This window comes from Marmota monax, unplaced genomic scaffold (genome assembly GCF_021218885.2).
Source record: "Marmota monax isolate L192 unplaced genomic scaffold, Marmota_monax_Labrador192_F-V1.1 WCK01_AAM20220418_F8-fsc00082, whole genome shotgun sequence".
NCBI lineage: Eukaryota > Metazoa > Chordata > Mammalia > Rodentia > Sciuridae > Marmota > Marmota monax.
The window spans coordinates 178,059-314,788 of record NW_026695207.1 but is presented as its reverse complement, the minus strand read 5'-3'; the positions used below and the strand labels follow the sequence as shown (position 1 = coordinate 314,788).

Here is a 136,730-nt window from a genome sequence, read left to right as displayed (position 1 = left end):
TGTGACTCACCTCACTGACTCCTACACCCCATGTGAACTGTGCACATCTGCCAGTAAGCTGTCAGTCAAAATTCGACCCCACATAACTCAAGCCTGTTTGCTCTAAATCCACCAGTTAGAATTCCCTGTGAGAAGCTGCTTGGGTAACACTGGAACCCCGTGAAGGCTTCAACCCACAGGCTCCTCACCGGCTCTTGTGATCTGCACTGGTTGGCTGGGCATGCATGTCCTGGACGGCTCCCCACTGCCTTCGGCTCTGCGAGGCATGCTACCCCTGTTTCCAGGATCTGTTGGTAATGCTGCTTCTGGTATCCAGTGCTTTATTGAACAGTTCATTGCCTCTGTCATCTACTGACTGAGCCTAACTGCCCTCCGGATCAGCACTCTCCTTCCTAGAGGAACACCATCTCAGTAGTAAGCAGGACACTGTCATGTGAGAGCCCGAGAACACAGGTCAGACAGGTATGCATGAGGTCATCCAGCAAGGGCACAGGAACCTATCTGTAGTCCCTACTACTACAGGCTGAGACAAGATGATCACTTGAGCCCAGGAGTTCAAGGCCAGCCTGGGCAACATAGGAAAACCCCGTTCCCACCCCACCCCCCAAAAAAAGTGTCCTGTGAAAGGCACACTGAAAACATCTGTGACCAAGACCTCTGGAGCTGGGTAGAGTTTATTGCCACTTCCATGAAAGAGACCCAAGACCAAATTAGAAAACAACCCAACATGTCATTTGCCCTAAGTCATAACAGTCCTGAGGAGGAGCAAGTACACACTAGGGACTTCACTCTCCACCATCACAGTAAGCCCCAGCCCCAGGGTCAGGAAACCACTGCCTAGAAAACTGCAGGATGGTTACTCTACTCCATCATTCTGTTTAGAAATAAACTAGTCACAGAGAATCAAGAGTCTAAAGCCAGCCTCTGCAACCCAGAGACATCAAAGTCAGTTTATTAGCTTGATATAGTTCGATCCATGGGAACATTTTAATTATAACACTTCTCATTACAACATAAATGTGACAAATTCAGTTCTCTTAAGACAAAGTCCAAGTGTATCTTACTCTGCCCCAGCTCACAGTTAAGTTTCTTCACACCTTAGTCATTTTAAAGGATGTGTTCAGTTAAAGACCAGAGAGGCCACACTTGTGCTCCCAGCTGGTTCCCTGGAGAGCCCAAGTGTTTTCTAATAGCTAGGGTATTGATCATTCAGATTCTCCAGGTACAGAACTATTTTTTATTTATTTTTTTTATTTCATTTTTATTTTTTATTTAAACATGTTAAAATTATTTTCATATATTAACATTTTCCACTGAATGCATTTTAGATTATATAAAATAAATGTTGGAATCCTGAAATTATTTAAAGTAAAAAAAATCAAATGGTAAGTATTGGAAGGCAACCGTTTGGATGAATCTTGTTTTGAGAGTGTACCTGTTTACTACTAAATGTACTTGTTCAGCCACTCGATTAAATTCCTTCTCGCCTCATCAATGTAAGGCTTGTCAGCAGGTAGACAATCTTCTCTCTTGCGATGCACAAAACCATGGGTTTGCCCAGAAAATGTTTTAATTTGATATTCAACCTTGCAGTGTTCTTTCAACTTCTGCGTCAGCAAAGAGACCTAGTATGCAAAACATTTTTGTGATGCCGTGATTTTAACTTGTTAGCAATATTTTTCATTCTCTAAATCTTCAGTGAGTGTTCATAAAAGAGATTTAACATCAATTCTTTAAATTGTAAACGAGTTCCACAATTATTCCAAATTTTAACTATAATTTATAATTAACACAATTCTTGCTGCTGGCAAAGATTTTGGAGCAATATAAATATGATACAACAGCAATTACAGGCTTATATGGAATCATGTCCAAATAAACACATCATGAATTGAAAATGTGGGAGGCTAGGGGTAGAGTACAATGGTGAAGTATTTGCTTGGCTGTGCAATCCTCCTGCCTTAGCCCTCCTTAGCCACTGGGATTTCAGGTGAGCATCACCACACCTGGCATAATTCTACTCTTTTTTTTTTTTTTTTTTTTTTTTTTGGTGTTAGGGATTGAACCCAGGGCCTTGTGCATGTGAGGCAAGCACTCTACCAACTGAGCTATATCCCCAGACCCACTACTCTTAATCTCTGGTAAAACTCATCTTTTAAAAATGTCTATGTTGGAAAACATCTGGAACAGCAATTAATGAATGCTTTGAGACTTCTCCCTCAAAATGTCAAGACCTGCTCTTAAACACACAAGTGAGAAGAGGAAAGGTGCCAACTTACTTGCTCCAGGGGAATCACAGCATCATTTTCAGCAAAAATGAACAACGTGGGGTTCTTTAAACTGTAAATATCTTCAGAATCCTTGACGATACCTGAAAGATGGATTCAGGGGCATGAGACTATGATTTCCACAGTCACGCCACAGAAAACTGCCTCAATTTGGTTTGATTATTCAAAGTAAAAATGTATTTGGGGGGCTTTGTGTATTTTTTTAGCAGTTCCACAGTAGTGGCCTGGCCTACACAATTAGTGTAACAGGGTGACTCTTCCAGCCAGACCTGGCCCTCCGGCTCACTCACTAGAAGTGAAGCCATCAAGGTGTGGAATCAGGCCTTGCAGGCTGCTCCGTGAAGACGCAGAGGGTCTAACGAGTATCCCTCCTGGGATGTGCCTTCACTTGCACAGAAGTGAGAGCTGCCAAACCACTGTTCTGGAACTTTCCCTCTGCCCACCCAAGTCCCACAGGTTCTGACTTCAATGCACTGGGTGGTTTGGAATGGGCCTTTACGCTCAGACAAGCCCACAGCCTGCGACTGCCTGGTCCTAGCAAGTCATTCTCTGAAAAATTAGTTTTCCTCCTTGACTCAGAAGGTTAGAAACTGATCAGTCAGAAGCATGCTCCGCCAAGCCCAGGGGTTCTAGACAACCCTCCGGAACACCCGCTTCTATGGAGAAAGAAGTCAACCTAAGTAATCATTTTAAAAGAGAAAAAAATTAATCTTTTTCAACTTCCTGACAGCAGCACAGCAAAGCTATGTGGCTGGACAGCAACTGAATGTCCCCTGGACTCGCCCCCACCAGGCTCAGCAGCTCACGTACCTCACAGCAGCAGCCAGGAGGTGGCGCCAGTGAGGCGTCCACACAAGCACCTTCTGCTAATTCACACAAAGGCACCTTTGGGCCTAACAAGAGGTGGCCCGGTGCTCTAGCCCAACTGTTCATTTACTGAGTCTGCTTTCTTTCATAGAAGTTAATATTTAAAGAGTTTTTTTAAATGCCAAATGTAGGTGAAAATACTACAGTGAGGAACCATTAAGCCAAATAAGAATCATTGGTACAGGTATTACTTCATGACACTCTGATGTAAAGAACTTGGTGACACACTAGTATAATTTGATGACTTTACTAGTCAAATTTCCTTGTGTCTTTATATTTTTTTTTCCAAAATATTTTAGTCTCAATGCTTTTTTGGGTAGGAGTGGGGGACAGGTACTAGGAATTGAACTCAGAGGTGCTTGACCACTGAGTTACATATCCAATACTTTTTTTATTTTCGTTTTGAAACACAGTCTCACTGAGTTGTTGAGGGTCCCAGGAAGTAGCTCAAGCTAGCCTTGAATTTTCTTTTTTTCTCTCTCTCTCCTTTCTTTTTCTTTTTCTTTTTTTCTTCTTTTAGTACTAGGAATTGAACTCAGGTACACTGAGCCACATCCCCAGCCATTTTTATTTTTTGATTTTTGAGACAGGGTCTCAAAAAGTTGCTCAGGGCCTTGCGGAGTTGCTGAGGCTGGCTTTGAACTTGTGATCTTCCTACCTCAGCTTTCTCAGCCGCTGGGATTACAGGTGTGTACCACCACATCCCACTTGGCCTTAACTTTCTATCAGTCTCCCAAGTCACTGGGATCCCAAGCATGCACCACACACCCGGTCCGTTCCGAGTGCTTCTGTAGCACATACTTGGCATGTAGTGTCTAAATACAGACACAGTGCTTTCATTTCCTTGCTATGATAACTCTGGTTTGTTTTGACTAAAATGTAGAAGCTGCTGGGTCAAATGGCGGTTCCATTCCCAATTTTCTTAGGAATCTCCACACTGCTTTCCATAGTGGTTGCACCAATTTGCAGTCCCACCAGCAATGTATGAGTGTACCTTTTCTCCACACCCTCACCAACATTTATTGTTGCCTGTATTCTTGATGATTGCCATTCTGACAGGAGTTGAAATCTTAGAGTAGTTTTGATTTGCATTTCTCTAATTGCTAGAGACGTTGAACACTTTTTCATATATTTGTTGATCAATTGTACTCCTTCTTCTGTGAAGTGTCTGTTCAGTTCCTTAGCTCATTAAAATCAGCATACCATAGTGACACAGCAACATCAATGTTTATAGCAGCTCAATTCACAATAGCTAAACTATGGAACCAAGCTAGGTGTCCCTCAACAGATGAACGGATAAAGAAAATGTGGTATATATACTCAATGAAATATTACTCAGCTTTAAAGAAGAGTAAAATTATGCATTTGCCAGTAAATGGTTGGAGCTAGAGAATATCATGCTAAGCGAAATAAGCCAATCCCACAAAACCAAAGGCTGCATGTTTTCTCTAATATGCAGATGCTAATTCACTATAAGGAAGGGGGCACTAGGGAAGAATACAATTACCTTAGGTTAGGTAGAGGGAAGTGATGGGAGGGGAGAGGAGGGGATGTGGGAATAGGAAAGATAGTAGAATGAAACAGACATTATTACTGTATATGTGACTACATGACCAATATGATTCTGCAACATGTACACTCAGAAAAATGAGAAATTATATCCCATATGTATGATATATCAAAGTACATGAATGCATTCTACTGTCATATATAAATAATTAAAACAAATTTTAAAAAATTATTTAAAATGTAGAAGCTACTATTTGCATTTTAGAGTGGATTTTCTTTTTCTTTCCATCTGTGTATATGTGTGTGTGAGTGCATATTGGTTGAAAGCAATTCATAGCTTGGAAAAATGTTTTCACAGATGTTGCTAATAAATATATTGCTTAAGTCGGGCAAGATTGTATGCACCTGTAGTACCAGTGTATCAGGAAACACTTGGGCCTAAGAGTTCAAGACCAGCCTGGTCAACATAGAGAGACCCTTTTAAAAAAAAAAAATTAGCTATGTATTAAGTCACACACCTGTCATCCCAGCAATGTGGGAGACTGAGACAGGGGATCACAAGTTCAAGGCCAACCTCAGCAACTTAGTGAGACCCTGTCTCAAAATAAAAAATAAAAAGGGATGGGATATAGCTCAGTGTAAAGAGCCACTGGGTTCAACCCCCAGAACCATAAAATAATTAATTATAATTTTAAAATATACATGTACATATACTCATATATATCTACATAGCTTGTTAATGATCATCACAGAAAGAAATGCTAGGTGAGGAAATGGAGACCTCATTTAGAGGTTGGGGTGCAAACTGCTCACTCGCCAGGATACCCTGTGGTTACCATATTACAAACCTACAATCTCCAATATTATTTTCAAATTTTTAAAGCTTTTCTTTTTTTTTTTTTTTTTTTGAAGCAAGGTCTTGCCATGTTACCTAGCTAATCTATATATAGATAGATATAGAAATATAGGTATATAGTGGGTAGACACAACACTTTGTTTTTATATTTTTGCATGCTTGCTGAGGATCGAACCTAGTGCCTCCCACGTGCCAAGCAAGCGCTGCACCCCCGGCCCCTGCCCCAGCCCCTGTCCAGCCCCTGCCCCGGCCCCTGCCCCAGCCCCTGCCCCAGCCCAGCCCCTGCCCAGCCCTGCCCCAGCCCTGCCCCAGCCCCTGCCCAGCCCCTGCCCCAGCCCCTGCCCCAGCCCCAGCCCAGCCCCTGCCCAGCCCTGCCCCAGCCCTGCCCCAGCCCCTGCCCAGCCCCTGCCCTGCCCCTGCCCTGCCCCTGCCCAACCCCTGCCCATCTTCACTCCTGAACTTGAGCGCTCCTCCCACCTCAGGCCGCGGTCAGCACCGGGCACCGCCTGCCCATCTCAAAGCCCATGTCTTCACGGGCCTGGCCTGGCACCATGGGTTCTGGGCTGCACCCGGGGAGAGGCCTGTGGCGACCGGGGCTCACCCAGCGCCCTGAGGGCACAGGAGCGCGCCCACCCTCCCCGGGACGCACGAGGCGGACTCACCGTAGACGGACACCCCCGCCCTGAGTTCTGGGTACGTCATCATCACGTGGTGCACGGCGATGCCACCCCAGCAGAAGCCCACGACGCCGATCTTCCGGGCGTGGCACTGCTGCTTCAGGTACCGCAGGACAGCGTCGAACTCTCTGGAACACAGAGAAGCTGTCAGGTCCGGGCTACCCTGGGAGCCTGGCAGGGCCGAGCGGGGGTGAGCGGGCAGCTTCGGCCACTGTCGTCTGAAGTCGCCCAGGGTCCCCGCTCCCGAGCTCCAGCCTCAGCCCCCTCCAGCGTGCACCTCCCCCAGCGCCCCCAGCCCAGCCAGGCCTGTGCACTGTCCCCCAGACACACGGCGCCCTTCCCGGCCTCGGGAGAGAAGCTGCTGTGTCCCCCCATCTCCACTCAGGGAGGTGCTGGTCTGACTGAGCCGGTCCCACGGGCTCTCTGATCCGACACAGGCCCACCGCTCTGCATCGCCCCTGCCTCCTCTGCCCAAAGAGCCGAGCTCAATTTGGAAAGCCACCAGGGCTATTAGAATAGTGGCCCTGTCTTGCAATGGTTGATTTACCAAGTGCAGCTCGGGGTACAAGGCCAGCCCAGAAAGTTCTATCGGATCTGATGGGAAGAAGTGCTATATATATTTATGATTTTTTTAAAAACAAAAGAACGAAGCAGCTCTGTCACCTCATTCTTTAAAACACAACGTATATTTGAGCCCATTTAAAGGAACGCGTGACAGCCTGCTGTGTGCATTCAGTTATCTTCATGACATGACAAGAGCAGTCCTGAAGTAATTCTGCAAAATAAAAGGTAACAAGAACAGTTTGGGCCCTTCAGGTTTTTTACTTTCTTGAACGCTTTCATTTTAGGAATAAATGCCTTCATTTGGAGGGATGAGAAGAAGGAAGGCATTTCTATAAATATTCTTCTACTTGGGTGAACACTGGATGCTTTTTGCTGCTTCAGAATCCAGCTGTGGATGAAGTACCCCTCCATCCACACACATTAGAGGGCTCTGCCCTCGGTTCCAGGAGTAGAATAGGTGGCCGCTGCCTGGCAAACCACAGCAGAGCAATCTCCTGGCCACAATGATTACTTGGAGGAAGACCTTCTGATCCAGTCATAACCAAAGAGACAAAATGAGACTTGCTGGGTAGTTGGGAGAGAAGCAATGGAAGGTTAGAGCTGCTGCAGCCACTTTGCCACCCAGAGGCAAGAGCTACCTGAGAATGAAGCCGATACCTACCTTTTCTCAGTTCTATAAGACAGTAACTCTCATGACTGCTTAAGCATTCAGGATGGGTTTGTTATGGATATAAACAAACACCTGATGGGACACAAAGCTTCTGCCCACCCCTTCCAATCCTCCCTCTGAGAAGGAAGCCCCTGCACCTGCTGGGGTGGCCGGAGTTCTTGTCGGCTTTACCTCCAGCTCACACACTGCAGCAGATCCAACCTTCTGCCTTTATGCTGTAGGATGGACCCTCTGGGCCAGTCCACTGAGGTCCTCCCGGGAGGAGGGAGGACTCGAGGCCTCTCCAGGTGAAGCCAGGCCCCTCTCCCCTCCAGCTGCCCCCGAGCTGCCGTGCCTGCGGTGACTTACCTATCGATCTTCCTGGCATTTCTTGTTTTCAGCCACTCGGGGAAGGTGGCCCAGTCACCAGTGGGGCTCCACGGCTCTTGCCCCACAAAGAAGTCGGGAACGATGGTTCTGTGAAACGTGGACGTCAGTCAGCCCTGGGTTCACAGTGGCCTGGACACAGCGTTTGTTTACGTTTCTTTAGCCACTTGCTCAGGTGGCAGCTCTGGTCACAGAGAAGGGAAACTGGTGGCCACAAAGGCCAACTTTGATTGCAGCAAAAAAGGCAACTGGTGCCAAGTCCCAGTGTCTCAGATTTCACAACTGCAGGCACTTGGCCTCCACTCGGGGAGCCACCCGCCCTGGGCAGGACAGGGCCACTGGGCACTCCCCTGGGACACTCCAGCACTTGACACGAGGGCCTGTGGCTGGCAGCTGGAGGGCCCCTCCTGTCCCCACCCCCAGGGCTGCACCTCTCTGCAGGGCCAGGAGCCCCCTGGACTCTCCCACTGGCCTGGGACACATGGTCCGAATGGCCAGTCACTATGAGCAAGCAACTTCCCAGGCCTCCACCCAGGCTCCAACAGGACACAGTTTCCTGCCCAGAGAGTAAGGTCCACCGAGGGTTCTAGAAGAGGCCAGACAGGGAGAACAAGCCAGGTTCCAGAGTCCAGGTCATCCCTCCCCATCAAGCCAGGAGGGACAAGCCCTTCCCAAAGTCGGGAGGTGGCCATGGTGGAGGAGCCCAGCCCCTCCTGCAGAGGAGGCGCAGCCCCAAAACCTGGCTCAGGAAAGTCCCACTCGGGTGTGACCCACCCACTATGGTGTGACCCCAAGTCACTGGGCCACTCTTAGCCTCTCTCTCGATGGACCAATGGAAGGCACCCTGCGCCGCAGCCTCCGAGGACAGACTTGAGGGTGGAGGGAGTGGTGTAAATGCGAAGGTGCCTTGCAAGTCACAGACAGACAGCCTTGCTGCTCCGACTCCAGCTAAGGACACCCACAGGACTCCAGGAGCCCCGAGCCCACTCAGCCCTGGTCAGCTGGCTGCTTGCATCAGGGTGCCCGGGGGCATCCGCATGACTGCAAACCTCCATCTATGCCCTGGTTTCCTGATCTGCCAATGGCCAGGGGACAGTCCTCCTCAAAGGGCTGCTGGCAGGACTGGGGGCCCCGCTCCCCGTCACGCCTTTGGCACTTCTGCCTAAGCCAGAGGCATCAGGGCTGGCCGCTTATCGTCGGTCTTGCCCTAAAAATCGAGGTTGCTTCATCCTCCAGGGAGTCTGGGGACATGAACGGTGACATCCTTTCACGCCACAGCAGCTGTGGTTCCTTTAAGTCAGTTTCTCTACTGAGGAGAACAAGGTAGGTTCCCGTCAGCTCTGCAGCCTCTCCTTTAGAGAAAACAAAGCCATCTCATGGTGTCCCCAGCTCAGGGCCACTGGGCTTTCCGCTCTCTGAAGTGGGAGGAGAAGGATGGTTCTACTCATCTGCGTACTTTCCTGAAGCTTCTACCAAGGGTTGCCATGGCGTAAACGCAGAGTGATGAGCCAAGTCTCACTGTGCTCTTTCTGGAACCCAGTCTAATTCAGATACAGCCAGGAGGGGACATGCTTGGATCAGGATGAGCCAGGGGTACCTCCTGTCCACATGAAATCTGACCCAAGGCTGACATGCTTCAGGGGCCAAAAAATGGGTCCATTTCAGAGCTGGGGATGTGTGCATAGGTGTCCTGTCCTGTGTGTGGTGAGAGGACCCTGTCCCAGAGTCTATAGGGCCAAGAACCCCCAGGAGGACCTGAGGCCCAGGGACTGGGGTGTCTTCCATGAGGCAGCCATTCAGGACCCCTTGGCAGCTCCCCTCCCCTCCACCACAGGGAGGGGAGGAAGCAGAGAGAGGAGAAGGCTTTTGCTTTTGTTTCTCTTTCTGAAGAACAAAATGGACCACAGAAATTTACATGAATTAAGCAAAGGAACAGGATTTTGTACTCACGTGTATCCGTTTCCTGCAATCAGGTCAGCCATGTACCTGGTGTTGGGCAGCTGCCACCCGAATATGTCTTGAATGACAATCACGGCTTTGCCTGCATCGACTGGGGATCTGGTGACATAAGCCTTGATGTGTTCGACTTGGACTTCCTGCCCCATGCCTCCATACTCTAGTCTGTGACCAATGTCACAGGGGCAGGGATGAGCTTCGTTAGCCATCGGAGACCTCAAAGTCAGCTACAGAGAAAACATACAGTGTAGGCTGGATGGTTCAAATCTAAAGATCACAAATAGTAAATGATAATCAAGAGTATTGGAAACAACCAGGCATGGTGGCACACCCCGTAATCCCAGAGGATGGGGAGGCTGAGGCAGGAGGATTGCAAATTCAATACCAGCCTCAACAGCTTAGTAAGGCTCTAACGCAATTTAGCGAGACTCTGTCTCTAAATAAAATAATTAAAAGGGCTAGGGATGTGACTCAGTGGTAAAGGGCCCCTGGGTTCAATACTTGGTACCAAAAAAAAAAATTACTGGAAAACATCATTTTAAATCCATCTGCGGTATTTACTATAAAAGAAATTGATGCTGCTGGGTGTGCCGCTACACACCCCGAATTCCCAGTAGCTCAGGAGGCTGAGACAGGAGGATCACGGGTTCAAAGCCAGCCTCAACAACAGCGAGGCGCTCAGCAATTCAGTGAGACTCTGTCTCTAAATAAAATACAAAAAAAAAAAAAAAACAAGGGCTGGGGATGTGGCTCAGTGGTTGAAAAAAAAGAAAGAAATTGATGGTAGTTCTGGCTCTGGCAACATAGAGGATGAGGGCCCAGGAGGAGCCATCCCCATTGCAGACAGTAGAAATGCCAGATTGAATATAAACACTAATAACAATAAAAATGGCAGAGCTCACAGGAAAAGGGTCCCCAGGGGCCAGGGCTGGAGAGGAAACTGAAAGTCACACGGCAGATGGTAAAGCAGCACAGTGATCGCAGGCACAGAGCCAGACAATCAGGGGCTTAGGACTGGTGTCCGGTGAGGCCTAGGACCACTCCAGATGGGAATTGGTAACCAGGACACACCTCTGCAAGGTCAAGCCCTGGAAGTTCACAGGCGGGGGGGGGGGGGTCTCAAAACAAAACAAGAGAAGCTCTATCAACCAGGATCAGAAAGCTCTATCAACCAGGATGAGAAGCTCATCTCACCTTCAGCTCTGAGTGGAAGGGGACAAGCACCCCCACACTAGACGGGACTTGCAAAGCAGGTGTACTTAGCAGCCTGAGAGACGAAGGTGACAGTGGCCCTGGGCCAGGAAGCCGCTGGAGAACCTGGCAGAAGCACACCAGACCCACTTCACCACAAGACGGCCACGGTCCAGGCCGAAGAGCATTGCCCCGTCTAAGAGGGGAGCTCCTAAATCCTACCCACAGAAGCCATCCAAAGAAACGAAGACCAGATAGAACAGCCCAGTGAGAGGGGGTTTGAAAGGAGAGCAGACCCACAAAGCTTAAAGAACAAAACAGAAAACTTGCTCACCGCCGCAGTATGGAATTATGTAGCTGAAAGAATCCAAATAAATGTAAACATGTCAACTCACTCATTAAGACAGATTCTCATGCTGGATTTTTTTTTAAATTTAGTGTTGCATCAGAAAGAGGGAGCTAGGAACACTTAACCCAAAGATATAGGTAGGCCCGTCACTAACAATTAGCCAGCAAAGCCTCTCCAAGCAGATGTGAACACTTAGCAAACTACCTGCATACTAACCACCAAGCCATACCCCCAGACCTTTTTTGTATTTTATTTAGAGACAGGGTCTCACTGAGTTGCTTAGGACCTCACTAAGTTGCTGAGGCTGGCTTTGAACTCATAATCCTCCTATCTCAGCCTCCCGAGCCACTGGGATTATAGGGGTGTACCATGGGGCCTGGCCAAAATGCAAGTTTCAACAATGATTTTACATAAAAAAAATGTTCTACATGTATAAGGAAATCATAATAGGAAGTCAAAAGGCCTAGAACTGAATTACAAAGAAAATACTACATAGCAAAAAATGACAAAAATTAATACTTAGAGAAATCTTTACAATGTAGATTGCATATATTAGACAAGAGGAAAAAATGAAAATAAACTAAGCATCAAGTGGTGCATGCCTGTAATTCCAGTGGCTAGGGAGCCTGAGGCAGGAGGATCATGAGTCTAAAGCCAGTCTTAGCAACTTAGCAAGGCCCTAAACAACACAGCAAGACCCTGTCTCAAAAAAAAAAAAAAAAAAAGTGCCCCTAGGTTCAATCCCCAATCCCCTCCCCACCAAAAAAAATGAGTTAAGGAAAATAACTGAATAAACCCTGTCTTAGTGTATTTATCTTGTAATAAAATACAACTACGTGACTCATAAACTGAGGTGTGGTTCTCCTAGTTCTGGAGGCTGAGAAGCCAAGAACAAGATGAAGGAAGGCTCAGAGTCTGGTGGGGGGCACTTTTTGTCTCACAGTGGGTGCCTTCTCCTGTGTCCTCACACCACGGAGGGAGGAGACACCTCCCTGGGACCTCTTTTATGAGGGCGCTAATCCCTGTCATGAGCTCTCCACCCTCACGACCTCTGCACCTCCCAGAGGCCTCACCTCCCAATATCATCATCACCTGGGGACGAGGGGTCCACACATGAACTGGGGGGACACCAGCATTCAGGCCACAGCAAGCCCGACACAGAGAAAACAAGGACAAGAAGACATGCATTGGGGAAAATCCCAAAAGATTAAAATTGGCTTCCTTGAAGAGTCATGAATTAGGCACAGCTCCAGCCCAACGGGTTAACCAAAAGGAAACAATGAAAAACACGTGTCAACCAGAAACCAGGTCCCCAAGGAAAGGCATCTGAAGATGCTCCGTTTAGCTGGGACACCCCAGCTCAGGGGTAGAGCACAGGCCAAGCAAGGCATGGCCCTGGGTTCCTTTTATTTACTTAAGTCAATGGATACATAAGATTTTTCTCCTGTGGGGGCTGGGGCTGTAGCTCAGTGGTAGAGAGCTGGCCTAGCCTGTGTGAGGCCCTGGGTTTGATTCTAAGCACCACACACAAATAAATAAAGTTCTATCAACTACTAAAAAAATAAAATAAAATAAAAAGGATTTGTCTCAGGAAAAAAAAATTACTGTGAACAACTTTAGGCTAATAAATTTGAAAACACAAAATTGACTAATTGGTAGCATAGCAAATATGGGAATATTCCTCACCTGTTTTATATGCCTAGCACCAAAACTCAAAATGTAAAAAGAAAAAAAGGCAGTGAGACAGTTCTAGATTAAGAGATACAAAAGAAAAACAAATTCACCTAAGTCGTGGTTCAGAATTGAGAACCGCTAGAAGAGACACAAAGACAAGCAGGAAAGTGAATATGGATGACAGCGCTCATCACTTTATACTATGCAGTAGTACCCATTTTATTCTTATTTGTTTGTTTGTTTTGTACTAGGTATTGAACCCCGCGGCTTAACCACTGAGCCACATCCCAGCCCTTGTTTGTATTTTACTTAGAGACAGGGTTTCACTGAGTTGCTCAGGGCCTTGCTAAATTGCTGAGGCTGGCCTTGAGCTCTCAATCCTCCTGCCTTGGCCTCCTGAGCCAGGTGCCCATCTTGGTGTCAGTTTTATAAGGTGTGATTAAGGTGCGGTGACCGTGGTTATATACAGGAATGTTCCCTCCTTAAGAAAATGTTTGCTCTTAGAACTAAGAAGCAGAGTCACGCTCAGGGTGAGAGTGGGACTGGACCTGGAGAAGGGAGAGGCAGGGATCCAAGGCCCAGAGAGAGGACGGCCAGGCCACGTTCCCCAGCCAGCGCCACCGTGGGGCCAGACTCTGCGGGTTCTGAGAGTCCTTCCAGGAAGCCGGAGGGCACTGTGGATCCACAGTGGGAGGGTGGACTGGCCAAGGCCATGGCGCACAGCTGGGAAAACAAATCACAAAGGATCCCAGCCAACCGCAGCCAGCAAACCTGTCGGAGGTCAGAAACCTAAGCAGGAAAGAATTGAACTGTTGGGAGGAGACGTAGGAGAACTCCTCCTTGTTCAACCGTGAAGTAGGCCCAATTTCTTAAAGGAGCCCAAAATAGCATATGCCATAAAGGAAAGGATCATTTCTTTTAAGTAAGATATTGTAGAAAATTGAATACTGATGACTACAGAAGGACCCTGGGAACTATCGCCAGCCGTGGCAGGGAGGAGGCAGGCGTGGGCTGCGCTGCAGGGTCCTTGTCTGCTGTAGATACATCATCGTGATGGACGGACGGGCAGCTGTCTGGGATCTGCCTCACAGTGGGGTGGGGGCGGGGTGGTGACGCCCGAGTGCTGACAGAGAGGGACAGGCCACTGAGGCCAGGAGCACCCCCGCCCCCAACTTGGAATCTTCCATCATAAAAAAAAAAAAGAAAAAAAAACTTGTGAATTTTCATCTTGATAACTAAGACAATGAGGTTAATAAGACAATAACAGTTACAACAAGATAAAGACTTCTTAAACAAATTGGAAAAACACTATAGACTAGGATAAAATATCACTTTTAAAAAATAGGAGACTTAGGGCTGGGGTTGTAGCTCAGTGGTAGGGCACTTGTCTAGTCTGTGTGAGGCACTGAGTCCAATTCTCAGCACTGCACATCAATAGGTCCATCAACAACTAAAAATATTTTTTTTAAAAAAAGGAGACTTAGAATAGAGATAAAATACACAAGGTATCTTTAGCAAGGCATGGTGGCACATGCTTGTAATCCCAGCCATGTGGGAGGCTAAGACAGGAGGATGGAGGCCAGCCTCAGCAACTTAGCAAGGTCCTAAGCAACTTAATGAGACACTGCCTCAAAATAAAAAATAAAAAAGGGCTGGGGATGTGGTTCAGTGGTTAAGCACCCTGGGCTCAGTCCCCAATACCAAAATAAAAGGAAAAAGAAAGAGGTAATCTGGACACAGAATCACACTGGAGAGAAGGCCACTTTAAGACGGCGATAAGAGTGGAGAGAGGTGTCTACCACTCAAGAAATACCAAGGACTGCTGCGTTGAAACTGAGAGAGGCAAGGAAGTGCTCTCCCCCATGGGTGTCAGAGACAGCATGGCCCTGCTGGCATGGACTTCCAGCCTCCAGAACTGAGAGAATGCACTTCTACCCTCTGTTTTGAGGAAATTTGTTACAGCTGCCCAGGAAATAAATCACATGTCAGAATGAATGAACTGTATTTATATTTACCAATATGGTGTCTCAAAAACAAGGCTATGTAAGAAGATAACAGGTATTCTGATGCTAAGTAAATGTTAATGACAAAACAATGTATATATTATTAATAAATATACTGTAATAAAAATGTCATGCACAGGAAAGAAACCAAGTGGTTACCAGGCAGGAATCATACTTGCTACATTGTATCTCCTTAAAAAACTTTGACTTGAAGTCCACAAGACAAGATGGTATCTTTTAAATCTGGGTGAAATGAAAATGAGTGGCTGTTTTATTGTTCCCTGCATTCATTTTCCTGAACATTCTCAGTGTTTCATAATTACAAATGGGATACTTTTTTTTTTTTTGTACCAGGAATTAAAGGGGCACTTAACCACTGAGCCACATTCCCAGTCCATTTTATTTTTTTACTTTGAGATGAGATTTCACAAAGTCCTTCTGGGCCTTGCTGAGTTGCTGAGGCTGTCTTTGAACTTGCGATCCTCCTACCTCAGCCTCTCAAGCTGCTGGGATTCAAGGTGTGCACCTCCGGCTGTGATAACTAGATTTTACAAGAAAATAAATTAATAAGCAGTTATTCAACCAAGGAAAAATTGCCTCTTGTTTTCTTGGTTTTGTTTTTCACAAGCTCCTATGGAACTATTATTAGGAAGAGATGTCACAACAGTTGAGCATCGATAGCAGCCCAGTGCACATGGACTGAGTTCTCACCTGAGCTATCCTGTGAGGACCTGGGACCACGGGAAACACTGGCTGTTCCAAAGCAGCCTCTGATATGAATCGTTTGCTGATCTTCAATTGTTGTCCACATTCCAGAAGAAATTCTTATAGCCAAAGAGTGGCCTTCTAGATGGGTATTTCAAGTTTACTATTTCTCAGAAGGGGCAGCAGCCAGGAGAGGGCTAGGTGTGCCAACTGTGGCAGGCTGGACTCTGGCCCAGACCTTTCACAGCTGCTAGCCCGAGCCCATGTGTTGGGGCCAAGTCCTGTAGCAGAGTTGCTGTGGACTGGCCTGCCTGGAGTCCCAGCAAGTCCCAGGGAACATGCCCTTGACTCTCCGCTAATTGTATGATAAGTACATTTTTCTGTATATGCCTTCCAGGATTTTTGCCTCCCCCCATGATTAATTTCTGAAAAGATAATTTCCAGAAAAAAGTGAAACCATCACTCTCATACAGATAGTCAAGCTGGGTGCGGTAGTGGATATCTGTAATCCCAGTAGCTTGAGAGGCTGAGGCAGAAGGATCATGAGTTCAAAGCCAGCCTCAGCTACTTAATGAGGCCCTCAGCAACTCAGAGAGACTCTGTCTCTAAATAAAATACAAAAAAACAAAAAAGAGAACTGGGGATGTGGCTCAGTGGTTGAGCACTACTGGGTTCAATCCCTAATGCAAAAAAAAAAAAAAAATCAAGATCACGAATTTATATGCAAATAGAGACAAAACAGACTTCCGGAGGAGGAAGTCAATCAATTCTCTACAAGTCAAGACAGATTTTACAAAATCTATCAGTCTATCAGTTACACATGACCTAGAAAGAGTTGTGAAATGATCTGAGTATAATGAGCAGGTCTAGAATCAGACAGCCCAGGAGGGTAAGCATAAATGGTGATACTTTTCCACTGAAGCAGTTTCTCCTAGATGTTACAGGGTCCTTCGTAGGAGTGATATGGCCGGTACAGGGCCAGGACTGTAGCCCTGACATGTGCAGTGGGGCCCTCAGTGTGAAAGTCCTCATGTACGACAAGGAAGACGTCTCTACTGCTTGCAGGTGTGTTTGGGGCCACACCCTAACCACCCTGAGATCAGCTCTGTGGTCTCCACTGGCAAAACGTACAGGAGTCAGGGCACTCTTGGTAGCACCAGGGATGGCTAGGACATGCCCATACAGAGGACACCTTATTGCACATTCTTTGGCAAGCTCCCCATGGCTGGCTGCAGAAAACACATGATTTTACCATAAACATTCATGCAAGATGCCGCATAGATGTGAATGATCACAGGCCCACTCACCCACAGAGCGGTTCCTGTGGCCCCTTCATCTCTGCCTCACACAGTTCCCTCTACAAAAGTACAAGTCAAAATCCACGGGGATCTCTGTTGAGGGTGTGATCTGCAAAAGCCTGGGCTCCAGGTTCCTCCTCTTCCTCCCCCACCTCCTCCTCCCCCTCCTCCTCCTGTACCTCCCTGGGGCATCCCTGATCCACATACATTTGCACTTCTTGACTTCTTTCTTGAACTAGTTAAGACATCTACCTGTTTCCCTCTTTAGTGAATAATGAATAAAATACAATCTTCACCTGTGCTGCCTTTTATAGCTGTATGGAAAAGTCATAGATTTTATCTTTTGCTGAAAATTATCTTTCAACAGTGTAACCAAACACCCAGTGGAAATCAGAAACGGGTAGTAAAGAATGGTCAGCATGTGCTTTTCCTGCCATGGTACCCCAAGGATTTAAATAACTCAGAAGTCAAACTTCCTCACATAATGAACAACAGAAATAGAGAACAAAAGATTTTTTTTGGTGGGATGGTGGTTACTGGGGACTGAACTCAGGGACACTTGACCACTGAGCCATATTCCCAACCCTATTTTGTATTTTATTTAGAGACAAGGTTTCATTGAGTTGCTTAGCACCTTGCTTTTTCTGAGGCTGGCTTTGAACTTGCAATCCTCCTGCGTCAGTCCCCTGAGCCACTGGGATTACAGGCATGTGCCACTGCGCCTGGATAGAAAACGGATATTTTTACCAACAAAAATGAGACTGTAACAAGCAAAGAACTCAAGAAATAAAGTGCTGGGCATTTTAGAAATTGAGAAACAGAAGCCAAGTGTGCTGCAACGGGGAAGCAGGATTCACGGGGACATGGGAAGATAATACAGAAAGGCAGAGTCCAACAGGGAAGGGCTGGTGTCTTACTAGTTGAACATTGTAGGAACTTGCAGGGCAACTGATTTCCAATCTTTCAGGGGCAGGGCAGGGCAGGGCCAATACTTATCCTTAGGTGACTGTATGAAAGTCAACTCCTCCAGGTATTGACTTTTTCAGTAATCGCTCTTGTATTTTGCTTAGGGTATGTAATTTCCATAGCATGGATTAGAAAGCTACAGGGGCTGAGAACACACCGGCCTCGGACCTGCCTTTTCTCTCGCTGTTCCCAGGCCTAGACAGGCTTCCCCAGTTATGCGCAGGGCTCATTTCTGACCACCTTATTTTACATGGGCTCTGAAAACAACAGGTGGCCGTTTCCATCAGCAAGTGGACAGAGAGGGCAGTACGCAATGTTAGCACGGCCTGGGTCTCACCCAGGGTGTGCACTGTACTGTCTTTTCTATCCAGACCTATCCAGTATCCACGATGTCATCCTCGTAATGTGACCGCGCCTCCTCCTTTGTGCGCCCGTTAAGGAAACATGGATAGTGAGTTCATGCAAATATGCTCTTTCTCCAGTTGTATATTCATAAAAACCATACGACCAAAATGTCCAACCTCAGGGAAATAGCTGCAAAAACAGTATTCAGCGGCACAGAGGAGCAACTACTGACGCTGCCTTCGATGGCAATAACCAACACGAGTTGGTAAACAGTGTGATTTCCCTGAGTTTACGTGTAGGACCAGCCACCTGTGGGAAATGTGTCGCCGGTGACGGCGGGTTTAGGGCGCTGCTTCTTTGGAGGGACAACGTGCCACTTTAAGGAGAACCCGCTTATGAAATGCACTTTGGTAAGGTCCCCACCTGCGCCCCGCGAAGCCCTCTGCCACAGTGCAAACCCACCGCGAGTCCAGCGGATTCTGTCCCCGGGGATTCTGTCCCCAGCGACGCGCACCTACCTGGCGGCGCGGCCTGAGAACTGCCCTGCACCCGGGAGACCGCAGCAGGAGCCGGAGCCCAGGGAGCCGAGGCCGGGAGAGCCAGCGCCGGGACGGGGAGGAGCCTCGGCCCCGCGGGAGGCCGACGCGGTGACGGAGGGGGCCGGCCTCCCGGCGGGGCCGAGGCTCGACCCGGATTCGTGGGCTCCAGGGACAGCCCGAGCCAAGGGAGGGGACAGGCGGGAGGCCGGGGCACCCGAGCGGGTGGGGGGAGGCGGGGGAAGAGCGTTCTGCAGGCAGGGGGAGGGGCGCGGGCAGCGACACCGGGCGTGGGGGGCGACGAGGTGTCCCCAGGGCGGGAGGCGGGGAGGCCCGGGAGTTGGGAAGTGTGTCCCCAGAGCAGGTGGGAGGGAGGAGGCCGGGAGGCCCGGAGGAGGGAGACTGACAGCCAGGGACGTTTAGGTAGTGCCCAGCTCCTGAGACCTGTAACTTCTCGGTTGTAACTCAAAATAAGGCTATTTGAAAAAATTAACAGGAGCCTGGCGCAGTGGTGCACTCGTGTAATCCCAGCTGCTCCGGAGGCTGAGGCAAGAGGATTGCAAGTTTAAAGCCAGCCTCAGCGATTTAGGGAGGCCCTAACCAATTTAGCCGAACCCTGTCTTTAAAAATAAATAAATAAATAGATAGATAGATAAAAAAGAGCTGGAAATGTGCCCCTGTGTCCCTGTGTTCAATCCCTGGCACATACTTGGGTGTCAACATAATTCATATACAAACAAAGATATGAAAAATTGTGGTATATATATGTATTAAGAATTGTAATGCAAAAAAAAGAACATGTATAAAGGCATAAATTGGCGTGAACATACTTTATATACAGAGATACGAAAAATTGTGCTCTATATGTGTAATAAGAATTGTAATGCATTCCACTGCTATCGTGTATTTAAAAAAATAATAAAATCAACTAAAGATTTTTTAAAAAGAAAGAAAAAGAAAAGAGAAAGAGAAGAAAAGTAAGTTAACAGTGCAAAAAAAAAATGAGGAGCAACTTCCCGGTGCCACAAGAATTTCACCCCAAATCTTGTGGTCCTAGGTGGTGAAGCCATATTACTTTAGCTATGCTTAATAGGAAGAGCTGTGGATCCAGGCTGAGACCTTTCCCTGGGGACTCTTGTCCTGAGAGGGGTGGCAAGCAGGTTAATAACAGCAGAGACCAGGGGTAAGGTGTGTGATACTTAATCACATTTCCATAGGGTACTTTTCACAGAAAGCTGGAATCATGACCCTTATCATCTCCTGTGTACCTCCTGGAAGGGCGGAATTGCTTCTCTGTTGATTAAGTGCAAGCTGCAAAGTTGCACAATCCTTGGAAGAGAACAGCACAGCAGGTGTTGTTCTAGGCAAGCACAGTTTTCTACTAAAACCAAACTATTTCTATGACTGTTTTTAAACATCTTTTGTTGTTGCTGTTGTTATTGTTGTTTTAGTACTGGGGATTAAATCCAGGGACAGTTTACCACAGAGCCATATCCTCAGCCCTTTTTATTTTTGAGACAGGGTTTCACTGAGTTCCTTAGGGCCTTGCTAAATTGCTGAGGCTGGCCTTGAACTTGCAATCCTTCTGCCTCAGCCCCACAAACCCCTGGGATTACAGGAGAGTATCATAGTGCCCAGTGATCTTTCAGCATCTTTAAAGCTACATTTATGTGGAAAGAATAGATATGACTAGTTACATATCATTTTTCTGTATTTGCTAAATTTAGCTCCCTAAGCATCATTACTAACTTCTTATTTAATAACACTGTTATTAATAGAAGGGAGTTTATATTCACCAGGCTCTGCCTTGCTGCAGTTTGCTAACCTAGTATTAAATTTATGCATGTACTTTTATAAAAGGTCAGGACTGCTTGAGAAGGAGATCCCGGCTGAGTAGGGTGTGACCAGAGGAGAAACTGTCACCTATAACTGGGCCACTGAATCTGGTTGATGAAAGTCTGGTTTTCACAAGTTATATAGCCTGAGGTTTCTCAAAACAGGGGCTGTTTAGTGTTTGCCTTCATGAGTAGATGCCTCCTATTTCCATTCTTTTCGTTACCCCCAAAGACATGTAGCTTCTCTTTAGCCTATTTCCTTAAAAATGAGGCAATTACTGGATTAGGCTTGAGCATGCATCAGAATCCCTGTAGGGTTTGTTAAACCCCAGGGTACTGAACCTAACCACAGAGACTCTCATTCAGGAAGCCCAGGGACCTGGGAAACTGAACCCCTAGGAGATCTGTCCACATGTGTATGTATAGGTGTATGCATACACACACAGACTGTTTACTACAGGGAATCCATTTACATAACTTAGAGGCTGGTTAGACAGTCCCCCTAAGCCTCTGTATCCAGTGTTGAAGGTCAAAGTTCCCAGGTAGGTGAACAATCAGGAAAGATCGTGAGCCAGCTGGAACCTCATGAGCAAGCCTTGGAAATTTCCAGAAACAGATCCATCTGTGTCTATCCCTGTGGCCGCTGATCTTGACAATGAGAGTGTCCTGCAAAATTCCAAAGCTCTCCCTCATGGAACCAAACTCCCACACCTGGCCCAGGAGTCAGAGAAGCGGAAGGAAGCACCAGGGGCAAGTAAAGCAATTGCTGGCCCAGCTAACTGCTGGGTGAGTCAGCAGATCAGGAACCACACAGCCAGAGTGGCTTCTAGCTCCCTTCCACCTCTCCCAGGAACACCTCTCCAGGGCTGGGATGTGGCTCAGTGATACAGCACTTGCCTATTGCACACCAGGCCCTGGGTTCAATTCCTGGCTCTGTCAGTTAACACAAACTAGAAACACACCAGAAAGGGGGATTCTGGGAAATTTAGCTCCACCTGGATTGGTGCAGAGGACAGACATTATCAAGCCTCATATCACGATGAACATACTTCCTGTCCTTCTCACTGCAAACGTGTTGGTATGGACTGGATGTTTGTGTTCTCTGGAAATTCATATGTTGAAATCCTAAGTCCCAATGTGACCATATTAGAAGATGGAGCCTTTGGAGATGCTAAAGTCAGGAGGGTAGAGGCTCAGTGAACAGGATTAATAAGAAGAGAATCAGCTTGCCTAGCACTCACAAGGCCCTGGGTATAATTTCCAGCACCACAAAAACAAACAAAAAGGAGAGAAGGGGCAGGAGAATGTGCTGCTTCATCATTAAACCAGAAGGCACATGCCAAGAACCCGCTCCTGCAGGTACCCTGACCTCTCAGACTTCCAGCTGTGAGAAACTCTGTTAAGACACCAGGCCATGGTGTTTTGTTGTAGTGACCCAAACTTCTAAGACAGCCATCCTGCTGACAGCAAAAGCAGGGTCCTTCTCCCAAATGCCGACCCAATAACAAAACAAGGTTTTGAGAAAGAGAGGGAAGTTTTACTGCCTTACTAGCAAAGGAGAATACACAATGGACTCCTGCCCCAGAAGCTAATTCTGCCAGGGGAAACAGGGGGGCTTTTGAACAGAGGACTCAAGGCTGCACTCCAGCTGTGCCATGACAGGAGTCAGACTTCATCTGTAGCCTTGAGAGAGAACTGTTTCTAGATCCACAGGTATCAGCCTCCAAGTCTGGGGTCCTCCATTCCTCTGGCCTGTGAACTAAAGGATAGATAATGAAGCCTAGGATGGGAAGAAGGTCAATCTTGCTTCCCCGAGATAGAGGGAGAAGAGGAAGGGGATGGGGGGAGTCAGTTTTAAAATAAGCCTCAATGACAGAGCAGCAAGGTTTGTATTCAAAGCATGAAGTCTGCCCTAGAGATGTCCCAGTTGACCTTCAAACATATGGCATCACATCCCAATCCGAACCGTCTGTGGTTCAGTTATTTACTGCCTTGGGATTTCTCCAAGAAAATGGATAGGGTTTGGTTTTATTTGTTTTTTACATCTTAATAACTAAAAAAGTCCCCAAAGTGTCATCACCCAGAGCAAATTGAGGACCAGTCCTGAATACAAACTCTTTTTTTTAATACCTTTGTTTTATTTATTTTTATGTGGTGCTGAGGATTGAACCCAGGGCCTTGCATGCGCTAGGCGAGCGCTCTACCACTGAGCCACAACCCCAGCCCTGAACACAAACACTTGCCATCCTAAAAAAAAGTATGCCAACTGCTAACAATGCCCAAAATGTCAGATTAACCAAATTTAGGTACAGATGCCACTGGAAAATTCATCACGTTAGTGAATATTGAACATTAAAACTTTCATTCTTTTAGGAACTTTCAGTGTTGGTGAGCCCTAAGATTTCACAATGGTTTACTCTTCCCAAGTTGTTTTTACTTTTTATTATGAAAGAAGAAACGAAATTCCAGGAACAGAATGAGTCCAAGCTGAATTAACAAAGAGGGCAAGGGCAAAGTTAAACAGAAGTGCTGACTCTGCTCAGGGTCCTGCGATTAGCACTGACCTTGACAAGCAAGGTCAGCACAAGAATTTTGTGAAACTGCTTCTCCAAGGAAACTTTGGAACAAAATCAGAAGCAGCCTGGTGTTTCAGAACATGTCAAAATAATACCTGAGGGAGAACACTCTCCTCCTCATCTGTGGCCATTTCCTGGCCACACTGTGACTCAGCCCTACCCCTGGGTGCAGCTGCAGGGAGCCAGCTGGGAAAGCCCTGAGCCCATGTGCAGGGCAGACCTTGCTGGTGACAACAGGGCAAAGTCTCAGTGCAGAAGAAGGAAGATGGTTTCTAGAAGATTCTCAGGCAGTAAGCCATTTTGTTATCCCAAAAGAAATCCTATATTCACCTCTTTTTATTTTTTTTACTTTTTATTATGAAAATGTACAAATATATGAAAAACTAAAAAGAGTGTAATCCACTTCAATCTACCCCAGACCTAGATATAATCATTGTTAATATTTTACTAAATCTGCTTCATCCATTTTTTTTCTCTGAAGTATGGTTATTATAAATGTGACATTTTACCCCTTTTAGTAATTCTGCTGTAATCAGCCTCCAAGAGAAACCATAATACTCCTGCCTTGGGGAGTTCATAGCCCAGTCTAGTTCTCTCCCGTCGCTTGGTCTATGGGGGCAGTAGAATGCAGAAGGAGTGATGGTATGGCTCTTCTGACATTCTGTTACGAAACACTGCCTCTTCCCTCTGAATTCATCTGTTTTCTGTTGCTATAGCAAATTATCTGAGGCTTGGTATTTCATAAAGAAATCTGTCGTATCTGTCTCACAACTCTTGGGTCTGGAGGGCCCAAACAACAATTAGCCAGGGTCTGGCGAGGATCTTTTGCCTGCACCACGACTTGGCAGAGAAACAGAAAGAGAACTGGCGGGATGCAGAAAGGGATTGAGCACATGGCTGGCCTTGCTTCAACCAACTCTTGAGGGAGTACTTGGGTCTCTCTCTTTGACAAAGTCAGCTGCCATGCCTTGTTTACCCCATGGAGAGGCCTATGTGGCAGAAAAAGCCTCTGACCCACATCCCTGTGACTGGGCTGACTCAGACACAAGTTCTCTAGTCCCAGTAAGTGTCGAATGCATGAAACCCCAGCTCGCTTTTTTTTTTTTTTTGTACTGGAGATTGAACCCGGGGGGGTGGGGGGGTGCTTTACCACTGAGCAACATTCCCAGTCTATATATATACAAAGAGAGAGAGAGAGATTGAGGCTGGCTTCAAACTTGCAATCCTACTGCCTCAGCCTCCTAAATCCTTGGGATTACAGGTGTGTGCCACCACAGCCATCCCAGCTGACATCATGATGGTAACACCCTGAGAGATGCCGACTCAGCACCATCTGGCCAAGTCACTCTGATTCCTGACCATCACAAATATGCAAGACAGGTTTGTTGTTTTAAGCTGCTAAATCTGGGGCTAAATTGTTACATGGTGTTTGTTAATGGATGCAGATGTTGATACCTGGAAGTGGGGACTGCTGTGACAAACCCCTCCAGTGTGGGGATGGCTTTGGAACTGGGCAGTGGACTTTGCTGAGAATGTCCACAAAAGCCTGAAGTGGTCTGGATAAGGTATAAGGAAAAGGCCCAAGTCTTATCGGTTATAAGTCAGTGCTTGCAGGGAAGCAAAGTGGGTGGTATTAGAAATGAGAAGGGAGCCCTGTTATACCGCATCAGAAAGTTGAGTGATGCTGTTGCCTTCAGTCATGGGGAGAAGCAGACATACTGGGTGCTCCAGTGAGGTTTTGAGTCAGTGCTGCCAGTTTCCTCTAGTTGCTTCTAGTAAGATGCTAGAGGAGAGAGATCAATGAAAGTAAGGACTGTTAAAGAAAAAGGAACTAGGAGTGGATGCTTTTGAAAATTCTCAGCCTTCCCAGATGGCAAATTATGCACGATGAAGAAATGGTTTCCAAGCAAAGATGAGATGCAGAGTTCTGCCAGGAAAGCTGCCCTGCAGAGAGCCTCGGGAGTGAGGGTAACATATATTGTTTAAGATTTCAGGAAGATAAAAGGTGGTGCCTTAGAGTAGTGTCTGCCAGACAAAAGGCCCTCCATACAGATAAGGGTGCCCCTCACCAACGCTCCCCATAAAGGATGGTGCTTCTAGGAAGTTCAAGAGCATTGTCCCTCAGCCATCTGCAGAACTCAAGGTCGAGAAGGAACCTCAGAGAGATTTGCGTTGTCTAATGGACCTGTTTTCATCACTGTGTTCGTCACTGTGATCCAAATACCTGAGGAGAACAACTTAGAGGCGGAAAAGTTTGTTTTGGCTCATGGTTTCAGAGGATTCAGTCCATGGTCACCAGCTCCATTTCTCTGGGCCTGAATGAAGCAGAACATCATGGCACAGGATGTGGCAGAGGAAAGATGCTCAGCTATGACAGCTAGGAAGCAGAGAGAAAAAGAGAGGGCGAGAGAGAAAGGAGCCAGGGACAGGATAGAGTCCCCAAGGCCACCTTCAATGACAGATTTCTTCCAGTCATACCTGCCTGCCTATAATTACCACCCAGTCATCCATTCAAATTATTAATCCATAAAGTGGATTAATCCACTAATAAGGTTACAACCCCCCCATCCAATGATTGCCTAAAAGTCCCGCCTCTGATGCTTTGGGGACCATGCTTCTAAAACATGAGCTTTTGCAGGGACATTCCAGATCTAAGCCATAACAAAACCCCAATATGAGTCACAGAAAAATCCATGTTTAGAAACCATACCAGCCTGGACTGAAAAGGACAGAGATAGTACAACATGAAAAGAGGCCTTTGGTTCCCCCCAAATTCTGCACCAGGAAGCAGATTGAGGATACTGCTTAGTCACAAACACATTATCCGTTTTCCTCCCTGTCTGAATAGGAGTCTAGAGTGGATGTTCCACACATCTGCCACAGTCAGGGACAGGAGATGGGCCGATGACTTCATGCAGAATGGTACTGGAGAAACTGTATTTAAGGTAGGCACAGAGGACCTGAGTTAGATTCTGACAGCACATTGAGCAGATACTGCATTGTGAATGTGGGAAAGATGAATTTTTGAGGACCAGAAGAGGGACTGTGGTATCCACAGGCTGGTCTATATTGATTCCCATCTCCTGGTCCACACCTCAAATGCCTCATTGTGCCACAGTTGGTCTGTGAGACCATCTGCACACAGCAGAAATAATGTCATGCCACTTATGATATTGCCTATTTTTGTAAAAATGTTTTTCATCTTGATGCTTTCCTCTCTCAGTCCCCACCACCACTAAGTCTATTTGCTTGCTCTAGAAGAGGTTAGCAGCCCTAGGAAGCAGCCCATGTGGTGAAGAACTGAGGCTGCTGGCCAAATCCTGTAATGAACCAGGGCTTCTCTTCAGCAGCCGCATGGTCGTCCATCTGAGACACAGATCATCTAGCACCAGTGAAGTTCCAGTGGTCTGCAGCTCTGGACAACATCTTGATGGGAAGTTCCTGAGAGACCCAGAGCCAGAACCGCTCAACTAAGCCACCCTCAGCGTCTTGACCCCCAGAGACCACATGAACTACGAAATGCTTTTGTTTTGAGTCACTCACTAAGTGAATTAACCACGTGTTCCTGATGCTTTGACAGCTGGGGCCTTGCTGGCCCTGAAGAGGCTGTGCCTCCCAGGGCTGGCCAGTAGAGAAAGTACATTCCTTTTATCTGCAACCATCCTGAGCCCAAGCCCATCCTCCTCCTTTATCAGCTCTCACTGGGCTCCCACACTGTGGGGCCCTCCACCTGCCCTAATCACTCCAGGGCCAGGTGCCAGACAACCAGAGGCAGCCTCCATGCCCAGAGTCCCCTGGAATTATTCAAACAAGCCTCCTAAACCTGCATACCCTGCCTAGCCCATTCCTTCTTTCAGAAGCCAATATAGGCTCTTTCTTGCCCACATTTCTCCTCTACCTCGACCTCCCGACAGACTCTGGTGCTTCCCTGCGTGGCTATCCATTCTGCCACATGCCTCTTGGGGTCTATGAATATAACCAACTCTCTTTACTGGCAGTCATCTCCCGACCCTTTGGCCTGGACATGCCTGAATAACAAACCTACTGAACACACTACGATTTAGGGTAATTGTCAAGCACATTACTAGAAAACTAGCATGCTTAAACACCTGTACTTTTTGCTTCATTTCCACAAAGTCATGGTCACACCTGATAATATTAGCCATCATTCCTTCAAATCATCAAATGCTTTCATTTCATAAAGGTCCTACCTCTCCCTAAAAATGTCTATATATGAGTTTATTGGAGAACAGAATCCAAATAAGGTCTGCACGTTGCATTGGATGTTATTATTTCAAGTTTCTTTTCAAAGTAGAATTTTTCAAAAAAGGCAAAATCTGAGTCTACAGTAGACATACAGCAACTAGGTACAAAATATTTAACCTATTCATGAGGGAAACAGCAGAATGGTAAGCTGGTTAAAAGAAACTGAGATATATGGTGCTGGGAAGGGATTGCTAAGTTAGATTTTTTAAAAACTGCTTAATAACCTCCAATAATAAATTGTTACCTATTTAGTTGTCTTGGCCACCAGACAGAAATCGAGTGCATCTGTACCTGATATCATATTTTTTACTAATGGAATCAAACAAGAACAATTCGGAGATTCAACTAATGAACCTGGACAAGGTTCATCTTGGCTGCCATCAGGCAGAAGTCACCAGCGTCACTATCAGTTTGTCTGCGTTGTCATCTGCCCTCACAGAGTTGTGAAATATCAGGATTTATCTTTTTTTTTTTTGTACTGGGGTTAAACCCAGTCCTTTTTACTTTTTGTTTTGAGACAGGGTCTTGCAAAGTTGCCCAGGCAGGTCTGAAACTCGTGATCTTCCTGATTCAACCTCCCGAGCCGCTGGGATTACAGATGTGCACCACCATGCCCGGCTCGGGATTCATTTTAAGTATTCTGAGATGAATGTGCACACCGTATGTGTGTTGGCAACAACGCGACGTGACAGGACAGGAGTCCACATCACCTTTCTCCAATTCCAAGTTCATTTTGGTTGTTTTCCTTACCCTTCTTCTAGTCTAGAATAGTCCGCCATGCAGTTGTTATTCTTTTTTAATTGTATTTAATTTAATTTATTTTTTTAAATAGATTTTTAATTTTTAATTGTTTATAGACGTTTATTCATGTATTTATATGCAGTGCTGAAAATTGAATCCAGTGCCTCACACATGCCAGGCAAGTGCGCTACCACTGAGCCACAATCCCAACCCCTGGAGTTGTTATTCTTTAGAATAGAATGGACCACATTCTGGATTTATCTGTTCACTTCCCTCATGTATTTGAATCAAATGTGGTTTTTAAGTCAATAGTTGCTAAAAAAATAAAAATAAAAAATGCCGCAGGTTATTAGTGATGAGGTTTTTCGGTCAGATTCATTAAATCATTATAGGGTGTTGGAATAATGTTTTATTAACTTATTCATTTTAATCATTCACCTCAAATTATAATATTTAAGATTCCCATTGGGGTCTCTAAGGCAGAAGCTTTGGGCTTGGTTCCTAGCATGCAGTCTCCCCCCTCCTCCCAGGAGCCTCAGGAGTCGGGTTCTTTGGGAATATTGGGTGGGAGGGGGATGGGAACTCTCTGTCCCCACCTACATACCCTCCCCCCCCCCTTCCTTCGCAGACTTTCTCTGAAGGTTTTGGAACTTGTACCTTTTCTAGGACACTAGCTTTTCTCTTTGACATGAATCTCTGATTTGTTCTGCTTCTCCATGTCCCAGTGTCTTCAGAGTGGCTCTTTGCCTGGTTGGGCAGGGGCAGCACCACGTGGGCACCAGATACTTCTTCCGCTGCCTCCTGTAGGAAGAGCTTGCCTGGAGGTCCAACTGGTACCACTGACAGCAACTTAAAAGTTCTTCTCATTTTCCTTATGGGCAAACCAAGGATAGCAACTTGATTCCTCAGGCTTGAATTTGAGAACCCCACCCCAAATTTCAGCCCAAATTATATTAATCTAGTCTACTATGTTGAAAAATTCTAGAAGTATAAAAAAGTAGAAAGTTATTACAATAAACATCCATTTACTCTTCACCAACATTCAAGTGTTAGTATTTTGACTTCTTTGCTTTCTTTCTACCTTTTTTTGACCTGTTCAAAAATAAATTGTAGGCGTGAATTTTACTCTGAATACTCTGTGTCCTCCAAAAACCAGGGCACTGTTCTTCCACCTCACCACAAGGCCCTAGCATAGCCATGAGAATCATCACTAATTCCCCAAGGTCATCTAATATTTACTACTTAGTCAGATTTCCCCAATTGTTCCAAAAAATGTTTTTTGGCTTTTTTTTCTAACCAAGATTGAATCAGGTTTCACTTATCCCTTTTGGTTGTTTTTATCCCCATAGCTGACCCCAGGGGTGATTTTAAAATATGCCCAGAAATGCTCCAGTTCAAAAGATGGACCTTCCTGATGGATGGACCATTCTATTCCTGTAGGATGAGGCAGAAGTGACAGCTTATGCCTTCTGAGTCTGGCTCATTAAAAGCTCGGTGGCTTTCTCTGGCTGTCCCTTGGAGAAAGGACATGATTTGCTGTTGTTTTACATTTTGGAGTGCAGATGCTCCACGCCCATGATGAGGATACACCCTGGTAAACCTGGTAAGTCGGAAGTATGAAGTCGGAATACACCTGCCTGCAGAACACCGAGTGAGGCCTTGCAGTGCGCTGCAGAGAGCCTGCTGCTGCCCCTCCAATGGCAGGGCTGACTGGGAGCTGCAGCTCACAGCTGCTGTCCAGCACGGCCAGAGTATTGCATTGCGTGTCTCTAGCTTGGGGAGAGAGCTAAATTCAAAGTCCAGTTCCCAGTGCACACATGCTGCTTTAGCACCATTGCAGAGTCAAAAAATCAGATGTCGGTGGTGCCATCATCCGTTGGAGACTGCCTGCAGCTTGTTACTCCACGACAGATAATTAACACAGCACCATTAGGTTGTTCCTCTACCACCCCTGCTCTTTACTGTGGACTAGAAGGTTAGTCTCCAGGCTTGCTTAAACCCATTCTGTTCCATTGTCCCATATATAGGACACCTAGAAAAGCTTAAATTGAATAATTTCATAGGTGTCCTATTTATAAGAGAATGGTACATAATGGAACTTCGGGTGAAGCATTTTTAGCCAGCGTTTTTATAGCTTGTTTTATGAACTTCTTGGTACATTATGTTAGATGCCCTACCATAGTGGTGTTAAGTTTGCTCGCTTGGTTCCATCACTAAAGATCTGACTCCACACAGTTGCTCAGATACCCTCTCCCATCAACCCCATTCCCACAGGAGGAGTATTTTTCTCACACCACTGCTACTGGGTCCAACCATGAGACTCGCTTCGGCCAACTGATGTCAGTAGTGTGCTCGTGTGTTCACTCTTGCCTCCCTGTACTGCCACCGTCACCGAGAGAAGAGCTTCTCCCCAAGAGCTGCCCTCTCCTCCTGACCCTGAGCCTCAGCTGGAGTCATCCCTCAAAGCAGGGCCATGCACCAAGTCCTAGATCAGCTGGCCTGTAGGCCCATTAAGATTAATCATTGCTAGGGGCTGGGGATATAGCTCAGTTGGAGAGTGCTTGCCTTGCATGCATAAGGCCCTGGGTTCTATCCCCAGCACCGCCCAAAAAAAAAAAATACTATTTTTCCAACCCATTCTGGGTTGTTTTGTAGGCAGCATTTTTTGTGGGGACACTAACTGAATGGCAGAGCCAAGCAAGATTGCTGCTACAGACATCACAAACAATCTTCTTTTCTCAGAATTAGCCTCCCAACCCACAGGCATGGCCACCTGGCAGATTTAGGTTGTAAGATTCTGCCCCCAGGTTCCTGATGGACCAAACCAGGTTGGGTGCCTGCCCCAAGCTAGGCCTTTGGTTTGGGGGAGACAGAAAACTAGCTACTTCGCCAGAATATGGCTGGGAAAGCAATGCATAGATGCAGGCCCTATGGGGTGGCCATATAGTATGATAGAAGCAGGTCTGAGGTGAGAAACTGAAGCAGACACAAAGGCAAGAAGAGTGTCCCCCCTGTACCAGGGCCTGCCTTCATCCCTTTCTGAGACCCAGAATCTTTCCTGACCTTCAGTTCTAGAAAACTAGTATCCTTAAAACAAGTGCCTCTTTTATGCTGAAGAAGGTGTCACTGGGTTTCCATATTGGCAACTCAAGAGTCTCCATGCCCCTACCTGGCCCTACCTCATTGGATGGCAGCACTGAACATACCTGTAGGAGCTTCCTGTGGCTTCCATAGCAAATTACCCCAACCTGGAAGCTGGAGGCAACAGAAATGTGTTCTCTCTCGGTTCTGAAGACCAAAAGTCTGGCAGGGTGTGCTCCCTCTGACAGTCCTAGGGGAGGACCTCTCCTTGCCTCTTCCAGTTTCCCAAGGCTGCAGCTTTCCGTGGCTTGTGGCAGCCGTGCTGCAGTGTCCGCCTCCATCTCATTTCACCCTGCTCCTCTGTGCAACCGACTCCCTGCTCTCTCTTATAGGTACCTTTGCTGGATTGAAGGCCCAGCCAGAGAGATTTCATCTCAAGGTCCTTAATTTAATTGCATCCACAAAGCCCTTTTTCCAAATAAGGTCACATTCACAGATTCTAGGTATTAGGACATGGGCCACATACTCACACAGGCTTCTGACCAGGCCTCTGCCTGTAGAATGCCTCCTATATTGGTGTCTGTGTGATACCCAGAATTAAACTGGATAGCAGTTTACACATCCTTAAAAGTTGCATGTTGTCTGAGAAAATAAAGCAAGATTCTGACAAGGTTACAATTCTTCCATGTTGAAAGGTATATGTACTTACATGTTTTAGGATCCCTGCTAAAGCAAAAGGAACTTGGATTAAGCGAGGTGTATAGCTGAAGTATAGGAATGTGAGCAAGCGACATGCCTTCTTGAGATCATGGTGGCCTCAAGAGTGTGGAAAGGACTCCCTGTGATTGTCAGGCAGGGAGAAAATCTATTCTGGATTTCTGCAGCATCAGGACTCAGGTTTGCCCAAAGTCTCTGGCCCCAGTAACCTCAGTTACCTGGCATGGTAAATATCCTCTTCTTTGGGCAGGTATTTTTCAGTCAGGGTGGACTTATAATTAAGTACTGAGAACTTTATAAGAAATTTTAAACCACAGTGTTAATGTGAAATTTGTTTCATAGATTATATGCATGTTTAATATTTTATATTCTTGAAATAGTTAAGAAAATTGACCTATTACATGCCAAGATCAGGCATGTAATACCATTTAAAATGTGTAATTAAATAGTTGGTTGCACTTGTGATTTAAGGATGAAGTCTCACTATGTTTATTTAACATATGGAAACATTTAAAATAGGACTTGGGTTTTGCTTTCTTGGCCAATTCAACTTATTGGATCTCCTATAATTGTTTGGCATTCAGAAATGGTTTTTGTTGTTATTAATTCAGACAATGAAAATACTTTAAAAGGAAATCAGTTATATTAAATTTAGTATGTAGTTTAAAATATTTGAAGATGATTAATTAACTAAGTTAGTGAATGGAACCAAGTATGAACCCAAAACCCACTTAAATCTGATTCCTGATTTTTCTAGATGTATAAAAGGAATGAGATTTGTAAACCAAATTTTAATAAGCAGTGAAGGAACAAGCATTTAGAATTTATAAATTTCACACATTGGAAATTAATATGTGAAGCCAAAATAAATATCTGTGTCAATCTTTCTGTACCCAAAAAAACTACACTCAAGGATGCCAAAAGTCCTACAAATAACATGCTGTCTCTGTCCTGTCTGCCTGCCAACATACAGAAAACTTTCTAAGGTTCAATTAAACTACATCAAGTAAAAGTTGATTAAATTTCCATCTTCAGATCATCTATAAAATTGCCCTGTTCCAATCCACCATTTTACTTTATTGGTACCTATTGTGTAGACAGCCTCTCTTTGTCCTAAGTTGCTGGTTTGTGAAATCGTGTTGAGCTGTGGGAGGTAAGTAGCAGAACTCTTTGGAGCTGGACTGCTGGGTGCAAGCCACAGTTCCACCTCTGTGTTTAGCTCCCAGCCTCCCTGGCTTATCTGCAAGGGGTGTAAACCGTCCCTACCCCAGCTGCCTTTTCAAGGATTAGTCATGTGATATCAAGTGCTTAGAACTGTGCCTCATACCTGATAAACGCTTAGTAAATGAACAGTGTGTGCCTAGTAGTATGTGCAGTTTGTGAACTTCTCACCACCTCACAAACCACAAGCTCCTTGTGCGAACAGCTCAATCCTTCTGTGAGAGCTGGGGGTGTCGTCCTCTACAGCAAGGTGGCCAAGTTCAAAGAAATGGATTCTGGCCCCCAAGTTCATTCAGACAGTAACCTTGGTGGACCAGCCGGAACGGGAACGACAGTGCCCTTCCTTATCAACTAATTTCCATCTATGTGTGTGCAGCAAGGTGACAAAGGGCAGCAATGTGGGGCAAGCTCTTACTGCATTCCCAATGAGATCACTCCTAAAATCTGACAATCACTAAAATTCGGCAATCGGTGTCATGGTTGATTTTATGTCAGCTTAGGCTACAGTGCCTAGTGGTTTGTCCAAGCATTAGTCTAGATGTTGCTGTGAGGTTGTGATAACATTTAAATCAGTTGCTTTTATTGGTTGATTAATTGCTTGACTGTTGAGCCAGAGTCCTGCTATATTGTCCAAGCTGGCCTTGAATTCCTGAGCTCAAGCAATCCTCCTGCCTCAGTTTCATAAATGGCTGGGACTGCAGAGATCACCACTGCATCAGCTTTACATAAGTTGACTTTAAATAAAGAAACTTCCCTTTGGGCTGGGGATATAGCTCAGTTGATAGAGTGCTTGCCTTGCAAGGCAACTGGGTTAAATCCCCATCACCACACACACACACACACAAAGGAACTTCCTCTGGATAATATGGGAGGCCCTAGTCTATCAGTTGAAGGTCTTTAGAGCAAAAACTGAAGTTCCTCAGAGATAAGCAATTCTCCCTCAAGAGAGTGACATAAAAATCCTGTCTGCTGAAGAGTGAAGCAGGTGGCATCACTATACTTAAACTATAGTTTATGGACCTTAAACTATACTACAGAACAATAGTAACAAAAACAGCATGGTATTGGCACCAAAAAAGACTGGTAGACCAGTGGTACAGAATAGAAGACACAGAGACTAATCCACAAAATTACAATTATCTTATATTAGACAAAGATGCCAAAAAACATGCATTGGAGAAAAGATAGCCTCTTCAACAAATGGTTTTGGGAAAACTGGAAATTCATATGCCACAAAATGAAATTAAACACCTATCTCTCACCATGCACGAAACTCAACTCAAAGTAGATCAAGGACCTAGGAATTAAACCAGAGACCCTGCATCTAACAGAAGAAAAAATAGGCCCTAATCTTCATCATGTGGGATTAGGCCCCAACTTCCTTAATAAGACTCCTTTGGTGCAAGAATTAAAATCAAGAATCAATAAATGGGATGGACTCAAACTAAAAAGTTTCTTCTCAGCAAAAGAAACAATCTGTGAGGTGAACAGAGAGCCTACATCTTGGGAGCAAATTTTTACCCCTCACACCTCAGATAGAGCACTAATCTCTAGGGTATATAAAGCACTCAAAAAGCTAAGCACCAAAAAAAAAAAAAAAAAAAAAACAACCCAATCAATAGGGCCAAGGACCTGAACAGACACTTCTCAGAAGATGATATACAATCAATCAACAAATATATGAAAAAAGTTCATCATCGCTAGCAATTAGAGAAATGCAAATCTAAGATTTCATCTCACTCCAGTCAGAATGGCAGCTATTATGAATACAAACAACAATAAGTGTTGGCGAGGATGTGGGGGAAAAGGTACACTCATACACTGCTGGTGGGACTGCAAATTGGTGCAGCCAATATGGAAAGCAGTATGAAGATTTCTTGGAAAATTGGGAATGGAACCACTATTTGACTCAGCTATCCCTCTCCTCAGTCTATACCCAAAGGTCTTAAAAACAGTGTACTACAGGGACACAGCCACATCAATGTTTATAGCAGCACAATTCACAATAGCTAAACTGTGGAACCAACCTAGATGCCCTTCAATAGATAAATGGATAAAAAAAAAATGTGGCATATATACACAATGGACTATTACTCAGCAATAAAAAAGATTAAAATTATGTCATTTGCAGGTAAATGGATGGAGTTAGAGAAGATAATGCTAAGTGAAGTTAGCCAATCCCCAAAAAACAAATGCTGAACATTTTCTCTGATATAAGGAGGCTGATTCATAGTGGGGTAGGGAGGGGGAACGTGGGAGGAATAGACAAACTCTAGATAGGACAGAGGGGTGGAAGGGGAAGGGGTGGATATGGGGTTAGAAATGATGGTGGAATGTGATGGATATTGTTATCCAAAGTACATGTATGAAGACATGAATTGGTGTGAATATACTTCATATACAACCAGAGATATGAAAAATTGTGCTCTATCTGTGTAACAAGATTTGTAATGCATTCTGTTGTCATATATAAATTTTAAAAAAATCCTGTCTGCATTTTTAGCCTGCTAGTCTGCATTACAGATTTCAACTTGCCAACCCCTGCAACTGCATGAACCAATTTCTTAAAACGAATCCCAATTTATCTATGTAAATACCTGTCTCAGTCTGCTGAGGCTGCCACAACTAGGTACCACAGACTGAACAACTTCAGCAATGGAAGTTCAAGATCAAGACACAGGGTTGGTGTCTGGTGAGGCCTCTCTTCCTGGCTTGCAGACAGCTGCCTCTCTGTCCTCATATGGACTTTCTTCTGTGAACCTGTGAAGAAAGAGAGACACCCTCTTCCTCCTCTCCTAAAGACTGTAAGGTCAGGCAATGGTGACAATCAAGATGAGACAGATTTAAAAGGGCCGCTGGACGAGGCTCTATTGAGACTCACCCCTGGGCAGAACTCTATCAGACCGACCGAGTGGATAGGAAGAGGGTCTGAGAAACCATGTGGGGGCTTGAGCAGACTGAAATTTTATGGGGCTTATGGCAGGAAGGGAAGGGCTTGGGACAGGAAAAGGGGTTTTTAGAGTCCCTTATCCCATGGGTGTGCCGCCCCCTCTATTCCGATTGCTGTAGTAGGTGACTAGCTCCGCAGACACCTCTGCCTTCAGCTCTATGGGATTCTAGATTAGCAAGCGTTGCTGCTGTTTAATTCAGTGACTTGATCTTTTAAATGTTCAAAATCTATTTTTTATTCATCTTTAACAAATGTGCTAAATGACTCTCCTTTTATTTTTTTATTTTTTGGCCAAAGGCTTAGTTATAAACACATACTTATAATTTTTAAATCATACATACATTGGCCAGGAGACCCTGCTGATTGACAGGCGGTTCCATAGGTGCCTGATTGATGTTTCTTTCACGCATGGGGTGCTTGGTGCTTTGTCCCTAAGTCACCGACCTTACAAAGACCACAGTCTTATTGTATTAGGACCCCATCCTTATGTCCTCAGTAGCCTTCACTGCCTCCAGAAATGCCCTGCCTCCAGATACAGTCACACTGGGGGTTAGAACTTCAACATGTGCATTCATGGGGGACATGACCCAGTCCACAAATCTATCTACTGATCCATCTATCTTATTGATTCTGTTTTTCTGGAAAGCTCCTGATACAAAAAGAATGGAATTTGAAACTTTATCAGTCAACCCCAGTACTGAGCTTTACAATCCATCATTAACCTATAGATTGCTTAATTTAAGTGCTTATATCTAGATATAATGAAGAGGAAATGCTTATTTAATCCCCCCAATATAAATCTTATAGAGACACAGGTTTGTATCAAAGTTCCTTTTCTCCATGATAAGGTCTTTGCAAGGCCCTACCTTGTTAATGAGGTAGATGTTGCAACCCAGTTATCCATAGAGTTAAATTCATAGAGACAGAGTAGTAAAGTCAATCCTTGAAATAAAAATTAAAGCATGATAAGCCACTGTTTAATATTTCGGATCACAAAGTAGTTTCAAAATAAACACTACAGTTCTACAAATTAAATGAGAGAGGTTTATAACAGCTCTATTTACAATGGCCCCCAAACTGGAAACAACCTAAACATCTCATGAGAGGATAAATAAATGACAATACAGCTGCACAATGAACTACCACTTGAATATCAAAAGGAACTAATTATTCATACATCCTAAAGCGTGAATGAATGAGGGAAAGAAGTCAGTCTCAAATGGTTTTAACTGACCTGATTCCACTGACTGTGACATTCGGAAAAATAAAACTGTAGGAAGAGGGGCTGGGTGTCACTCAGCCCCAGAGCATCCGTCCAGCATGTGCAAGGCCCTAAGATTGACCCCAGCCTTGCAAAAACAAAAACAGCCACAGCTGTCGGAAGGGATAGACCTGTAGTTGTGAGGGACTAGAGACAGGGGAGGATGTAACAACAAAGGGAGACGACACAGGGGTTTTTTGGGGGGGTGATAGAATTGTTCTGTGACTGTGGTGGTGGATACACATGTTAGATCCGTTAAAACTCACAAAAGAATATGCCAAAATCAAAAGCCAAATTCACAGTATAAAAAATAGTTTCAAATATAGAAAGGGACAATATCCAAAAGCATTACCAACAGTTCCTTAACCTTTTCTTTTCTTTTCTTTTATAGGTATTTTTTACTTAAGAGTTTTGGAAAACAGGAATATGTTCTGCTTCCAAGGTTCTTAATTTCATGAGAATAGCATGAGAGTGCCGGCTCATCCTGTCTCTGCCAGCAGGGACCCCACCAGTACCCAGCCAGTTCAAAGGTGCATTTTAAAGGTCCCTGATGGGTCACAAGAACCCTCTTCCATTTTCAGAGTCCAGGCCTGATGGCCCTACACCCATCTTTTCCACCACAGCCAATAAAGCCTGTGGCTGGGCCCACCTCCTCAGGGGTACCCCTACGCAGGAGATCCACAGTATGGCTGGCAGGATGGGCTGTAGGAGCCCTCCTAGACCACAATGTATGTGGAGGAAAACCAAAGAGGAGATGACCTGGGCCCTTCCACCTGCCTCACAGCCTGCTGGGTTGCTCTCTGTTGCTGCTGCTTCTGGGACATGCTTACCCCATCAGCCCAGCCCTTCTGTCCAACACCTCCCATGGGTGTGCCGCTCTCTCTATTCTGATTGCTGTAGTAGGTGACACCTCTACCTTCAGCACTATGGGATTCTAGATTAGCAGGGTTGCTGCTGTTTAATTCAGTGACTTGATCTTTTAAATGTTCAAAATATATTTTTTATTCATCTTTAACAAATGTGCTAAATGACTCTCCTTTTATTTATTTATATTTTTTTTGGCCAAAGGCTTGGTTATAAATACATATTTATAATTTTTAAATCATACATGCAAGGTTGTGATGAGAGGCATTTAACACCACTGAATGATTTCTCTGCTAACACCCTGTATAGTTCAATAAATCTGTCCAAACCTTAAAGAAAAGGAGAAGAAGAAGAAGAAGAAGAAGACCACCATAATGAAAGGAATATTGTTGCCAGATGCAGTAGCACATGCCTGTGATTCCAGTGGCTTGGGAGACTGAGGCAGAAGGATGGCAAGTTCAAAGCCAGCCTCAGCAACTTAATGAGCCCTAAACAACTCAGAGAGACCCATCTTTAAATTAAAATATATATATATATATATATATATATATATATATAGTGGTTAGGGATGTGGTTCAGTGGTCAGGCATCCTTGAGTTCGATCCCTGGTACCAAAAATAAATAAATAAAAGGAGTATTATGCAATCATGTCTTTCTTTTCGAAGTGCAGAGGAGGGCAGAGTTAAACCCCTGTGAGTTGCAATTAGGTGAAGCAGTCTTAAGGGTAAAATGAGGCGCTGTCATGGAGTCCATTTCTCTTACTTTTGGTGATACAATTTAAGTGGCTACACATTATTATATTTTGGTGTTCCAATCTAAATTTAGAGGCTTTCTTGAACACCTTTCCCTTCTCAGTTCAAAGGTGGAAACTCTGCCCTATTGTTCTGGATAAATGGGAAACATCCTATTTCTTCTCAGAAATGAGGTCTATTTTTATGGGAAAAGGACTCCATCCTGTCACTGCCTGAGACACTAACTGTATTAGTATTAGGGATCTACTGCTTTAGTACAAATGCCCCCACAACTTAGTGGCCTAAAAGAGCAGTGCATGGTTTCTCCAGTTTCTGCTGCACTCCCCTGGGCTCAGGCTGCTGGGGATGGCTGAGGCTGGAGGTCTACATGGTCTTATTCCTATGTCTGGGGTCTTGGTTTGGCTGTTGGCCAAGCTTCTCTCTCCATGAAGTCCCTGCCTATTCCTGGAGATTGAAAATGGAATTTACAATGTCTCTTAAGACCTAGTCTCAGAGTCTGTATAATGTCACTTCTGCTGCATTTTATTTAAAGAAAGTAACAGGCCAGCCTATGATCAAGAAGTAGAGCAATAGGTCTCTTGATGTAGCAACTGAGTGAAGACACAGGAACACTACTCACGATGACCATGGCTGTAATCACCTACACACTATCATAATAATGTTTGAAGTTTACATAAGAATTAATTAAGGGGCTGCAGTTGTGGCTCAGTGGTAGAGCACTTGCCTAGCATGTGTGAGGCACTGGGTTCAATTCTCAGCACCACATAAAAATAAATAAAATAAAGATGTTGTGTCCATCTACAACTAAAAAAAAAAATTTTTGTTTTTTAAAGAATTAAGTTAGCTCTTGGCTCTGAACCTGTGAACTTGCATGAAATTAGGCTAAAGATATATTTTGGATCAGAAGCTCACATTCAGTCCAGCTTTAATGGAGTTCGTCCTTATTTTCAAACTATTGGAAATCAGCTATAGATGAGCAAGAGAAATCTGATTCCCTAATCTTTTATAGGGTTTTAACCATCAATTAAGAGAAAAATACTGAAGAATCCACTCACTATTTTTAAATGCACTATTATTATCTAATTGTATGTCAACTCTCTTTGGTTTCCTAATGTTTAAACATTTCACAATATTGTAGAATTATGAAAGAATCCCGTTTCCAAGAGGACGTAGGCAAACTCTAACATAATTGTTCTCTGGAGCTTCATTAGCGTTAGGTCCCTGGGACAGAAGACATAAAGAAAGACCAGAATAATCTTTACACATGTAGCACAGACTTGACCCCTGTCACCACAGGCTGCCAAACTTGCTGTACTCTGGCAACAAGGAGCAATGTTTGGCTGTGGACCAGGCCCACACTGACATCTGATCACCTCCGCAGTCTGGGCTAATTCTAAGAAATCCCTGGGAAGAAAGTGGCATGCAGAACTATCAAGGCTGCGAAGCTGACGGCATACCTGCCCCAATTATTCACTTCGCCAAATTCTTCATGCTCTTTCCCACTTCACAGTCTTTGCACTGGCCATTCTCCTTGACCATGAATTTGACCTTTAGGTAAGTAATGAAACATAGGAACATAAGCAAGGGCTTTGGGGTCCTGAAAATACTCTGACCTGACACTCTGTAGCTTGCAGCTCATAATTTCAGCTTCCTCTGAATCTTTAAATTAGAAGCCCTTTCTGTAATCCCCAACCTGCGCCTGAGCCCAGGGCCTTAAAGCTGGGGAGACAGAAGGCCACGCTGGGGAGAGTAGGTCCTGCATGGACACAGGGCAGTTGGAGGGTTCCAGGCACTTAGTCACAAACAGGGACAAGAAACACAGAAACTGAAATGAGGAAAGGAGGAGGAAAAAAGGATGTTTTCAGGAGACAAAGGTGTCCTTTTCTGCAGTCTGCCTATGCTGGGGAGGGCCTTCCATGGTCAGTGAGGAGCCTGAAGGGGAGTGCAAATGTGTTGCTGGGCATGGGGTTAGGACAGGGTGCACACCACGGAAGGCAGCCCTCCTGGGTATCTTGCAAGGCAAACAGCACAGCCTTTTGCGCAGAGCAAAAGAATCTGCAAATCTCCCTCCAACGCTCTGAGTTTTCTTCTGAAGGTGACTTCTTAGAAGTCAAGTAGATGAAGCAACTGTGCAGTCAAGGCAGCTAGGAGCTGCATGTACCCTGGCTGCTGTCAACATAGACAAGGCTATTCCTCCTCCCCAGAAAAAGCAATTGAAAGCTTTCTGGGTCAAGGTAGTGCTCTCCTCTCCTTTGCTACCCTCCAATGTTAATGCAATCTTCCTTCTCACCTCCCATCCTTGTTCCTAGGTCTACTCCCAGAATTCCTGGTCTTTCTCTTTTGACAGAAGCCTCTAGCTAGATCCTTATCCTCAGACCTCCCTCCTTCCCCACCTCCAAGACCTTGACTCCAGGATATGAGCTGACCATCCTGCCCTTCCCCAGGTCCTATAAATTCAAGTCCAAATGCCCTAGTGTGGAACTGACATCGTGCCTCAGTTTACCTTCCCAAGCCTCTCTCTTCCCCTGTCCTCCTCCCCTCACCACTGCAAAATCCATCAAGCACTTGCACAGGGCTGGGCTTTAACTCAAGCTGTTCTCTCTTCCCAAAAGACTCTTCCCTGACTCGCTGCCAAAACGCAGCCTCTTGGAGGTGGAGGCAAATATTATTTCAGCTGTAAACCTCCTCCCCACATCCTCAGCAGAGCCCCTACTCCAACAAGCCTCTGCTGGGTGCTCCTGTGGATTTGAGCAATGTTAAAACATCTGTAACCAGTTATAGCTGGGAGGTGGAGTGTCTGCCTCCCTCCCCACCAGGAGGAGAAGGTCCTCACAAGATTCAGCCTTTCCAAGCTCTGCCTTTGCTTCCATGTAGTAAGCAGGTCTCTGTGTACCAAGCAGTCTGAATGGAAGACTCTTTAAACACCCGGAGGAAATTTATTAGAGCTGTTTCAAATCTATGCAGTTGTCTTTTGAATTGAGCTGACCTTCCTCTTCTCAAAATATCTAAAATTAGGTCTTTAATTTAAAGACCTTAAATGTTAAGAGTCACCATATGACCCAACAATGCCATTCTAACATACATAACCAAAATGTTAGAGTCAGCCAAAAGAACTGAAAACACTCAGCCAACCAACAATTACACAGAAATGTCCACAGCCGAGGTATTCATAATAGCAAAAATGTTGAAACAACAAACCACATGTTCATTGACGGAGGAAGAGATAAATAAAGTGTAATATATCCATGTAATAAAATTTGGCAACAAAAAGGAATGAAGTATTGATCCATCCTCCAACACAGATGGACCTAGAAAACACACTTACTGAAAGAGGCCAAACAAATGGAGAATCATCACTAGTAGGTATGTTTTTCTTTGTAGAGAGGAAATTGTTCTAACATGGATTGTGATCGGGTTGCACAACTGCGAGAATATGCTAAACCACTGAGCTGTACACTTGGGTGAATGGTGTAGTATACGAATGATAAATAATCAGGCCTTTGAGCACTGTCAGTGTTCTGGTCTTTAAAGGCTGTGCGTCCCTTCTGTTCTAAGCACAAGAATATCACCTGGGGAACAGCTCCAGGCTCTCCTCCCCGCCCCCTTCTCTTCACCCACCTTTCCTCTTTTCTTGTCTTCTGCTCTGGAAAGAGGGGCGGCATGGGTGTTAGAGAGGCCAAAGGTTCCTGAAGAGCCTCTAGGCACACGCAGGAGGAAAGCTGGCCCTGAGGCTGCCCTGCAGGCCTTTGAGGTTCTTTGGGAACAAAGCTCTGGAAGACCTAGTCTCAGGGAGACCTGCACCCCTCCCCAGTTCGCCAGGGGCTGGCCCCGCTACACTAAAGGGGCAGTTTTCGGCCTCCTTTGAGGGCTTGGCGCCCAGAAGTCCTGTAAGACCCTCAGCCATCGGACTGCCTGCACCTGGGTTCTGTCCTTCCAGGGGCAGTTGCTGAGGTCTCGCTGCGGGAGGAGAAATGAAAGCGGCAGGAGCCGCCCAGGGCCGGAAGGACGTGCAGCACCGCGTCCTTGGTGGGCACGACGCTTACGGAGGGAGATGGAAGGGGAGGAGGGGCAGGGAAGGGGTCGCGGGAACTCGGGTGCTGACTCTGACCGAGCGGGGCGCTGGAGGTTTGGGAAAGGTAATGTTTTCTCTGGGGAGAAAAGACTGTCAGGGAGACAGACGAGGAGGCTCGGGAGGCGCGGGACACGGGGAGAAGGCTGCACCAGCCGTGGATCCGGGCGGGAAGCGGGGCACGCGGGGACAAAGGGGACCCCCGCAGCCGTGAGCACGCTGCGCCGCCCGCGGGGCTGGGTTTTGCTCCTCCCCAGCAGTGCGCGGCAGGGATCGCGGGGCCGGGACCGAGCACGTGCGTCCCGGGAACCGGAGGTCGCAGGGACTCCGCCCTCTTCTCGGCCGCTCGCCTGGACGGCGACCCCGCAGCTCGGCCTCGCTCGGGCTGCCTGGTCCCAGGTCGCTCCCTCTGCTGTCCCGCCGCCAGAGTGGCCCCAAGCTTCCCGAGCTGGGGGCGGGCGGCAGCAAGAGTGCGTTGTCCTTTTGGCTCTTCTTTCTTACCGCCGTTCTTGTCATCGTTAGACTGCCAAAGGAATCCGTTATCTAATTTAAAAAATATAAAATATGTTGTGATGGGCAATGGTCTCCACCTAACGAATCCAGAAACCCTGAAAGTCTGTCATGTGGCTCGCGCTCACTCGCACACCCAAAAGGTGGGAATCTACAGATACAATTAAGTCGTTTTAGGCAGGAAGATCATCGTGTATTTTTCCATGGACACTTGTCGTCTCAGCCCAGGGAGTTTTATAAGAGGGAGGCAGGGAGCCGGGCGTGGTGGCACATACCTGTAATTCCAGCGACTCTGGAGGCTGAGACAGGAGGATCACAAGTCCAAAGCCAGCCTCAGCAATGGGGAGGCGTTAAACAACTCAGTGAGACCCTGCCTCTAAAGAAAATATAAAATAGGGCTGGGGCGTGGCTCAATGGTTGGTTTTTGGGTTCCAACCCCAGTATCAAAAATTTAAAAATAAAAACTGATCTAAAAAAAGAACACGCACACATGACCTCCATTGTCAAAAGAGAACAAACACCAAACAATAAAAAATGAGGGCTATTTTACAAAACAAGTGGCTTACACCTTATAAAAATGTACGTGTAATGAACAACAAGAACTAAGAAGCTCTTCCTTCTTGAAGGGGAATAAAGGGACTTGACAACTAAATGTGACATGGACTCTGGTCACTGAACAGGAAAAAATCAACATCAATGTTTTTTCCTTCCGTTATAAGTGATGTTAGTTGCACTGACATGAATGGACCCTGAGGACTGTCATGGTTTAGACATGAGGTGTCCATTGAAAGCTCATGTGTTAGACAATGCATGCACTTTGCAGGTGAAAGGTTTGGGTTTTGAGAGCCTTAACTGACCTAGTGGGTTAACTGAGTGGTAACTGTAGGCATGTAGGGTCCGGCTGGAGGAGGCAGATGGGGGTGTGTGTGTTTTATCTCTAGTAAGCAGCACTCTCTCTGCTTCCTGGTTCCATGTCCTGAGCTGCTTTCCTCTGCCATGCCTCCCAACGCCATGCTCAGCCTCCTCTTGGGCCCAGGACAATGGATTTGGCCATCTATGGACTGAGCCCCCTGAAACCGTGAGCCCCAAATAAACTTTTCCTCCTCACTAATTGTTCTTGTCACGTCTTTTGATCACAGTGGCAAAAAAGTTGACCAAAACAAGGACATTAGGCAAATTGAAGTAATTGAGTCATGAAAGGGCAAATATTGGGTGATTCCACTTATCTGAGGTATCAAGAATACTCACATTTGGAGAGAAGGTGGGTGTAATGAGCGGGGAGGAGGGGAGATGGGTGTGATTGCTAAAGGGCACAGAGTTTCAGATTGGGATGAGGAGAAAGTGCAGGAGATGAAAGGATGATGGTTGCATAGCATTGTGGGTGTATTTAACACCATGAATTGTACACTTACAAGTGGCTAAGCCAGGCATGGTGGTGCATATCTGCTAACCCAGCAGTTCCAGAGGCTGAGGCAGGAGGATGGAGAGTTTAAAGCCAGCCTCAGCAACAGTGAGGCGCTAAGCAGCTCATGAGACCTTGTCTCTAAATAAAATTCAAGTTAGGGCTGGGGATGTGGCTCAGTGGTTGAGTGCCTCTGAGTTATATCCCTGGTAACTCCCCCCACCAAAAAAGTGGCTAAAACTATGAATCTTGGACTGGGGTTGTAGCTCAGTGGTAGAGCATTTGCCTAGCATGTGTGAGGCATTGAATTCAATCCTCAGCACCACATACAAATAAATAAATAAAATAAAGGTATTGTGTCCATCTACAACATATATATATATATATATATATATATATATATATATATGTCTTATTATATTGCATATATTTTACCACTATAAAAATATTTTTTAAAAATTGAAACTTCAAAAAGTAGACATTTGTCAATGATTGACAAAATTGTCATAAGTTCTGTAAATTGTATAACAACAGTGTGCCAAGGCTAATTCTTTCATTTTGATGAATATGCTATGGTTTGCTGAGAGCCATAGCCAAGTAGGAATGACGCATGGCATTTTTGGTTGAAAGGTGACGCCAGCAAGCCATTGAGATGATAATGATTATGTTAAGATGTGCATTCAATTGGAGATTAGACCCCTGCTGTCCGCCTCGGCCTGCTACTTTGGAGCTCTCCCGGGACTCCCGGAGAGTTCCCATTGGTTGGGGAGTGCAGAAGGAGGGAATTCCGGAGGAGGGATTTCCTGTTGGTGTAGTGTGTCCCGGGAGAACGCTGTGTGCGTGGTTCGTGGGAGAATTCCCGGGGAGCGTGTGTGGAGTGTGCTGGTGGAGTTCAGAAATAAAGTTTGTTCCTGCTTCAGTGGCTCGTGATTTGTGCCCAGCCAGACTGCAGCAATGGTTATATAAGAGAATTGCTTAAAAAACAAAAAAGAAATATACTGAAGTATTTAGGGGCAAGAAGACATCATATCTAGAATCCACTCTCAGATGGTTTAGAAAAATTAATTTATACAAATTATTTTTTAAAATATTTTTAGTTGTAGATGGACACAAAACCTTTATTTTTTGTTTATTTTTATGTAGTGCTAGGGATCGAACCTAGCACTACATGCTAGGCAAGGGCTCTACTATGGAACTATAACCCCAGCCCTTAATTAATTAATCAATTAATTTTAAAATATCTTTATTTTATTTTTTTATTTTTAAGTGGTGCTGAGGATCGAACTCAGGGCCTCTCATGTGCTAGGCAAGCTCTCTACTGCTGAGCCACAATCCCAGCCCTCCAGCCCCCAATTTATACAAATTCTATATGTAGGGAAAAGATGGTAATGAGAATGTAGCAGATTAATAACATTTAGGAACTGTGGTGAAATGTATATGGGAATTTTTACTATGGTGCAACTTTCCTATAAATTATTTCAAAGTAAGCAGTTAAAAAAAATCTAGAAGAGGGTCAAGGAACTGGAATGAGACCATTTCTGGAGGACACTCAATGCTAACGCCTGGAGGTCCCAGTGTAGGGAGCTGCCTGGGCCACCATGGCCCTGCCCAGAGACCTCCTAATGCAGGCTGGTTAGGGGAGTAGATTTGCCTTTCTCTAGCTGGTTCTAAATAGGAAGTAGCAGCAAAAACATTAGAGAAGCTGGTGGTTATTGATGAGATCCTGAGTGTGTTGGACAAGGGTCTCAACTGCACTGAACTAGTGGGGCAGAAAGAGGCTGGGAGCCCTTGGGAGGGATGTCTGGTGGTCCACTCCACTGCAGAAATGGGCCAGTTGGAGGAGGCAAGGTGAGCTTGGGTTTAGCTCAGCTGGGCCTTCATCTGAGGCGTTTCAGTGGAAAAAAGCGAAGCCGAGAAGCCAAGTGAATGTTGAGGTTCGGTCCTGTCAGTGTCACTGAGTCCTTCGGAACCATGGTCAGCAGCCTCCCTCCTCCTCCAACTGCACACACAGCACGGAGAATCTCAGTGACTCCTTCTATCTACGTGAAGTCCAGAAACAGGCAAGAGAAAAGGATGGTGATAAAAGATACCCATGGCCAGGAGGAAAGGGCATCGACTCGCAAGGACAGAGAAAACTACTAGGGGGCCTGGAAATGTTCTATATCTGGATCTGGGTGGTAATTACAATTTATCAAGAGGTGCACATAAGCTTTGGGCACGTGTGTGTGAGTGTGTGTGTGTGTGTGTGTGTGTGTGAATTTTTCATTTGAAAAGGTTTAGGTGGCCCTACCCCCATCTTGGCACAGAGCACTGAGATGGCATCCACATAAATGAGGCATTCATGCAGATTCAATGGAGATTCGATTTACCTTGTTTGTTATTTCGTTGCTTAGCAACACAGTCTAAGCTGCACAACCCAGTGAAGCCAACCATTAACAAATGGGGGTGGGGAGGGAGGGGTGCTAAACCAAGGCTTTAAGGGTGATGGACATGAAGGATTCCCACTCCAGCCTGCTTCTGCTGTCCGAGGTGGAGGTGGGGGATGGGGGATTGAACAACACAGGCCCAGCAGGAGGCCTGACCCCTCCTGGAGTGGGCTGGCTGCTGTGAGCTGCTCTGCAGTGAGCCTGCCTGCTGCATCTATCACTATGGCAACTGCCTCCCTAGCACTGGGGCTAAAATGAGGCTGGTGGGTGTTGGGCAGTGATTGGAGTCTCCCCTGCCATAATGAGGAACTTGATGAGTCATTGCAGGGAAAGGCTGATTCTTGGGCACAGTCATTCCTGCTGACATGGGATATGGGACATGAGACAGATTGGCCAGAGATTAGCGGTGGTTGTCTGAAGGCAGGACCACAACCATAAGACCTAAGGACCAGCTACTAAAATGAAGTGGAAATAAACAAAGACCACCCAAGTGAGAACAAGCAAAGGGTACTCAGAGCTTGCTATACAAAAGAATCAGCCACCATCATTTGTGTTTGGCAAAGACTCAAAGGCAGGCAGAGGAGGGGGAAAGCCCCATGGTGGAAAAAAGCCAGCCTCCAGGGGTGCCCTGATTCGAAGGAAGCTTTTGGTGTGAGATGCTGCAGATGGGGAGGCCCGTGTGTCTGGTTAGGGGAGTATATTTGCCTTTCTCTAGCTGGTTCTAAATGGGAAGTAGCAGCGAAAAATTAGAGAAGCTGGTGGTTATTGATGAGGTCCTGAGTGTGTTGGGTTTATTCTGCAGAGGATGCAGTTTGGCACCCTGCACTGGTTGCAGCAGATTGTGGGATAGAGTTCCAATGCCAGACACAGTCTGGCCACTGTCTGTTCATGTATCCAGTTTCTCAGAGAAAGCCTGAAAGTTGGGCAGGTCAGGAGAAGGGGCCCACGGTCTCCTTAACAAGGAAGTGGAACCTGTAGTAGTGTAGGGACACAGTTTGAGAGCTACCCTAGAAGTGGGACGTGGAGCCCAACAGGAAAGAAAGCAAAGGAGGAAATGAGGTTAAACACCTGGCTGAACTCAGAAATGCAGGAGGAGAGGTACACCTCTGTCAGTGATGACTAAGTTGCTGATGAGACCATATGCTCCTGGCACAGGCTCTGTGCCCACCAAGTGTGGGCATCTGGGCAGTATGGGCCTGGGTGCTCACTTCTCTAAGTGCTTTCTTCTTCTGTCCCTGTTACTGCTTGTGAAGTAGATAGAAGAAGTAATAACTAGGTATAAAGGAGACATAAAGACAAAGAAATATATTTTAATTTAAAGTTCTGCATACTTTATCAGGCCTGTCACCCCCCCCCCCGCCCCCTCCCCCTGCCAGTCTCTCTCCCAGGCCTTTCACTCCCAAATTTCTAGAAAATCTGTAAATCTACCTTTTGCACTGTTAGTTAGCTCACCAACAAATAAAGTAAAAAAGAAAATGACATTTTAAGAAATTACAGGTTAGAGGACTTTCCAGTATTATCTGTTGTATATAGATAACACAAACCAAGTCAGCCTAAGCATCTTGAGAATGACCAGACCACCAAAAACCATTTTGAGATCACCGGACTGATGCGTCATCCCTACATACCTTCCCATACCCACTCCTCACCAGGAACATGTCCCCAAACTCCTCTCCAAAAACACTTCTCTCAGTCTTGACATGGCCCAAATTTTCTCTTGAATGTGTATTTTTTTTGCTTTCCTAAGTAAATCTCTGGGCCTCTTTTGACACATGCTGAAATTCTTTTCTGTCATGTATGCCAAGAACCCTCTGTACTTGAGTTGACCTCCCCATTTCTCTGGGACTTTCTTGGGACCCTATCCTGAAGATCTCTCTTTTCCTGTAACAGTTGGACATTGTTGGTACTCAGTAAATGCTTGATAAGAATTGGATTTTCTTATCATTTTACAGCTTCTGAATAACTGGTTAGAAATTAAAATAAAAATATTGTTAGGATCAATGTCAAAATCTGTTGATGCAAGTGTGAATTTAAAACTGGGCTCATGGTGGAATAGAGAGGGTGGTGGACAGGGAGAAGGTGCCAGGGATAGAAATGCCACTTCATGGGCACCAATGGGGTGTGCATTCTGTCAAGTTGAGACAATGCACCCTCCCCAGGGGAGAACAGGGTGGGTCTGTGGGGAGCCGGGCAGCTCCCTGTGGAACTCTGTTTCAAGTGAGGGAAGAGTAGTTCTCTAAAAGAAAGATGGATGTTATTGCTAGAGGGAAAGGGGAATTCACAGACAAAAACAATGCATATATGCACATGTACATTTTAACAATTTTGATCAAAGAAGACTTACACCTGATAGGGAATTTCTACTTAGAACCCAAAGTTATGTCTAAAAAAGTCAGAATGTTGATCATTACAGGGATTCCCCAAATGAAGTTGTAATAAAGATTCTTTCCCAGGAAAGCTAGGCAATAGCTTCTAATCCAACTGCAAACTTCTCTGAGGGCCCAAAGCAGGGCTTAGGCCTGCCTACGCTGCTTACTTTCAGGGGCTAATATAACATGTTGTGCAGAATAAGGACCCCAAAATCTTTGATAATAATTGTCCTCATTAGTTTTCAGACTGCTGTGACAGAACATTGCAGTCTGGCCCAAACAACAAGGATTTCTTTCTTACAGTTCTGAAGAAACATAGAATGTTCCAGCAAGGAGCCAGCAAGTCCAATGTCTGGTTCTGACCCTCTTACTGGTTTACAGATAGTCATCTTCTCACTGTGTCCTCATGTAGAAAAGAGGGAGAGAGAAGAGCAATCTCTCTTATGGGGACATTCCCCTCATGGAACTCATCTAAACCTAATTACCTCCTGAAGACCTCACTTCCAAATGCCATCCCATTGCAGATCAGAGGTTTAACACACAAATTTTTGGGGGACCCACTCAGTCCATAGGAATTATGACGACAACAAGAGAAACTCAGCTGCAGAATTTAGAGGTTGCCATGAGTGAAAGGGTGACAGATGCCACCTAACCTCTAAGGTTTCCTTAGGGTTCCATGCATCTAAGACAAAAGCTCTAAGGAAGAGTTTACTTGAGAGCAAAGCTAGATTCTCCTTGATTTACCATGGGGCCACATCCTGCAGCTCTGTGCAGCCCTAGAGACTGAAACTGGCTCAGAAAATTGGGTGGCCAAGCCAATGCTACAGCCTGAACTGGCAATGAATCAGGTTGCTGCAAGAAAACTCTTCCTGACCCAATGCATTTGTTTCCTGTGGCTGCTGTAACAGGTTACCACAAACGAGGAGGCTTAAAACAGCAAAAAATCTATTCTCATAGAGTTTCCGAGTTGAGAAGTCCAAAATCAAGGCATCAGCAGGGCCACATAACCCATAAAGGTCTGAGGAGAACCCTCTGTGAATGTCAGATTGGGCTTGCCATTGCAGGACTGGGGTCAACTGCTAATAACTCTAATAACCCTGTCCCTGAGAGGCACTTGCTCACCTGCTGACATTGGCTGCACCTCAGGACTAAGCATGTTTATCTAGGAGTCACTGAACTGCTTGATGTCGCAGCAGGGAGACTTGAGTCCTCAGTTGCTATCAGCTCCCCTATTCACTCCCCACATCCTGTCTCTTGCGGGTGAGCCTTTTCCTTTGCCTGGTTCCACTGAGTCGTGGGATCAGCAAGGCAGATGCAACTGAACGTAGGTGAGGCTCAAGAAAGGGATTCCCTACTAGTGTTTTTCCACTTCTATCTCTTCAGAAGGAACTTCAAGGCATAGTGTGTCACCTGGGTAGATACCCTTGGTGCTGCCACTGGAAGACTTGTAGGAGCTAACCCTGATTTGTCTTTTTCTTCCCTCCAACTCCTCCTCTAACTTTTTTTTTTTTTTTGCAAGGATTAGAAGATCAAGAGGGGTCGCTGGGCATGGTGGCACACACTTGTGATCCCAGCGGCTTGGGAGGCTGACACAGGGAGAATCAGGAGTTCAAAGCCAGGCTCAGCAAATGCAAGACACTAAAGAACTCACTGAGACCCTGTCTCTAAATAAAATACAAAATAGGGTTGGGGATGTGGCTCAGTGGTTAAGTACCCCTGAGTTCAATCCCCAGTATCAAAAAAAAAAAAGATAATGATCAAGGTTTTCTAAAATAAACTTATCTTTATGAATATTAACAACAGTGTTTTAAATGAAAACAAGCAGTTTCAGATTTAATAAAAATCTTAAAATTTGACTGTCATGGAGCTAAGCATATAGCTTAGTGGTGGAGTGATTGCCTAGCATACATGGGGGAGGAGGGGCCAACAATGGAGAAGATAAATCTTTCCAAGACACTGTCCCAGTTACAGTTACCTACTTCCTCTAACTAGGTCCTCCACCCCACCCCAGTAGTCCATACAGTTATCAATGGATTAATTCATCAAGTGGATTAATCCATCGATGAGGTCAGTGTCCTCATTATTCAATCATTGCCTAAAAACCCCTCCTCTGAACCTTGCTGCACTGGGGGGACCATGCGTTCAACACATGAGCTTTTAGAGGTCAGTCCAGATCCAAACCATAACAATCATTTAGTCAAGAAGATGTTTTTTTGGGGGGGTGCTGGGGTAGAGTGTTCGCCTACCATGTGCGAGGATCCATCCTTAGTACCACATATAAATAAATAAATAAATAAATAAGCAACAAACCCCAATGGCATGCTGAAAGCCTGTTCCTCATCAGAACTTCAGACTTACTATCCATGGATAACTCCCATCTGAACCACTAAGATGATTGGCAAATGAGTTTCTATTTATATCATTCCTTCTGTGTTGAGAGCCACAGCCGAAGGGGCCCCAGCAAACTTCCAGCTGCGGGCTGATGATTGGCTCACAGCGGCCCCAGCAACATCTAGCTGATGGGCTCCTCTGCGGTGATGCTCATTGGGCTGTTTCCCTGCCCTTTCAGACCACGGAGCTGCTCATTGGGGGACTTTTTTGGCTCCACCCACGTGACCCAGCCAATCGGCCTCAAGAGCAGGAGGATTGTGGGTGGTGGAGAGAATCTTGTGTGGGAGAGAGAGGCTTGTGGAAAGCCGGTCGTGGCAGTTGAGGCTCTGAGGGTTTTTCCTGAGAGGCTGTTTTGTTTGGCGTGTGGTTCTAAAAATAAAGTTAGTTTCTTTTGACAAGTGGCTCCTGATTGTGCCCAGCCAGACTGCGGCACTTCTGCATTGACTGGTTGGCACTGTAATGCAAATGAAGAGCTTTTCTTTTTCCCCATTTTTTATGTCAGTATGAGCTTATGGATCACTACTTTATAGGTTACAATTTGTTACTACAAAAGCTTAGTTTTGTACTCAAAGCATCCCTAATTTGGTCATTGGGAGTCCCTTTGAGCTGGGTTCAGTGTCTATTTAACAAGTATCAGTCTGTGAGCACTTTCTCAATTTCTGGTGTAAGATATTCCAGATTCATTTTGTAGTTTTTCTGCTTCAGCCCAAAATGCTGCCATTTCTTCAAGTTGTTGTGGTTCCTTTTAATGGAGTACATAATGTTGGAAACCAAAATCTTAAGTTATTGAGCATTCTCATAGCCACTGGTGTATCATTGTTTATTGATCCTTTCAAAAGACAGTACTAGGAAATTGGTTATATAAATGTATGTGTGCGGGTATCTATATATATTCATATATTCTATATGTACAAATACACACATACATAGAGTCACATATGTTTGCATAGAAGTTTTCTTGTTACCAGGGATTGAATCCAGGTGCACTTAACCACTGAGCTACACCCACATCCCTTTTTATTAATTTTTTTTATTTTAATACAGGTTCTCACTAAGTTGCTTAGGGCCTTGCTTAGTTACTGAGGCTGGCCTCAAACTTGTGATCCCCCTGCCTCAGCCTCCCAAATCACTGGAATTGCAGGCATGAGCCACCGTGCCCTGCTGGCCATCATTATTCTTAATGAATTTACTTACTTGCTCAAAGCTGTCAATTATCTCCCCATACCAGTCTTACTCTGCCACCTGCCCTTCCTCTCTGCTCCCATGTTCTTGCCCACATCATTCCTGGCTATCACTTCAGGGAAGAGAAATGGAAAGGAAAGGTGGAAAGGGAGAAAAGACTGGAAGATAGGAAAAGGTAAGAGAAAATAGGAAGGGAAGAGATTAATATGAAGGTAATACCATAAATTGCCTTTGATACTTTGTTAATGTCAATGATATCAAGTTTATGGTAATACTTTGCTTAATTATCCCATATATATATTTTTTCAATATCAATTCTTGACAATTGTCATAAGGTCCCAGGTTCTATAAAAACTTAAGCTCACAGTAAAAAAAAATGTATAAAAAAGTTAATGGCCATGAGAGGCTACTAAAGTCAAACCAATGAGGCTTAAAATGTGGAGGCTCAGAGTTGGACAGACTGTGCCTGAATTCTGCTTCCTCTTCTGCTTTATGTATGGCCTAGATAGTTACTTATCATCTGAGAATCTGAAGGTTTATCTGTAAAAGGGTGTATTAACTTCAAGGGATTGCTGTTGATATCACTGCACATAATACAGAGTTTGGTTAATTACTGTTATTATTAGTTTCTTATTGTTATAATTGGTACTCAAAAAATTATATGGTGTCCTCCTATAGTTCCCATCTAAATGAGTCAGTTTTTCATCACTGTAACAAAATATTTGACACACTACTTATAAAGAAAAAAGAGGCTTGTTAAGTTCACAGTTTTGAATTTCAAGGGCATAGCACCTGTCCTGGTGAGGACTTCATGAGGAATGGTGGATGGTGGAGTGTATGTAGGAGTAAGTGATTCCATCTCAACTCAGGAGCAGAGAGCTGGGTAGAGTCAAACCTAGGTTTTTATTATGACCTACTGGAACCACCAAGAAGTCCCGTAAGAACTATCTTCTGAGAACACACCCCCAATGACCTAAAGACCTCTTGCTAGGCCCCACTTCCCAAAGGTTCCACACTTGTCAATAGCACACCCATAGCACACCCAGGAATGGGAGGACCAAGCCTTAATCACAATGGGTCAGTAGACCAAACCATTTTCTAAGTATAACACCCTCTCTTTCAATTTATGGTTGAATGGAAAACCAGCAATAGTAGACTCTTGTATCCTTACAGAATAGTGAAAACACACACACTGGAGTTACAAGAATATGAATGTGTTCCTGTGCTTACAGATCCTAGCTCTTTAGCTCAGTCATTTGGCTCATGGATCAGAAAGTTGCTGGGTGGATTAACTGTCCTTTCCTGGGAATTTTTAATTGGAGATCAGAGGTCATCATCCTTAGCCTAATGGTGAGGCTGAAGTTATGAAACTGAGTAGCTGTCAGTGGCCTTGTTTCCAGTCATGTGGAGGAAATTGGTTGAATAGTATGAAGCCATTGTGCAGAGAGAAGCCAGCTAAGGGATGGTGGCAGATAGAGGGACTCTGATTCTAGTGGTCCTTGAGGCCCCCGACTCCTACCCTTCTCATAACATGTTCATATCAACAGTCCATTCCTCCCCCTTCCCTTATTCCTGTCAATGGCAACCAAGGTAAATCTGACTTACATAAGACCCATGGCTGGCACATAGTAAGGACTTAAATAATGTTGGCTAATTACTCTTCTATGTAACAGTCAAAATCTCAAGAGAAAAGGTAGGGGTAATTGCAGAGGTTATTATTATTTAGAAAGGAGAATTTCTTAAGAGTTTAACTTTCCTTTAAACATCACAAGGGAAAGCACCTAAACACAAAAGAAAGAAGCCTTCCAAACCCCCTACCCCTACCCCCACTATTCTTCATCTGTGGCCAGGAGGTTCACATAAATACCTTTAGTACTACTAGTACTTTCTTTCTCAGAATCCTTCCCCCTTATGTTATGTATCTAGTGGGTCTTGATGGTATTTATCTGTGCCCCTGGGCTCAGCTAGCTAAAAGTGCTTGGGTAGATCTATTTTTGAGGGAAAGAGTTGCCCTCAAATTTAGTCTCCTTGGAGGTAGTGTCAACATCTTTCTTTATAGGATAGTTGTCTGCTCAATTCTCAGGATAAGACCTTGAAATCAGTGGGTCTCCATTATTATATCAAAAGGAGTTTGAATTCTTTTCTTCCCTGAATAACATGAGTGACATTAGTCAAATTAGTGACGATAATCAAGGACTGCTTGCTTTTTGAAAGACTCCATTTCATTATTTTTATTTTAATCCTTATTCTGATTGATGATGATCAAGGGAGGGGGGCTTGCCAGTTCTTCCACTAACACAGATGAAAATGTTAGCATTCTTGAATCGATTTTCGCTAAGTCATCTGCATATTGTTTAAACAGTGAGGTTGGAAGACTTCTTTGCTTCTAATCAGACAACTTTAATGTGTGGCCCTTCTAATCTGTAATTTCTTAAGTGTTTCTTCATTTAGATTACGGCGAGGAAGGGCACTGATTGCAGGCAGAGCTCAGCCTTTCATCAGCAGTTGGGCTCTGGTCAGGTAGGCGCTCCAAACCCAGCCAATTTTTCCTTGGAAGCAGGTGGTTTTGACTTCTACTCGGCGCTTCAAAGAAGTGGCTTCTAGCGAAATGCAGCGGTCTCTCTGGGAGGAATTTCTGCGAAGTCAGTCTTTTTACATTTCAGTGACATTTTGTTACTTTATCAAAACGTGTAATAGATCTACCCAGGTGCTGAACAAAAATGCTTGCTCCCGGCACCAGAATTCCGGGCGAGGGCGGCAGAACCGTGTTTTCCAAGAGCCCGGGTCATTGTTAACAGTTCCCCGAAGGTGGGGCCTTTGTCCCACACGCGGGCCTGGGCGCGCGCGCGGCCTCTCCACCAGGCGCTCGTTCGCGCCACTCTGATACGCGGCGCCGCGCTTCCTTTGTCCCTGAGAACGCGGCCCCCCAGCTTGGCGTCCGCCCCACCATCCCGCACCGCCTGCACCACCAGGCCGCCCCCCGTCCCCCGCCCCCGCGTCCCCCGCCCCCGCGTCCCTCCGCACTGGAGGGCGCGCGCGCGCGACCGCCGGAAGTGACGCCACCTGTCGTTGGCGCCCCGCCCCTTCCGCCGCGCGCCCCGCCCAGGCCTCGCCTCTCGGCCTCCCGCCCCTCCCCCTCCCCGTCGCTCGCTTTCTGTCAGCCTCTTTCCCCCTCTCTCCTGCCTCTGGCTTCCTCTCTCGCACCTGAGCACACGCACCTGCCGGGGCCCGGCTTCCTCTCCCTCCTCCCCTCCTTCCCCTCCCTCCTTTCCCGCCCGGCCGGAAGGCTCGGGCCCGGCCGCGAGAGCCTCGCGGCTGCGTCACCGCGGTCCCCCAGACAAGATGGACACCGCCGAGGAAGGTAGGTCGGCGGCGCCGCGGCGCCCGCGCTTGCACCGGCGCCGGGGTTCGGGCTGGGACCGCGCGGAGCCCGCGGCGCTCGAGGCGGGCGGCGGCGGCGCTGGGCCGTTTGCCCGCCGGGCCGCGGTCCGGGGGCGGAGGGCGACCCCCTGCGCGCCCCCGCCGTTTCCCGCCCGCCGCGCGAGGGGGCGGGGGCCTGGGCCCCGGCGCTGCAGAGACCCCGGCCGCGGCCTCGGCTGCGGCGGCGGTCCAGCGCCCGCACCCCTCCCCCACCGCCGTCGCGGTCGCGCTGCGCCCCTGCTCTGCGGGCTCGGCCCCTCGCAACAGAACTTCTTTGTTGACTTTGAAACTTTGCGGAAAATTGGCCCGGCGACGGCCGAGCGGACCGCCTTGACCCCTGCTCAGAGACCGGGTCCTCCGCCGCCTGCCCGGGGCAACGTGCGGTCCGGACCCGCCGTGCTGCGCGCCGGGCTCCGGCGCTATCTTTGTTTTGGTGTAGCTCAGGGCTCAGGTTGTGAACCCCCGACACCCCGAGAGCGTGGCTGGAGGCTCTCGTTCCGTGAAGACGTGTTGGGGTCCGGCGGTGCTGGAGAGCCTACCCCTGTGAACCGAGTGCACGCGGTGTGACACCCACCCCGGGTGGGCGCCGCACGCCCCGCTCACCCCCGGGTGGCAGGCCCCTCCACAGCAGTAGTGTGCTTCGTCTGCGGTAATGTAGTGAGTCTGCAGGGCCAATTATTGATCCTCCGGGTACAGTGCAGAGAGTTTTGTACTCTGAGTATTATGTTTGTGGGAATAGCGGCTTTGAGTATTATGTATTGAGATTTTGGCGATTTTAAACGAAAATGGGTCATCGAGTGATGGAGTCCTATAACGAATGATAAAAGTTTGATATTGCCCATGTAATGAGTTGATAAAATGGTTTAACGTTTTCCAAAGTCTTTCTTAATAGCAACCTCACCTATAGACATGAGGCAGTTTGACAGTTTACAAAGCATACTCACGCACATTCGCATTTGATCCTTATGACAACCCTGTGGAGTGGGTAGGTGTTGATATCTTTTATATTAGATGGAAATTCAGGCTTAGTTATCTTAATAGCTTGTCCACGGTTTACCCAGGTAGTAAGAAGAGAAATTTAAATCTACGTATTCTGATTGAAAATAGCTTCCCTTTCATCATGCCACAGCTTGTTTATTATATGCAGTGAGTGAAGCTAATCGCCACTGGAGACTCTGGGAAAAAATAGTGAAGTGAAATTGCTGAAGATTAGGAGTCACGTTCTTGTTGATAGGTCGACCCTGTATGTGAATTTCCTTCTACATAGGTTTCACGTACTTTTAGACTCAAGTTTTAATGAATAAGCGTAGAAAGACATGTCTTTACCACTTGATGTGTACTGGTATATTAAATTAAACCCCCATTCTTTTGGCTGTGGCACTTAATTCTTGCATATATTTATGGCATGACGGTAGTCATTGGTAATTCAGTAATTGAGAAACTTGGTGTCTGTGATATCATTTAAGAAACAATGTACTTCTAATGTTTTTCTCTTGAAAAATTATAATCAGGATAAGGTATAAATAATATATATTTTTTTGACTTGAACACTGTTCCCTGTTAAACTGATATTTATTGAGGAGTCAATGTGTGGTAGTATTACATGACAGTAGAATGTATTTTGACATACATACATTGAATATAACTTCCCATTCTTATGGTTGTACATGATGTGGAGTTACACTGGTCGTGTATTCATATATGAACATCGGAAAGTTATGTCAGATTATTTCTGCTGTCTTTCCTATTCCCATTCCCTCTCCCTTCCCCATCCCATTTAATTCTGTCAGTATTTTTAGGTAGGCAATATCCCTACTTTTCAGGTGAGAGAACTGAAGTTTAGTATGATTTAGTAACTTGCTCTAGGTCACACACACGGTAAATGGCAGAGGCAAGATTCAAACTCATGTCTGCCACACTCCATCCTTAAGTTAGATATTTATAAGTGAATAACAAGTGTCTGATGTTGAAATAACTAATTTTTGTCACTCCCTTCATAGGATGAATCGTTAGTATCAGTGGATAAAGCATAACTTTGCAGTTGTTTTATAATACTATTAGTCATTGATTTTAATACTTTTCATACTTTTATAAAATTTATCAAGTCCTCTGAAATTTTCACAATTAATTTAAATTTAATCTGAATTAACACTGGGAGGAAAGGGAAAATTACAGTGGATTTCATGGTAAACAATTATAAAATGAAGATGCCAAAAGCTTATAAATAATTGTTCTGTTTGTTAAGTCAGTTATATTCCGACCAGGTCCTCACCTGCTGCCATCCCTCGTCCCCACCAATGTGGGAGTGAACCATTGAACTCAGGAGCTCTTTACCATTGACCTACTTCCCCAAGTCTTTTTTTTCATTTGAGACAGGTTTTTATTAACTTGCCAAGGCTGACCTCAAACTTGGATGGATTCCACCTGCCTCATCTCCCTGATAGCTGAGATTACAGGTGTGTGCCCCAGCATAACTGGTTTAGATTCTTCGTCGTCGTTGTCTCTTTTTTTTTAGTATTATGGATTGAACCCAGGGGTGCCCAACCATTTGAGCCACATCCCCATCCCTTTTTCTGTTTTATTTTGAAACAGGATCTTGCTTAGGGCTTCCCTAAGTTGCTGAGGCTGGCTTTCAACTTACTTGAAGTTTCCTGCCTCAGCCTCTTGAGTTGCTGGGATTACAGGAGTGTGCCACAAGACCTGGCTAAATTATTTCTTAAATAATCTTAGGTTTTTATCTGATTTTAAACAGGTTGTTGTTTTTCCTTGTAGGAGATTTGAAAATATGTGGCTAAACAAAAGAATTAAATATTGTAAAATCTGGTTTTGTCTTCTGTTCTTGAAAACACTAATCATGTGGCTTACTTTTTCATTTAAAAAATGTTTTAATATTCTGAACAAAGAGATTAAGAATGTTTATTTAAATACCTGCCATGCACATAGAGGGTAACTCTTATAATAAAGGGGGTTAGATGACTTGTTATTTGAATGTAGTTTGTATGTGGGCAGATGTGTTATGTAAACTGCTGTCATCAAATACTTAAACTTCAGAGTTGAAGAAGTCCTTAGATATGAAGTTTCATTTTATGGGTTAGAGTCTTATCCTGCAGTGCAACTGAGATTTTCCAGTTTCAAAAAACAATCTATCTTTTGTCCAAGGGGGCACTTTTCTTTTTTTAAAGGCAAAACATTGCAGTTGGAATAGATGTTACAAACAAGTGTTGACATAGGAAGCCCTCAAAAAGATAATAAACATCTTGCCTTAGTAGAATGCTCACATTTCAGCCCAATGATACATAAAGCTGGTTTTTTTTTTTTTCATTTTGCTGAATTACTGCTTATACTGTCAGAAGATTACATAAAATCTTATCAGTAATTTTATGTGGGATTCCAAGGCAATTGTACTTTATGCTCTTTGGAAAGTATTTAAGAGATATTAAATTGAAGTGTATTGCAGTTGGTCATGTTCTTTATCCACTATGATAAAAGCTTGAATTAATTTAAATTTGGAAGAAATGAGTTAAAAGGATAGTCAGATGTCAGATTCAGTAGCTAGTCTACTTCATTCTTCTTAAAGAACCACAGATCAGCTTTTACTGCCTTGGTGTGCTTGTGACCAAGCAATGTTTATGTATTTGATATGTTTATTGAACACCTGTTCAGAGCTAGGGATTATTCTATGTGCTTGGGTTAGGGAGAGAAGAAAATAGAGAAAAACCCTTTCATAGAGCTTACTATATTCCAATTAGCTTGGTAGGGGAGGAAGGGAAGACAGAAAGTAAATCTATATCAAATTGTATGATTTAACCAGAGGTTATTATATAAATGCTGTTGAAAACAGCAAATTAAAAGGGAATAAGGAGTGCTAGGATATGAGGACAGGAGTCGCAGTTTTAAATATGACAGTTCACTAAGTCTTCACTGAGAAAAGGTAGAATGGGATGAATTAGTCTTGCAGAGGCTTTGTGGGTACAGCTTTCTAGGCAGAAGAAATAGCCATGCCTAGAATGTTCAAGAAATCACCAGGAGAGCAGTGTAGCTGCAATAGATTGAATGACTTGAAGAGAATAAGTATAATACCAGGTCAGAGAGATCACAGAACCAGAGAGGTGTTTGGAGTGGGTGTGAACACATAGGACTTTGACTTTTACGTCAGTGAAATAGGGAGCTATGGAATGGTTTTCAGCAGAGGTGAGAAATTGTCTTGCTGCTTTCTCAGTGGCTACTTGTTTGTTATCAGTTGTTAAACCCACATTTCTGGGAGCTGCAATCTGATTGCCCATCTTAATCCAAGAAGCTGGGGGGCAGTGGGAGAGGTAACATAATAATAAAAATCATGACTATGTCCCTTCTTGAGCTGGGCAAACATCCCAAAAGTTGCCTTCTTCTTTGTTGAACTAGAGTACTGCTTAGGATGTTAGGGTTTAACAATCGATAACAAACAAATGACCAGTGACAGATGGGCAAGACAATTTATTTCTTACCTCTGCTCAAAACCATCCCAGAGCTCCTAAGTGATTGATACTAGGCTAACTGAATATTCTTATCCAGATACCGACTTCCCCTTTCTTCCAGGCTGGGCTTATTTTAGTGGGTTGTATTTCTCTTCTCTAAAGAAATTAAGATCATTTATTCACTTACATTTAGTATAATATAGGGAAAATGGCAAGAGTTCTTTTTTTAAAAAAATATTTTTTTAGTTGTAGTTGGACACAATAGCTTTATTTATTTTTATGTGGTGCTGAGGATCGAACCCAGGGCCTCGCACATGCTAGGTGAATGCTCTACCACTGAGCCACATCCTCAGACCAGCAAGAGTTCTTAAGAAGGGAATAGGAAGTAAGACAATAAGGGAAAACATTAATCCATTGTATTTTAGATGGTTGTTGTAAGCTAGGCAAGGTATTATAGAAGTTTAAGGCAGTGGAAATGAAAAGAATGTGAATGAAGAAACAAACTAGGATAGGATTAATAGAACATAGTAATTGATTAGATGGTGTAGAGAGGAGTAGTTAAAAATGATCCGTATCTGGAGTAATTTCATCAACCAGGAATGGGAAAAGTTCCGTTTTGAACATTGCTTTAGTTTTTAAGGACTGCCATGACAAAGTACCATAGGCTGGGTGCTTAAATGAGAGAAATTTGTTTTCTCTTTGTTCTGGAGGCTAGAAGTTTGAGATCAAGCCTTTCTCTTTGACTTCCGAATGTTTGCCTCTCCCTGTGTCTTTGCACTGTCTTTCCTCTGTGTATTTTTACTAGTCTTATAAGGAAATCATGTTGGATTAGGGCCTACACTTAAAACAAAAACAAAAAAAAACATTTTAACTTAATCACCCCTCCAAATACAGTCACATTCTGAGGTACTGTTGGTTAGGGCTGCAGTGTAGAGTTTTTTTTTGGTGGGTGAGCAGGGGCATGCACATTTCAGCCTATAGCAGGCATAAGTTCTTGAAGGCTTGGAAGGCACTGAAGCATTTCCTTTACCCTTATTTCTTATAACTTCATTATAATATTCTTTTGACTTTTCTGTCTCTTTCCCTGCTCCTGCCTAATGGCATATTATGTGAAAATGGGACCAGATTAATAAGGTATAATATATATGCAATAAAGTTATTATTCTTTTAATGTGCAGGTGTATTGTAACACTTTTGACATAAAAATTTTGGAGATTCCATGTCTTTTTTGTTTTTTCATTAACTAAATATTGAATACCTATTCTGTACCTAGGACCTTTGTTAGCAATGTTTCCTGCATAAATTTTGTTTTCCCTCTTCCTCAGACATAGCAAAGTTCCTAGAGGCACTTGAATTGAATGTAGTGGTCAGAAGCACCCTTGATATAGAATAGTCATTCTCAGAGATTGGATCTCAGGGCTCCTTTACATACATAAAATTGAGGACCCAGAGGACTTTTTTGTTTACGGGGGCTATATTTACCACATTAGAAGTAAAAAATGAACTTTATTTATTTATTTATTTATTTTTGGTATTAGGGATTGCACCCAGGGGTACTTAACCACATCCCCATCCCTTTTTGTTTTTTTTTATTTAGAGACAGTCTTAACTGAGTTGCTTAAGGCCTTGCTAAAATGCTGAGGCTGGTTTGAACTTGCAATTCTCCTGTCTCAGCGTTCCAAGCCACTGGGATTAGAGTCGAGCGTCACTGTACCTGGCGAAAAATGAACTTTAAAAATTATTTAGACCGGGGCTGGGGATGTGGCTCAAGCGGTAGCGCGCTTGCCTGGCATGCGTGCGGCCCGGGTTCGATCCTCAGCACCACGTACAAACAAAGATGTTGTGTCTGCCGAAAACTAAAAAATAAATATTAAAAAAAAATTCTCTCTCTCTCCCTCCCTCTCTCTCACTCTATCTTTAAAAAAAAAATTATTTAGACTATTTAAAAGTAACAGAATCAACACTGTTAATAAAAAATCATACATGTTCACAAAAATAACTATTAACTATAATGAGTAAGTGTGTTTTCCAAGGGATTTTCAGTGACAGTGCTAGCTTTGTTTTAGTTTAATTTTAATTTTAATTTTGTGGTGCTGGGGATTGAACCTAGGGCCTTGTGCATGTGAGGCAAACTCTTTACCAACTAGCTATATCTTCAGCCCCTTAATTTTATTTTTTTGAAATGAGAGATTGAACCCAGGAGTGCTTTACTACTGAGGTACATCCCCAGTCCTTTTTTTTTTTTTTTTTTAAACAATACCTTTATTTCACTTATTCATTCCTATGTGGTACTGAGGATCGAACCCAGGGTCTTGCACGTGCGAGGCGAGCGCTCCATCTCTGAGCCACAGCCTCAGCCCCTTTTTCTTAGTTTTTGACTACTTAAATTTTTTGTTTTTTGTTTTGGTGGTGTTAGGGATTAAACCCTGGGCCTTGTGCATGATAGGCAGGCACTCTACCAACTGAGCCACATCCCTAGCCTACTTATTTTTTATTTTAAGACAGGATCTCACTATGTGTTTGGAGCTGGCCTTGAACTTATGGTCCTCCTGACTCAGCCTCCTGAGTCACTACGATTACAGGTGTGTACCACTTCACTGGCTGGCTCTGTTTTATCAATCTCTTACGTCTAGATTATCAGGAGATAATTGGATTCTCATTCTGCCTAGTCTTATAAGGACATAGTCATATTGGATTAGGGTCTACACTGAAAGCTAAAACTAAAAATATGTATGTAATCAAGGATTTAGAGTGTACCCCCCCCCCAAAAAAAAAAATGAAAATTCCATAATAAGAAAGCAACCCATCTTAAAAAATGGCCCAAAGATCTGGAAAGAAACTTCACAAAAAAATATGCATATGAGTGTTGAGCACCTAGCATCATTAGTCAATAGGTAAATGGAAGTGAAAACCATGCAGAAGTATCACTTTACACCCTCTAGGATGTCAGTAATCAAAAGAGACAGTAATAAGTTTGTGAAGATTGTGGAAAAATTAGAACTTTCATTCCTTGTTGGTGTGAATATAAAAAGGTTCAAATGATTTTGGTAGTTCTCAAAAAATTAAACTGAAAAATTATGTGACCCAAGCAATTTCATTTCTAGGTGTGTACTCAAGAGATTACAAAATATGCATTCATACAAAAATCTGTACATAAGGACTGGGAATATAGCTCAGTTGGTAGAGTGCTTGCACAAGGCCCTGAGTTCAGTCCCCAGCACCACAAAACAAGCAAACAAAAACCTGTACATGAATGTTCATAGCATTATTTATGATAGCCATATAGTGGGAACAATCCTGTGCCCATCAGTTATTGGGTAAATGTGGTCTATATAGAGTGGAGTTCAGCAGTACAGAGGAATGAAATACTGCTAATATGCTACAACTTGGATGAATCTCATAAATATTGTATTGAGTAAAAGAAGCCAGTCACAGAAGACCATATTTATGTGATCTAAATTGTGTGAAATGTCCAGACTAGGCAAATCTACATATAGAGAAAGTAAATTAGTGTTTACCTGGGACTGTAGAGGGCAGATATAACTACTGTTAGTTACAAGGTCCCTTTGTGGGATGATGATTATTTTAGAAGTGGAGTATTAGTGATTATGGTGTATGATTCTGTAAATATAGTAAAAACTGTTGAGTTGCATACTGTTAGTTAATTTGTGGTATATAAAGTATATCTCAAAGGTGTTAAACTGCAATGAACTATCACTATACACCTAATAGAGTGGGTAAAGTGATAATATAAAGACTAACCATACCAAATATTGGTGAGGATGTGGAGCAACTGGAAATTGTGTGTATTGCTGGTAAGAATGTAAAGTGGTGAACTTTTTCTAGGGAGCAGAAATCAACCCTCCAGGGTGGAGCCCCAAATTTTTATGGGTAGGCACAAAGAGGGACTTGGGATACTTGTACAGGGCTTGAAGGGTTGTAGATCCTCATCAATAGTTCTGTGGGAAGGTGGTCATTACAACAAGCCTACTGATGGGACAACAGAAGAAACTGCCTCCTTCTTGGATGTCTCTCTAGCACCCTCTACTGATAAAATGTAACTGCAAAAAACAAATAAAAAGTTTAGTGCCTTCTTACTGAAGAGGGAATGTGAAACTGAGATGAGATATACTGATCTGGCTTCCTCTGACTGAAACTATTGGAGCCATTTCCTCTGCTGCTGAAGTCATCTACTGCTGCTGACAGAATTGCCACCATCACTTCTGTAGCCACTTTAGGATTGCTAGTACCTGCAATTAACTGCTACTGCTTGTTTTTAGATGTAGAAGATAGTTTTGCCACTTCTCTCCTTCATCTGATCTCCTTCTTCCTGTCCTGACAGAGTACCACAAGGTTAATTAGCAAGGAGACCAGAACATGTAGTTTTCAGACTTTCAGGAGCAACGGAAAAAATGACTTGTTAATTTAGTAATGACAGTAATCTGGAGAGAGAAAGAGAACAACTAAATTCCACTATACAAAGAATTGGGATTTTTAAACTTTGCAAGGCCTAATCTCAAAATCCACCTTTTAAAAAAATAGATACATTTTCACAGTCAAAAGGAATTTTTTTCCTATGAAATTTGAGTAGTTAAAATTTTTTTATTTATTATTGGAAAAGTAGAAATGAAACATAATACTTTTGGAAAAGAGGTGAAGAAACATCATCCATGTTCTTATCTAGCTATTTTTTGCATTTTCTCATTTAAGCTATTGTGTTTTTACCTAGTTGGAACTAGAATGTAGTTTTATTTTAAACATTTTTTTTAGTTGTAGATGGACACATATCTTTATTGATTTGTTTATTTAATTTTTTTTTAATGTGGTGCTGAGGATTGAACCCAGTGCCTCATGCATGTGAGGCAAGCACTCTGCCACTGAGTCACAACCCCAGTCCGAGAGTATAGTTTTTAATGTCATTTTTTATGCTTTTATTTATTTATCTATCTATTTATGTATTTATTTATATGCAGTGCTGAGGATTGAACCCAGTGCCTCATACATGCCAAGCAAGTGCTCTGCCACTGAGCTACGATCCCATCCCCTAGAGTGTATTTTTTAAAAGGTCTTCTTTGTTTACTTAACATTATGCATTTTCTCATTGTCATATAGTTATTAAATTTGTTATTTTAAAGGGACTGTATATATTTCAGGTAGTGAATATATAAATTTATATATGTTTTTGTTATGTCAGTTAACCATAGATATCTTGAGTAATATTTTTTCAATAATATATTTTAATACTTGTCTGATTGTAGCTAGTAATTGTCAAAAATTTGTTTATAATTGAATAGTAAAAATGTTTACTTAATCTAAATGAAATAAGGTCAAACTTTGATAAATCATGTTTATTTGATGAAAATGGCAGTGTGCCAATGTGAATTCCCCACCCCCCAAAAAAAATCCCATATCCCCAAGCTAATGAATCAGTCACTTTCCAAAATAGGGAAGTTCAATTAATATACCCAATCAGAACTCTTTAAACAGTGAAGGTCATCAAAACCGAGGAAAATCTGAGAGAACATCAGAATCCAGAGAAGGCCAAGGAGACATGATAGCTAATTTTATGTGGCTCGTGGAACAGAAAAGGGATACTAACAGGTAAAGGAATTCTGAATATACTGTGGACTTTAATGATAATATATCAATATTGGTTCATTAAGTGTTAAGTCCAGCAAATCCTACTAAGATGTTAATAATAGGGGATGTGTGCTGGGTTTTTGGGAGCTCTGTATCTTTTCATATTTTCCATAACTCTTAAGTCGGTTCTAAAAAATAAAGTCTCATAGTAACTAAAAAAAACCCCCAAAAAACCCAAAGAGGCTTTGTTAAATTCTTTCCAGTTTACCACCAGAAGGATCATGGCGAGATTTTGGATTTTTTGGTACTGGGATTGAACCCAGAGGTGCTCTACCACTGAGCTACATCTCCAGCCCTTTTTATTTTTCCTTTTGAGACAGGGTCTCACTAAGTTGCTTAGGGCCTTGCTCAGTTGCTGAGGCTGTCCTGGAATTTGTGATCTTCCTGCCTCAACCTCCCGAGTTGCTGGATTACAGACCTGTGCCACCATGCCCAGTTGAGGTCTGAGTACAAATTTCCAAGATAGATAAAGGCTTAAGAGTAATAACATGTACCTACAGCTTTTAGGGTTTCCCTTTTCTTCATAGTAGGCACTTAAAATACATTGTTGAATAGGGTTATTGGCTAGAAAAACCAATGGGATGGGCCAATAAATAAGCGGGCAAGTGAAATAAACAGCTGTTTCTTAAAAGAAGAAATATAAATGGCTAACAAATACATGAAAAAAAATGTTCAACATCCTTAGCAGTCAGGAAAATACAGATCAAAACTACACTGAGATTTCACTCCCCTTAGAATGACAATTAGCAAGAATATGAATAGTAGGTACCAGATGCCCTGGGGCACATATATAATCCTAGCATTTGGGGAGGCTGAAGCAGGATAATGGCAAGTTCTCCATGTCAGCCTTGGCAATTGAGACCCTTTCTCAAAAGAAAAAGAGGCCTTGGAATGTAGCTCAGTTATAAAGCATCCCTGGGTTCAATCTCCTGTACAAATAAAACCCAAACCAATAATGTTATGGCTTAGATGTGGTGTTCCTCAAAATCTCATGTGTTAAGACAATGCAAGATGGTTCAGAGGAGAAATGATTGGGTTGTAAGAGTCTTAACCCAATCAGTGATTTTATCCCAATAGGGATTAACTGAGTGGTAACTAAAGTGGTGGGGTGTGGCTAGAGGAGGTGGGAATTGCAGCCTGGCTTTGGGTATATATTTGTCCTTCTCTCTGCTGCCTGATCACCTTGTGAGCTGCTCTGCTCTGTCCTCCTCTCCCTCAGCCTCACCTCTGCCCTGGAGGAATGGAGCAGGCCTTCTATAGACTAAAGATCTCTGAAACTGTGAGCCCTCAAATAAACTTTTCCTACTTTAAAATTGTTCTGGTCAGATCTTTTTTAGTCACAGCAGTGAAAAAGCTGACTAAAATAATTAACTGAAGAGGAAAAAGGAACAATTAAACTTTGTCAATAAGGAGGGAAAAGGGAAATACTGGGAAATTAATACAATCACTATGAAAATCAGAATGGACATTTCTCAAGAGACTAGGAATGGATCTACCATATGAGCCAGCTATTTTAGTCATTGGCATTTATAAAAAAATTTAAAAGTCAGCATTACTGTAACAATATATGCATACCAGTATTCATAGCCGTGCAGTTCATAATAGCCAAGTTATAGAAATAGCTTGCTCTCCATCAGCAGATGAATGGATAAAGGAAATATGGTGTGTATATACAATGGAGTTCTATTTGTAAAGACGAATGAAATTATGTCATTTGCTGGTAAATGGATGAAACTGAAGAAAAAACATCATGCTAAGTGAAATAAATGTTTTCTCTCATATTGGAAACCAGAGAGAAGAAAAAAGTAAAAAAGGGACTTCAGGGAAAAAAGAAGGGAGAACAGTAAATAAAAGGAGAGAGAAAGGAGAACAATAGGATGGGGGGTGGGGAGAGGAAAGGAAAGGCGGGTACTACAGAATGAAGTTGATCAAATTGTGCCATGTTCATATGCAAATATATTGCTACTAATCCTACTTTTAGGTATAATTATAAAACATCAATTAAAAAGAAGCAAGACTAGCAGAGCAGAGGAATAGGATGAAGGGGGAAAAGAAAGTACTAGGGAATGAAATTTATCAAATTATGTATTATGCATGTACCAAATATATCCTAATCCCACTATTAGGCATAATTGTAATACATGAATAAAAACATATATTTAAAAAAGGTACACTTAGATGAAACAATTTACCTAGCCCATCCAGCAGAACTGGACCATCGTCAGGGAAACAAAATCTAGAAAGGAAAAAACTCTTTACACTTATTGATTTGAATGAGTTCCCACACTTGAGAAGTTGTAAAGGTTAAAGCAAGGGCTAGAATTCATTTGGATAATACATTACATCATATTCTAAAAAGGCAAAAAAAAAAAGTAGGTGCTGATTTCCATGACAGGTCCCAATTTGATAATCCCCATTCACTGGTGGTGTTTTTCTGCTCTCTCCATACTAGACCATCTCCATACTTACTTACTAAGGATTTGAAGTTTTTCACTTAAAAAAGTAGTATGTTAGGGACTTTAAAAGATACTTGTATTCTAAGCCGTGCGTGTGGGTGTACAGTTGTAATCCCAGAGGCTTGGGAGGCTGAGGAAGGAGGATTCAAAGCCAGTCTGAGAAACCTAGTGAGATCCTGTCTCTAAATAAAATATAAAAGGGCTTGAGATGTGGCTCAGTGATTAAGTGTCCCTGAGTTCAATTCCTGGTATCAGAAAAATAAAAGATGCTTGTTTTCTGACATTAGGTATTGAAATAAAATAACAAAATTCCCATAGGATAAAATATAAGAATATTGCCTTTGAAAACCAGGAAGAGAAAAGAAAATCATTGAGCATGATTTGTGGTTTTATTACACATATATAATCTGATGAGAACTTTAATCTGCCACAGAATGTACTTCATGATTTAGATTTTAGTAAGAGACCTCAGGATGAACCTTTTGTTGATTTTACTCTTCTTGAAGCCTCATCTTGTTACTCTGTTGAGGTTTTGGGTGGTGGGATTGGTCCTTGTATAAAAACAGGTTATCTTTCTTGGCTTTCTATGTTGGTAGTATTTATATTTGCTTCATGTTTTCCCAGAAATACCAAAATCCTGTAAAAGAAAGGAGAAGCTAAGTTACATTGTTTAGGGGGTAGTTACAAGCTTCCTCTAAACCTCAGCAGTTTAAAGCAGCAGCAGGTTAGTTTCTCATTGACACATATTTCATGCTTTTGCTAACTGTAGTCACCTGGAGAAATGGCTTGATCCCTTACCAAATGCTTCCATAGCCATTGAGGCAGAAAAGTACAAAAGTACAGTATGATGAATTGTATTCATTGCCTCCACTTATACACATCACTGTAGTTCATGTTTTATGGACCAAAGCAAATCAGTTTTTATGCCTGATTTCAGAGGTGGCAGTGAAGTGCATTTCCACCATATACCCAGAGAGGAAAAACCCCAGAAATACTGGGGGAACAATGCTTTTGATATTCATGGTATCTGACAAAATAATTCTTACCAGGTGGATGAAGTAAATGTGCTCATTGGGTACATTTTAATCCACAGCTTCACTGGACCACATTTTAGAGAGGGAATGGTAATTCATTTCATTCTCTCTTATTATTTGCTCTTTTTTCCCACAAGTTTATTTAGACACTACTGTAGAAAGTCTTTTCATTTTAAAAATTAAAAGCTTAAATACAGTAAAATTTACCTTTATTTAATGTCTCTGTAGACAAATGCATGCAGTCCTGTGTCCAGCACAATCAAGGATAAAGTAGTTCCATCACTTCCCCTCCCCAAATATTCTTGTATCCTTTTACGCTATTCCCACCCCTCACTCCCAGTTGCTGACAGCCACTAATATGTTTATTATTATTTTTTTAGTTGTAGATAGGCAAATACCTTTATTTGTTTATTTATGTGGTGCTTAGAATCAAACCCAGTGCCTCACACGTGCTAGGCAAGTGCTCTTAACACTAAGCTACAACCCCAGCCCCCACTTAATCTGTTTTTGTTCCTAAGAATCCTTATTGTGGATGTTCGTAAGAATCCTTATTGTGGATGTTTCCAGAATGTCATGAATGGAATCATACAACATGTACCCTTTTGAATCTGGCTTCTTTCACTTCATACAGTGCATTTGGTATTTATCAACATTGTTGCATACTCTCAGTAGTTCATGCCTTCTTGTTGCTTAGTATTGTGTTGTTGGGATGACCCCTGTTTATTCAGTACAGTTGTGTAATTCACAGTTGTGGTTGGTTGTTCCAGTTTTAGGGACTGGATTCATTATATATATATACACATAGTTTTTGTGTGAACATGAGTTTTTATTTTACTGGATTAAATCTTTAGGAATAGGATTGCTAGGTAGTGTGGTAAGAGGTTTTTGGTGTTTTTTTTTTTTTGCCATTTTAATAGTATGCAGTGATAATTTACTGTTATTTTTTTAAAGAGTTTTTATGGCTAAAATATAAATAAGAAAATTTGATATTTTTTAAAATGTAAAATTCATTGATATTAAGTATACATTGTTGTGCAGCCATCACCATATCGTGATTAAAATTTGCATTTTCATAATGACTTTTGAACTTTTTTCCCATCTGTGCCTCCTTTGAAGAAATATGTGTTCAAATTCTTTGCTAATTCAAAATAAAAATTTTTCTTATTAAGAGCCCCCTAGACTGGGTGCAGCGGCTCATAGCTATTATCTTAGTGACTCGGAGGCTGAGGGAGGATTATCGTTTAGTCATAAGCTTGAGGCCAGCTTTAGCTTGGAGATTTTGTTTCAAGAAAAAAAAAAATAATAAGACTGGGGATGTGGCTCAGTGGTTGAGTGCCTATGGGTTGTATCCCCAGTAGCAAAAGAAAGAAAAACTCCAATTAGTAAAGTGGACAGAAAATTTGGACAAATAATTTGCAAAGAAAGAGAACTTGGTAAATGTTTGGAAATGTTCAACTTGACTAGTGACAAAACTTCTTTTTAAATAGCTGCTGTACTGCCTAGTTATTTTTTAATACTTATTTCAATAATATATGTTTTACTATAGGGAGCAGTCTGCTATGCAGATGGGAAAATATTTAATAAAGCTGAAAGAGTCTGAAGTAAACAGAATGTTGGTATTGTAAAAAAAAGATTCAGTAATATAACTTGATTGCATGATGATTGATAATTGGGGAGGAAGTGTATTAAAGTCAAAGGGAGTGCTTTTTAAAATTGGGACTCTAGTTTAATCCTTATTTCTTCACTTAGTTAATAATTTACTTAGGTCTCAACTGAATAGAGTTAGTTAATATAAGGTTTCCAGCCAGTTTTCTGATAGTATGACAGTCTTGTAATATGCCATATCTCTTGCATACTGTTTTCTACTTAGTCCGATGTGCCTTGGATGCATTACCTTACCCTACTATATTTACCCTCAGTTTCCCAAACTATAAGATTGGTATTATGAGGATTAAAGGAAATAATGCATTCTCATTGCTCAGAAGTCTGTCTGAACATGGTAGGAATTAAATACCATGATGAAGCAGAAAATTTTCTTTTCTCTTATTTTTTCATTTTCTCCTGAGAGCTAATTGAGAGAGGAAAAACCCAACAATAACTTAAAGATATTTATTCATGTCTGTGTAATATTTTAATATTTTGATGGAAATAATGCTTTGTGAAATAACTGGACATTTTAATATTTTGACAGGATATATACATATATTTTTTAAAAAAATATTTCTTAATTGTCAGTGGACCTTTATTTTATTTATTTATATGCGGTGCTGAGAATAGAACCCAGTGCCTCACATATGCTAGGCAAGTGCTTTACAACTGAGCCACAACCCCAGCTCCTTGACAGGATATATTTTGACAGTATATTCTGTAAAGTATTTACACTGTTTAAAGTATTTCCATGTATTATAATTTGAGGAAAAGCTTATTGATATGTTTGTTCTTTCCATTCTTGTCCACATAGTACATGGGTAAGTTACAGAGTCAGCAGTAAATCCTAGATTGAATAGAATTTAAGGAATAAGTATTTCCTTGTGAATTTTTTTTTAATGTTCATGGAGAATGATCATTAAACTGTCATTAGGATTTTTTGTACTTCATTATAATGTACTACTGATGAACATAGATAAACGGATGATTTTAGGAGTTATTAATTACTGCTTGGAAATAGTTATATGATAGAATTCCACTAGGGGTGATTTTTTTTTTTCCCCAATTGAGACCAAGTTGTCGTTATTGTCATGTAATGAGACTACATAAAATAACAGATGGATTGATGCACTTGTTTTTCCTCTTGCAGAACTCCTGGCCCAGAATATGAATCATCCTTTTGTTCAGTGTATCTTAGCTGTATGCTCTACCCACATGTTAGTCATTTAGAAGCAGTCTTGGTTATCAGTTTGATTCTCATGGTATCACAATGCTTATGTTTGAGTATCCCTTACTTAAGATGACCCCAAAATATGAGAGTAGTGACGTTGGTAATCTCATTACAGTGTATTACTAAAATTGTTCTATTTTATTACAAATTATTGTTATTTTTTACTTTGCCTAATTATGAAGTAAACTTTATCACAGGTATATATGTATAGGAAAAATAGGGTTTGGTACTATCCTCAGTTTCAGATGTCTCCTGGATTTCTTGGATTGTATTATCCTGTGGATAAGGAGAGAGTACTGGATTTCTTTGAATACTTTGTTTAGCTCTACTTTTTTTTCTTTTCTGACTGACATAAATGTTAGATTATAGTTATAGAGGTCTCCAAGGATGTGTTTTTTTAAAAAATATTTTTCATTGTATGGACACAATACCTTTATTTTATTTATTTATTCTTATGTGGTGCTGAGGATTGAACTCAGTGCCTCACTCATACTAGGCAAGTGCTCTACCACTGAGTTACAGCCCTAGCCCTATTTTTTAAATATATTTTCTTTCTGTTGTTCGATTATTTTCTTCTGTTGCATTTTCAAATTCACTGATTCTTTCCTCTTTCCTTTTTGTTCGGCTCTTAAGTCTATTTATTTATATTTTACTTATTGTACTTTTGAGTTCTGAAATTTCTGCTTGGTTCTTTTTTATATCTCATTTCTTTGCTGAAGCATTCAGTTTCATTTCTTTCAAAATGTGTTTGTAATTGCTCATTAAAATATTTTTATGATGGATGCTTTAAAATACTTGTCAGATAATCCTAACATTTCAGCGTTGACAATTGTTGTTTGCCTTCTCTCATTTAGGTTGAGATTTTACTAGGAAACTAGCTTTGACCTTGCGGTCTGATTAAGAAGCTCCACTTCCAGGGATCCAAGTTCTTATTCTAGACCAGCGTTAAACAGAGCTTGAGGCTTGATTTTAGATTTGTTGTGTTTGCTTAGTATTATGTTTGTTAGTTTGTCATTCAAAAGGATGGGGGTCTTTTAAAAGTTAATATCCTAATTTTTGGGTCTTCCTAATTGGATATTCTGTCACCCCATCCCTGTCCTCACCCAGTGGGTATTCCCTTGGAGTGAACAGTGTCTCTGTAGATGAGCACCCTTGGAGCTTGCCACTTCCTTGATTCTACCACAACTTTACATTAGGACATGCAGGACTGAGGCACCTTGTTGGGGTTCATATTGTGTAATGTAATGAGCCTACCACATAATCAATCCTATGTGTATATTATTATCCTGTTGTTTTTGCCCTTTTTTGGTGGCAGTTTGCCAACAAGGTCTATGCTTGCCTTTCCCTAGTCCATATTAGGTAGCCAATCAGTTACCCTGTCCCCAGTGGCAGTCTTCATCCATGTTACCCCTGGCTGTGTCCCCACTGCCTTCCTCTACACTGTATCCCATGAGACATGCCTGAGGCCTGGCTGGGGGGATGGCATCCCATATCTGGTGATGCCCACAAGTACTTGTTCTTGCACTCACCCTGCCTAGTTAGTTGATCCTTGCTCAAACACATGCCTGTATCAAAAATTAGTCTGGGGGTATCTAAGTACTTGATATGGTGATATGAATGGCTTTGGTTGGCATTCAGCTCCTACCTGGATAACTGGTAATTTTTTAGTTAATTTACATCTGTGGTGCCATTGGCTCTGGTGATTGTAGATAACATAGATCAGTTGCACAACCCCATCACCCTGTCACATTTAGGTGGTGTTGCAGTGCCTTCTGTGGCCATGGAATGTGACTTGGAATATAGTTCATTCTGCAGAGGGAGCCTAATAAACTAATAACTCTATCCAAGGAAGGTAAAGTGGAGTGAAATTCTCTACTCTCAACCCTAGAAGGCAGTGACAAAGATAACACAGGACTCTGGAGATCTTGGAATAGATACTTTTTTTGAGGAGTTCCAGGAATTGAATTGAGGCGCTTTACCACTGAGGTACATCTCAGCCCTTTTTATGTTTTATTTTGAGACAGAGTCTTCTAAGTTGCTTAGGGCCTTGCTAAATTGCGAAGGCTGTCTTTGAATTTGCAGTCCTCCTGCCTTAGCCTCCCCAGCCACTGGGATTACAGGTCTGCACCAGGCAGGGTACTCTAAATCTTTTAAGGAGGGTAGTGTAATGAGCCTATCACATAATCATTGAGCCAATGATTACAGGGTAAGTCTGGTGCTGACAGCCAGTTTCAGTGCCCTACATTGAATTTACTGTAGTTAAACGGCTTGTAGTTGATCCTGGCACAGGGAAGGGTTTGTTGTGAGAGAGCTCCTGTCTGTCTCTTGGGGCCCTCTTTGTTTTCAGCTGTTTCATTGGGGCTGAAGTATACATGTGGAGAAATTGTAGCATCCAGAGCAGCTATAGGCTGCCTGGATACGGTTGCTAGGAACTGTGGAATGGGAATGTGGTTCTGTTTTCTTTTGGAACTTGGTGGAGAATGATTAAGTATAAGGTGGAGGTATTAGTGTTGCACCTCTAGAGCTTTTAAACCAGTGTAAATCTTAAACCAGTGTAAGACCAACTGAAGTGAAAACTTTTGCCAAGGATGTTTTCATTACTCAAGGATGAAGGTGAAATGGGGAGGTTTAAAAAGGGTTAGGTCCCATGTAGTTTTGACCATAAAGGTTGGAAATGTCTTCTATAGGCTCTGCCTGCACTTAATTTGAATCAATACTGGCAACTTCACCAGACTGTGCTATGGATGGAGTTGACTTACTGATAGCTTTCTTTGGATGGGATGTGTGACTTTTCTCTTTTGGTGGAGAGATTTGTCTGGTTAATTAATTAATAGCATGATAACCAGTTAACTGATCCTTAGCACTTGGTATCTCTCCGCTTTATCATGTGGCATCTGTCACCAAAGATTTAAGCAGCCCAAGTCTCTGACTCTTGTGCACATGGTCCTAGGTATCAGCATTTGGCCCTGAGGGATAACTGAGGAGGTCTACATAAAAGTAATAACCAGATTTCAATATGTGGACCTGTGGAGGAGCTTTCCGAAGCAGGCTAGTGAGTGAGCGCGTGCCAAGGATCAGTTGTGGTTTTCTTCTGAGTTGTGTTGTTGGCCACCTTAGGCTAAAGAGCAGACAAATGTTTTTCTAAAGCTGCTTGGTGTGGGTGGTGGGGAAAACTGTCATTCTTTACATAGCTATAAATCCTGGATTCCCACGGCTTCTGCTTATGGTGGCCTCTGGTTTACCTCTTTCTGACGTGGCATCTTTGTGGTCTAGTTCTCTCAACTCTAAATATGTGTAATTTTTTTTTTAAGATGTTGATGGACCTTTATTTATTCATATATGGTGCTGAGAATTGAACCCAATGCCTCACACATGCTAGGCAAGCTAGGCAAGCGCTGTACCACTGACCCATAACCCCGGCGCCTATGTTTCTTGTTCTTGTGCAAGAGGTTAGGATAGGGATTTCTATTCTTTGTTGCCACCTGCCCTCCGCTGTTATTGATTTGAGTCCTCAGGTGTATTTTTGTGGAGCTTAAATTGTTAGGACTGTTTAAATTGCTAAACTATCAGGATTAGAGTTTAAAATTGTTAGAGTACTAATGGTGATTTGTTTTTGCATATATTTTTTCAATACTTATAGGAGAGTTTAGTTTTAAAGAAAATCAACAGTTTCTGTTATTTTCAACTTTATTTATGGAGCCAAGGAACAACTACCTTTGAATCCATTTTCAGAAAACTTAGTTTCAGATACACATTTGCATATCATCTTAATCATGATTGTCAGTTCTCCATGCTATTTTGCCAAGTGACAGATTATTGTTTTGACAAAAAATATTTTTGTATTGGTGGTCTTTAAAAAAATTTATAACCAAGAGTAATTCTATTTTTCTTTTTGTTAACAGACATATGTAGAGTGTGTCGGTCAGAAGGAACACCTGAAAAACCTCTTTATCATCCTTGTGTATGTACTGGCAGTATTAAGTTTATCCATCAAGAATGGTAAGTCATAATTTTAGAAAATTGTATAACTCTGAATTTCAGTTTTGTCATCTACACAAGAAGAATGATCATTTCAGTGAACTTGCTCTATAATTATTTTTAAAATTTTTGTTGTAAAAATTTGAAAAATTGGAAAAGAAATTCCCATAGTTCTTTAAGCCATGCTTGTTATTTTGGTATAATTGTGAGTACCCTCTTGTTTATTTCTAGCATAGAGAAGTTATTTTGTCTTTGGGAAATATTTTCTTTTTTAAGTTTTCAGTGGCATAATAATAGCTTACATGTATGAAATACTTTGTATCAAGAACTATTTTCATGCTTTACACATCCTAACTAATCTTTACATGAGAATTGTGAGGTAGAGTATTATTGTTATATAGACAAAGAAATGAAAGTATAGACAGGTTAAATAACTTTTCTTAGGCCATGTAGTCATCCAATTAGTGACAGAACTAGGATTCAGACCTAGTTACTAGGTACTAGTATTATCAACCAGTATTAAAACTGATGATGATGCTTGGGATTTTCTTATTCATTTAACTCTGAAGAGATTTTAATTTAGGTTGAATGAACCTTTTTAAGAGAAATAATATATGTATATATATTTTTTTGTCTTTAGCAGTTGTAAATTCTGTAATCTTAGAAGGCAGATAAAGGTTTAAGAATGTTCTAAATTTGAAATTGTCAAAATTGTTGAAAGCTCTATAATATGTTAAGTTTTAATAAAAACAGAACATTAGTTTTCAGTGAAACTTCAGTTTGTTGTAAATATTGTATTTATGAATGTATTTGTAATTACAGCTTAGTTCAGTGGCTGAAACACAGTCGAAAAGAATACTGTGAATTATGCAAACACAGATTTGCTTTTACACCAAGTAAGTTCTTTAGATGTTTTCACATTTGATTATTACTGGCAGCAAAAGGTGTTTTAAATGATTGTAAAGCATCAATTTTTAATTTCATTGTCTTTGATAGTAATAGGAAAAAATGCTTTTTCATTTAGGAAAATATTTTTTAAAATGGTCATCTAACACACATGTTTTATAGGACTCTTTCCTTTTAATTATAGACAAGTTCAAGCATATACAAAGGTATAATGAATTCACATGATGTATCCATCACTCGGTGTCACCTGCATCTCAACCCATGGCCTATTTTACTTTGTCTATGCTTCTTTATCTCCCCATCCTTTTTATTTATTATTTTTATCTGACCTTTTAAAAATAATCCTGTCGTTTATATTTTCATTTGTACATTTTTTTCAGAATGTGGCTCTAAAAATGTAAGGATTCTGTTTTAAAAAATACATATTACCATTATCCACTTAGAAAAGATAATGATGCCTTGAGTTCATCAAATATTAAGTTTGGACAATCTTTTGAGCTAACATTATGTGTATATTAGAATAATAGTAATAAAGACAAAGTTTTAACTCTCCTTTTTTTCCTTGAGCCTGGATTTTTTTGGGGGGTGTTGGGTGGGAGGTGATTTGAACCCAAGGGCACTTAACCACTGAGCCATATTTGTAGACCATTTTGTTTTTATTTAGAGTTAGCATTTCGCTAAGTTGCTCACAGCCTCACTATGTGCTGAGGCTGGTTTCGAAAGTGCTATCCTCTTGCCTCAGCCTCCTGAGCTGCTTGGATTACAAGAATATGTCACCATGCCCAGCATAAGACTGACTTTTTAAGCTCATATTTTGTAAGCCTTTTGTAAATATTCTGCAGGTTTAAAAACTTTTAAGTAATTCCTATGCCTATTGATAACAATCTAATATTACTCATCTTAAATGGAAGACTATACTGACAAATAATTAAAATTTGAAGTATAATTTTTCATTTTGGAATCTCAGTGTGTTGCCCTTCTCTCCCAAACATCTCTTATGTTATTTTTTTTAAAAAAAGCCTTTTGTGCTGCTCAGTATAGATACTGTAAATTCATGTTAGTTTTACTTTGTATTTGACAAGTATAAATAATTAAAAATCCACATTTTCACTCTTGGAGCTTTATATTCATTGTCATCAAAAATGTCAACTATTTTGTGGTCTTTTATTTTTTTGTAGTGTATACTAGTTCTATAACTTTAAGATTTTTAGCAAACTAGTTGAATGTATTCATGAAGTTTAATAGGAAAATCTTTGGTGGGCTTCTTTTGAGTCCAAGAAATGCTGCTTTTTGTATATTTTAGTTTTTATTTGATCTTTTTATGAGGTTTCCTTTATCTTTCACAAAACTCTATTATTACTGGCTGAGTGACTTGCTCTTACCAAATATCCTGTTGAAGTCAGTGATTGATGTTTGTATATTGTAAAAAGTTAATTATCAGAAATTGAACCCGGGCCCACTGGACCAGTGAGCCACATCCCCAGCCCATTTTTGTATTTTATTTAGAGACAGGGTCTCACTAAGTTTCTTATGGCTTCGCTAAGTTGCTGAGGCTGGTTTTGAACTCAGGATCCTCTTGCCTCAGTCTCCTAAGCTGCTGGGATTACAGGTGTGCATCACTATGCCTGGACAAAATTTACCATTTATTTTTTTTTCCTTGAATGTTTGTGCTGCTGGGATTACAGGTGTGCACCACTGTGCCTGCCAAAACTTACCATTTATTTATTTTTTTTCCTGAATATTTGTTTGTACTGTCTGTTTTTCTGAGTTACCTGTAGTGGAACTTTTGAATAAGCAGTTGTTTTTATTGGAAACATTTAAAAATGCTATTTTTCTAAAATCTGACAATTTTCTTTTTCCAAGTATGTTGAACCACATTTTGCAGAGAAGGGGGAAGATATGAATTTATCATTTAAAATTTTAAGTACTATGTTGAAATTAGGGGAAGGGTTGGCTTAATATAAGACTGTGGCTACCACATGAAATGGCTTCACTACAGTTGTGCTTTTTGAGTTCTGTGTCCTCATGCTTGTGTTTGGGGGAAGTTCTTTCATGATAACATGATATCAACTTCCCTTTTGTTCTTTCTTTTACCTGATGTATCTATATCTCTATCTATCCATCCATCCATCCATCCATCTATCTATATTGGTGGTATTGGGGATTACACCAGCTCTTGGATCACATATTCTAGGCAAATACTCTACCACTGAGCTACATCCCCAGCTCTTTGTAGTTTATTTTGAGACAGGTTCTCACCAAGTTTCCCAGGCTGGCTTTAACCTCCTGAGTAACTGGGATTATAGGTGTGCCATTATACTGGGCTCTTGACCTGATATTTTATGGCTTAGGAAACCAGATAATTATATTGTTTGAATGCTTAATCTTTTCTTCCTGGTTAGGCATTTTTTTCTTGTTGATTTCCATATTTTACATGTGATTTGTCTCCTAAGCAGCTTCTTGGGTAAATGTAGTATTGTTGTAACTATTTGATTAACTTTATTTTCATTGGAAAAATATTTAAGCACAATACATATATTGAACATTAAGATATTACAGTGTTTATTTTCTGTTTATGAATTAAGCCATTTTAAAATGCTCATGAAATCCTGTGTATGTTTTTCCCTCTTAAAGTTTATTCTCCAGATATGCCTTCGCGGCTTCCAATCCAGGACATATTTGCTGGACTGGTTACAAGTATTGGCACTGCAATACGATATTGGTTTCATTATACACTTGTGGCCTTTGCATGGTTGGGAGTTGTTCCTCTTACAGCATGTGAGTATTCCTGCCTATGTCAAAGTTACTTAAACATTGTATAACTACTTAATATTATAAGAAATGTTGCCCCAGGCTATTGTTTGAATGACGTTTAATTAGTTGGTATTTAATGTCATATTGATTAGGAAGTCTTGTTTAGGAAATATTCATCTGAACTCAGCATGAGTTTGATTTTCATTTGGTTCTGGGGATTGAACCCAGGACCTTGTCTCAGCTAAACATGTTCTAGCATTGAGATACAACCAAGAAATGAATTTTTAAACAGGTCTGTTTCTTAAATGAATGTGAGAAAGAAGAATACAGTATACAGAGGTTAATAATGAAAGTTCATGAAAGAATTTAGAAAGTAAAAATGAAACCATAATTAAAAGAAACTCAAATTTTATTCCTTGACTTATACAGGAGCTTTTAAGGTCTCTAGTAGGTGGATTCTTTTGGGGTCTCCCCACCTCCTTTTAAAGATATAAGATCTAATGGTCCTGAGTAATTGGGAAGCTTATCTTTCAGATATAAGAAGCTCTCTGGATCTTGTGTACTAACCAATCCTCTTAGGTGATTATTGTTCTTCTTCTTTTCCTTAAAGACATTGAAAATAGTATATGAATGGCAGAATATATAGATATGATTTCTTGGAATTAAAAATAAGCAAGATTTTTAAACAAGTATGTAATTAATATTCTTATGTCTGCTAAAATAAAATTAACACGATTTTCTGTGGAAATGAAAATATTGAAATATATACCAAATAGCAGAATAGGTTTGTTGAATAGTGGATTAGTGAGACAGAAGACTTAGTCAAGGAGTTCTCCTAGGTTGCAATTAAAGAGACAAATGTTCCAGGTATGAGAAAAAACATACTGAGAGATGAAGGCTAGATCTAGTTGTTTCAGCAACTGCTAGTAAATAGTTCTATTAAGGCAAAAGAGATAATGGAGGTGAGAAAATGGTATCTTTTTTTTTTTTGGCAAGAAAATGACAATAAATGAAAAAGGAAAAAGTCTCATATTCCTGAACAATCTCAAATTTTCTAGAGCTAGGGAGTATGGTAAAGGTATAGCAATGATGTGCTTCCACTTCTGGATTGTCCTACAAAGTAGAGAAAATCAGACTGCCATCAGACTTAAAATCATGTGTAATGCTAAAGGAAAGTCCACTTAAAAACTTAAAATTTGGCAATATTTTTGAACTTAAAATTTCTCACCTGAAAAGACAACATAGAGAAACATTTCATTAGATGTGAGGGTTTGGAAAGTTTACCGTTTCAAACTTTTTAATGAAAAAAAAAAGTTTTAGAATATACTTTAAATGAGCAAGGAATCAGAAAGATGTGAGACTCAAACAGGGGTGGGCTGGGGCTGTAGCTCAGTGGTAAAGTGCTTGCCTCACATGTGTGAGGCACTGGATTTAATCCTTAGCACCACATAAAAATAGAGATACTGTGTGTTTATCTACAACTAAAAAAATTAAAATAAAAAAGAAGTTGTTCTTATAATTAAGCTCATTTATTGCTAATCTGTGATAATTAATAGTTCTTAATAGCTTGGTACTAAAATTCCAGGTAACCTTAACATGGAAGCAGTTGTAGGGAGAGCTTTTTAAAGTTGCTTGACTTATTTGTGAGATTATAAATTCTCTACATATAGATAGAAAGATGATGAATAACTGTGAATTAAGATGTAGGGGTATGCTGGGTGTGATGGTTCACATCTGTGATCCCAGAGGCTCAGGATGCTCTGGCAGAAGAATTACAAATTCAAGGCTAGCCTCAGCAACTTAGTGAGACTCTGTCTTAAAATAAAAAAAAAAAAAATTATAAGGGCTGGGGATGTGACTCAGTGGTTATGCACCTTTTGATTCACTACACTGTACCCAAATGTAAGAGTAACCAAACAATCCGTAACTAGACCCACACCTACACTGTGTCCTGATTAACCACAAAAGCATCCCAGTTCAGTGAAGGAAAGATGATTTTTTTCAGTAAACAGGATAGCATCAACCGGATTGCTCTATGGGAAACACGAAACGTATCATTACCTCAGTATGGCACAAAAATTAATTTGAGATCAGTTAAAAGGCTGAGTTTGAATGTTAAAAAACAAAAAAATCTTAGAAAATGTAGACTACCCATAAAAGAAAATATTGATAAAGTCAACTTAGAATTAAGAACTTCATCTTCAGATGCCTTTAAGAGTAAAAAAGAAGCTACAGAGTAAGCAAAGATGTTTGCAATACATATATTCAACAGAGGACTTATATTATGAGTATATATAAAGAGTCGTAAATATACCAGAAAGAAAAAGGCTAGATAACCCAATTAAAAAGCTGAACAGGTGTTTCTGGAAAGAAGATATCTAAGTAGACAGTAAACACATGAAAAAGTGCTCACCATCATTAGTCATCAGGGAAATGCTCAAGAAGATAGTCACTAGAAAAGCTAAAATTCAAATGATTGACAGTATTAAGTTGCTGCTTAGGAAGGTGGGACAACTGAAATATGTGTACATTGATGGGGGCAGTGTATACGTTATAACTGCTTTGGAAAACTGACAGTATCTACTAATGTTGGCTATTACAAATACCTTATGATGTAGTAGTTTCATTCCTGGGACTATAGATAATAGAAAAAAAAAATAAGAGCCTTGTGTCCACTAAAGAATATACAAATAAATACAAGTACAACAGCTTTGCTAATAAATTGGTACCTGTCAAATCCTTTGAACAGTACAAATACGTTGTGATATATCCATACACAGAATATTACATAGCAGTGTAAAAGAACTAACTGTTGTGACTGGAATAACATGAATGGATTTTGCTTCTTTGAGAAAAAGAAGCCTGACACACTAAAGAGTATGGATTATATGATTGCATGTACATGAAATTTAAAAAAAGGTCAATTTCATATATGGTGATAAAAATCAGAATAGTATTACCTTTTGTAGGTGCTGTTGACTGGAAAAGGGCTTAAGGGAACCTTCTGGGGAGCTAGAAATGTTGAACACCTTGCTTTGGTTGGTATTTACCTGGATACATACATATGTAAGAATTCACGCAGCTGTTCACTTAAGATTTATGTAAAAATGTGTATCAGTTAAAAAGTAGCAAAACTTTATATAGAGTAACTGCTATAATAATAGAAACAGGATTATCAGTTAGGGAAACAGCAAATGAAAATTGGATAGCTCAGCCAAAGGTAGAAAAGAAAGGAAGAGAAAAACAGAAAGGGAAGTAGAAGAATAACAGATAAGTTTAAATATGTCTGTAATCATAAGGGTTTACACTTTTTTTTAATCATAAAGAGTGTCAGTTTGTGTACATATTATACTGCTCTACAAGAAGGAAATATAAGGTTAATGAGGTAGAAAAATAATTTTGTTAACAAATACTAACGAATAGCAGGAACCATGTTAGCTGGCCAGATATTATTCAAGATTAAAAGTATAATATCATTAAGTGGGACAAAGCATCATATTTTATATTAATAAAAGATGTAGTCCACTAAGAAAATAAAATTAAAGAACTTTTAAATACTAGAAAACAGAACTGTGATATATGTAAAGCATTTACAGTCATGATGGAAGACCAACATACCTCTCTGAAATCTGTAGATCAAATAGTAAGAACAAATAAGTCCTTAGAGGATTCTGGTAACATTTAACATGTTTGATTTCTATCTAACTTGTTTATATACACACTATGTAAAATTTAAATTACATCACACAGTACTTATTCTATAACTTTTAAACTTAGTGATGTACCTTGGCTCTCTTTCCATGTAGTACATGATCTGCTGCCTTATGGTTTTTCTTTTTGTTTGTTTGTTTTGGTACTGGAGATTTAACCCAGGGGCGCTTTACCACTGAGCTACATTCCTAGCCCTGTGTATTTTTTATTTTGAGACCGGGTCTCACTAAGTTGCTTAGGGCCTCACTAAGTTGCTGAGTCTGTTCTTGAATTTTCGATCCTCCTGCCTCGCTACCTTATGTTTTTAAGGGATCCACAGCATTCTGTAGTAAAGAATCCTGTTATATATGAACTCATTTTCCTTTCTATTGACATTTGGTGTGTTGTCAGTTTTACTTTGTTACAAGCATATCTGCTTTGGATATCTTATATACATATTAAGTAATTCCTGTAATAGAAACTCTTCCTAACCTTCCATTTTGACTTTTTTTAATATTTATTTTTTAGGTTTAGGTGGACACAATATCTTTATTTTACATTTATGTGGTGCTGAGGATCTAACCCAGTGCTTTGGGCATGCTAGGCGAGCATTCTACCACCGAGCCACGACCCCAGCCCTTGACTTGTTTTTTAAAAGTCACCATTGATGTCACTAAAAATTTCTTGTGTAAGACTAGGGGTGGGGGGGACAAAAACAAAAAGACTCTAGGGAATTTTTAAACTAATATGCAAGTACTGGTTTGAAAGATCATCTCAGTATGGCAATATGTAAATCAATGGATGTGTAACTGATGTGATTCTGCAATCTGTATATGGGGTAAAAATGGGAGTTCATAACCCACTTGAATCAAAGTGTGAAATATGATATATCAAGAAATATGTAATGTTTTGAACAACCAACAATAAAAAATTAAAAAAAAAAAAAAAAATCTCAGCATTTTCCTTAAGCCCATTTCCAAAGCTGTAGTCACTCATTATGTCTAACATTCTACCTTTCTGAATAAAGACATTCTTTCTTTTCTGACTAAGAGGATAAAGGGATGATAAAGCATTCACTCAGACTTCATCTTTTCCCTTCATGGGCTGGATTTAGTATATTCTCTATTTAAGGACACATGAATCTGTGCTTTTAAAAATTTGGCTGCCAGTTTGCTGTTTGTAGCATTGGAGCATGTATTGTAGTGAAGTATCTTCTTAATTTCAAAGATGTGTAATTCTAAAGCTGAAATATTTTATTCTTATGAATAGACTTAATACACTTTGGAATTCTAGATTTTAAAAAATTCTCCACATTATAACTTGGAAAACATTTATTTTTAATTTTTTAGTTGTAGATGGACACAATACCTTTATTTTATTTATTTTTATGTGGTGCTGAGGATCAACCCCAGTGCCTCACGTATGCCTCAGCTCTACCACTGAGCTACATACAGCCTTAGCCCTCCATATTATAATTTTAAAGATCTATTAGTAGATGGACCTTTATTTTATTCATATGTGGTACTGAGAATGGAACCCAGTGCCTCACACATGTGAGGCAAGCTCTACCATTGAGCCACGATCCCAGCCCATAACATATTCTTTAGTCACTATTTTTATGCTTGCATGACCATCTTTTTTTAAAAAAATGTAGGATTTTGAGACTCACACAAAACTTGTTTCAGTGCCTTTCACAGTGTTCCATTGTAACTCTTGATCTACTGTGATGAGTTTGTGATGCCGGTTGTGACTGTATGCCATCATGCCCTTTTTTGTAGGCCGCATCTACAAGTGCTTGTTTACTGGCTCCGTGAGCTCACTACTGACACTGCCGCTAGACATGCTCTCAACGTGAGTATTAAATCCGTGTGACAATGAAAGTTGTGCAAAATAACTTGTACTGTTTTTTTTTCTTAATTTTTATTAGTAATTTGAAAATAATTGTTTTTGAAAGTAATTTATTCTTTTGTTCCAAGGACAGTTATTCATACTTCTTGTGCTAACAGTTATAACTGCGGAAGTAGCTAAAATATATAAATGATTCTTTTAAAACATAACCCCTTTTATATTTTAATGGCTCTCACACAGTTTGAGGTATTTACTATTTTTATAGTTTGAGAATAATTTAAATATGTTCTTGAGATTATTAGAATATACATGCTAAAAACTTGTCACTATGGCTGTCTCATTGTATCATAATTTGGTATTAAGCATTGTTGCTTGCCTTATGTTGGCAGGCTCCATATTTTCCCTGTCCTGATAGGCTTGTGTGCATCTCAGTGCACCTTTGTTACACCACTGAATGCTAGAGGCCTGGTGGGGATGGACAAAAGAAATTGTTATCACAGCTTTTTTTCTGTACCCCGAATAGTGCTTTTTTTTTTTTTCTTCTTTATAGTGTATAGAGTAGATCTATTTTAGCCTGAAAATTTACTTTAAATTTCCTTAATATCTTAGCAGTTGCTGTGTATTCCATAACTCAGTTCTTGGGGTCATCTCAAGGCATACCATTTCAGTTTTCTTTTACGGAAGAACAAACTCTCTGAAACTTGGTGGTTTCAAAGAACCACCATTTTATTTGCTCAGAGGTCTCAGAAATTGGGTTTGGCTCATTCAAGTTTACCTGTGGAGCTTGCCTGAGCTGTTCATGTATTTTATTGGGGCTTGATTATCTAAGATGGTCCTGGCTGAGATGACTTGGTTCTCCTTTACATGACTTCTCATCTTCCAGAAGGCTGGTTGGGGGGAGTCTTTACACAGTGGGCTCAGGACAGCATTAAAAGGGTGAATGAAAGTAGACTCCCAAGCTGCCTTCTTGGTTCTAGAACTTGGGCAACATCCAGGCAATAAACAAAACCAGTCTAGATTTGTTAGTTTGTTATCATTTAAAACCTGCAGGAGCCATTCATATTCTCATTGCTGATGGCAAAGAAGAAGAAGAAGATACTTTGGTCTCAACACATTAGAATTTTAATGGTCTAGAAAGTTCCTTAGCAATAAGTGATTAAGATTCCCCCTTTTGATTTATGAGCTATTGCAGACAATAACCCTTAGGAGACACACCAGTGCAATTATAGTTTGGAGCTACTAGGTCATGCTTCCAGGTTGACCCTTGTTCAGATTTTCAATGGAGGAAAAAATCATTTATTCCATTAAAATAGTGGATTTTCTAAAGACTGCCAAGATAATTTTGAGTTATCTTTATTTTGAAATTATGGGTGTAGGTAAGGAAGGATAAGCTCTTCAGAGAGGAGAACCAAGGAACCAGAACCAAGGGATCTTCAGTATTATATAGCATTTCATGTATTTTTATGTATTAAACTAAAAATACTTTGCCTATTTGGACTTATTGAGGAACTAATATACTTTGTTATATTTGCAGTTAGTATCAAATCTTGATTTGTTTTCTAAGTGAAAATTTTCTATAAAGTGTATCAGACTTCTTTTGTCTTATACATGGCATACAGGAAACCTGTCTGGAGAAGCTTCATTCTTTTTCTGATTTGATGATTCTGTTAGTTTGTATGGACTTAGGTAAATGCTAGGTTTTTGAAGTTGTAAGTAAAAGAAGAACAAGGAAATTCTTTGTAAGGGTTTGAGAAGGTTGTTCACTTTTGGTAAATTCAGTGCTTAACCTTTGTCAAGTGTTTGCTGTTTACTTTCTGTCTTCTGTTTCTTGACCAAGTTAAAGGATAGGCTGTGAATAGTTAATTGCTATGTAGTTCTGATGTTATGTCTACTATGATACAAAAATAGATACAATATAAATATATATTAGCTTTTAAAATAGGTTGAATTTTACCATCATTTCAAATAATTCTTTTGGAGAAACTGCTTTTCACCCCCCAAAGTTAGATTTTTCTGACTGTTTTTACAAGTATTCTTTGGAGTAATTATATATAATTTTTTTTAAATAGGGAAAATTTGTTGGCGGATTGTTTGCAGGGTTGTTTTGTGGTGACGTGCACATTGTGTGCGTTCATCAGCCTGGTGTGGTTGCGAGAGCAGATAGTCCACGGGGGAGCCCCGATTTGGTTGGAACATGCTGCTCCACCCTTCAATGCTGCTGGACACCACCAAAATGAGGTAACCTCCCATCCCTGAACTTGACTTCACTTGAGTAGGACATGAAAATTATGGTTGCCCTTAAGATTCAAACCCTTGACTCCCATGTGCCTCATAAATGTTCTTTTGCCATTTCAAAGGAGTACATCAGAAAGGTTTGGAAGAAGATTAAGAGAAATAAGAAAAACCAATAGAATGCTTTCATGATTTTTGCCTCTTAATTTTCTTGCTAGATTGGCCAAAAAAAAAAAAAAAAATGGATGTCACACTAAAATGTTCTTCCTCTTTTTTTCTTTTTTTAAAAACCAGGGATTGAACCCAGGGGCGCTTAAACACTGAGACACATCCCCAGCCCTTTTTTATGTTTTACTTTGAGACAGCCTTGGCTGTGTTACTTACGGCTTTGCTAAGTGGCTGAGGCCGGCTTTGATCTTGGGATCCTCCTGCCTCAGCCTCCCGAGCTGCTGGGCTAACAGACATGCGCCACTGTACCTGGCTGTTGTTCCATTTTCTTTCCTTGGGTTAATTGTTCAATTCACGCCTAGAAGTTAAGATACGACTTACTGGATATGTTTCTTACATGCTGTGTAACATTAAGGAGGCCTCCCCACTTCTTCGCTTATATGTTCTTCATATGAAAAATGCCTTGTCTTTCCTGTCTTGTAGAAACATTATCAAAAGTAGAAAAATTGGAATATTGTTGATAATCTAGTGCAGTTACATTTTTTTCTTTATGGGTTATGACATGCTTAGATACAAGAGTGTTTGTTAGTGGTATTAAGAAGAGGGCAAAGCCAAGTTCATTGGCATGAACCTATAGTTCTAACTGCTCAGGAGGCAGAGGTAGGAGGATTTTCTGTTTGAGGCCACTGTGGACAGCATAGACTCTTATCTTTTTTTTTTTTAAAGGAAGATGTAAAAAATAATTTTTAGTGTCTTGCTTGCTGAGAAATTATGGGTCTGAAAATGTTGTATAGATTAGCTGTTTGCTTAGAAAGGGAATAATTTATACTTTATAAAATTTTATTATGAAAAAGAGCTATATAGTAAATTAATAGCTTAATGTTTGCTTTTAGGACCTGCTTTTTTCAGTGTGTAGATTGATTTCATCAAAGTCTACCGTTTCGTTTTTCTTTTTAAAGTGTAACTTTGAAAAGCATAACAGAAAATAAGACTGTAAACTCACGCTGTTCTTATGTAAGATTAACATGTTTATATTGGACCTCTTTTAAAAAAAATTTTTTTTGTGTGTGTGGTTGTAGATGAACAGAATGGCTTTATTTGTTTTTATGTGGTGCTAAAGATTGAACCCATAAAATAAAGATGTTGTGTCCACCGAAAACTGAAAAATAAATACTAAAAAATTTGGGGCTGGGGGTGTGGCTCAAGCGGTAGCGCGCTCGCCTGGCATGCGTGCGGCCCGGGTTCGATCCTCAGCACCACATACAAACAAAGATGTTGTGTCCGCCGAGAATTAAAATAAATAAATAAATATTTAAAAAAAAAAAAAAAAAAAAAGATTGAACCCAGTGCCTCACACATGCTAGGCAAGCTCTCTGCTACTGAGCTACAACCCCAGCCCTGTACCTTACATATTGAAGCATTTTATACTGCTTAGTTTTAGGATCCTCATTAAATCATGGGAGTTGTGGGGGTTTTCTTGTTTGTTTTGTTTTTTGCATTACTGAAGACTGAACCCAGTGCCTCACATGAGCTAGGCAAGTATACCAGTGCTGAGTTAAATCTTCAAATTGCCTCAGCTTCCTGAGTAGCTAGAAATATAGGTATGCATTATCACACCTGGCTGGGAGTTGTATTTTAACTTAACTGTCATTAGCTACAGTTATATCTTCACATTTGATAAGTACCAGAACTTAAAAAGAGTCAGAGAAGGATGTATTTAGTAAAAAGTCCATATGTGCATTCTTACCCTTACTGACTGAGAAGAAATTAGAAACCATTTCCTTTAGTTTTTAAAGTGAAAATGGAATTAAGTTTTACATATGTATGTGTAAATTTTTAAAAAGCTATTTTCGTGTCTGAGAAATAGTAAAAACAGGAGATAGATAGATGTCTTATAAAAAAGGATTACAGAATGTGTTCGAGATACCCAGATTTGTAAACTTACTTTCTATTATGCTTTGTGAAATGTTAATCCTTAAGTTAAACTAAGTGAATATGTGTACTGTAAAGTGAGTTTTTTAAAAATATATATACCAAGTTGATCCAAAATCAGATACATTTAGAAAAGGTGACTCTGAAGGAAAAAAAATTAAAAGATGACTCTGAAGGTTTTTATTTTTTAATGTTAGTTGGGTTTGTGTTTGCTAATTTTGTTTTTTTAAGGGAGAACACAATTTGGAAATGAAGCCAACTGATGAGTTAGCTAAACTTCTGGGCTCTTCTGTCACTTTAGGCTCCAGCAGGAGGAAATGGTGCAGAAAATGTTGCTCCTGAGCAACCTGCTAACCCACCAGCTGAGAATGCAGTGGTGGGAGAAAACCCCGATGCGCAGGATGATCAGGCGGAAGAGGAAGAGGAAGACAACGAGGAGGAAGATGATGCAGGCGTGGAAGATGCAGTGGATGCTAATAATGGAGCCCAGGGTAATGGTGCTTTTGCGCCCTTGCTCTTTCTTCAAGACCATATATCCATTGGGTTGAAGAGAAAAGGACTAGAGTTTTCAAATTTTAATATCATAAAGTTATATTTCTAACCTATTTTTACTCTGACAGACCGTCACTTATGGCTACGCATATGCATAAATATGTTTTTTTTCCTATGCAGTACGGAACATTTTGTGTTTTATATACTTATACAGAATTTTTTTTTTTTTAAAGAATATGATACATGTTTACCTCATTTCTCTTTCCATTTCCATTGATTTAGTACAGCTTGTAAAATTGGAAAAGATTTGAAGTTTATGTTGCAGGCCAGGTGCCATCATCTTTACCTATTTTTAATTTTCTAGCAGATTAAATTCTGGAATGTAAAAAGTAAGATCCAAGACTGGATCTGCCAATCATCTGTTAGTGGCTCACTGTCTCTTCTCTCTTCTACTGCAGAGTTTTCCCTGTTAAGCACTCTATTGTCTCTGGATCCACTTGACATGGTGGATATTTGAGTGTTTCTGTGTGACAGACACTCTTTGAGATACCACATACATAGTTGTGAACAGAACATTAGGTCACTGTCCTCAGGGAGTTTCTGGTTTAGGGAAGAGGTACACATTGGGATAAGTGTCATGCAGGTTGCTATATTATCTAAGGTTTCCTTGGAAATTCAGAGTAAATTACTTTTGACCTAAGATCTGAAGAGTGAGAAGAAGCAGGTTGTATAGTGGGAACAGTGGGCCTTTGCAGGGAAAGATCAGAGGCTCTGAGAATACAACCTTTTCTTACTCCTAGTACCTTGTCATCATCTCTCTTGGTCTGCTGCATTAACTGATAAGTAGTCTTCCTCTTTGCATGTGTGCACCACATGGTTCCTATTACTCTCCTGCCTATTTCAGTGCTTTTCCCACTGTACTAAAGAATAAAAGGAAATCCAGATTCTACATTTCTTTTATGTGATCCCTGTCCACTTTTCATACTTATATCTTCCACTACTCTGTTCATCACTGAGAAAGTTAGAATCCTCTGGCTTCCTTCCTTTCCTTAGATCTACCATATTTATTCCTGATTCAGAGTTGCTGAAGTCCTCTTTTTCACATAACTCTATTTCTTTTCTAGCACTTATCACAGTCTAGTATCACCTTATCTTATATGTACTGCTTACTTTAAGGTATGTATTTTTAGGTAGCATTTACTGTGTAACAAGCAAATAGTGTGGAAAAATTTTAAATGTTATTTAGCTTCTCAATATGATCTTATACCTAAAAGAATGCATTTTATTATTTATAGTTCAATTTCCACCCCTAATCTTTAATCTGCAATTATGTTTCCAGATGACATGAACTGGAATGCTTTAGAATGGGACCGAGCTGCAGAAGAACTCACATGGGAAAGAGTAAGATAAGATCTCTTCCTGTCACAATTCTGGCATTTAATCCTAAAGTATATTTTAAAATTGGGCATATTTAGATGTATGCACTAATTTTGTAGAAAATAATTACCAGATTTTTTTTTTTTTTTTGTATAGAACATTGTACTATTTGTGGTAAAAATATAGAAACTGATGATTTTCTATTTTTTGGTCTTTATTATAAAGCTTGCTTCATAGTTTCACCTGAAAGTGTGACTTAAAAAAATTTTTTTTTTTTTTAGTTGTATATAAATACAATACCTTTATTTATTTTTATGTGGTACTGAGAATTGAACCCACTGCCTCACACTGGCTAGGCGAGTGCTGTACCACTGAACCATAACCCCATCCTGAAAGTGAACTTTTGAAAAACTAAGAAGCAACTTAAGTAGTAAATTTAAATTTTCACACTTCATTTGACAAAATAATGTATTTTTATCATGAAATCTTGACTGGCTTTCTGTCCAATGGAAGAATTAAACTCATGGTGGAATTTTTTTAGATATTATATGCAAATGACTTGAAATAAAAGGACACCCAAAATATGAAACTCCGGTAGTCAGAGTTTTTTTACATTCCAAAAATGGCAGGCTGTATTGGAAAGTAGTGGATGAAGGCTATATTTAAAGATACTAAAAGAAAACCTATTTTATAAGAGTAGAAATCTTGTTGCATCTTGAACTAATGCACACTATTATTATGTATTTTAGATGCTAGGACTTGATGGATCACTCGTTTTTCTGGTAAGTAAAACTATATTTAATAAAAGAACAGTGAATTACTTGTCTTAGTGATTCAATAACTTCAGATATATAGTATGTGCTCCTTTTTTATACTAAAGGTCAAAATGCCCTTTGGTTTTTGATTACTTCATGTTTGAAGACTATATTATATATATGTGTGTGTGTGTGTATTAAATTTTTTTAGTTGTCAGTGGACCTTTATTTTATTTATTAATATGCAGTGTTGAGAATTGAACCCAGTTTTCATTCATGCTCTACCACTGAGCCACAATTGCAGCCCCTAAAGACTATATTTTATGTGTTAAATATTGGAGAGGCATAAAGGTATTATTATTTATAAAGGAAGTTATTTAATATTTGACTTTTAAAGAACTTATTTTTTAGTTGTAGTTTGATAAAGTATCTTTATTTTATTTACTTATTTTTATATGGTACTGAGGATCAAACCCAGGGCCTCGCACAAAAGCTAGGCAAGCGCTCTACTGCTGAGCCACAATCCCAGCCATTTGATTTTGTTTAAAAAAGAAAATGGAGTCTAAGATTAATGGTGTTAATAGAATTTGAATTCTTGGGCTGGGATTGTGGCCAAACAAACTTGAATTCTTCTAAAGTTCAGTCTTGTACTTAATGCCTGTACCAGTGAAAGCAAAACAACTTTATATTCTTTTACAGTAAGAACCATAGTCTGACCTTAGGTTTCTACTGTTTACTCAGCCCTACCCGTCTTTACCTAGGAACTGACTAAAGGGTGGGTGATGTGGCTGGACGAATAGAGGGATCAGCAGTCATTGTGGACGTGATCATATGGCCATGAGAGAATATGTCTCTGAGATAGGAACAAAGAAAGCCAGGGCATCAGGAGGAGAGGAGGGATCAGAGCAGGTCATGCTAGTGTTTTTCCAAGGGGAGGGAGCCGAACAACAGTGACCTTGCTGAAGTTATGAAAACAGAACGGACACTGAAAGAAGTGCTCTGCAGTTTACATTAGCGCATTGTTTGGAATATGATTTTCAGATTTTGCTTCACTTGAAATTTTTCAGTTTTTGTCTTAAATCTCAGTTTTTGTGAATATCTATGGTTTATAAATTAATTTGTTCTTTTATGTGTAAAACTATGAACTTTGAATTTTACTAGTCTTAGTTTTATGAGCTATCAGAAAAATGAAAAGTTGTACAGTTTCTAGATGGAAATTTCAAAATTATGGAGCAAAATGTCAGTCTTAGTTATTTTCAGTATTTGATAGCTGATTAATGGAGTAGTTCAGTCAAATATGTCATACTAAACATGAACTCACTGTGCTTTGTTAACATTCATTTTAGGAACACGTCTTCTGGGTTGTGTCTTTAAATACACTGTTCATTCTTGTTTTTGGTAAGTTGTGTTTATTCTTTTACTTTTTATGATCTAATGGGAGGAGTTTGGTTTTCTAGGTGTCTTTTTACAGGTTTTCATTTCATTAGTAATTTAGGAATATTAAGAAATACACAGTGCAGGTTTAGCAGCCAGATCCCTAGTAGGTTCGCTCTTTTTTCTTAATGATTGAGGCAACCCCTTTTTTAAGAATCTACCATGCTGCTTATTTTTGTTATAAAGAAAAGATAATTAACTTTTAGAAGAGCAAAGTAAAATTTGGCAAAAAGGGTTTGAAAAAGAACATAAAAGTTCATACCATGAACATTTTAAGGATTTTTTTTAACTATAGTGCCATTTCACATTTTTCAAAATTATTATTATTCATTTAATATTTCCTAATCATCTTTAAAATTCACAAGTTCCCTTAAATGTATTATTATTATTATTATTGTTATTATTATTATTATTATTTGGTATCGGAGATTCACTAATTCACTCAACCACTGAGCCACACCTCCAGCCTTATTTTGTATTTTGTTTAGAGACAGGGTCACACTGAATTGCTTAGTGCCTTGCCATTGCTGAGACTTGCTTTGATCTCATGATCCTCTTATCTCAGCTTCCTGAGCTGCTGGGATTACAGGCGTGCACCACCACTCCTGGCTTTAATGCCATATTATAATTGATTTGTTTGAAGATCCAAATATGGTTCACACATTACTTTTAAGACTTAAATTCCTTTTAATCGAGAGTATGCTTCTCTTTGCCCCAACTCACCCTATCCCATTTGCCATTGTTTTGTTGATGAGATTAGGTTAGCTGTACTTTACATTTACAGTAAGTGACATATTCTGTATGATATATTCACATAATCACATGCAACTGCTTCCTGGATGTCCTCTGCCCTCATCCTTTGACTCACATGTTTTCCATAACTTGGAAGTCAGATTTAAAGGCAAGATTAGATACCAGGATTAGTGAATTTATGACAGTTTCTTCACTGGTCACATTAATACTACGTTTGAGGAGATACATAGTGTTTATTTTTCCATTTTTATTAGTGGACTCAGGAGATACCAATCTAAACTCCCCCCACCCCGGGTTTTTGGTACAGGATTGAACCCAGAGCCACTTAACCACTGAGCCACCCACCCACAGCCCTTTTTTATATTTTATTTTGAGGCAGGGTCTTGCTAAGTTCCTGATGTTGGCTTTGAACTCATTAACTTTTTGCCTCAGCCTCCTGAGCTGCTGGGATTATAGGCATGTGCCTCGTGCACTGCTGAACCTCTATTCTGAAATCCCAGTTTTCTCTTTACCTGATAAGATTATGTATGAGATGACATTTTAGTATCATGAAAGTAGAAGGTTTCATCTTCCTTTTAACTAATGATTTTATTAACTCTTAATTTTACCCTTGGTCTTAGACATAAGGCTGAGAACCAACTCTTGATGATCCTTGCCTGAATCATTTATTAGGTGTTACAAAATACTGATTTTTCAAATTGTTGTTTTATTTTTTTTAATGAGAGAGGCAAGAGAGAGAGAATTTTTAATGTTTATTTATTTATTTATTTTTTTTTTGGCAGACACAACATCTTTTTTTTGTATGTGGTGCTGAGGATCGATCCCGGGCCGCACGCATGCCAGGCGAGCGCACTACCGCTTGAGCCACATCCCCAGCCCAAATTGTTATTTTTTAAAAATTTTTATTGGCAGGTTTTTCTATAAAGATTTCATTCTTGCCAGGTGCGGTGGCACACACCTGTCATCCCAGTGGCTTGGGAGGCTGAGACAGGAGGATCACGAGTTCAAAGCCAGCCTCAGAAATGGCGAGGCACTAACCTAAGACCCTGTGTCTAAATAAAATACAAAATAGGGCTGGGGATATGGCTCAGTGGTCAAGTGCCCCTGAGTTCAATCCCTTGGACCCCCACCCCCCACACCAACAAAAATTTATTCTAATCAACTGGTCCAGTTCTGTATCTTCCATTTCTCAAAGAAGCCCTGGTTCCTTTTAGTGGGGGATTATACTAGGGGTGCTCATTGTTTTGATGTTGTAGTTTTCCTGTTTTTTTCCCCTCCTTTTTAGCATTTTGCCCTTACCACAGTTAACATGAACTTTGTTGCTTAGGAGAAGCCAGGTAGATGCTCAGTTTTTTCCCTTTATTTATCAGTTTTCAGACTAAGCAGTATATGCATAACTACTACCTTTGTGTGCTAACTACTTCCAAAAAATTAAAACATTTTCTGTGATGTTGCTGTTTTTTCTTTTATGGATGTTATTTTGGGCTTTCCCTATTTTTGAGTATCATGAACTTCTAGATATGTATGTTTGGTGTGCGTCTATAAATTTTGGTCATTAGATTTTTTTTGTTGTTTGTTTTAATCATCCTTTCTTAAAGAGACCCATAATACCCTCTTCACGGTGTTTCCTGTGTCCTTTTGACATGGTCTTATTAGACCTTGATAACTTTATTATTCTTTGGTTATAATGTCCTAGGTGCAATACATTTTTGGTCCAGGTCTGAATCTTCCATTTCTCAAAGAAGCTGGTTCCCTTTAGTGGGGGACTATACTAGGGGTATTCATTGTTTTGATGTTGTAGTTTTCATATTTTTTTCCCCCTCCTTTTTAGCATTTTGCCCTTACCACATTGGTCATTTCTCCCTTGTTGGTTTGGGATTTGAAGAACATGTGAGTATAATACTTCTACAAACTTACTTTTGTTAATTACTCCCAAATTTGATATTTTCTGAGTAAGTAATAATTTTCAAAAGAGTTACTTCATGTTTTAGTCTGCCTTCTACAAAGGAATGGCTTGCCAACACAGTCTTATCCATTTCTTTTAGAGCTATAACAGTTGATCAGTAGATGGTAGGATATATGATGCCAGCTAACAAAGATATGCTTTGAAATATCTGGTCTTTCTGTTGCACAGGCCTAAGGCACTACTGTGGGAGAGTTTTCCACATGCTGATGTTCTAGCCACTTTATGAACTAGAATGTTCCTTTCTCTTCCTAGATGACCCATAGGGAATTTAGAAAATTAATAATATATCAATCAGTTGTTAAAAAAGGGAATATGTCCATTTTAGAATGATGGGCTATAGTGTTTTTTGAAGAATCTACTTGAATTTGGACATTTTATCATTATTTTCCAGAGATAGATATTTGAATGGTTTACTACTCCTTTTTGGGGGACCTCAGAAGGACTTAATCTTTGAAGAAGAACTGGCTGGGATCTTCTGTTCAATTTTTCATATATGAGATCTGATAGATCACTTTTGGAAGCATTTCAATTTTTAATACAGTTCCCCAGTTCTTACTAGTTGCATACAAGAACTTGAAAGGTTCAGATAAATGTTTTGATAAGTTTTTGTTGCCATTTGCTGTTTAAAACTTGGGAACCAAAAGATATAGATGGGCAGCATTTGTCATTCTCCAAATTCCTATTCCCTGTAAGTCAACAGAACGCATTTAGAGAGCAAGGGAAGCTTAAACAATGTTTCTAATGGTAGAGAATGAGATGGTTAGGATGTTGTCAGGTAGGTGGGTGATAGGCTGCTTGGACAATAGACTGCTGCTTTGGTGTTCAGTCTTCAGCAGATCCACCTGGTAGCCAGCCTAGAGGCAAACTGTTGTATTACAGTGGTCTGATTTTTGTCAAATTTCACTCACTCTGTTATTTTGGCACCTTGGGTAAAATATTATTCTTTAGTTCTTCTTCATCTTTGAGTAATATATAGTATTCTGGGAAAGTTACCTTGCAAATATATTATCCCAAAGGATTTTACAGTCATTTTCCAGTTATATATTGCCTAGGTGTTTCACTTTTGATCGTCTGAATTGCTAACACAGTGATAAAACTGGGGTATAGGCTATGTGATAAAGTTAAATTTTTATTTATTTCTGTTTTATTTCCAGGTCCAAGCATCTCATTTTGAAGGCCTAATCACAACCATAGTTGGGTATATACTTTTAGCAATAACACTGATAATTTGTCATGTATCCTTTAATGAATCAAATTGAATGGGCAGTATAAAGAGTTGTTTTTATTAGTAATAGAACTGTTTTCCTTCCCCTTGTCATCTTAGTAAATGTTGTAATATTTGTAGTAAGAGTGAGGGTGAACAAAATGTGAAATGATATTTGTCAGAAAATATTGAGTATAATCTAAATAGTTTCCTGTTTTATTGTACCCTTCAGTGTTCAGTTTTTCCTTGACTAAATGCTTCAGGGCTTGGCAACTCTTGTTAAATTTCATAGGTCTCGTCGCTTACTAGGAGTCTGCTATATTGTTGTTAAGGTAACTCCTTTTTGTAAGTTAAAACTGGAAGTGGTTTCTTCTACATTTGGGTGATATGATAACATTTATTTTTTACTTCAAAGGTCTCTTTGTTAGTGGTGGTAGAAATTGGAGTGTTCCCTCTCATTTGTGGCTGGTGGCTGGATATCTGTTCCCTGGTAAGTGGAGTATTCTTTATCATATAATCTCATAATTTCAAGGTTTCAAAAAAGAAAGTCTTCAAGATAGTTTTGTTTAAAAAAAAATTATATATATATTTGGCATTAGAGATTTAACCTAGGGATGCTCTACCACTTCCTAGGCCTATTTATTTTTTATTTTGAGACAGAAATTATTTAGGGCCTCACTAAATTGCTGAGATTGACTTCAAACTAGTGATCCTCCTGCCTCAGTCTTCTAAGTCACTGGAATTACAGACATGTGCCACCATGCAGGGCTTAAAATAGATTCCTTTTATAGGAAGCAAATATTTGAAAATTTACTTATTCTCATTGAAAATGTATCACTATAGAATCTTAATATTGATTGCTCTAAGCTATTTTCAGTGGTTTTTTTTTTTTTGAAGCTCTGTATTTTCAGTGTCATGGTATTTTGATTGGGATGTTCTTAATAGCCAGTGGAGAATTTTATTTGTTCCTTCTAAATTTTATGATAATGCCAGTCATTTCTCTTAACTAAGATGCTCAGTCATTATATCTATTGGCTGTTAGTGATAATCAGTTTTTTTAATTTTTCAAAAAAATTTTATGTGTAGAAAAGCTGCTTTTGGTTCTGAGGTAAACATTTAACCCTCTTCATTACTATTAAAAATTCTTGTGAATGCAGACCCATAACCAAGATAGGAAGCCTTACATTAATTAAAAATGGTTCTTTTACAGTTACACCATTAGTAAAGCTCTTACCTACTAATTGGTTTGTCATTTTTTTTTTTAATGTTTGGAAGTTTGAAAGTGTATATGCATCTTTTGAAGTAATACCCAATATACTGTGAAATGGCATAAAGAGAACTGCAGCAGGGTGCGGTGCGGTGACGCACTCCTGTGATCTCAGCGGCTCTAGAAGCTGACAGGATTGTGAGTTCAAAGCCTGCCTCAGCAAGTTAGTGAGGTCCTAAACAACTCAGTGAGACTATCTCTAAGTAAAATTTAAGAAAGGGCTGGGTATTATGTGGCTCAGTGTTTAAACACTGCTGGGATCAATTCATGGTACCAACAAAAGAAAAAGAAAAAAAAGAACTGCAGCTCTAGAACATCATACCTTATGTATATAGTGATTTATTTACTTATTAGAAGGTGGAGATGTTAATTTGACAAATATAGGTGGTACATATCTCTTTTACCTGTTCTATTTTGACTTAGGAAATGTTTGATGCTACTCTGAAAGATCGAGAACTGAGTTTTCAGTCGGCTCCAGGTACTACCATGTTTCTACATTGGCTAGTAGGAATGGTGTATGTGTTCTACTTTGCCTCCTTCATTCTGTTACTGAGAGAGGTAAGTTCTACAGGGAAATGCTGATGCTGTACAACCAGTTATGCTTCAAAGGCTGTGATAATTTCCTAACTATTATTTTAGGAGGGAATAACTCATAGGGAATTATTGACTTGATTGCTCTAAGCTATTTTCAGTGGCTTCTGTCAAAAATTGACAGATTAACAATTTTCCAATATAATTATACTGAGGAAAACAAACTTGTTTTACTTTGTAGAGATCAGTACCCATCCTTTTAATCTAAAGTCTTTGAGTTGGTGTGATACAAGTCTGTCTCAGATTTCATTCAAGAAAATGTAATACTGGGAATAACTCCAAAAGATAAAGTTTTGTAGAATTGAATATGTAAGTTTTGAAGCAGGCACCTTAAGTATATAGAATTACAGTGAAGGTCCTTTTATGATTCCAATTTATGATTGCAGTTCACTTGCCAGATTGGTCCATCTACTGATCCTAGTTTCAGAACTGGCCCTTACTGTTTGGAAGAGAAGGAGAGCAGATTAGTATTTGTTTATTTTTTAAATGATTTTTTTTAGTTGTAGATGGACATAATACCTTTCATTTTATTTTTATGTGGTACTGAGGATCAAACCCAATGCCTCACACACATGCAAGGCAAGTGCTCTATCACTGAGCTACAACCACAGCCCAGCAGATTAGTATTTAATTAGTATACATTTCAAGCCAATTGCCAGATTCTGTTCTGTATGCCGAGGTTATAGAAATAAAGGCAGGAGTCCTGTTCTCTATTCCTAGGATTGGATACAGCTATTCAACAAAGTCAGTTTACTGAGAGCAATGAGGGAGATGTGCAGGGCTAGGAGAACAGACCAGAAATACAAAAATTATGAAGTCTGAATGCTGTTCATGATATACTTTGCTTTTTGAAATATTCGAGGACGGAAGCAGGTGGGGCTAAATTCTTCTGAATCATGTAGTGACTCAAACAAGTGATTGAGACTAAAGAAAGTACAGTAATGTTTTTAAAAACAAATTATATGTGAATACTAAATTTCACTGTTAACATGATAAAATTTTTTGTTTTTGTTTTCAATTTATAGTTTATTGAGTCCATGTATGAAAACGTCACAGATATGCAGGCTATGTTAAAATTAAATGCTTTTTGAATCTGAAAAAAAAAATAGAAGTAACATATTATAAACTTTGGATGGCAGCTATCTGTATGATTTTCCTTGATGATTTAGATTGATTCCTGTATCAGATGCTTTCAGTTAATTTATTTCTTCAACTTTTATTTTCTAAACCAACTTCAGTTTAGGTGTTCAGAACTCAATGCCCAAGACAAACACACCTACTTGAATACTGTTATTTCTCAATACCCAATCAGTGTGTTGTCATCTATATTTATATAATATACTGAACACAGATGTAGCTATAGTTACATGCTCATCCAAAATATCCTGAGTTACACATCAATTACAAACTATTAATGACCTGAAATATTAATATACATTTAAGTTAGCATATAAATCTAGTTCCAGAGGTACTCATTCATAAACCAGATTTCTATTCCTAACTAAATAATAGCATAATGAATGTGTGTATAGTATGTATATCATACACATTGTATGACACAATTAGAAAATTAACTTTCTTGGAATAAAAAAATAAATCTATAACCAGTAATACATCATTATAAAACTAAAACTTTAAACAACTGGGATAAGAATAAAGTTTCATGAAAATATAGACAATAAGTAATGTAGAAACAAGGAAATGTGATTCCCAGCATGGTGGGCCTCAGCATCATGAAACATGGTCCTGGTCTGGCCTGTCCAATAACTCAGAAATCCTTTTGGATAAAATATTTTATAATTAAGTTTTTTATTTTATTAATGTGGACTTTTGTTGGCACATAACCCTAATGTCAGGGAGTTAGAAACTCATGTATTTTTTAAAAAGTGTATTTTTAGCTGTAGGTGAACACAATATCTTTATTTGTTTATTTATTTATTTTTATGTGGTGCTGAGGATCGAACCCAGTGCCTCATATGCTCCAGGCAAACACTCTACCACTGCGCCACAATACCAGCCCAAGATCATATATTGTTACTACCTCAATTGGTAGATGGGAGAAATATAGGCTTAGACAGAATAGATGCTTTACATAGGGTAATTTTTGGAGTTTGAACCCTGAAGGCATAGTACCCAGCCTCATATATTTCCTCAGAGCCTTTTGTGTGATGATTTCCATTCAGAAGGGAAAAAAAAAAAGATAATAAAATGAAGATACTAAGAAGTTATAGGATTTTTTTTTTTTCCTTTCTTTTTCTTTGGTATTGGGGATTGAACTCAGGGGTGTTTTACCACTCGTCAACATCCCTTTTCTTTCTTATTATTTTATTTTGAGCAAGAGTCTTGCTAAGTTGTTGTGGCTGGCTTTGAATCTGCAGTCTTTACCTTAGCCTCCCAGGTCATTGGGATTATAGGCATGTGTCCCTGTGCCCAACAGAATTTAATTAAGATAACTCCTCTGGGGAACTGTAAAACTGAAATCACATCTACTCTTTGGACACTAAGTTGTAACATAATCCTTTTCCTAGGTGATAACAAGTTAGTTCTGATTGTGTTTAATTTTCTATTTAAATTTCTTAACAAATTGAATTCTGAATTTTTCCCCCTAGTGAAATGATTAAAACCATCACAGGTTGTCAAACCACAGGTCTGTTTTCATAAATATTAAAGTTTAGGAACTTTTTCCCATGAAAATCATATGAATTTTATGGAGCCTATTTTAAATACCAGAATGATTTCAGGAGCGTATTTTTCAGTAATGTTTTAACTCATTATTACAGAACCTATAGACTTTGGAGGTTATTTATAACACTTAAAATATATTTACAGGTACTTCGACCTGGTGTCTTATGGTTTCTAAGAAATTTGAATGATCCAGATTTTAATCCAGTACAGGAAATGATCCACTTGCCCATTTATAGGCATCTCCGAAGATTTATTTTGTCAGTGGTGAGCAGACTTTTCCATTGTTCTTTTTGAATAAAGTGTGCTATTCTTCAGTTTCATTTAACGGGGTTTTTGTTGTTGATTTTGGTTCAGGAGGGCTGATAGAGTGTTGATAGATTACACTTATCTAAGCGTATGGAACTCATTTGTCAAATAGCTGTTTTACTTCTTTGTTAAAAATAAAATAAAATGAAGTTTACTAAAATAAATATGCCTTCTAATTGTGTAGTAGCATGACTACCAATTATGGGTGTTTGAATTATATTTAATTTGCATCCAAGTAATGAAAATTTGTTACTGCCTTCTAAAGTATAATCTTAATAGAAGCATCTGAAAGTTTCTTACATCTGTAAGAAATAATTACCTTGGTAAAGCTTACATATTTCCAAAACAAAATTCTAAAAGTAATATTGTGCTTTTTGGAATCTTTTATGGCCATTAATAGGGGTCATGTCTTAGATGATTACAGATATTTATTTAGTTGAAGTTGTAGGCAGTTCTTCATCATAAGATTCTAGCTCTCTTCTGGTAAGTCCTGCAATGATGATTCTTTGTGGCTCCTGTTTCAGCTCTTGTGACCTGGAGAAAGGGGTCAATCCTTTCAGTGAGGGGAACAGCCATCCTAGAAATGTAATTTATATGGAGTGACCCAATGATAGTATACAGAGTGAAACCACCTGGGCTCTGAGTAGATACAGGCGTGGGCTGAGAGTTAATTGTGTTTAGAAGTCTACCTGCATTGCATAAAAATGGTGGACTCTCACAGTGCTGTCGTGTCCTCTTTCTTACTGCAGATTGTCTTTGGCTCCATTGTCCTCCTGATGCTTTGGCTTCCTATACGTATAATTAAGAGTCTACTGCCTAATTTTCTTCCCTACAATGTCATGCTGTACAGGTAAGTTGCTAAAATTTAAAATAGCTGTAATAATTTAACACTGTTAGGGATTTGATGGTCAGATTACATTAAACTTTTAAAACATTGATTTCTCATAGATACTAAGAAATTTTTATCTCAGGTCTAGATCAAGGTTTTATTATCCCTTACCAAAATAAATCATTATTCTGTCCTTTAAAGTTGTCTTTGTCTTTGTTTTATTACTTAATTCTTTCTGTAATCTCTGTTAAATTACTTTATAAATATTTGCTCTTTTATCCAAGAGAGCAGTAGTAATTCCTTTTTTTTTTTTTTTTTGTATCAGGAATTGTACCCAGGGCGCTTAATCACTGAGCCATAACCTCAGCCCTTTATAATATTTTATTTAGAGACAGGGTCTTGCTGAGTTGTTTAGGGCCTCACTGAGTTAATGAGGCTAGCTTTAAACTTGGTAATCCTTCTGCCTCAGCTTCATGAGCCACTGGGATTACAGGCATGCACCAACACACTTGACTTATTTGGGTCTTAATGCCTTTATAGGAAATCTCAGATTTGTATCCACTAAATTAAAACTGACAAATATTTATATGTTGATTTTTTTCTTAAATGGCAGAAAAAATGCTGATAATTAATTTAAAATACAAAATTCAGTTTTTGCTTTTTAAATTGTTACTCTTTTGCAGTAAGACTTTATTTTTCTACATGTAGGACTTTTGTAGATTTGTAGGACAATTCTGTAATTCTTACCTTTCATTCATGTATAGTGTGTGTTTGGGTTCAGTTGTGATGAGAACCAGAAAACAGGTCTGGCTTTATATATTGTTGGAATAAAATCATTTGGTAATCAGTTGTATCTATAAGTTTAACAACATTTTTGTGCTATATATTAGTATGTGGTTCATTCTTCCCTTCAACTTAGGGTTCACCATATGGCAGGCACTTTTCTATATCTTAGGGGTATAACTGAACATAACAGAATCAAGAAAAATCTTTGTTCTATGAAGCTTACATTTGGGGATAGGGAGACAGACTTCAGAATAGGTAGAATATATAGTATGCCAAATGGTTATAGTGCAGAAAAATGAAGTAGGGAAAGAGAATACAGAGAATAGCCAGGTTGGGGTTGCTATTTAGAAAGAGTGACCAATAAAGAGCTGAGAAGGTGTCAGCTGAAAAGAGCCCTGAAGAAGGCAGTGAAGGGGTAAACCATGTGTCCTTGCAAGAGGTCAGGCAAGGGCAGTAGCACCCAGGTCTGTTTGAGGAGCAGCAGGAGGCCAGCTTGGCTTTAGGGAAGTGTGTTGTGTTGTGGGTCTAAGCAGTTGGCTATGAAGTCAGAGAGGTCACAGAGAGCTTTGTAGGCTGCTCTAAGTATTTGGCTTTTCCCTGAATAAGTTGAAGAGCTTTTGGGGAAACTAAGGAGATCATTCTGCCTGCTGTGAAGAGAAGTTACTGAGAGTACTCAGGTTGGAAGTAGGAAGCCAGCAGGAGAGTGATGCAGTAATCCTGCTGAGAAGTGGGGGTGGCTGGGATAAAGGAGGTAGCAAGGGAGGCCAAGAAACATTTAGAATTTAGGGTATTGTTAAGAGATAGCCAATAGGATTCAGTAACTGTTGGAATGTGCAATGTAAAGAAGGGAGTCAGCAGGATCATAGTTTTTGTCTTGAGCACCTGGCAGGACAGAGTTGCCATTTACTGAGATTTAGGGTGACTGTGGAAGTAGCAGGATTAAAAGGGAAGATTGGGAATTTGATACTGAACATAACCAATTGAAGTTGTCTAATATATGTCATTGTGAAATGTTGAACTGGCATTTTGGATATGTAAGTTGGGAGTTAGAGTAGATGTCTCAGTATTAGGTGGAAGTAATGAAAGGTGATATTTTAGCCCATATGACCAGATGAGGGTCACATTTACCTAGAGAGCTAGCATAGATGAAAGAAGAAGACAGAGCCTGGGGCCCTTTGGTTCTTCTAGGTTGATCTTAGCCATTCAGGGAGAAAATGTTGTAAGAAGGAAAGGGTGAACATTTGTAAATCATATTACTCACATAACAAGGTGAGAGCCAAGGTCTGACCTTTGACTTAATACCATGAAGGCCATTGGTGACCCTTACCAGAAACAAGTTTGGTAGAATTTGGGAGGGAAACTTCACTGAGTTAGAGAGAGAGAGACGGGGAGAGAGGAGAGGTAATAAAGACAGTGAGTTTATTTGACTCACTGGATTTCGTTTTAATTTTATTCAATATTTAATATATAGTTACAATGGAAAATAGAATTCACACTATACATCATGGTTCTTTATATTGTCTTAGTGATGCTCCAGTAAGCGAACTGTCCCTTGAGCTGCTTCTGCTTCAGGTTGTCTTGCCAGCATTACTCGAACAAGGACATACGAGACAGTGGTTGAAGGGGCTTGTGCGAGCATGGACTGTCACTGCGGGATACTTGCTGTGAGTATATTTTTATCAGTCCACCCTTTTCTGGAGAATGTACACAATTTTTATCCTGTTATGGAGGTTTGATTCTTGTCTAGGTTCTTTCATGCTGTTATACAGGCCAAGAATTTATTTAATTTTTTTAGTACATTATAAACAAATTAGCTTTCCTTTATTTTTAGAGACTCTAAATTGATAAACTCTTCTCAGATTTGAATTCTCAATTGCTTAGTAACCATATTTCATTAATTTATTGTGATTTAAAACTTTCACAGAAAATGTTGGGCATTCTGTAGATATCATAACATGAAATATTATAGATTTGGTTATATATAATTGAACATTTATCTTTAGCCACTTCTCCCCAGTCTCATTTTTTTTTTGGCTTAAGTGATATGCAGCTAGGAGAATTTAGTTAAGCTACATATCACAGTAGGTATGATTGTCATCTGGAGAGAAGAAAATAATTTCCCCCATCCTGAAGATCTTCACATGGAATGTCTTGTATGTTGTCTTTTTTTTTTTTCCTTCTTTTTTTTTAATTTCCTGATTTCTTTTCAGATATTGGCAAAAACCAAAATAGATTAAGTGTGTGGTGTATAGATTCTACATATACATTTTCTACTCTTAGTAAATATTAAGAAAGCAACTCTCATGGCTACCATTTTATTCTGACCTGAAATGAGATTTTTTTTCACTGATGTAATTTTCACACAGGGATCTTCATTCCTATCTGTTGGGAGACCAGGAAGAAAGTGAGAATAGTGCAAATCAACAAGTCAACAATAACCAGCATGCTCGAAATAACAACGCTATTCCTGTGGTGGGAGAAGGTCTGCATGCAGCCCACCAAGCCATACTCCAGCAGGGAGGTCCTGTCGGCTTTCAGCCTTACCGCCGGCCTTTAAATTTTCCACTCAGGGTAAGTACTATACAGACTTAACTAGAAATGCTTTTTTTCCCAAATTTCTATTGAGAGTTGTGCTGTTAGCATTGGTGTTATATGGTTATGCCTTAAACTTTCCTGATAAGAACCCATGTTTTATTACCGTCATTATGCAACATAAGTAAGGGATCAAATAAGTTTATCAAATTTTAGAGATGGGCCATAGAATTAGGATTTCATGGGGTTTTGCTCTTTCCTGTTTGAGAAGGAGAAAAGACTATACAGAGTAAGAAAGAAACTAACATTGGTACATTTCAACTGTGTGTCAGGAACTGGAATAAGTATTTTAATGTTTTTCCCCCACTTAATCCCCACTCAAATATGGTGAGGTGTGGGTGGTAATCTCACCTTAATAGCTGATGAAACTAAAAGTCAGATTGGTTAAGTAAGTGTCCAATTTCATCATCTTAAACTACCAAATAATCCGTTTATGATTCACAATTTTGTCAAAAATGTAAGCTGATGACTACTGTATTATTACAATGAACTCATCCTTCAATTATATCCAGTCAGTTATATTTTAAATGCCCTTTAATAATGATATGAGCTTATGAGTCAGATCATTTTGAAACTTGGGTAGGTTATTTACCTTTCAGCCTTGGTTCTTTTTTTCTAAAAATAGTTGTAATAATGCCTTTCTGGACTACTTGTGGATCAGATGTCTTCATTGAGTCTTGCAGATGTGTTTTCCACACCTCACCACTTCTGATGCCCATGAAGGATATAGAGAACATGCATAGTCTTTGCCCTGAAAGAGCTTACTATCTACTTGGGGAGATAGGAAAACAAGCAGTGGCAGATTTGGGTTCTTAAGTTAGATTATGGACAGAGGGTGCTATGATGGCTTCATTGAGAAGCCACTGGTGCATAGTATAAGCCCAAAGGAATCCCCATGAAGGGCATGATGCCTGAACTGTATTAATAAAGTAGAGAGATCAGGCAGAGAAAAAACTGGAAAGTGGGAAGAGCATTCCACAATATGCCAGGAAAGAGTACTTTAGCCATGGTGGACTTGGAACTGCAGATAATTGAATATATTTGAAAGGTGGGCATGTATTCAGGAGAGAGGTGAGGCAGAAGGGGAGCAGTGAGAGATGGGGCTTTTGGATGTGCAGGAACCAGTTAGGGGAACATTGAACATCGTTTGTGCCATAGTCATTAGTGCACTGTTGTTCTTCCTACTCCCTTAAGGGACAAACCACTGTTCTAATTCTAAAGGACTTTGCTTTATAACTGGAGGAAACACGAAGGTCATCTTTTCCTTTGCCTCTTACTCTTAAAAGCAGGCGTCAAGGTGGGGAAAAAGGTATATTTATACATTGCTGGGGGGACTGTAAATTGGTGCAACTACTAAGGAAAGCAGTATGGAGATTTCCTCAGAAGACTTGGAATGGAATCACCATTTGACCTACTTATCCCACTCCTTGGTTTATACCCAAATGACTTAAAATCAGCATACTACAGTGACACAGCCACATCAATGTTTATAGCAATTCAGTTCATAAACTATGGAACCAACCTAGGTGCCCTTCAACAGATGAGTGGATAAAGAAAAAGTGTTATATAGACACAATGGAATATTACTCAGCCTTAAAGAAAAATGAAATTATGGTATTTGCTGGTAAATGGATGGAGCTGGAGAATATCATGCTAAGGGAAATAAGCTAATCCCAAAGAACCAAAGGCTGAATGTTTTCTCTGGTATGTGGATGCCAATTCACATTGTGGGGTGGTGGCTAGGGAAGAATAGAGGTACTTGGGATTAGACAGGGGAGTGAAGGGAGGGAGGGGATATGGTGGTAGGAAGAATAATAGAATGAATCAGATATTATTACTTTGTTTACATATATGATTACACAACCAGTGTGATTCTACACCATGTACAACCAGAAAAATGAGAAATTACACTCTGCTTATGTACGACGTGTCAGATGCATTATATTGTCATGTATAACTAATTAGAATAAAAAAAATAAAAAAGCAGACCTGATAGGGAGTTTCTTTTTTCTCTTTCCATGGTCTTTACCCAGCCTTCTTGGCTCTCCATGAACAAAAAAAAAGGCCTTAAGCAAAAGGTACTTTCTGACTAGATGAGAAATAGAATCACTAAGGGTTCCCCCCACCCCCCCAAAAGTTGAACCCAGAGGTACTTTACCAATGAGCTACATCCCCAGTCGTGTGGGTGTGGGTGAGGGTGTATATGTATACACTGGGGATTAAGCCCAGGAGTGCTTAACCACTAAGCCACAACCCAGCACTTGTTATTTTTTATTTTGAGACAGGGTCTCACTAAGTGCTCAGGTTGGTCTTGAACTTGTGATCCTCCTGCCTCAGCCCCTTGAGTTGTTTGCCACCATCCCACAGTTAGGCAGTTTCTTTTCAATGAGAAAATCGTGTGGTTTCTTTGAGGTATGTTGTAAAATACATGTGAAAACTCTATGCCCTCTTTGTTCTGCTTTGCAGATATTTCTGTTGATTGTCTTCATGTGTATCACATTACTGATTGCCAGCCTCATCTGCCTTACTCTACCAGGTATGAGTTTATTCTGCTTTTCAGCTATTAATATCATTATTTTTTAAAGGTCATATCTTGCAGAAATGTGATTTTTTTCCTCACATATGAAATTATCCTAATTTTTAATTCAGTATAGAATTTTGATCTATTTAGGAGTCCTCATTTTATTGGACTCATTCCTTAGAGCATTGGGGACAAAAATCAAAATATAATTTATGAATGGATTTTTGGGGCTGGGGATATAGCTTATTCAGATACAGCTCATTGCATGCACAAGGCCCTGGGTTCAATCCCCAGCACTACCACAAAAAAAAAAAAAAAAAAAAACGGATTTTTGGCGTAAAGTACTATGATCGCTCAGTTTTTATGGATATATTACAGGGTGGATTTTCTAAAAGTAATTTGTATGATGTATCAGTTTTTCAAGCTAGTGTTTTAATATGAATTATGTTTGTTTTCATTATATAATTATCTTTCCCATCTATTGTATACTGTTCCTAGAGAGCATTATGAAGCCAGACTTTATTCTCTTTATCATCTGGTATTTACAAGTACTAATCTTCTCTGGCATTAAGATTTGTTGGATATTTTAATAGATAATGTTTCTTCATTTAAAAAGTATATACTGCGGTTTAATATAATTTTCTCCAGAGGTCGGAAGTGAATGGGATAGAATCCAAAACCAGTGACAGAGTTGCAGAATAACTTAGTCCTCCTCATTTATATCCAGCAAGAAAATTCTAAATCATGTTGACCATGATAACCACTTAAGTACCACTTAAGATCATTAAATAGAAGGTATAGAAATATTAGATTTTTCAACACTAAGAAAAATACTTAAAGCTACTTTCAACTCTTATCAGACATTAATGTATTGTTCTCTTGATTATAACACCAGTTCAATATAATTTTATATAAATAAAATTTATATTAAACGTTTATTCCCATAAATCTTTAGGCTGGGCAAGAGAAACTAGGAAAATTAATTTCAAGTGATGTTTCTAAAAAAAAATTGCCCCTGTAAGTTGAAGAAATTATTATTAAATCTCCCAATTGGTAAAAAAATAAATAAATAAGAATTTCAGCTGGGCATGGTGGTGCACATCTGTAATCCCAGCAGTTTGGGAGACTGAGGCAGGAGGATTGCAAGTTCAAAGCCAACCTCAACAATTTAGCAAGGCCCTGTCTCAAAGAATTAAAAAAGGGGCCGAGTATGTGATTCAGTTTTTAAGCATCCCTGGGTTCAATCCCTAGTACCTCCCCAAATTATTATTATTGTAATAAAATAAATAAAATTTCATTTTTTTAGTTTCTAAAGCATAATGATTTTTGGCCTTGAAGATTTTGTGTGTGGTGGTGCATACTTGTAATCCACGACTTGGAAGGACTCAGCAACTTAGTGAGGCCTTAAGCAAATCAGAGACCCTGTCTTTAAACAATATATTAGAAAAGGGCTGGGGATGTGACTCAGTGGTTAAGTGCCCTTGGGTTCAATCACTGGTACCAAAAAAACTAAAAGGTTTTGCTCTGAAGTTTACTCCAACTTATATCACAGGTATTAAAATAACAAAGCTTAGTTAACTTTGAAGGCAAGGTAGTACTAAACATGTTGCTAAAAAACATTCATAGTTTTTAATGTTTCATTTTCATGTTTTTAACCATAAATATTTTTTAAAAATTAACAAAAGGAAACTATTTTTATACTTGAATAATTTAGTTTTTCCCAGTTCTGTTGCTCATGCTTATAATCTGAGTGATATGGGAGGCTGAGTGAAGCAGGATTGCCATGTTCAAGTCCAGCCTCAGCAACTTAACAAGACCTTGTCTCAAAATAAAAAGGACTGGGGTATATAGTTCAGTGGTAAAGCAACCCTGAGTTCAATCCCCAGGAACTTAGTTTCATTAAACATTTTTTTAAGTAAATGTTTCCCTTTAATCAGGTTCTACCATATAATGGAAAGTAATTTTAGTCATAGGAATACTGAGATATAGTTAGAGGGTATACAGATGCTTTTTGACCTCAATAAGTTACTTTTCATTAGTTACATATTAACTGATAACGTTGTTACAAACTAAAAACTAACCCTCAACACTTTTTTGATGAGAAATATAGAATAGAAGGTGGTCACTAAATGTAAAACTAACACCAAAACAAAAAAAAACTCTAGAGTAGAAATATATGTAGAAAGTAGACATTTCTATGGAATTATTGATGATTTTGATATTTCCAAATTAACATGCACATGCTTATTTTGTATCATATGCCACATACCCAGCTCAGATCACATTCTCATGTAACATTTACAGATATTTGCCCCTCCCACACACCCCAGGTTTCAAACCAGGGCCTTTCTTATTCATGCTGGGCAAAGTGCTCTCTCACTGAGCTATAACTCAACCCTGTGTTTGTCTTTTAAAAAAGGGTTATTTTCACACCCACACTATTTTGTGACTTGTAAGAAGTCTGTGGTCATCCTCACAGTGACTTGTAAGACTTTACATTTGACTGTTGAGCTAGTTTAATTTAATTTGGAATCACTGTAATCAGTGGTCAAGATGAAGACATGAATTTAAATTCAGCTCCATTTTGTATAACTTTGGTTGGGCAAGGTTCTATTGTTGAGCCTGGTTCCTTCCATCCTCCTGTCCCCTCCTGTCCCTCCTTTTCCTTCTTTCTTGTAATAGGGATTGAACCTGGGATCTTGCATATGCTAGGCAAGTGCTTTACCACTGAGTTACACTTCAACCTTTTTATTTTTTAAATTTTGAAATGGGGGTTTCACTAGGTTGCCTGGGCTGGCTTCAAGCTTTCTGTCTTCCTGCTTTAGCCCACCAGGTAGCTGGAATTAAAGATGGTAGGTATATCTCCACACCTGACTTGAGTCTAGTTTCCTTATCTTTAAAATGAAGATTGTGTCTATAGTGGGTGTGGGCGTTGTTGTAGGATGAATGAGGTAATATATGGAAAACTAGTCCAACTACCAGCTCCTTTTTAGGTGTTCAAAAATAACACTACCATATTAGGAAGGCAATCTATAGGGTAAACATTCACTAGATATTTTGAGTCTTGTTAACTCTAGTCTTACTGAGAAGTCATCATGTAAATAAAGTTACAAATTATGTAAATGATCTTATCTTTGAGATTGTCTGGATACACTGTAGAATTGATTTCTCTCAACTCTTAGATAGCTCTCAATTCTGTCTTACCTTTAAGTATATTTAGGTGGTCTTAATTGCTTCTAGTATGGTATTCTTTTACTATTGTGCTTTAAAATGTTATTGTGCCTACCTTTTATTAAAATTAGCTTTCGGTGAATGAGCTATTTGGAAGAAAGTTACTCTAAATCATAATGTTGCTAAATTTTAAAAAGTGTTGACAAAACAAATAACAGAATAAAGGTAGAAAATTTTTCTGCTCTGTGCATAATGATTTCAGTTGGTTAAAGACAGTGAAAATAATTCTGTCAGGCTGGGAAGAACATGTAATTGGCATGGAAAATCAGAGTGCATTATCTTGGAGAGAATTCATCCCCTCTGACTTATGTTTTGCTTTTGCTTTAATCAAATAATTTTGTGCTCTAAAAGGCTCCCCCCCAATGTGAAAATACTAATAAAACATCAGAATGCAGTTCTCTTTACCTAGCCACTTGTCTCATTTGTCAGCCTTTTTATTTTCAGTATTTGCTGGCCGTTGGTTAATGTCCTTTTGGACTGGAACTGCCAAAATTCATGAGCTCTACACAGCTGCTTGTGGTCTGTATGTTTGCTGGCTAACCATAAGGGCGGTGACTGTGTTGGTGGCATGGATGCCTCAGGGACGAAGAGTGATCTTCCAAAAAGTTAAAGAATGGTCCCTTATGGTAAGTTTTTGTAATTAAAGATTCATCTTTCTTATAGGTGTAATGAATATTTTTCTAGTCATTTCTTTAATTCTCCCATTCCTACTTTCATTCATTATAGTGGTAGTTTTGTTTTGTTTTGTTTTGTTTTTTAATTTGGAGGAAAAAACTCTTTTAAGATAGTAGTTTCTGCTTCATTCCAAGAATTACAGTCCTATACTCAAATGTATTTGAGGGTTAAAAGAAAAACTAAGTGACCTGGTAAAGACCCTGGAAAACAAGGTAATTTAAAATTAGGAAAACTTATTTGTGGAGATGAATTGCATTTTTAAGAGCGGAGATACTCAATTGAAAACCAAATTTAAGTAGAATTTTATTTTATTAGTATTTTTTTCCAAAATATTATTTTAAAAATATGTTTGAATATGTAAAGTCTTAACTTCAGGATCTAGGCATTTTTTTTTTTTCATATTAATTGGATTCCTTTAACTATATAGGAAAGTCTTGGCTAATGTGAAAGTATAATAAGTAATGGAAATTATTTCTCTCAAACTTGTTGATCACAATTGTAGGGTAAAACAAATATAAGATGATTTTTCAAATATGGTGATTAATGTCTGGATTTATGTAATGTTGGCTATGACTTGTAAATATGTGTAAGTCACTGCTCATGACTTTTCATTTGTGTAATCAACTGTAATTTTGCATCCAAATTTGTAGTTTGATGTTACTTGACGTTTGTCCATTTAATATTACTATTGAAAGAAAAACACGGTTATGTTTATAGCTTGTTATTTTGACATTAACTGTACAAATCGCCATGTATAATATATGTATACTGAATATAATGATCAAATCAGTGTATTTGACATTTTCACCTATGTACAGTTATTATGTGTTCATAATACATTGCCCTATAAAGAAGCAAGTACTTTGTCTTCCATGTATAATATCACATTTGGTCTGTTATTGAAACAGAAATAGTCACTGAGGCTACGTTAAAAAGAGGTCTCCAAAAACTGATTTCATTGTCAGAATTTCATAGTTGTTCTTTCCATAATGTCATTTTTTTCTTTTTTTTCTCTACATTTTTTAATTGGTGTATTGGAGTGTATCATTATTGTATTTGTTGTTACATATTTATACATGCACATAATATAACAAATTGGCATATGTCACTCCCTCAACTTTTATTTTCATTTTGCCACTTGGTTCAGCTTTTAGAGTTGCATTAATACACTAGCCATGTGACTAAATGGACAGATATGGACCATTGCTGCCACCTAGTACTTTTGGATCAGGGCATTCTAAAGGGAGCCAATTTGATCGTCTTGATAATTACTTTAACTAGGATTATGCAGAACCCTTTCCCTATACCAGTCTACTTCAAGGGTCATGGATCAGCCTATGGAAGGGACTGTTGGACCAGGGTTCTCAGCCAGTCAGTAGTGTTTTCTTAGACAAACAGAAGTCTAGACCTGAGAATGGAATTTTGAGAAAAAAAGCACATAGTTACCAGGTTATTATTAATTTATAATAAAATGAATTTTCTGTAATCCCTTTTCTAGCTATAATGAATACTAGTTTTAAAATTTTCATTATAATTTGAGTTCTCATAGTGATGGAACCAGGAAATTTCATTTGAACTTGTAACATAAAAATGTGCATGAGTATTTTAAAATGGTCTAGGCATTAGGTCAAGGAGAAAAAAATAAACCTCCAAATGGAATAAAGAGTTTGTCTAAAAGTCAGGAAGATCATCTTACTGACCATGGTCTCTTGCTTCCTAATAGATAATGAAGACCTTGATAGTTGCTGTGCTGCTGGCTGGGGTTGTCCCACTCCTTCTGGGGCTCCTGTTTGAGCTGGTTATTGTTGCTCCCTTGAGGGTTCCTTTGGATCAGACTCCTCTTTTTTATCCATGGCAGGTAAATACTTGTCTTTTGCTGATCGTAGTTTAAGTAGTTGGGATCAGAAAGAATACTTTTAAGTGAATGATTAAGAATAATTTTAAGTGATTTTTGATTTGTAACCAGTTGGTTTAGAAAGGCTCCTTGTTTTCTAAAATTATATAAATAACTTCCATTAATCTTTTGCTTTCAGAAATTTTAGGTCATATAATTTCTTTAAAAGAACTTACTTTTTAGGTTAAAATACCCCTGTTCATCCAGGCTTCTCCAATATTTAAAGATACAAACTAATGTGTTGACCTTTTTTCTCTCTCTCTCTTTCTTTCTTTCTCTCTCTCTTTCTTTCTTTCTTTCTTTCTTTCTTTCTTTCTTTCTCTCTCTCTCTCTCTCTTTCTTTCTTTCTCTTTCTTTCTTTCTCTCTTTCTCTCTTTGTCTTCCTTCCTCCCTCCCTCCCTCCCTCCCTCCCTCCCTCCCTCCCTCCCTTCCTTCCTTCCTTCCTTCCTTCCTTCCTTCCTTCCTTTCCCTTCCTCCCTCCCTCCCTCCCTCCCTCCCCAAGGCACTTAACCACTGAGCCACATCCCCATCTCTATTTATTTTTTATTTTGAAACAGGGTCTTGCTAAGTTGCTGAGGTTAGCTTTGAACTTGGAATACTCCTCCCTCAGCCTCAGCAGGAGGCTGTAATCCCTCCTGCTGGGATTATAGCCACTGCATGTGGCTGATCTTTTCATTTTTGAGCTAATGTAAATTTTTTTGCTCTTTTTGACTTTAATACTTTAATAAATGACATCATATTTCCCCAAACGTCTCAGGTTCATTAAAAAGAGTAGCCTGATGGAACCCATATATCAAAGCAAAAATCTTAAAGCTCAAACAGAAAGCACTTTAATGTGTGCCCAGACTCTGAACTGTGTAACCCAGCTCAAAATGAGGCCACTGTAGGAAACTGAGGAACTTATATTTTGGTAGGAAAGCTAGACAGGTGTCTAGGTAGTTTGTATGATAACCATGGGAGCTATAGCATCATGTAGAAGAGTATTTAGCCTAGGTGTGCCAGTTTCAGATGTGATTTTTTTATAGGAGATAATAACTAAGCCAATATAATTAGCACAATATTGAAGATGGGTAAGAAAGGAAGGAGTATATTCCAGGTAGGAGCTAATGGGCAGATCTGGAAATAAGACAGAGAATACATAATCTAATCCAGTCTGACTCATAGTCTAGAATTAGTAAGATAAATGAGTACTAAAGAGAAATAAGCCTGTGTTATTTCTTTCTGTAAATGTTGCATTACAGAGCAGATAGAATCAGTAATTGAAGAAAATGGAGTTTTTTAGTTTTTAAATAGAGAATAATGCCAGCTAATAAAAGGTAGAAGGATTAACAGAATTAGAAAACCACTCTTTTGTAATACCTAAAAAAAGAATAATCCTAGCTCGGCACAGTGGTGCACATCTATAATCCCAGCAGTTTGGGAGGCTGAGGCAGGAGAATTGCAAGTTCAAAGCCAGCCTCAGCAATTTAGTGAGGATCTAAGCAACTCAGTGAGATGCTATCTCAAAAAATTAAAAGGGCTGGGGTTGTGGCTCAATGGTTAAATGCCCCTGAGTTCAGTCCCCAGACTGCCCCCCACACACACACACACAAAATTTAAATTCCAAGGCTTAAATGGATATTGAATTAATGAGGCTATAAGTTTTATGGATATTCAGTTACCTATTGCTATATAACAAGTTACCCCCATAACTTAATGGCTTAGAACACCCAGAGTCTATGGGTCAGAAATTCAGAGAGGGGCTTATCTGTTTTGTTTCTGATACATGTGTGGCCTTACCTGGGAAGTCCAATGACTAGGGACAATTTATGAGTGGTGGTATGACCTCTTTGGACATGTCATCACTTACTGTTAGGGTTGATGCTGGTTGGTTGTTGGCACCCATCTGGGGTTACTGTCTGAGGGCTCTTAGATGTACCTGGGCTTTTTCACAACTCTGTAACCCAAGGTTGTTGGGCTTCTAAGATAGCATTTTGGGGAAATCAGTGTCCCTATAAACAGTAGATGCTGCATCACAAGTCTACAGCATTGCTTTTTACCACATCCTGCTGGATACAGGCAGGTTTCAAAGTGTAACCCCTTGCTACTTTCTTAGAGATTTTTCATGCATGTTTTGACATCCATACAATGGAGAAGTGATTATTTACATGCTGTTCAAGTATCACTTTGTAGATGAGTAGTCTCAAAGGAAAATACAACTTTTCATTGGAGGGGGTCAGGAAAATGTTACCCTCACGTTGTCAGTGATCATATCACAATAAATGAGGCAAACAAATATTATATGCTTCCTAATGTTATGTAGTGTGCAGCATTGAAAAGGGGAATAGCCCCCCTGACATGGAGGAGCTAATCTGCCACCATCAGCCAGAGCATGAAATTCTGTTGAACATAAACATTGTTTCACAGAATGTCAACATCATACAAAGTCACTGTGTGACCAGGACAAGCAAGACTATCTCTGCAGTCTTATCTGAACTCATATTGAACATGAGCATTGTGCAGACCACAGAATGATCAGACATCCCCCTTTTCCTGCTAACATGATTGCTGCTTCTTTACCAGTTATAGGTTTTGGCCTCAGGCTGTCCTTTTTTTGTAGATAAGGTTTATTAAGATAGCCAATCACAACTTATTCTGCTTTTTAGTAGCATCTGATACAGAGCAAAGCCACACCTTTTTAAATCCTTACCCAGATTTCTAACACAAGCTGAAATCCTGTAATAATTCTTACCCTCTCTAGGTGGCCCCAAGTTCCCTGTATTGTGTGTGCTTCCTTTTTAGCATGGAATAATAAGCACAATTTGTTCAGTTACATGTGTGTTCTTAGTAGTCTGACCTAGGAAGTCGTCATCATGTTGGAGAATTCTTTTACATGATTACATTTTTTAAAATGCTAAAATATTATGACTCAGCAGTACGACTTTTTATAATCTACTGTACAGTGACATCTGTGTGTGTGCAGGAAACACAAGGCTGTTTCTGCTCATACATCATTTTTTTATAATGACAAAAAAAAAAAAAGGAACTTAAAATGCCTGTCAGTAGAGAATGGCTAAATAAGATGGGGTACATCTGCTGTTTGAAATTCTGTCCACAGATAGGGGATGTAGCTCAGTTGTAGAGCACTTGCTTGGCATGTGTGAGCCCTGGGTTCAGTCCCTGGCACTGAAGGAGGAAAAATAAATAACTAAAGGAAATTAAGTTCATCAGTTCTTTTACATTAGTTAAAAAGAATTAAATGAACTTGTTTTAGTGCGGATGGTTCTCAGGCATGTTCATATGTAGAGGAAAAAACACAAGCTGTAAATGTATATGTGTAGCATGTTATTGAGGGTCTGTATTAAACTCCTAAGTATTAGAAAGAACAGTGTCTTCTCCATCCCTGACTCTTATGCTGCTTAACTCTCCTGTGGCATGTGGCTACAGGTCTGTGGGATATTGGGATCATTTGGAATTCTAGTAGAACTAGTGAGGCTGATCCTGTTCTTGGGATAAGAACTGCAGAGCAGTTGGCCTGAAAAAGCTTAAACTTCAGCAATCTGGGAACCTGGGTGGTGGGCCTTAATCTTACCTGGCCTTCTGGACTCCCAAAAGGCAAAAAACAAAAAAAACAACTGAATTGGTGAGTTTAATCTTCCTAGCTTGTGAGCCTTAATGGATATGAAGAAGAGAGGCTTTCTCCATGTTCCTCAGTAGAGGACTGTTGGCTTCCTGGAATTCCAAAGGTCTGCAGGAATGAAATACTGAATGTTCTCAGTGAGACCTGGGTTAGACAAGTGCTTTTACTAAAAAAAAAAAAAAAAAAGCTCAGCAGCCATAGAAAGGCTAGGCAGGGCAATCAGAACACATGCAAGTGACAACTGCTTACAAAGGTGAGAGCTGCCAGAGAGAAGAAAACACACAGGAGATGGAGTGCAGTATCTACACACTCACGTGAAAACAGCAGAACACAATGGTTGTGGAGCTTTGTAGCATGGATTTTGAAGAAATTCAGCAGATTAATATAGCAGTCACCACAGGGGCTCAGTTTGGGGACCTTAAAGGTCAGCAAAGCACAGAACAAAATCAAAGAATGAAGAATTGAGGGGAATGGTAGAGTGCTTGCCCAGCAGGCACAAGACCCTGGGTTCAGTCCCCAGCACCACAAAAAAAAAAAAAAAAAAAAAAAGAATTGAGGGGAAAGATAAATATCTTCTAGGAGTAAAAACACAAAGATAACAGGGCTTCTGGAAGGGAAAGATGTAAGCAACATTGAAACAAATGTAGAAAATTTTAATTATATTGAAGAAGGTTGAAATGTTTTGATCACATTTGATGATATTAAAATCAACAAGACAAGATGGAAGAGAAAAATATATATATCTGGGTATATTTTGGCAAAAATCTAAGAATAAGGAGAAATCTTGAAAGCTTCAAAAAAATTATACTGCTCTTGGACCATTTTTTCTTTACCCTGAAAGCCATAAGATAGAATTAAAGAGAATTAAGAGAAAGGGGACAAAAACCAAACTTCTTGTACCCAAACAAAATACCACTTGTTTCACCTGGCAGGATGAGCATTGATGTTTGAGGACATGCAAGAATTCAGTATGTGTTTCAACTTCTCACTTCTTTTAGGAAGACACATATTACTATTCAGTCAAACCAGTAAATTGGAGCGTTGACCTCAAGATGGTGGACAGTGAAGAGACTAGGCAGGATGAGCAAAATCTACTCAAAATGACACATGTGTTTTCATTTGGACATATAGCTGCAGATAAATGCATGAGGGAAAGCACAGAGAGTATATACTCAATACCAATAGTAGTTACTGCTGGAGAGAGATTGAGGTAGCAGTAACAGAATACTCCAGCCTTCTTTGTAACGTCTTCACTTTTATATAATAGATCTCAGTGTTATGTGTTACATTTTTAATGTATGTATATTTTTAAGATAGACCAGGTTATGAAGGGCTGTATGTGCCATGTTAAGGATTTCAGAGTTATAAGCATGAAATCTATCTACTTCTAGGATCTGATGTGCATTTTAAGAAACAACTTGGTGAGGAGAAGGAATGGTAAGCACTTTGGCTAGCTGGTGGAGAGATGAGGTTGGCAGGTCAGCCAGTGGTACCATGAGGAACTTGATGTGCAGTAACACTGGGAATGAAAAATACAGTTCAGCAAGAAAACTGCAAATGCTCCAAGCTCAAAGCTGTGAGGCTTTGGAGTAGTTTCTTTAGGCCATTCTTGTTTCCATAGTCTTATTTTGATATATATTAGCTCAGTCAAATCAGTAAAGCAGCGTAAGGATGTTTTTTTGGTGTTCGGTGGACACAACATCTTTGTTTGTATGTGGTGCTGAGAATCGAACCCAGGCCGCACGCATGCCAGGCGAGCGCGCTACCGCTTGAGCCACATCCCTAGCCCCGGATTTTTTTTTTTTTTAACCTTTATTTTACTTATTTATTTTTATGTGGTGCTGAGGATCGAACCCAGGGTCTTGCACATGTGAGGCGAGCGCTCTACTACTGAGCCACAACCCCAGCCCAGGATGGTTTGATTACATAAAATCATAGTAGGCTGATGTTATGGCTCAGTAGTAGAGTGCCACTTAGCATGCATGAGGCACTGGGTTTGATCCTGAGCACCACATAAAAAATAAAGACATTGTGTCCACCTAAAACTAAAAAAAATATGTATGTATTTTTTAAATTAAAATAATTGTATCATTTTTTATTTGATTACTGAGATCGCCATTAATGTTTAGACTTAGTTTCTATTTTTCTTGGAAAAATGATATAGATCAAAGGATTCAAGGATGATTTTTCTCAGGAACACTAAACTTGGGCTTTTGGAGAAAACTTCCCTAGATTTTGCAGTATATGTTAATCTTTCGGCCAAATTGTTACCAATTCTGTAGAATTTCTTTTTTGAAGTGTGAAATAAGAGAAAATTGTATTGCCTTTCTGCCAGGTTTACTGTTAAAATAACAACAAAAAATGTGTTAAATGGTTTTTATTATCCTAGGACTGGGCACTTGGAGTCCTGCATGCCAAAATCATTGCAGCTATAACGTTGATGGGTCCTCAGTGGTGGTTGAAAACTGTAATTGAACAGGTAAGCAAGATCAGTTTAAAGATATATTGAAATGGGTTTGTGATTATGTTTGATTAATTAAGCTGTTTATGTGTCCACTTTCTATTTTCTTTTAACCCGTTGTCTTCCAAGTTTCAATTCTGTGGATATTTAAAAAAAATATTGACACAGATGTATTAATATAGGTTGGAAATTGTAATCTAGGCTTATTATAGTCTTTATTACCATTAAATATAAGAATACAGATTGTTCTATGAATAGGACACTGGAAATATATATGTATTTTTTGTGTGTGTGTGTTGTGTACACACACTGTTCTTGAAATTAAATGACAAGCTGGTACTAGAAAATACTTTCATGAATGCATTCCATGTATTACATATGTATGTAATGTTCTGTTCAGTTGGATTCAGTAAAAAGTAACTTGTAGTAAAAAGAGTGGAACTCTAAAAACATAACATTGCAAAGGTACCGTAAATGGTGTATGTATTGCTCAATTTTAAGTTTTTATAGGTGATCCACATCTGGGAAGATGGGACAGAATGGGTTAATGAGCACATATAACTTTTTAAAGAGGATAGTTTTATTATTAGGAGAGAAAAAATAATTTATGCCCTGGGAAATATGTAATTCTTAAACAGCTTTGAATTCTGGAATTTTCAACAAAGAATATTAAATTTTTAAAGAAGGAAAAGGTCAAAGGGAAAGATTTTGAGATCTAAGAGTGATGTATTGGAGTAAGGCAAATAAAAAACTAGTTTAGTAAAACTTGTTACTGTAGTTTCCTCTGGTATGCCAGACTACAAGGGTCTTTAGTAGTTAACCTTTGTTGTTCTCAGTGAGGGAGATGAGTAGGCTACCTTTCGTCTTTGTGTTCGCTTTTAGGAAAACAGAGGAAGGAAAATAGAGTACTTTCTGCCTGTGCTGCTCAGTTGCCTTCAGCTCTCCTTATACCAAAGAAGTGTAGGTGTTTAGGGGTGGCATATTTTGGTCTTACATACTACCATGAATTTTCAATAGCCACTTTTAAGCCTCAGCTTAAAAGGTTAACCAGTAACATAAAATGCCTAGAATATGTGTCCAAAAATAGAGGCCAATATGTCATACATGCCTTTTCCAGAGCAGGGGTTCTAATGAAGCTTAGTATTATTCATGTTACTAAACCTATAGTAGAGAGAGGAAAGGAAGCCATTACTTGAGGCAATAAGTAAAAGAAAAGACCAGGAAAAAATAGACTAAAAAGGCAAAATGGTTGAATATTCTAGTTACATAACACCTGAGATTATTACTGAATTAGAAACTGAAATAATTTGGTCGTTGGTGTGATCGCCTTGAAAAAAGTAGATTGTGCTCTGATAATCAGATTAGTGAGTATAGTAATTCATTTAAAAAGATGTCTATCTAGAATAGCCAATGTGTGATAAGCTTATTTCTTTAAGCTTTAGTTGTCTAGAAAATGTCCTCAAGGTTAATTCTTCAATCTTTAGCTCAGTGCCAAATAAATAAGGTCTTACAAATGTGCTGCAGTGAAAGTTTGCCTCCCTTTTGATGTATGGGAAGTAAAGGCAGGAGTTCTCAGCTCACTGTTCACAAGAAAATTGGGGAAAACTACCTGTACCTTGAGATTTTGATTCTTAGGAGCAGAGGTTGGGGGAGCAAGGGAATTACTGTGTGTTCACATGTGTCTCCAGAGTACAAACTAATTTAGAAGTCCATTAGGCATGTGAGGGATTGGGCGCCTATGGCAGCATATCTATTCAGGATAGGAGTGTGAGCCAGTCCACTCTATAGTCTCTGGCTGAGACTCTGGCCCTTGCAGAGTTTAGAGATAATAAGGGTTTAATGGAGGCTGTGAAACATCATTGATTTTTTTTTTTTTTTTTTGGTAATATTTCACTTTAAAATGCATTATTTTCTTATGGCGTGATTGTACATTTGTATGAAAATTGAATGGTTGGGCTTGATGGAGAAATATTGGGATACCCTCTTTTTTAATTATAATGCATTTGCATGAACTAGGTTTCTTTGGGGGTGAAAGTAAAACTTTGAAGGATTAAGCCTGCTTGTTCTTCAAATCCCTGGTATGGGGTTTGAGAAACACTACATCCTGATTTGTGAGGGACATAATTGCTGTGGATTAGGGCAAGAAGGGAAAAAACAGCATTCTGCACTTCATTAGTATTTTCCATTTATTTTCAGGGTTTTCCCACTTCAATCTATTCTTTCCTTTGCAGTCTTTTTCAGTAGAATTTTCTTGAGAAGGTGAAGGAAATATGTTAGAAATTCTTGGATTTTAAAATAAATTAACTGTAGAATTCTTTTCTGCTTTTTTTTTTTAACATAAAATACCTTTTGTTTCTTAAAATTTGATTTATTCAGTTTTTTTGAAACATTTCCTGTTTACATTATTTTCTTGTCACATTTAGATAAAATGAATTTTTTTTTTTTTTTTTTGGTACTGGGGATTGACCTCGGGGGCAAGTAACCACTGAACCACAGACCCAGCCCTTTTTATTTTGTGTTTTGAAACAAGGTCAGTTGCTCAGGGCTTTGCTGAGGCTGGCTTTGAATTTATAATCCTCTCGTCTCGGCCTCCCGTGCTACTGGGATTATAGGTGTGTGCCACTGGGCCTCTTAAATAGTTTTGAATAATAACACAGATCACTCTTACATAAGATTTGTGAAAAAATACTTCAAGTTCTGTAGTATTCAATTGTGTAATTACTGAATGTTATTTGGTACTGTTTTAGTGCAAGGATAGTAAAAATTGTGATTATATTAGTGTTGTCTTATTTCACAATTTGTGGCTAACTGTACAGTGTTAGTAAGTAAATATACTCCTTTTAAAAACTTTCCAGAACAAGGTTTATGTTTATGCTCCACAATTTGCCTTGACTGTAGGAAAAAATAACCAGTTTGAGTCCTTTTGAGTTGACAAATAGCATGGAAGAATTTGTTAAGTATTTTTGTTCTGATTTTTTCTTATTGTTTTAGGTTTATGCAAATGGCATCCGGAACATTGACCTTCACTACATCATTCGTAAATTGGCAGCTCCAGTGATCTCTGTGCTCTTGCTTTCCCTGTGTGTACCCTATGTCATAGCTTCTGGCGTTGTTCCCTTATTAGGTGGGTAATGCTGGCTATGGAGCTTTAGAGAGCATTTTATTAACTTTGATGTTCTTATGACAAAGGCTATCTAATTTCAAATGCTTTGTTGGTAAACGAATAATCATTTAGCTGGGCTTAAATAATAGATGAAGGGGTTGTGGTTGTGGCTCAGAGGTGTAGAGCACTCGCCTAGCATGCCTGAGGCACTGGGTTCAATCCTCAGCACCACATAAAAATCAAGTAAAGGTATTGTGCCCACCTATAACTAAAATAAATTAATAAATAAATAAATAATTTTAAAACCTAATAATAATAGGTGAAGCTGGGTACAGTGGAACATGCCTGTAATCCCAGCAGCACGGGAGGCTAAGGCAGGAGGATTGTGATTTCAAAGCTAGCCTTAGCAATTTAGCAAGACCCTGAGCAACTTTGTGAGATCCTGTCTCTAAATAAAGTATAAAAGGGGGTGGGGATGTGGCTCATTAAGCTCCCCTGGGTTCAATCCCTAGTACCATAAAAAGAAAAAAAAAATTATTTAGAATCTTTAGAATAATATTTTTAATAAAAGTAGATAATTTTATTTTCTAGTTTACTGTTTTAGCTGTTTCAGCTATTGTAGGAATGTCATTGTCTTAATATTATTTTCTGATTAATATGTATTATGTCCTGTCCACTGATAGTATATAGATTAAGGATTACTATTACTATTACTTAAGGATTACTGTTTGGTTTTCTAAACCTAAATCTTTTTATATTTCCACTATTAGAATTTTTTATTGTTGTTTTGGTTTGTTTTTTATTTTTGCAGTATTGGGGATTGAACCTAGGGACACTCTTAATACTGAACTGTATCCCCAGCTCTTCTTTATTCTTAGAGAAAGGATCTTGTTAAATTGCTGAGGCTGACCTCAAATTGGGGCTGATCCTCCTGTCTCAGCCTCCTGAGTCACAGCATTTCAGATGTGCACCACAGTAACCAACTTTGCTCTATTAGAAGTTTCATTGTGAACCCCATTGGAAAGACTTTATAGAAGAGGGAAATATTAGTAAATGTTTTTTTTTTTTTAGCACTTTTTGGCTCTCTAGGTGCTTTACAGAATTGTTACATATTCTTAGAAGAGCTTTTGAAACTGAGTTTATAGAACTGAGTCTTGATGAAGTTATACTTTAAAGAGTATGTGGACAGTTCAAACTCCAAGCTCAGCTGCAGAGCCCATGCTGTTTCCACTGCAGCCAGACTCTTGCGGGGTTTGGAATAGTCCAGTTGGGATATTAATTTTCTGATGTCCTTTGAAATATTTCATCTGATTTTAAAGCTGCCCTCCCAAGAAAGAGTTAAAACTCATGAATTAAAGTTGAAAAATATTTGAGTGTTCTAAAAGTTTAAGGAACAGATCTTTTATTAAACATAGTTTTATTTTGTTTATCTTACTTTATTTATATTTTTGGCACCAGGGATTGAACCTAAGGTTGCTTAGCCACTGAGCCACATCCGTAGCCCTTATAATATTTTATTTAGAGATAAGCTCTCTCTAAGTTGCTGATCTCTGTTTTTGATCTTCCAATCCTCCTGCCTCAGCCTCCTGAGCTATTGAGATTACAGGTGTGCACCATTGCACCCAGCTGTTTTTATTTTTTTAAAGTATAGCTTAAATGTGTAAATGACACCAGCTATTTGTGGAGTCCAAATGTTTAAACTGGAAAGAACTTGAGCAGTCATTTAATCTAGCTCACTTAGGTTGTAGAAAGCTGACAGATCTTGGACTTAGAAAGTTTATCTTGAATACTTGCTATAGTCCACCCTAGGCCCATCCTCTTCCTAGGGGAAGAATGTTTTTCATTTTTATTGTTATTCTACTCATTCATTAGTTTATTTTCTGTTGCTAAAACAAAATACTTGAAAGTGGGTACTTTATAAAGAAAAGAGGTTTATTTAGCTTATAGTTTTGAAGACTGAAAGTCTAGGATTGAGTGGCCCCATTCATTTGGTCTCTGTTGAGAGCCTCATGGTAGATGGTATCACATATGTGGCAGCACATCTGGAAGAGATCACCTGATGAGACAGGAAGCCAAAGAGATTCAGGGGTCAAGTTCATCCTTGTATAACAGCCCATTTTCAGGAACTAACTCCATGAGATCAGCTTCCAAGGCCAGAGCTCCTAATGACCTAATTACTTCCTACTAGGTCCTACCCCTCAGTACTGTCCACCCATAAATCACTGGGGAGCACCTTCAAGCCATATCCAAATTATAGCAACATACCACTTACAAGTTTCTTCTTTTGGTTTTACAGGTGTTACTGCAGAAATGCAAAACTTAGTCCACCGGCGGATTTATCCATTTTTACTGATGGTTGTGGTATTGATGGGAATCTTGTCCTTCCAGGTTCGCCAGTTTAAGCGCCTTTATGAACATATAAAAAATGACAAGTAAGTCTAGAATTCCATTATTCTGACCACTCTTGTGAAGGTGTTGTCATTTCTTAACTTTTGTGTTTTATATGATAAATCTCAAGAAGGGAAAGAATTCATATTCTGGATATATTTTGTGGTAGGATGTGCTAAGATTGGGTGTAGGACATGAAGGGAGAGTACAGTCAGGTAGAGCCACAGGGAATCTGCAGTTGTCATTTATGGAGCTGGAGAAGTTGGAGAAACTGGTGGTTTGGGGAGGAAGATTTGTTTATTTTTCATACCAAATAATTTTTCAGTCTGTTTTCAAATGTTCTGTTTTGACAATAAATTAAATAGTTTTAGATTAAAACAGAACAGAACAGACCACCTCCATTAGACACTCCTCCAGGAGTCAGCATCCAGCCCATCCACTGACTCTTAGTGAGCCCTTCCTGTCAGGGAAAGGGTCTACCTGTGGAGGCTCTGCAGCCTTGCCATTCCAGCCTCAGTAACTCCTGCCTATTGCCATTACATCTTCTCCTCTGTCACATCACATCAGTTTGGAGCACTCAGTATTCTATTCACAGACCATTGCCTCCTGTTACTCCATGTATACTCGGTGCCTTGCCATCTCCCACTTGGCCTCATTGAAATCTGCCCTTCGGTTTCTCCTTTTCTCTAGAACCAGACCTTTTCACCTCCTACTTTTTTCTTACCCTGCTTTCTGGTGATCATATTTCTAGTCCATTTCCTCAGACCTTTATTTTAAGCTGCTTTTATAAAATGTGAGCCCATACAAATAAATTTTCTGCTTTCATTTATTGTACTTGCCTCTGGCCTCTTGAGTGCCTGAGTTTGAGAACTGCATGTGTGTCACTGCACAGCATCAGAGACCTTCTAATCTTTGTCGTACTTCCTACACATCCCTATGTGGCTCTATGGCACCTGTCTTTCTGTCTTTTGCAGCTGTTCATTCTAGACTCTCCTTTGGTCTACCTACCTATTGAAAGGCTTTAGGGAGGAATAAATTGACCTGATTTACATTAAAAATGTATCCCTTGCTGTTCTTAGAAGAATTTTTTTTTAATTAGTTACACATGACAGTACAATGATCTTGACATATCATACATTTGAATCAGATGGGGTATAATTTCTCATTTTTCTGAGTATACAGGTGGCAGAATCACATTGGTTATGCAGTCACATATATACATACAGCAATTAGAAGAATGTTTTATTTGTAAGATTTTATCAGAGAGTAACCACCCTATGTTAACCACCTAGGTACCTTGTGGGTCAACGCCTGGTGAACTATGAGAGGAAATCTGGCAAACAAGGAACATCTGTGCCACCTCCACAGTCGTCCCAAGAATAAAGTGGTTGTCTCAACTCCTTGACCTTCCCCTTGCCTTTACGTGTCCTTTTTTGTGGACTTCTCGCTTTGGAGATTTTACCCCGTGATCTCTCAGCGTTGTTTTTAAGTTAAATGTACTTGACTTGTGTCCTCAGCATCCAGAGAGTAGCCTGTAAGGCTCTGCTGCTCATCCCTGCATCTGCCGACATCACTGCTGTCTGAGATCTGTATATGTGTAAATAGAAGTTCCTTGATTTCCCTAAAACCTTGGATTAAACAGAATGTGCATTGTACATCTTTAAACAAAATGTATATTAATTTATTAAATCTAGTTGTCACTTTATTTTGGACCTGCTGTGATCTCGACAGGAAACGTGCCGCAGAGCAGTAGTACACAGGCAAGACCTTTCGGTGACGTCTTGTGGAACGCAGTTCTTTGGTTTTCCTAGCAATTCTCACTAAGCAGACTGTACATCCTGTCTTTCTTGGCTCTTCACACCTTTCCAGGAACCTAAAAGGAAACCAGTAGAAAGCAGTAGTGAAGTGTCTGTGGTAAGAAAACAGCAATTTTGAGCTTCACTGTCAGTCGTTTTGGGAAGTTATTTTGTATAACACCAAAGCTGTTGTACATTTTCTACTGCCTGATTTTTTTTCATGTGTCTGTTTGTAATATTGTATAGTATGTTGTGCTAGGTGAGGAGATTATTTTTAATTTTGATAATTTAATATTCCTAGTGATCAGCATTGGGAGGTGGGTTTTGTGCTTGTTAGGGGCATGTCTGTACTTAGGAAAAAAAACCATACAAATGAGGATTTTCATTAGTTCCTTGTCCCCCCTTCCACACAACTTTTTGACAGCAGTGGCCCAAAGTGTCGTGCAAGATCATAAATCTCTCACAGAATAACATCACCAACAATATTACATCTTATTGGACTTAGGACATTCTGAGATGCTTTTAAGTATAGATGTGGTCATGGTCTTGGTTTGACAGTGTTAGAGAAAGCTGGTTAGAACACCTAGTCCTTCTGGTGAGTGCATCATCGGGTGAGGAGTAGTGAGTACATTTCTCCTGTGTTTTCATCAGTAAATCCCAAAGTTTCCAAAGCTTTTTTGTTTACAGAATAAAACTGCGAATAAAACCAACTCTATTTGTCCAGAAGGAAGCTGGCTTGAGCTGGCTTTTTAACATAGGAATGTATTTCATTGGAAATGTGCTGTTAACTGTATACTTAACAGACTTGGTTTTCCCTTATAACCAAAGTTTCAAGTTCAGAGTTTGGAGGAATAGAATGGTTGAGCACATAATCCAAGTATTTAATGGTATTGGTTTATTGTAAGGGTAGTGTTTGCATTTGAGTGACAACTTAGAAGTTCTCATAGAAAATGGACAGTGTAGATTTTCAGAAAGTATAAAAAAATTTCTATATAGTATTAAAACTCATAAGTTAAAATCGGATTTTTTTTTTAACAATATGAAAATCAGCCAAAAATAAGCTACCAAAATCAAGAGCAACAAGTTCTGGTGGTTTCATTTTTCAACACAATTCTTCCTTAAATTGTAAGGAAATACTTCAAAATATATTTTAAAACATCAGTATCAAGGAAGAATATTGCTTGACATAGGATTCAGTGTTAACACTATTTGGCACTTTGAGATAGCCTTTTCTCTTGTGTTTGAAACAAGTCCTTTGCTAGCTCTACCTTTACTCAGAAATTTAGTCTTACTATAAAAAGTTGGGAGCATTTTAAATGTAATGCCACCTATCGTTTTGACTATATAAGTTGTTCTCTTGGGGAAAAACAATATTGATTTGGGCATATAACTTGATTATATTAATTTAAGTTTCTTATAATTTTTAAGTAATTTGTAGATCTTGATATAAACTCATTGGAACACATTTTAACAGATCTAGACAGATAATCACAAATGGCTAAAAGTGGTTCATCCTTCACAATTTTAAATCAGTCTTATTAGATGCTTTGTTTAAAAAAAAAACACATCAGAGTAACTAAAAAAATCACCCTCATGTCACTGGAAAATAACTTTATATTGTCTTATTGAGGAATTCCTCCTAGTTTTGTTGTCATGGTGCTGGGGACAGAACCCAGGGTCTGGCACATGCTAGGCAAATGCTGTGTCACTGAGCTATATCACCAGCCCTCCAGGTTCTTCAGTTGTTTGTTTTTTTTTGTCCTGTTCTCTTCCATAAGATAAATCCTATCATAAGGAATGTGTTTTCTGGCTAATATTTACTTGGGTAGCATCCAGATTTTATTATTAACCAATAGTCATAAATATTTAAAACCCATAATTCAGAAGGTGCCAGTATTAGTATTGCTGCCCTTCTTCATGTAGACTTTAAAAAAATACTTTCAGTGTAGTTTTGCTTCCTTTTACATTGGGCTGAAACCGTCTTCAGGGAAGTTTTACTGGGAAAGAAGCCTTTTTGCTTTATTTTTACTATTTATAAATTGAAGACAAATCATCAGCTGGGGTTAGTTTTACATGACTAGTTATCAAAAGTCATGGTACATATTGTACATTTCTTCATTATTAGCAAATTATGTTTGAGTTTTAGATTAAAGTACTAATAGTTGATAAAAACTGAAGAAAAATGCCAATGTGAAATTTGCATATAGCTAGCCTTAAAAAAGCTCCATGTTTTTAAGTTTTAATATTTTTTTTTCCTGTTGTCCGGAGAAACGAAGGAGATGGGATACCTCAATTCCACATGTAAGCAAGTAATTTTTATTTTAACATTTAATATAATTGTTATAAATGTGAAATCTTGCGTTCTTTCTCTCATACAAGTAATAGAGAATAACTTTCCATCAAATGATTTGATCCTCAGTATGTCATCTCTGTATTGGCAAAATGCTACTATTAAAGTGTAATTCTTGAATTTAGGTTGAATTGATGACTTTTTAAACAAAGAAACACTGGACATTTCTACACTGTATTGTGTTTGCAAGCACACACATAAGACTGTAGTGCCATCACATAAGAACACTGGCACTTATAAATACTTCACAAGTTAGCTATTTATTTTCATTTTCAGAATTGAGAATATTAAGCTATTTACTATGATGCTTTTTTTACATTGTAAAATTCCATGATTATGTTTAAAATATTCCTTTAGAATGTTAATTTTTCAGTCATCAAGAAAAGTCAAAACTAAAATGTCTTACCACTAAAGTATTATTAAAAGGCTTATTCGTGGAGATTCTCTAACTTTTTTGATTAAGCTGTTTTGTATCCACCTATCTAATTTGCCCAATCAGATATTTTCTTGTCAGCTTAGTCCTGCTGTGTGTCATCAATTTTGTAAACAACTTTCATGAGTAAGGGCTCCTTTCAATTAATCCCCAGTGATATTTTTGGCATTAATATAACAAAGATGAGACAGTACCTACATATTTTCATTCTTGTCTGTTCTGTATGAGTGCCTCATTTTGTAGTCATGAAAGTAATATAGTACCTTATATAAATAAATGTAATGACTAAGGCCTAGGAATGACTGTTGTAGAAGCTAAATAGAATACATAGTTGTTTGGGATGTCAGTTTTTTATTAAAGTGAACACCTTAGGTACCCATACCAATTTTATGTGTATATATTAAAAAAATGCTCCCTTTTCTATGTGATCCATTTATTGCCTTCTGAGTTGAGAGAACAAAATTGAATAAAGTGAATGTTAGTTGTAGCCTAGTTTTTTTTTTTTTTTTGCTTTGTTGGAAGAACGTTTTAAAATTATAGAAATGTGAAGCTGGTGCGGTGGTCCATGCCTCTAGTTCCATCTACTGGAGAGGCTGAGACAGGAAGATTGCTTTGAGTCCAGGAGTTCACAACCAGCCTGGACAACACAGTGAGACCCTATCTCAAACATACATATAAAATACAGAAATGTACATTATTAGCCAGCATACATAGATAATCCATATATTTTTAATATTTGTGTAAGAAAAAATAGCTCAATTTTCATGTGATATGACCTTCCCCTTCTATTTAAACCCAGGTTTAAAAGCATAGTTGGAGAAACTGTAGCCACCTCTCCCCAGTACTTGAAAGGTAGCCATCTTCACTGGACATGGTAAAACCCCATCTTGTCCACTGCTTACTCCTCCACAAGACCAAAGTCCAGGCTTGTCTTTCTTTCAGATGGAGACTTTGACATGGTAAAACTAATCAAAAAACATTTTATGTAGTTGACCATATGTCCCCCAAAAAAGGGAAGGACTTACCCAGGTTCTGTTTATGCCTGAGTGTTCAGAATGAAGAGAATGTTTTGCTTTAGAGACCTTACTAATTTTTCCCATTTCTAGGTTCCAAATGATTTTCAAAAACCTGCATGTTTTTTTCTATTAGTACCCTTCCCCCACCCAGTCAAGTGCATATTCACTCATTTTTTTTTTTTAAACGCAGGACCATCTTTAATCTGTGAAGTTGAATTTCCATCAGAGGCGCTTGTGTGGCGTTGCTCAGAAGCTGACCATAATTTCCCCTTGCACTCCAGCTTGGTGCCACTCCTGAGCACAGTGATGAGGTTTTGTTGGTGGTTTTCTGTGTTCATTTGTTTCTAGCACTGCACTCAGTGCTCTACTTAAATGAAGCATTAGGTCTGCTGCTAAGGAGCTGAGAATGAAAAAGAACACAATAGGTAGGACTAAGATGCCTTGGGGAACACGGAGAAGAAAGGACTGAGACTGGGAGCCTGCAGTGATCTCCCTGCTTCCTCAGTTTCCTACATGTAGGGACCCCTCCTCTCCCACACACCATCTCCTGTCAGCCTCCTGCAGCCTACTTCATGCAGTGCCATACTCTCACTAAAGCCATCCAAATGTACACAGGCAAGAGCCTCAGTAGAGGCTCCTTTTTGTTCCACTTTGCATTGTTTAATTATCTTTTTGAATTTTCTTCCTTGACATATGTAACAGTGCCTGAGTTTTTTCACTTCTCCATATTTGTTCAGTAACTTCTTTAGGTCAGACCTAAAGAAGCGAAGCTTCTTCCCAGGAACCCTATTCATCACTTACCTGTTCTTTGTTCAGTTGGAGCAGGACTTTCTGCTGGCTGACTATTGTCCGTGGGCCTGAGGGAGCACAATAGAGTCCAGAAATAGACCCACGTGCATAGTGACTGCAGTAGAGTTCTGTCAAAAATGCAACAGTCTTGAAAAATGATGGAATAATTGGACATAAGATGCAAAATTAAAAACAATCCGTACCATAGTAAGAATTAAAATGAGTTATAATCCTAAGTATAAACTAACTTGTAGAAGAAAATGAAAGAAAAAAATGTTTAACCTTGTGTTAGGCATAGTTTTTAGATACAACAAGTACACTTCATTTAAGAAAAAGAATGATAAATCATACTTGATCAAATTGAAAACCTCTTAAGATGCCAAGTGAATAAAAAGACCATAGAGTGGCAGGAAATATTTGCATTTCTGATGAAGTACATGCATCTAGAATACAGCAGTCTCAAAACAATAGTAAGTATACCATTTGGGCAAATTATTTAAACAGACACTTCACTAAAGGTTATATACTGGGCTGGGGATGTAGCTCGTTGGTAGAGCACTTAACTAGTTTGCAATGCCCTGGATTCAATTCCCAGGGGCGGGGAGGATGTGGCAAGCATATGAAATACGCTTGGTTCTTCAATAAATAACCAATGAAATATTTAACATAATTAGTCTCTAGGAAAATGCAAATTAAAACTAAAGTAGGCTGCACCACATACTATTAGAATGCCTAAAAATAAAAACCTACCACATATTGGTGAGGATGCAGAAGAGCTAGAACTTATGCTCGGCTGAAGGTAATGAGAAATGGCACAGTTACTTTGGAAGACAGTTGTAGGTCATGTACATTTAACGTTCCTAATTATTTGTCAAAAGAAAAAGTATATTTCCCTATGAATACTTGTACCTTCATAGTAACTTTATAATAACCCAAAGCTAGAAGCTACCCACATTTATCAACAAGTAAATACAGAAATTGTGATTATTTACATAATGGAATAGTGCTTAACTTGAATTCACTGTTGATACATGCAACATGGACACATCTCAAAAGTACTGTTATAAAATGTATACACTAGAAAATGTGGAGTCATCTAAAAAAGTGTATAGAAAGAGCGGTGGGGTTAGGAGTTGGAGGGAGGACTTGTAGAGATTTCAAAGGGGCATGAAGAAATGGGGGTGATGGATGTCTTGTGGTTCTGGTTTAACATGTAATACATATGTCAAAACTTAACAAATTGAACTTATTGTAAGTTAATGTCTTGATGCCCTTTCTAAGTAACCATTTGAGTCCTCCTCTGTCCTCAAAGCACCACATCCTCCTTTCTCCTCACTTTGATGACAGTCCTGTGTCACCGAGAAGGAGGAAGCAGTCCAAAGAGAACGTTCACAAGGTCACACAATCACATCTACACCTGATCTGCCCCTTTGTCCATGTGCTCACCAGTTAATTGAGCTCCCAGAGTGACACTGCTTTGCCTGCCGTTTAATGCAGACTGCAGTGAGAGAGGTGCCTCAGGCCAGATGGGCTCCACTGAAGAGCCCCATTCACCTTCCACTGCTTTGAGGGATAAGTGTGCCCTGCCTACTGGAGGGCTCTGGGCTGCAATCCTGCCCTCCCATGCGTCTTCTCTTCTGTTGGGCTATTCCCATCATTACTTCCCACTGCTGCTGTGATTCTTCCACTAAAAATACCTTGACCCCGCCACTCTGTTTCCTTCTCAGCAAATGCCTTCAAAGAGTTATCCATACTCATGTTAACTTCCAACTCCATTCCCATTGGATATTCATTCCCATTTTTTCCCTGGAATTGCTCTTGTAATTGCTGCTAAATTTTATGATTAATTCTCAGGTCTTATGTTTCTTGTCTCATCCAGTACTGTTGATTTCCTCTCTTCTGTTGAAACCACTTTATTAGTTTGTCCAAACACTGCAGTCTTCTAATTTTCTTCCTGTCCAGACTCTTCTTTTTAAACTTATTTGCTGGCTCTGTCTTGTCTTCCAGTCGTTACAAGCCCCAGGGCTCAATCTGGGACTGTGTTCTCCCTTCACTCGGGTTATGCTAATTTAGTGATGTTCCACACCATTCAGTCCCACAGCTGTAAAGACCAGTATGCTGATTACTCTCAGGTATGTGTGTGTGAGTGCACTCAAGACATTTTGCCTGCCTTTCCTAAATGCCAGAATGTATGTGCATCTCATGCTCCTTTATCCAGGCTGACAGCAAATCTTTACCTTCTTAATAAATCCATAATCTGGCAACACTCTTGCCACCATGGTGCACATGACCATCCTCCTCCTCCTGCCTATGGTAATGCTGTTTTCCTGGGCTTTCTGACTCTGTTCTTGCCTTATTCTTTTTCTCCACTGAATCTATACTATTTCTGTTGATTGGAGTCAAATCAGTTTCACGCGAACTGGCAAGTGGATCACCATCACAAAATTGAAGTCCATGATGGCCTTCAATACCAGGCAGCACATGTTGGAACTCTTTTCCTCCCTCTGAAATATCACCCCTGTGCTCACTCTGCCTCAGGGCCTTTTCACTGACTATTTGCTGTGTCTGAATGTTTAGGTTCCTCAGTCTCATTT

The 136,730-nt window shown here is 40.1% G+C and overlaps 2 protein-coding genes and 1 long non-coding RNA gene across 5 annotated transcripts; 2 read left to right on the top strand and 1 right to left on the bottom strand.

Annotated features, from left to right (window-relative positions):
* Positions 1-910: 910 nt before the first annotated feature.
* Cmbl (carboxymethylenebutenolidase homolog) lies at positions 911-18,960 on the bottom strand. Of its 2 annotated transcripts, XM_058574501.1 has the most exons (7): positions 18,803-18,821; positions 17,608-17,695; positions 9,748-9,980; positions 7,780-7,887; positions 6,183-6,325; positions 2,280-2,371; positions 911-1,625 (listed from the first exon to the last, which is right to left on the bottom strand). In XM_058574501.1, the coding sequence occupies exons 3-7, from the start codon at positions 9,960-9,962 to the stop codon at positions 1,446-1,448; spliced, it is 738 nt and encodes a 245-aa protein (XP_058430484.1). In that variant the 5' UTR covers positions 9,963-9,980; positions 17,608-17,695; positions 18,803-18,821; the 3' UTR covers positions 911-1,445. The 2 variants fall into 2 exon arrangements, with proteins under 2 accessions (XP_058430484.1, XP_046286300.1); XM_046430344.2 differs by lacking the exon at positions 17,608-17,695 and having other exon boundaries at positions 18,803-18,960.
* Positions 18,961-56,568: 37,608 nt separating this feature from the next.
* Positions 56,569-132,818, top strand: Marchf6 (membrane associated ring-CH-type finger 6). Of its 2 annotated transcripts, none has more exons than XM_046430309.2 (26): positions 56,569-56,794; positions 77,218-77,314; positions 78,116-78,189; positions 80,834-80,977; positions 86,422-86,494; positions 88,561-88,729; positions 91,125-91,314; positions 92,655-92,716; positions 93,442-93,474; positions 94,794-94,845; positions 97,466-97,524; positions 98,755-98,835; positions 99,068-99,136; positions 99,220-99,294; positions 100,495-100,629; positions 103,492-103,611; positions 104,403-104,503; positions 106,795-106,932; positions 107,635-107,839; positions 110,327-110,396; positions 114,057-114,238; positions 116,011-116,145; positions 122,190-122,279; positions 125,253-125,385; positions 127,661-127,796; positions 129,045-132,818. In XM_046430309.2, the coding sequence occupies exons 1-26, from the start codon at positions 56,776-56,778 to the stop codon at positions 129,133-129,135; spliced, it is 2,733 nt and encodes a 910-aa protein (XP_046286265.1). In that variant the 5' UTR covers positions 56,569-56,775; the 3' UTR covers positions 129,136-132,818. The 2 variants fall into 2 exon arrangements, with proteins under 2 accessions (XP_046286265.1, XP_046286264.1); XM_046430308.1 differs by lacking the exon at positions 56,569-56,794 and adding an exon at positions 59,252-59,309.
* On the top strand, positions 80,987-85,592 carry LOC131423662 (uncharacterized). Its single transcript, XR_009225519.1, has 2 exons — positions 80,987-81,532; positions 85,172-85,592. It is a non-coding gene; the product is annotated as an uncharacterized LOC131423662 (long non-coding RNA).
* Positions 132,819-136,730: the final 3,912 nt, after the last annotated feature.

Bases quoted from the DNA above. Each gene is read 5' to 3' on its own strand.
- Marchf6 (XM_046430308.1), top strand. From the start codon at position 59,267: ATGGATTCCACCTGCCTCATCTCCCTGATAGCTGAGATTACAG. The intron at 103,612-104,402 runs GTGAGCAGACTT...TTCTTACTGCAG, and splicing joins GAAGATTTATTTTGTCAGTG to ATTGTCTTTGGCTCCATTGT. The intron at 114,239-116,010 runs GTAAGTTTTTGT...GCTTCCTAATAG, and splicing joins TTAAAGAATGGTCCCTTATG to ATAATGAAGACCTTGATAGT.
- Cmbl (XM_046430344.2), bottom strand. From the start codon at position 9,962: ATGGCTAACGAAGCTCATCCCTGCCCCTGTGACATTGGTCACAGACTA. The intron at 6,326-7,779 runs GTAAGTCACCGC...TCTGTGTTCCAG, and splicing joins AATGCCAGGAAGATCGATAG to AGAGTTCGACGCTGTCCTGC. The intron at 1,626-2,279 runs GTAAGTTGGCAC...TTTGCATACTAG, and splicing joins CTGTGATTCCCCTGGAGCAA to GTCTCTTTGCTGACGCAGAA.